The sequence below is a fragment of the Lycorma delicatula genome, chromosome 1 (assembly GCF_047948215.1).
Source record: "Lycorma delicatula isolate Av1 chromosome 1, ASM4794821v1, whole genome shotgun sequence".
In the NCBI taxonomy this organism is placed as follows: Eukaryota; Metazoa; Arthropoda; class Insecta; order Hemiptera; family Fulgoridae; genus Lycorma; species Lycorma delicatula.
In genome coordinates, this window is record NC_134455.1 from 349437735 (window position 1) to 349581913 (window position 144179).

The 144179-nt window shown below is 31.1% G+C and overlaps 2 protein-coding genes and 1 long non-coding RNA gene across 3 annotated transcripts; 2 read left to right on the forward strand and 1 right to left on the reverse strand.

Annotated features, from left to right (window-relative positions):
• Positions 1-1852: 1852 nt before the first annotated feature.
• Positions 1853-87196, reverse strand: LOC142318414 (solute carrier organic anion transporter family member 74D-like). Its single transcript, XM_075354999.1, has 13 exons — positions 87130-87196; positions 50967-51170; positions 45070-45276; positions 39060-39269; positions 32647-32787; positions 26913-27044; positions 24032-24196; positions 22997-23192; positions 12930-13077; positions 12659-12819; positions 7366-7469; positions 4551-4652; positions 1853-2169 (listed from the first exon to the last, which is right to left on the reverse strand). Exons 1-13 carry the CDS (start codon positions 87149-87151, stop codon positions 1958-1960), a joined length of 2004 nt encoding a protein of 667 aa, XP_075211114.1. The 5' UTR covers positions 87152-87196; the 3' UTR covers positions 1853-1957.
• On the forward strand, positions 9847-23100 carry LOC142318415 (uncharacterized). The gene is made up of 3 exons (XR_012754902.1): positions 9847-10264; positions 12684-12811; positions 22963-23100. It is a non-coding gene; the product is annotated as an uncharacterized LOC142318415 (long non-coding RNA).
• An 11640-nt stretch (positions 87197-98836) lies between the features above and the next one.
• LOC142317911 (uncharacterized) lies at positions 98837-99181 on the forward strand. The gene has a single exon (XM_075354451.1). The coding sequence runs from the start codon at positions 98837-98839 to the stop codon at positions 99179-99181; it is 345 nt and encodes a 114-aa protein (XP_075210566.1).
• Positions 99182-144179: the final 44998 nt, after the last annotated feature.

Genomic DNA, 144179 nt, shown 5'->3' on the forward strand with positions numbered 1-144179 from the left:
TTAAATAATGTCAAAATTGATTTATGAGTATCCTTTATGTGATAATTTGTACTTTTTACCAAGAGATCTTTTGTGACTATATATTTTTTGTGTAAATTTTTGTCTGATAATGATTTCATTTCTAATTTACTCAGTGATTGCCAATATTGCCTCAGTAATACTACTCTTCAGTTTAATTATTCACAATTTAATATTTAAATGTATTCTTCTGTTAATATTCTTTCTCTTGTCTTCTAACCACTCTTCTTTTTAAATCTATAATTTAGTGACATCCCCAGTTTTGAACAAAATATGATTAGCCATACATTTTTTTACTTCTACTCTTTTCTGTTAGATTACAGTATATTAATTTTCACTATACTGAATTTTTTTTGTTAAAGGAAAATATTTTAAAATTTATGATACACACACACACACACACACACACACACACATGTCTGTGTGTGTGTGTGTGTGTGTGTGTGTGTGTGTGTGTGTGTGTGTGTGTGTGTGTGTGTGTGTGTGAGAGAAGAGACTTAAAAAATGGTTTCACATTGTAAATCTATAGTTGAAAACTAAAACTGTTAGTCATACATTAATCCAGATGAACATACAAAAAGAGCTAGATGGTAAAAAAAATAGGCTGATTTAAATGTGGTCGTACATCCATTTAAGATGAACATTCAGGACACTGAAAAACTGCTACGAACAATGAAATTGTCGCAAAAAATTCATAATGCTGATTTATATGATAGTTGATTGAAGGTACATGAGCTTGCTGACATTGCATATATCTCAATAGACTGTGTCCACTGCATTTTAAATGATGTTTTGAGTTTGAAAAAGCTTTTCACTTGATGTGTGCTGCTTTTGTTAACAGACCAAAAACCAAAAACACATTCAATTAAACACTTCTTGAGGTACTATTTCTTGTGGTGTGCTTTTACTTATTTTAATACGATTCTGCTAAGTTTCTTTGATGTTTTATAACAGTAGATGGAGCACAGATCAGGGACCAAGAACAGTTTAAACAGTAGGGGGTGGAAGGAGGTGAAACTGTGCCAAAGAAAGCAAAACTGGTTTTTTCTTAAGAAAAAGTCATGGCTATAGTTTTTTGGGATTCTCATGGTGTGGTGCTCATAGATTACGTGGAAAAAGAACTAAGCTTCACTACTGGACTGATTGAGAGCTGTTGTTTAGGCCAAATTCAGGTGCTTCTTTTTGACTCATCTGGCCAAGAGAAAGTGCTCTTTAATTATAATGCGCCTGCACACACATTTCGGGTGCAAATCTTCACAACGTAGGTTTTGAATTGCTTTCTCATTTATATTCACCAGCTGTGTCTCCCAGCAACTACTTTCTCTTCCCAAACCTGAAAAAATGGCTGGATGAAGATTTACTTCAAATGATGAGGTCAAAACTGAGAAAACCTTATCTTGTAGAATTGGATAAATTGCATTATATGGAGGGTATGAAAAAGTTGGAAAGTCGTTGGTTTAAAACATTGGTTGTATCAAAACATGTAAGATAAGTTGAAAAATAAAAAAGAATTCTGAAAAATCTTGCATTTTCCTTGTCAGACTGAAAACTTTGTGATGACCTTCGTACACATATATAACAGTATTATTGGAACCCACTATAGTGTTTCTTTAGTCAGATAACTACTCAGAATTTTTTCATAAAATAATTAAAATTTAACTTTCATAAAGGTTTAATTCTGTAATAAAAAATGTAGAATATATACATTAAAAGAATTTTGAATATTATAATTATCAGTTCTTAAAAAAAAAAAAAAAAAAAAAAAAAACAAATTGAAAATTGATATATGTAATTGCAAACTTCTGTACAAAATATTTTTTTTTATTATTTTAATATTAATGACAAAACTATCTGACATAATTGAAATTTGGAAAAGATGTCTGAAATTATAAAATAAAATAGCAATTTAAAAATAAATTACATTAATTTTATTAACAATTTAATGGTCAACAATGTCAGATTTCTTTAGTGTTACAGGAGATTGGCACGCTCTAAGAACTAACAATTCATCCAATTCTTCATCTGCTTTCTTTTCTCCAGGTTGTATTTCTTTTTGCCCTTTCTTTTTGTTGATGTCATCATCATAAAGTTTCAAACCCTTGGCGTAATAACAAACTCCAAGATCAAGGAATGCAGCTATGAGCAAAAATGCTAAAAAAAAAATTAATTAAAAAAGATAGTTTCATTTTAGTTCTGAAAAAATAAACTTTTAATAAAGAATTAATTTGGGGCACAATGAAACTTTGAGAATATGAAATTGTTTGATTTGGAATGAAATTTAAGAAACTGAAAAATCCCAAATGTCAGATAGGTGTTGTTTTTTAATTATGGATTTGAGTCAAAAAATGTTTTATTTTTTTATTTTTTGAGAATTATGGTTATTAGACTACAAAGACATCTAAATCCTAGGTAATCCACTTTTTTGAAAAAACTAGATCATATTCCTGAGAAGATCTTTTTTTGTAGCCACATTCTGTGACCAAAACTGAGAGTCATAGCCCTTTGAAGTGTTACCTCATTTTAACTTTTTGAAAACAGTCTCATTTTTACAATAGCTCTATTAAGAAAGGCTTGTGTCAAAAAATATTCTAAGTAAAATTCTAAGGCTTCCAATTCTTCAAATGTTTGCTTTTTTTGTAGATTCCATATGACGGAGAATTTAAGGAAATACAAAAATAAGTCGCAATCCTCAAAAAAAGACTTTCTTAGTTCCAGTCATTTCTAATAACTTTAAAAAAAATGGCAGGGTTGCACAATTTTCCCAGCTTTGCCTTGGCAAATTTTTATTTCAGATTCGCAAAAGGGTTTTAAAATATTGATGAATTAATTATCCCTTTGAAAGTATAATTCAGAAAAAGATCAAATATTTAGGGGAAAAATTTGGCAGTATTTCAGTCCCCTTGATCAAATTATGTTTTTAATTTAAAATTTTTACAGTAATAAAAGTATAACTGAAAAAAAGATTTTTAGTAAAAAAAACTGGGTATAAAGTTGATCCCCTTGAGTGAATGATGTTTAATCATCAAAATTATACTGCATTTACAGAATAATATAAAAAAAGTCCAAATATATAAAAATTAAAAAAAAATGTTTTAAGTACAGGTTCAATTCTGCTGTTTTGTTTTTGGGGACCTTAAAAGTTTGTTTATAGGAACAATTATTTACTTCAATAATGTCTGATTTGTTGCAGCGTTGTTCAACAAGGCTAAAATAATTATAATTTACTAAAAAAAATTTGATTATCATGATATGCCCATATCTGATGTAGTCAAAAATGAGGTTAAAGTTGGGATATAATACAGCCAAATATCTGTGTCAAGTTTCAAATTTTTGGATCAACAAGTTCATGAGATATGAGGCAAAAATTAAGCTACTGCTGGAAAACTGATTGGAGAAAACAACAATGTGAATGAATAATCAATGATGATAAAGAAATTATTATCAGGATCTATTAAGACAGATTATGAGAGGTTTTAACTTCAAAGAATATTATCTAATTTGAGATTTTTACTTTGTGAATAAACTTAACATCTGAGAGGAAGTGAACCACCTTCAGCAACCAATATACCTCTTCCCACCATGAAGAGAGTATATAATCATCCTCCACTAATCTAGGGCTTCCATACCATATCTCTAGATCAGCAATGAATTGTCTTGAGAGGATTGATTGGTAGCAGGGAATAAGGCTACTTTGCATCTCTTCTAACTGACCCGAATATGCTCATATTAATTTTACTGACCTGGTTACCTAGAGATGGTTCGAAACCATTAATCTTACCATGCATCAAATTAAACTTTATAAATATCTGACATAATAAATTATACAACTGCCACTCGTTAAGAATCACCCAGCAGTATAGAGCAAATGTCCAGGCTCTAAGAGACATGTGGGAATAAATGCAGCACCTTGATACATTTGAATTCAATTCCATTTCTTTTTTTTTACAAATTCAAGAAACAGTTTGTAAAGCTTCAGTGAAATTCATTAAAATATTCAAAATGTATCACCTCATAAATTCATAAATATAAATTAGGAATTAAATATAAAGTAGCTTAATTGAGACAATCATATACTATTATTTATGTTTTATACCTACTAATGAAGCTTACTTGTAGTAGAGAGTCTTCTCAAAACGATTAAATACTTGAATTTATGTTAGAAAATATTACAGAATAAAAAATAAAACAGAACTCATTACAAAGCACTGTAATTTGAAAATAATGACTTAGTTTGCAAGTTTTACCATGGTTTCCCTTGTCATAAGGGAAGTAAGCACATTTTTTACCATTCCTGATATGATCTGTAAAATATATCAATATTTGTTGATCAGAATAATAGATTTATTTATTTGCAAATAGCTGTTGTAGATTTTCAGTGTTTGTTATTGTAGGGTTTTATTTTGGTGAAACAAAGCAATTTTTTTTCATTTTATCAGAAAGTTGATAAATCTGTATATGTCAGCACTTTTTGTGAATTAAATTCTAATTATTATAATTATAGGTTAATGTGAATATATATTATTATTACTTACTACTAGCAGTCACATTCAAATTAAAACGAAGCCTTTTCCCATCATATAACCAGCAATTACCTTGTTTACCACAAGTCTGTCCCCATACAAGACAAACGCTGTCTGAAAAAAAATCAGTTAATCATAATATTATGGTAAAAAATATTTAAGATGCTTTGTTTTTAAATTATTCATGCAAAACCACGTTACGATTATATGTACAATGTTATAAAAGTTAAAATATAGTCTTAGGAAATTTACTAGTAAATTTATTAGCTTTTTATTTATTGGGAACCCTATTACAAAGGTGTTTAAAAATTCTGCTTTTAATGTTCATAAAAAATAAATGTATATATTCATAATTATTTTTTCAGCTTCCAAAAACAACTTAACATTTATTACTCGATATAAAACAATTGTTTTGTTAGTATTTTGCTTTTTATATCTATAAATTAATTTTTTTATTTGTGGATTAAAAGAGAAGATATCATCTTTGTTCCCTGAAGAGACCAAATAAGGTTTTAAATAAAGTCTAAATAAGACGTCTTGTCATTAGGAATTGTGAAAAATGGTGAGAGGGAAATCCTTTATTTTATCTGTGAAATGACCCCCCAAAATGCTTCAGATATGACATAATTCCATCTAATGATAATAAATCTAATAATAATATTATAAATAATATATTAATACATATTATATATTAATAAATCTAATAATATTATTATTAAATTTATTACCATTAGATGTAACACTAATTTATTATCAATAAATTTATTATTAACATTGCCAGTCAAAATGACCTTAATATTCTTAAAACTGAATCTTCTTGATTTCTCTTTCCTGAAAAACTAAATATAGTATCATTAAGATTTCTTTAAAAAAATATTCATTGACTAAGTAATAAAACCATAGCAGTTGAAATATCTTTTCCCAACCAATCATCACATTTTGCCAGGTTTTTAGAATTCTGGCTGATAAATACAGAAGTCATTTTTGAGCTAGGTAATTAATTTCATGCTGAATCTGAAAGATTATTATAAAAATGCATGTAAAAACAGGGGGAGTCTCAATTTTTGTTAAAGACTACCTTATCAATAAAGTTGAAAGTTAATATATATTTGTATATATATTAACTTTATATTTGGAATATATACATATGAAGAAATTAATTTTGAATATTATGCAATTTAATGGCCTAATTTAACATTGATATTATTGATATGGTAATTTATTGATTTTTTCCAGTTTTTTAAAATCTTAAATAAATTTTACTTTTGGAAACTCATTTAAAAACTTTTATTGATTCAGTGTCATAATGTTAATGATTTTAATGCTAACTTTCAAGAAAATTCTAATCTTGTGATGAATGAACTATTAATTCAGTTTGAGTTTACAAGTCTAAATATTTTGATCTTCCAGACAAGTAGAATTACAAGGACCTTGGCTATCTAAATAGATAATATTTTTACAATTTACAAAAGATTAATTTTTGATTCTTTTGTACAGATTATAGTCTTCAGTTCACAATTGTCAAATTGCAATAGAATCATTTGCATAACATGCAATGAGACATGATTAGTCTTATTCTTTTAAAAGGTCGATTGATAAAGATTCAGTTTGAAATTTGTGAACCTTATTGTCAGATGTAAATTGAGAAAGTAATCCCAGAATTAGCCTTGATAAAGAATTTAATAATTTTCTAAATGCTTATCAGAAGGCATTTCTAATTTCCCTTTAATAAAAAAGACACAGTTTAAACATAAAAAGAAAAGTGCACGGACTACTAAAGGTAAGAGTTTTTGAAAAGCAAAAACCTTTTTTTATCTAATTTTCTAAAGTGGTTAAGTGTTACAAGTTTCTAAAGCAAACATTAATCTCTGCTGATAATCTTCTCTGTCACTTGTTTAGAAGAAGCAAAAGTTCAAAACTTTCTGTATTTATATTGACAATTAAGTATTTATTTATTTTTGCAGTAAAGTATAAACAGGCTTATGGCTACTTACAGTTACCGATGGATAATTTGTAGCGTGTAAAAAGTGCCATACCTGACTGGAATTCAGACCCAAGAACCTGTGGATGAAAAGCCGAGATACTACTACTCTGTCGTGGAGATTGACAAAGTATTGTAATGTAAGTAAGAATAGGTCTGATATTTGGGGGCATACATATCTGTACCCTTGCTAGATCTGTTTTTGGGGTAACAAAATCTTTATTTTATTTATTTATTTTTTTTTTGGAGTTTAATTTCATTTGGTTAATGAAATGAAAGTTATGACCATTAAAACCATTATGCTCTAACAACATGTGTTACAAAACTACCCTTTTCATTTAAAAGTTTTTACATACTCCCTGGGTGTTTGAATTGTGGTAATCTCATACTAGAAAAATAAATTGCTTCAAGGTAGAAGCATTTGTTAAATTTCATTTTTCTATGTTTAACTCTTAAAAGGTTAAATAACATCTTAACAGTTTTTATGAATACTTGGTATATTTTATCAATTTACCATCTTTGAAGAATTAAGCTTAATTGCTCAGTTTATTTAAAGACTATTTTCAGTTAGGAACTTGCTTGTACATGCTGATGTGTTATTTAAAATTTTTGTTAGTTTCCTGATTTTTTCTGTTGCATTTAAGTGATATTTTCAGTATTAATAAAATCTATTTATTTTTTTTAACCAAGGAATATATAAGTTACTGAAATAAAATACCAGAATACTGCTCTTTAAATCATATAATAATTTAGTGTACAATAGCTGTAATTATTGTGTGCAGTGTCATATGAGCATGTGGTAAATTAAAATAAATAATAAAAAATAAAGGTACAGTAATTACATACCTAATATTATGCCATAGATGATAGGTCCTGGTATAAATGATATTAAAATTAAACATAATTCTATCAGTCCAATTGAGAATGCCTTGTCATCTGGAGATACACATCTGTAAATTCAATTTAAAAAAGCAGCTCACATTTATAAATATTTCTTACACATAGTTCTGTAAATGAATGTAATTTTGCAAAAGCAATATTACTATCTTAATGAATTTTTAAACAATAGAAATTAAAAAACCCTAAAATTTTCTACATTTCATTCAACACATGCATAAATGTGTTTAAAAATCTTTTATTAATGCCTACAGAATTATTAATTAGTTATTAGTTACTTTTTATATTCAGTATTTATATTTAGTATTTTATCTTCATAATATGAGGATACACAATTAGACATGAGATGTAATCTTATTTATCTATATTTTAAATAAATAATTTGAACTTCAATTAATTTTGTATTTTGTGATGCTGCTCTGATCAAGATTTTAGCATAGTTTTACTTGATCCATCTACACAAATACTAGGGCAGTTCCTTTTTTTATCTGTGGAATAACATCCCTATCCCTCATGTGATCTATAAAATGTATTATGCAATTTTCATGTGATTCTTGAAATTATATTTCATCCATTTTTTAAACACATTATCCAAATACATGTACAGTGGCACATAATTTGCTGTTTTTTCTTTATCTGTGTAACAAAAGGTCTATAAATAGAAGTATCTGTATGAGACAATTTGTACTGCAAACACAATTTTTCCTAATGTCCAGTTCAATAATTACGTATCTTGAAATGCAAAATTCTCTGCCCTTCTCCAACGCATCAAGGAGTTTGCCCTTTTATTTTTCAAAAAGAACCTCTTTCCATCCATCAACACTAATAACATTTTTAAAAGTACTTGAGACTTATTGATATGTTACTGTATACATCAATCTGATTATTATTTTGTTAGCATATAACTAATTTTTTGAAATAGTTGTAAATCCTGTCAACTGACACAGTACAATTTTTGAATTGTTGAGCTCGTTACTACTGTCACAAATGAAATTTTCTTATGAAAAATTATTTTATATTAATATTTTTAATTTATTAGGTATTACCTTTAGTATTAATAAAATAATTTGTATACAGCTCAACTGTAAAAAATCATAATGTATACAGATCTATCCGAACACATTCATTTAAATATTTCAACTATCTACTAACAATCACAGCTTTCATCCAAATAACTTTCTCTATAGTGTTAGATAATATATAATTCTTAAATATAAACAAAATTATTCAAAGTAAGAAAAAATGAATGGTTTGTCTCAAAGAACATGGCTTTGTGATATCAGTAAAAGCTACAAACGATGACCTGAAGTCATGCTTTATACCAGCTCTGCATGCCACAAATTATTTTCCTGTTCTTAGGAACATAATATTGATATTTATTGTTCATAAATTTTATTTCAGTGTTGAGCATAAATTACACAGCCAGTATAATTCTTATAGATTGAGTAACCAATTCTATAGGTATACAATAAAAACTGTATGACGGAAAATAAAGCTGTCAAAAATTTGTAATTAAATAACCAGGTTGTCAATTTTCCCCTTAATTAATGATAATATCATTACTCAAGAAATCATAGATTAAAAAGCAAATTTATGTATGGAATACATAAAATGTATTTGCATAAAAATCTTTTACGTGACTAGGAACTGCAATCAAATTTAGCAGACATTTATTAAAATTTTTTATAAGATGCTAGATTAATTTATTTACTTAATAGTTAATAAGAACAGTCTGCCATTAATTTAAAAAAAATCCCTTACAAGATTCAACGTTTCTGTTGATTTGACTATTACAGGGTAAGATAATATTTTTACCAAAGCGAAAATACGTCTCATAGAAAAAGGGAGTAGATATTTTTCATTGAGAGATGTATACTTCTCATGACCAAATAACTTTTTTAAGAACATACTGTTAAGTAAAAAAAAAAATTATTATGAAAACAGGATCTTTTCGTTACAAGTTGCCAGGCCAGGTCTAGTGGTAAACTCGTCGCCGCACATCACTGGTATAACAGTTGATTTTCGAAGTCGAAGGTTCAAATCTTAGTAAAAGTTAGCCTTGTTTATACGGATCTAAAATACTAGACAGTGGATACGGAAGTACTTTGCTGGTTGGAGTTCAATTAAGTACACATCTCAGGAACGGTCGGGCTTAGTCAGTACACGACTTACACCTAGTTTACGTTACACACATCTCATTGGGCCAGGGGTTCAATTATTCACTAATTGAACAGATTGCAACCTACATTATAGGAATAAAAGAAAAGTTACAAGGCAACAAATTAGTAATATTTATAAATTATCTAGTTGCAATTCTGTGTATTATTAGTTATTATACACTATGTTAATTACATACCATAATTTGAGTTTGTACAGTTGGTAGCATAATCTTTCATAATGTAATTTCTTTGCTAACATATGTTAATTTATTTGTTTAATCTAAAATAAAATAATTTTTCTTTTTGTATTTAACCGTGAATTCAAGTTAGCATTTTTATTTAGAACTGACTTAATTTCGTGTTAGGCTTATTGTTTATAAGTTAATAGCCAACAACTTTTTATGTTATTCGTTAAAAAACCAGTTTATGGTTTTACAGCTAATTTCAATAACCTTTGGCGTAACGCTCTATTTTGCAGTAGTCTCGTATTTTATTTATAACTCGATGCTCTGTAGGTAATTTTTAAAAGCTATTAAAAATTGATAAAACGTGATGACAGAATTATAGCTTATTTGAATGAATAAAGTTAAGTTAGACTTAAGAAAGACAGTAAGTGTATACCTGATAATGAAAGCCTAATGACTTGCCTAATAGTGATTACGATTATGAATGGGTGTCCAGTGTTTTAGGTGATAGAAGAGTTTTGTTTTGATTTTTTAAAACATGATTTTTTTGTTTTATTTTGAAGTACCTTAATGAAACAATAAGCTTATCATTATTAAACATTTATTATGCTTACACTTATTTCCTTTTGAAGTACGTCATTTCTCGGGGCTGGGGCTCCAACAAAAAGTCAGAACAAGTTTTCAAAATACTAAAATGGGCTGTCAGTTCATGTTTGGCGCCTATAAGTATTAGTTTTGTAGACTGACAGAAAATTAAAAATGTTACCTTATTCTTATGTTTATGAGTGTGCAATTTTTACAAAAAATATTCTAAAAAATGTATTCTATCAAACAAGATAACAGAACTGTTTTTATGTAACTAACGATACTTTGACTTTCAAGGAATGGCATTACTAATCGTAACTTAAACATAACCTTTCTAAAAATACTTTGTTATTTGTCACCTTTCAAAAGCAAGCAGTGTTGGCTGTTTTGATTAATATTACCAGAGTTACGCTATCTTAAATCTATGTATCTGTAGATCACAAAGAAACTTTTTCCTCGACCCCAGTATAATTGTTTTATATTTCATCATTGTTACTATACTAACAAATTTTTAATGACTAATGATTCCTTTATTGGATTGTAATTTTTTTAAACCACTGCATACTTTGCTTTGTAATTTCTGAAAAAAATTTCAAGTCATTTATTTATAAAGTGTGGTTTTCCTAATACTATAGGTTGTATTTAATTGATTGAGCTTTAATCTGTTCCATTGTTTTACTGGTTATTAACTATTGTATTTTTTTTTTATATAAACAATTAGTCAGTTTCCCTAATTATTAATAATAGAATGGTTCATTAAAAAATAAAGTGGAAAACATTTCTATTAATACTTATTCAGTGTTCATCAGAGAAAGTGATCATCTGAGTAAGTGTTGTCCTTTTGCTATTATGGCATTCCTGAAAGCATTTAATCACTGAATTACATTTTTTCAATAAAATTTTGCCCAAATCTATAAATCAGCTAAATTTTCATTCAAAATCTTGTGGTGATTCAGGTTATTTGAATCCAAAGAAAAAAAGTTTTGCCTTTAAAGTTTTCTCAGAATGTAAAATGGATAGGTCATATTCCTTGACCTATCCATTCAAGAAAAGTTTATAGAGGAATAGTCTTGAAGAACATGGTGAGGACTTCTCCCATTTTGTTGCTAAACATAAGTATGTTAATGTCAAACACATAGGTGTTCAGTAGCCTGGGAATAACATCTGAAAATATGAATTGCCTATTTTATTTCTGTAAAAGAAATAACATTCTGATACTCATTTTTGGTGATTTTACATCAAACATGAACTTCGGGTGTAATAATTCCTTCAATATAATTTGATAAGTATTTTCATCAGAACAATGAAGTTACCAGTTACCACATCACAGTTAGAGAAGTGAGTGTCTATGAAACAAAGAAAAATAAATTCCTCAATATTCAATTTTTTCTCTTCGAAGATAATTTAAAAAAAAAATTATGATTGTAATCTTGGCCAATAACACTTACAACTGTATTTCCTTTAGAACCTTTTGTAAACTTGTTCTGGATAGTTTCAGCAGCAGTAACTTTTCTGATTGCTTAGAGCTCTCGACAACAAGTCGTTAGTTTTCTAAAGTGTCTAGTTCATGGCTTACCTGGTTGTGAGCATCAACAAAGCATCCAATATTTTCAGATCTTGTATTCAACTTTAAAATGTTGAGTCGGTAGTAGAGAATTAGGAAATCTTGCTTGGATGGCAACTGTATCCTTACTTTTTTCATTAACATTGAAACTTTGTTTTTATTCTCTGTATTTTAAAACCGTTATTTTCAATAAAGATAGCAAAAATGAACTGAACAGCTACTGAGAGCAGTTAACATAATAGTTATATTGGCTGAATACTATATAAACTACAAAACACAAAACTTTTTTTTTACTTTTACAAAATTTAAATCGTCATTCAGCAAGACTTAATTTTAGCTCATATATTATCAATATGTGAGCTTGTATATTACACACACATATATATATATATATATATATATATATATATATATATATATATATATATATCAGTTGTATTACAACTGAAATACTTTTAATCAATAATTTAGATGTACCATCCCAATTCTCAATAAAAACTTAAAACCCAGTACAAAAACAAAGTACCAGATGGCACCTGAGGAATAACATTAGAAATGGGAATCGATGAAAGTATTGATAAGTTAACAATTTAACTATAATTAAACATCAAGCTTGATTATAATATAAGGATCAAAATGCGTCTCTCAATTGGTAACTTTTGTATTATAACTATATTAAGTAGTTTATTGATGAATTTCTGAATTGAAAAATAAGTAATTTAATTGTAAATAAAGAATAAAATTCTAACCTAAACTGAATTAAACTATTTCCAGCTCTTCCAGTGGAAGATGTGAATCGTAGGATGCTCATGAGTATGACGAAAGTAAGAAATTGTTGGCTGCAATCAACAGGGCATGACCCGGAAATAACAGTGCCTGTTGTACCAGCACATGAACAGTCGGTATATATCTAAAAAAAAATGGTTATTTGTTAGAAAAAAAGTTAATATTATATGAAAATATAAATAACATTACATTTAGTATTGCAATCTTTTGAATAGATATTAATTTAGAAGTTACCTTTGAACTGTTGACTAATGTGTATGAATTACATCCAGCGTGACATGGTGAATAGAAAGTCATATTTGTTTCTAGGTTGCATACTGGGTCATATTTGACAGTTGCAGTACAGTTGCAATGAGAATTACATTCAGCAGTTAGATTCCAACTGAAAAATGATAACTTTATTCGTTAAAAAGTTGGTTTTTATGTTATCAGATATCAATGAAATTATTTACTGTCATTCTATCTTAACTTTTATTTTACTCTATTTTAAAACCAGAAAATGGTATTGTGTGTCCATAAAATAATGGTGGGATTTTTAAACTGTCAAATTTCAGAACAATGGATGACAGAGATATGCAGTACGTATATCAAAGTAGAGAAACTCTCCAAGAATCTTACCCTTTAGTAGATTTCAATATGGATTCCTTGGTTGTCCTGCAGATATCAAGACAATATTCAGTTTTTTGCCATACATACCACAGAACATCTGTTGTGATATACAAAACACCTTCAGTGATCTGTTCTTTTAAACGATCCAAATTTTTAATTTGAATAGAGAACACTTTTTCTTTACATATTCTTACAAATAAAAATCCATAGGGGTGAAATTTGGAGACTAGGGAGGCCAGACTATTTGCTATTCATCTGACCCATCATTGCAGGGGAATTATTTCTCACACAAATGTGGCAAAATGCGAAGGAGCTCTGACTAACTGTGAGTAGAGTTTTCTGGTATTTGTGGCATTGCATGTCCTTCTAACATATTCAAGAAGTTTTATCCCATTATAATTTTTTCATCAGTAAAGTGAAGAGCAAAAACTGCCTCATTTGTTCACATCAACTTTTGATGTACCATTATGATGTGAAGTATTTGAACATTATGCCATTGTACTCGCCCTAAAACATGAAACAGCTTCTTCACTGAAAATAAACTTGTTTAAAAACAATGTGTCATAATTTAACTTGTAGAATGTGCCTGTAAATTTGGATTATTTAATTTTGTTCTGTAGATAAATTTGAAATATAAAGGCTGTCCCAAAGCAACAACTGTCCGTAGCACTCGTATTTGTAACAGTGCTATCTAACGAAACAACAATGATGTAAGTGTGCTGTTCAATTTATTAAGGGGCTAATGATAGAGGAGGTGGTAAGGCAGTTTAAATAATTCTTGGTGCAATGCACATTTGAAAAGTACATAAATTTAACCATACAGATGTATTTTATGAATGAGTTTACAAAAATTATATGCAATTGCTGTCATTGCTCATTACATTTCATCTTTATATCTTATTGAATAAATGTAGATTGTCTTCAAGTGACTCTAACTAGTGATTACAAATTTCCACTTGATTATTCAACAGACACATATTGAGCAGATTCGTTGCATATTCAAGTGGTTGGTCAGGATGCATGAATACACATTTTTGGAATGTCTTATGATTTATGGTTCAGACTGACATTTATCTACTATCATAAATAATCACCATCATGATGTTAATGTTTGTAAATATCATGGTTTGCTTGTAAATATCCTTACGAGGAAAATACGTGCTCATAATTCTCATTTCTTTTAAGGTGGCAAAAGAAATAAGTTTTCCCATTTTCAATTGATTTTTCATGCAGACTATGATTAACTACATGGGGTTTCCATATGGTTTCTTTGCAAATCTCATAAGTATGTTCTACTAGGCTGTAAAATTCATCCTTCATCTCCTCAATTTTCTCTTCAGTAGGTGCATGATAACTTATAACGATATTTTTAGATCTTCCTTTCAGTCGGACATAGCAGATTCTTTCACTTAAAGCTCAAAATTGCATTATTTTAGTAGTACAACATTTTGTTATGGCAACTCCAGTGCCATACTGGTATTCAACATTCCTTTATCCACTATATAATATGGTATAGTTTTTCCTGTTACCCTTCTTTCCTCTGCCAACTAAATTTCTTGCAGTGCTACCACAAACAAGTTGTAAGCTTCTAAGTCACCGTCCAAGATCACTGCCACACCTGGCAGGGAGGTATAGTGTTCTTATATTCCAGCTTCCAAATCTCATATCTTTTTTGTTTCTGTTGTTTAAAACCAACCCTGTCCTCAATTTAGGCTTGTTGTGTGTGTTTCTGAACAAGTCCATTTTTCCGATGTAAGGGTGTTAGCCCTATGATCAACCTCCAAAATAGAGGACCTGTTTCAGGTCATCTAGCTCTAGCCTACTTTATCAGTGCCACTCCCACAGAAAATGGATTTCCCAACCTGCAATACTGGGAAGTACCAGCACAACTTTTAGTAAGCACCTTCACTTTTTCACCACTGCGGCAGGCAGTATAGTGAGTCCATCACTTGGTAGAGAACAGGACTCTACCTATTACTACTCATCAACAGTACGTAAAAAATTCAACATGTACATTATACCATTGAAACTAATAAAAAAATTCCTTTAAAAACTAGATATTGTAATATCATAGAAGTTAAGAATAAAGTAAGAAAAGATGATAATTTTAATTTAATTAACTGTTGGTGATAATAATAAAGTGAGAGTACCTATTCACAAAAACAGTCCAAAATAATATACTGTGTTCATGAAGTAACACTGACTTTTCAAACAGTCATAGTTTTTAAAACCATGGAAAGCATGCAGAAGTACACATCAAAATGAAGAGAAACTATCCACAATTTCAATACTTAAACAAGTTCTAATACCACTATATATATGCTGTATAACAAGGATAACAGCCCCATGTAGCTCATTGTTCACAATAATTACAGTGCAGAGAAAGTTTAATGTATTTTGTGGCCAAATTTTAATGTTTAATTCTTTGAAAAATCTTTCCACATTTTGGCGTAAATCTTTCCACATATAGGATGATGCCAAATCTTGTTGGAACACATTGCCTTGTGGGAGTTTGTTTGGATGTTGTTACAACCTTTTCCTTCAGAATTTTGATATTTCTATCACTTTTCAACATACCATGTTTTGGAAGCAATGGACAAGGGCCTTCAAATGTGAAACGACCCCAAAACATTTTTTCTGGGGATGATTAACTGATGTTGGGTACGAGCTGGTAATATATTTTCACCTGATGCTTTTCTGTGTATGGAACTTTTTGTCCCTGAACATAAAAATGTGACTTGTCAGAAAATATCAATTTTTTCCAGTTTCTTTAGTCCATTTAATATGTGCTTTGGCCCACTGGCCCACAAGAACCTTTTTTTTGCATATTGCTGGTGTTTAGCATTTTTTAAGCTGTTCAACAAGATTTACGTCTAGCTGCAAGAAATCAGTGTTTGACAGTTGTCACGTGTAAGTCTGTTTTACTGGCTGCTAGTTCTTGATTTAATTCCACAGCAGATGATTTTGTTTCAAGTTTACTTTTTTCACTAATAACAGATCCTGTAGTTTTTTTTTATAGCTCCATTTCCTTTGCTTTGAGGCGAAAAGGAACCAGATTCTTTAAATTGTTTTAAAATAGCATTCACTATTCCTAACCCAATACCACACTCAGAAGCTATTTGACATTGTGTCATACTGATATACTTAGAAAGAGAAATAGTTTTTGAACGCTTTCTTGCAGTCCCATTAAATATCAAGACAGAACAAAAATATGAAAATATGATTCTGTAATAAAAAATGAAATAAACTTTTACAATATACTACAGAGTGTACCATATAAAACGCAACCAATCAATCACTGATCCATGAAATTTCAGAAGTCAAGCTTACTACCCTACTTGTTACTGAAATGGACTCGTCCAACATCTGAACATCGCGGCGACGCAGTAGAACACTACCGATAGTAACAACAATGCAATCATAACGTTCAGTGTATTGCTAGAGACAAGATGGTGTTTTCATTGTCGATTCGTACTTCAGTACGAAATCAGTGATTGCAGTCCAAGATTTGTTTCGCCATAAGTACCCAGATAAACCGGCTCCTAACAAAACATCAGTTTTAAGGTTAGCTGCAAAATTTAGAGAGACCGGTTCTGTTAATAACAAGGAACACAAAAGATCTGCGTCAGTGTTGATTACAGATTCAGTCACTGAAATCAAAGACCGATTACTCGCCTCGCCAAATAAATCGATCAGACGTTTATCTGCTGAAATTAATTTGTCTAACTCAATCGGTCATCGGGCGACCAAACAATTACAATTACGACCTTATCGCATTCAAACGATTCATCGATTTATTGAACCCCACAAAGAAAAACGGCTACAATATTGTCAACGGTTCCGTCAATTTCTGCGCGAGGGAATTAATGTTATGGATTCGTTATTTTTCACAGATGAAGCACGGTTTCATTTGGACGGCTACGTAAACAGCCAAAACAGTAGAATTTGGAGTGGTGAAAATCCCTACGTTTATCGCGAAAAACAATTACACCCGCAGAAGTCAAGCGTGTGGTGCGCGATATCGCGGAAGAAAATAATCGGTCCTATTTTTTTCGAGTACACGATTAATGTAGAACGATATCAGGATATTTTATTTCTATTCGTCGCACTCTTGGAAGAGGAAGACAGACACTGCTGGCTACAACATGACGGTGCGACATCGCACTACGCAGGTTCAACTTCTGATTTCGTCGAGGAATTCTTTGGTAATCGTGTTATCGGTCGAGGCTTGTGGCCACCAAGATCTCCAGATTTGACTGCGGCGGATTTTTTTCTATGGAGTTACCTCAAATAAAAAGCCTACAGCAACAAACCACAAACACTTGAACAATTGAAAGTCAATATTGAACAAGCTGTATTAAATATCCTGCCACAAACTTTGAAAAAAGTTGCAAGAAACGCTGTTAAAAGAATTGAAGCTTGTATTCAAGAAGATGGCGGGCACTTCCAACATTTACTCTAAATATAAGGTAATGGTTGGTAATAATAAAAATTACATTTACATTTATACATGCCTTTTTATTATTTCAATACCTAACAATGTAAGGTTGGGTTGCGTTTTAGGACACTGTATTTATAACATGAAGATTACTAAATAACCAAAGAATAACAACCTAACATTATACATACAACTTGTATGTGGATGTGGTGAAGTAGTTTAGCCACAACATACAAATAAACAAAAACATTCCCTGCATTCAGATTAATTTGCTTGCTATTTTATCAATGCAGTCTTATTTTTCACTGGTTGAAGGCATGGAACAAATCAGTTTTTATACAACCGTCTTCTTGCTGTATCAACCTAATCAAAATGTGTTTCTTAGGGAAAAGAAAAAGTCATATTGCGTAAAATCTGACAAATATGAGGATGTTGCAGTTTGGGAATGGTGTTTGTCAGTCTGAAATTGCTTCACAGAAAGTGCAGTTTGAGCAGGAGTATTGATCTTATGAAGAATGAAGTCATTTTATAGATTTCTGTTAATTTTTTTGACCCTTTCTTTCAGTTTTGTAACAACTTTTAATAATAACAGTTTGCTGTTATGCCTTCTGGAACCACTGGTAACCTTCTATGCAACTGCACCTTCCTAGGGCATTCATCGTCTTCTACTCTGACATTTTTCACTGAATCTTGTGTGCCCCTCAAATACATGTGTATGAAACAATTCAGTCTTCCTTGTAAGTCCCAATAAGAATTTGAAAAGATTTTGTTGGTGTTTTGTTCAGTTTTACTAAAAACTTCAAATTGTGATGTTGCTCATCTTTTAATTAGAGAAATATTTTAGCATGTAACTGAAAACACAACCGCACTAAATGATGACTTACACTCGATTGAGTGACTGAGAGTATTGATGTTTGTTTTGTAGATTCAGTCACATTCAGGAGTTTCGATAAAGAGTTCTCACTGCTTTCTCTAGGATGTAGAAACACAGTCTCATTATTTAATCAACACAGCTCATACAGATCTATCAACTATCCAGCTTCTGTTGTTTTTTTAGAAAAAATCTGGATTAATGAAGAAAAATTAGATCAGCCACGATATTATGTAGGCTTATAGCAAATTTGAAATAATTTAATATTATATAAATTTTTACTGGTTTTTTTAAAAATTTAAACTTTTTTTAATAAGAATTTCTCAGCGAACTTTGAAGAACATCAGAGGAACGCTTTCAGCCATATGAAGTTTGTTTTCCCATACTTGATGCTACTAGTAGTACACATTATTACTAGTGATGATGGTTGATAACAGATATTTATAAAGTAAAAAAAAAAAAAATTGTGATTTTTAAAGAAAAAAGTGTATAACATGCACCATAGTTGTACTAGTAAAAAATGATGCTCTATATAATTGAACACAAAGGGTTTCAAGGTACATCCAGATTTATGTCTTTCAAATCTGTACCACATTTCTATGGTCTTCCTAATTTAATTAATATTATTATTTCCCATGTTGTTTTTTAACTACCTCAGTAGGAATGGTATAGATTGATATAATTTATATCGTCACTTATAACCGTAAAAAAACATGGATTAGTTTCATATCTGTATTAATTATTTAAGATTTCTGTTGGGTGTTCATATCTTATCAATTAGCCATTATCATTTTTTTATTTTTTGGTATTAATGTTTTTAGAAATGAGCTCTTTTATGAATTAAGAATTTTAAGATAAAGTTATAAATTTTTAAATATGTTAAAAAATTTAGAGAATATTGAATCTCAGGTCTGTTGCAAAGGGGCTCACAAAAATCTTCTGTAGTAAAACAAGGGTTAACCTACGATGTCTTCTGTGATCTTTGCATTCGTCCTACTTATTAACATTATATATGATGCTCTAGGTAAGAGTGTGGGTAGATAGATGACCTAAATATGAGAATTTTATTACATTTTTATGATCTTGTCCTACTTGTAGGTACCAGTAAAGTTAGAAAAAAAATGATGAATAATTTAAAAATATATTGTAACAAATTGAATTTAATAATGAATTTTGATAAATCTAAGACTACTACGATGTTTCAAATACTATGAGAGGAGTAAGGTTAAAAAAATATGTGTTGAAATAATAATGAAATTGTTAGTAATTTCAAAAATGTGAAAATCTCATTCACCTAAATTTGTCTGCATTCAAACATACATAACTTATATCTGTAGTCAAATTTAGATTTAATGCATGGAAGTTCTCTTTGGCCATGTGACAATAAAGAGCTTTCATGAACATTATGTATGTAATATACTATATTTTTTTTAAATAAAAGATTTGCAAAGCTACTTGTAGGACAGTGGTGATTCATGGGGCAAAATGTGAAGGTAGGAAAGCTTGGATGGCATAGAAAGTTTGCAAAGGTTGTTTTTATAGAGAATATTGAACATGTCAATGAATATTCTAATTACGCTTTTTATTTGGAATCTAGGATTGATACTATGACTTTGTTCACCTGGAAAACTTATTTTACATATGTGCTCAGAGTTTTAGACTTACTGGAAGACTGGTCTAGGGTCTGGAAGGCTGGTCTAGTAAGGATTGTCGAGGACAGTCTGTGAGAGAATAATAATAATAAAATAAATTACCTGATTAAAAAGTTATAAAAATTTGTTTCAAAAATTTAATTTTAGTTTGGATTTAGATTTTAATAATAAAGAGGAGTGGCAGGTTAGTTGGATAAGCTGACAAATAGGATTGTGACTGATTTAAAGCAAAATTGATAGAGACACTGTTAGGGCATAATTTCATGGCATTTATAAAGGAACTAATTTTAATTTGGGAGGGAAAAAATACATTACAGATGATAATAGTAGGAACTTCATGAGTACAATTTACAAATGAAGAAGTTCATTGTTACCATTCAACGCAACTCATCTGAGAGAAGAAAATCGCTCATTGTATTTACATAGCAACTCAATGTAAGAGGCAGACATCATACATTTTTTCAGTTGTGTTAAAAAATGTCTAGTCAGTTTTATCTTGATTAAAGAAAGAATTGTAGTTTTCCAAATAGGGCAAAGTGGAATAGTTTAGTTCAGTAAGTGCAGGAGGCAAGTTGTAGACCAACCCACCAGGTTGATCTAGTGGTGAACTCGTCGCATATCAGCTGATTTTGAAGTTGAGTTCTGAGGTTTAATACCTAGTAAAGGCAGTTTTACAGATTTGAATACTAGTTTGTGGATACTGATGTTATTTGGTGGTTGGGTCTCAATTAACCACACATCTCAGGAATGGTCAACCTGAGACTGTACAAGACTACATTTCATTCCTACATATTATCCTCACTAACCTCTGAAGTAATACCTTACTATGGTTCCAGAGTGTAAGTAGAAAAGAGAGTAGGCAAGTCGATATATAAATCATTACTATATGAATTTAATTGCTAAAAGAACTAATATTTTTTTTTTTACTAACAGTTTTTCTTTTCTGTTATATAATCTTTTCAAAGAACTTTACTATAAATATTTTTTATTTTTTACTTAATTTTTTGGTGCTGCTTATCTGTCAGACATATTTTGAAAGCATGGATGTTATTTTTTCTTTTTTAGCCAATCCCAAATATTTTATACTATGCATTTTTCAATATTATTTTGTTTAACTTCATTTTCATTTTAATTTTCTTTTAATATCTTGAATTGTAATTAGTTAATATAATTAATTTCAGACTGGGAAGTTTGCTCCTAGGTTTAAAAAATGAATATAGATTATGTGCATCTAGGTTTATGTATTAGCTCTTAAAGACTGATGATTTTACAAAAGGGAACTTTTTAAAATCGACCACTAAGTAAAGGATAAACCATTAATAAAGAATAAAGGATGTATTTACACATAAATAGAATTCTCTTCTTCTTAATTCAGAATAGTGAAATTTTTTCATTAAGAAAATAGTAATGAAACATTTTTTTAAGTTTGAGTAGAACCTTTGAAAGCATCTATAAAAGAAATAATTATGTGCTGGTCACCACATTATACATAAACATGCAATAATAAATTTAGAAATAGGTGATGTTAATAATGGTAAATTGAATATTTAAAAAAAATATTACATTTACAAATAAATTTTGAAAGATATGACTTGTTTAAATTGGTAAGCTGTCTTGAAAGTTGGCTTAATTGCAGACAATTTTAATTCAGTTGACAATAAAAAATATCAGTTTTAACTTATGACAAAGCAATGCATTATGTGATATAGTATTTAATAAGTGATGAATCAATAGATTTAAAAAATAATTATTATTTAAAATGGTAAGTTTACATTAAGTAATGAGACATTTTTTCAAAAAGAGTTTACTTATTCTTATATATTGAAGTTGTCCCAGTCAAAGTAGTTCTCAAGAGATGTGACACACTTATGCCAATGTTTCTTCCAGTCCTCAAATTATTTGTTGAAAATCCTTTTTAGGATGGACTTAAGTTTACTTAGCAATCTTTTTCTTCATTTCATCTGCTGTCACAAGTCGTTTTCTTAATCAGCAGGAACAAGAAAAAGTAGCAGGGTGCCATGTCTGGAGAATATGGAGGCTATGGTGTTGGTGTATGGAGTATGGAGTATGTATAATATGGAGTATGGTGTTATTTTTAGGTAAATAATCACACATTAATAGTGACATGAGAGCAAAATTCAAGAATTTTTTGCCCACATTTGTAGTTGTTTTCTTTGTATTACCTCACATTAATGGTGTACAACTGATAAGTAATATTGTTTGTTGCCCGTACGACTTGTGATAAGAATTACAATGGATGACACCTTTGTAACTGGAAAAAAACCAGTAAAGAGAACTTTTAACATTTGATCAGACTTGGAATCCTTTTTTCAGTCTTAGTTCTTCAGGAAGCTTCCATCAAGAGGAATGGATCTATGTTTAAATATCATAGTTGTACTCACTTGTTTTGTCACCTGTTAAGACATGTTTGAATAATTCTGAGTCATTAGCAGTGTCACTTAAGAATTATTCTACGATGCTTTGTGCGATATCATTTGTGTTGAAGATTAAACAGTTTTGGAACAAATTTTGCTGTTATTCATTTCATACCAAAATGTTAATTAAAAAATTGTGTTAACCATTATTTTACAAAGTTAACCAATTAGTTAACCAAATTAAACCATTTTTGGTTAAAAATTCTATTGTTATGAATTTGCTATTTTTTCTGTTTAATCTTTCTCTGTTTACTCTAATTAGGCATTTTTGAAAAAAAAAAAGAAATTTATCAGACCTGTAGTCTGGATTCTGAGTACCATGTAGATTGTGTAGTGGACATCCAATCAGTATAAATAAATAATGTCCAATTGCATCAAGTGCTTCAACAGACATATTCCAGCCGGCAAGGAATCTTGCACTTGGTTTAAATATTGTTACAAGGCCACCAGATACCATCAAACCCAATCCTGTGAATACGAGTCCGACAGATCCTAAAACAGTAAAAAAGAAAAAAAAATTATATGTATATATATAAAATTAGTTTATTTTATTTATGTACGTATATTCAAATTATCTGCTAACTTCCATGGTGAAATTCTAACATGTCTACCTTTCATCTGGTTGATTTATATTAGTCTTGGTTTACATTTTTCATGTGCTACAAAAAATTTATCTCTTTATCAGTGGCTGTAATTAGATAGTTAGCCTGTATTTTCTTAAAAAAGGTAAATAAATTATCAAAATTTAGCAAAACATGTTATTTTGTGTATGTCTGTGGAGTATTTTTCATGGTAACATAATATACTGCAATTTCCTTTTTCATATTGGTTTCTTCTACTGTGCGTAAAGTAGAATTTATTAAGAAAATATAGTATTTGACTGAGGAGACCAGTAAGTTATGTTGTGGACTTTATACAAACCATTTTTTTTTTTTTTTTGTTTAAGAGTGTAAAAAAGAAAACTTTTTATAAATTGTTAAAAACTAATTAAAAAAAAAAATGGTTCTTTAATGATATTTAATGAATAATACATTAATGATTTCTTGAATAGTATGTAGTGTGAAAAAAATGTAGTAAATACAGAAAATAATCTCAAATATCGTACCTGTGACAAGATAACTTTTTATAAATTGTTAAAATGTCAATTAAAAAAAATAAAGTAATCTATGTGGTTCTTTAATGATGTTTAATTAATATACATTCATGATATATTGATTAGTATCTATTGATATATATTGATATATATATTGATTAGTATTATGATATATTGATTAGTATCTAGTGTGAAAAACTTGTTTAGTAAATATAGAAAATAAGCTCAAATATCATACCTGTGACAAGATTGGCTCTAGATGCTGACTGTTGAAACTGAGATTCCATATATTTTGGTAAAAATGTCCAGTACCCTACCATTCCAAACATGTAGAATAATGTGCTTAGCATGTTCAGTATTAATAATTTATTGTTTAGTAGCCGCCTTAATGTTTCAACAAAATCTGTAAAAACCATTAGAACGTGAATAAATTAATTATATATTATAAATTACCAAAAAAATTATTATATATTTGTAATTGTAGAAGCAATATTACTTAAAACATAAAACAATCAGAAGATAAATTATGAAGAAAACTGTGTGCTTTATCAAAAGCACTTTACTTCTAAAACTTTGCATAAGTAATTTATTTATTTATTGGTAAATATTGTATAATGAATGTTTTGATTTGTCTAAATGTATTATTTGTTTACTATAGTTGTTATTTATAACTTTTTCACTTCTAAGGATGATTCATAAATAATCTTGGACTTTATTTCTTTTCAGAAATTTTTTTATTTTTCCACTAACTTTTCTCTCCTTCTTTTGGTCCATCCACTGTGTTTTCTTTTCTGTTTCTCTTGAAATGTGGATTCAGCCAACATAAGAAAAGATTGTCTGTTGAAAATTAGTTCATATTTAATCATTTTAGCTCTTTTTCAGTTTCTTTAAACCATTTTATATTTTTGGTTTTCCTTTTTTGAAAAAGCTAAGTAATTTATTTTTTAATCTAGTTTCATCCAATTTTTATAAGGGAATATAAAATTTTGAGTTTTTATTTCATTGTACAATCTATTTTATCAGATTTTTGGTAAATTTCTTCTGATTTTTTAAGTAAATATTATCATTGACTTTTTGGGCCACCGATTTTTCTTAAAATTCTTTTTTTTAAGTATACATTTTTTCCTGAAAAATTCTGTATACTTTCTGCACTGTTTAATGTTTCTGGTAAAACTACATTTTTTGTATTTCTTAATTTCGTGTTAGATCCTTTGTTGTAAATGTTCCTTGTAAGTTGATAAGCCACTTCCATTTGTTGTTTTATTCTTTTCTAAACATTCAGAGTAATTATTTCACCTATATATTTATATTTTTGAATTCTTTTGATTGTTTTTTCATCTGATTTCTCATTGTTTGAATTGTACTTTTATTATTGGAAAATAATTTTGTTTTTTCGTATGAAATTTGTTGACCGATTTTGTTTGCACAATTTCTAATTCTTGAATTTTGATTTTCATCTCAATTGCCTTTTACCAAATTTATCAGATCATTAAAAACACTAAAACATTTATATTTAAAGATTTAGATTTTGTTCCCATTTTTATATATTTGTTTATTAAGTATTTGGGTTTTTCTATTCCATACTTGAATTACTTTTTCCTGATCGAAGTTGAGAACAATATTGGTGAGGGACTGTCGACTTCTCTTCCTTCAGGGCTTTTATTTCAAACATTTTTGAAATTCCACCTAAAAATGTAACTTTTGAATATGTTTTTGTTAATGTTTACTGTTTTATTATTGATCTTAAATTCTTTAAATGTTTTAACAAGAGATTCTATATGGAAAGCCTTCTTAATGTTTGCATCATTCTCTTTCAACTCTTGGTTGAATTCTATTTAATAATGCTTTTAATAAAATTTTGTACGCGAGAGAGAAAAGTGAAATTCCTTTGTAATTGTTTATATCCGTTTTATTACCTTTTGTTTTGTGTAATAGATGAATTAAGATATTTTCCAATCTTTTGACATTTTTTCCTTAAAGAAAATTTCTGGCATTTAAAGCATATTTCAGCATTTCTGCTTCAATATTATCTTGACCTCTGGTTTTGCTATATTTAAAATTTTTATTGTTGTCTTTGATTTCAAAGAAGTCTGTAGGTTTTGAAATATGGCCTTAAATTCTTTGAATACAAAAAATTCTGCCAGAGCTGGGCAATTAAGCAATTTTTCAAAATATTGTGTTCATGTAACAAATTGTCTTGGGAATTCATTGTTATTTTCCCTTTCTCATGTTTTAAATTTGTATACATTGCTTGAAATATATTTAATTCTGATTTAATAGTTTGATAAAAATCTCAGGTGTGGTTTTTACAAAATTTCTAAAAGTTAAAATTTAAAGCTTAAATTTCATGAAGATCTATAAAGTAATTTTTCATACTACCTGTTTTTATTTATAATTCTTTTATAACATTTATTAAATTATAAATAATTTACTGATCAAAAATTAAAAAAAAATTATCAAAAATGTTTTTTGTAGAGGGCCAATTTAGTATTTTATTACACACAATTTGACTGTATGAAAAATTTTTATTAGTAAAACAAAAATGAATATAACTAATTCTGTTGATTATTGTATGTAGTTAAAAAAAATTGTCAGTTGTTAAAAAAATAACTTTATACTACTACTTTACCTATTAGGTGCGTCACATGGGTGTGACATACACTTAATATTAAAATTGATAACTGTAAATATGTTACATATAATTAAAAATCATGTAAGAACAAAACGTTACATATGTATTTATAAAAAATGAACAAGAGATAATTCTAAAATAACAATGCCATAAATATGGTTAAGGAATGAAAATATTCACTTTGTACAATGAAGTAGTAACTTCCTTGTTTAAATGAAATACATTCAATGATTTTAGCTTCAGAAATGGTTAAATTTTACTGGCATTCATAATGTATTTTGGCAGTAACATGTACTAGATTAACAAGGTTATTACAGAATTTGGGCCACTTTTTAAAATGTTTAAAACTGTTAAAATGGAAAAAAAGAGTGTAGTCTTTAAAAGTTATCCAAAATATGAAAATACAACTCCACTGAAACAGTTACAAAAATTAAAAAATCATTTTTCAAAATTGAATTTATAAAAATAGTTTTCTGTTTTTACATACCTTTAAATGATTTCCTAGCTTTTGGAGGCTCAACCAGATCTTTTCGTCGGATAGCAGCCCTTGGCAAAGTCTTTGGGAAGAAAGCCATGAAAAGACACAGGATGAGGTTGAATACTCCAAGTGGAATCCAAGCTGGTAAAAGAAGCCCAATATTTTGTTGCAACATGATCATTTGATTCATTAGTAACCTACCTTCTGTAGTATACTGTAAATCATTTTTGAACATATTAATTTCTAGGTATGCATTATTACCAACAAATATCTTCTTTTAAAATATTACTTTTCATTCGTCTCATCTCAGTATATTTTTCTTTTAGAGGAAGTAATAGATCAGTGTGTGTGTGTTTTGATTAATGAAGAATTAGAGATAAATAATTTATTCAGTTGTCGTTAATACACAAAAATAGTTAATAGTTTATAAAGAATAAATGTAAAACTGTGAAGATAATAAATAAATAAATAAAGTTAACAGAGAATAAATACAAATTTTCCAAAATAGTAAACTGAAAAAATATTTTAGTAAAACTTAAATTTATGGTAAAAATTATACAGACAAAAGAAGCAAAGATCTGCATAAATTTTCTGGCTATGCTGGGAGAGTTATGAAACTTTGGCTGTTGAAGGGATTTGTCCTTTTTGGACTACTTCTTATGAAGAAAATTAAGTAAAACATTAAAATATGTAAATATGCAAGTAAAGAATTATATTAAAAAATTCAACTATTAGTAAAATTTTGAGTTGTGAAACCCATGATGACTGATTAGAATAAAAGATTTAATTGATAAAAAATCTGTTGATAATTGTAATGAAGTGTTAAAAATTCAGGTGATAACCTAAAGAGGTATGAATGCTCTCAGTAAAATTGACAATGAAGAATCCTTTAAACCATTCGTTCTCATAGTGGGTGATAATGCCCCCTTGTGAGCGTTGGTGGTCTTGAGGGCAGTGGTAGAAAGCCCACAGAAAATTGGGGGTGTTCAGGTGGTCTAGAAAGGCGATAGCTGATTAAAAAAAAGGCAAAAATTATTTTTTCCTGATACTTCAAACTAAAATTAAATACCTACTGCACTAGAGTACAAAAAATTAAACGAACACCTATATTTTATGATAAAAAATTATTGTATTTAAATACAATACCTTTTGTATTCAAATACTTTAACTTTGCAACCAAGAGGCTTAGAGAGACGAATAAAAAAATTAAAGCTTCAATACTCTACTTTTTGATAGTATACTTCAGATTTCAAAAATTATCAAATTAAAAAAAAATTAGTGAGAACAGTTTTAAAAATTTGAAAGTTTTTCTTCATGTTTGATCAAGTACAAAATTTTTCACTAAACTGCATTAAAATTGTTTATAAGCTTAAGACTTTAGCTTTAATTTCTTTTTTTTATATGTCTATCTAAGAATTTTCTGAACCGAAATATTCCACTTTAAAGAGAAAAGACTACTTTTGTCTTTAATGATGCATGTCTCCTGATCTAAGCAATGTATTGATTCAAATATATATGGAGGGTTTTTTAAATGCTGTTTTTAAGAGCGCATCTTAAAAACAGAAACTGCAATTATTAGTGCTAACAAATGGTAAGTTTAAAAATTTTGGGTGCACTAGAAAATTTTGATTCTTGATGTGGTGGTGGGCAAAAAAGTTTGAGAAGAGTATAATTTAACATCGATAGCTTTTCCTTTCCTTCAATGAAAACGCAAACGAAGGCTAATATACAGATGTTACTTGAGTGTTTTTTTTAATGCATAATAGATTATGATTTGTTTTTTAATAGAGAGTCCCTTTTTTAATAGCGACTTGTTTTTTTAAATATGTAGTAATATTAATGCATGATTTTTTTCTGAATGTTTTGTAACATGCTAAACTCATCCTCCAAATTACATTTCATGCACTAATGTATGTATCATCATAGCTTTAAAAATAATAGATTCTATCTACTTCACAAAACAACGAGGCTGGTGGGTGAACAAGTTTGAGAATCAATGCTTTAAACAATGTAATTGTCAGTTATGTTTCTTCCATATTTTAAGTTTCTGGCATATTTACAACACATTTATTTAGGAATATTACTTTTTAACATTTTTTATTATTTTAATGTAAATATTATCATAAAGACAGGAATGTTCTATTAAAAATTTAAAAAAAATGTATATATTGTATTTCATTTTTTAGTCAGAATTATGAAAATAAAAAAAAAAAAATTAATATCTATTTCCTACAGTTGTAAATAAAAATATTTTTACACAATTTTTTTTTTCTATGCCTCTGTTGGGCCTCCTAAGGAGTCCTCTTAGGACTCCTAAGGTTTTTTATTTGGCGGACAAAGTTGCTATTCAATATTGTAAAAAAAAATGTTATTTTGAACACTAACAATTTCACACAGTGTAGGAATTATTCTGTTTTTTATTTTATTTTTTTTAAATCTTTTTTTTACGTAAAAATCTGTTTTTTTGCTCAAGTGTATCCTTTCAGTCGTTAATGCAATTACTTTTGAATTCTATATTCTAGCTACAGTGCTACCTTAAGTTTAAAATTATTGACACTTGCTCCCTGGAAATAATCTTATTATGTGGTCACTTTTTGTAAATTATCAACCAGTTTACGTGATTGTTTGACCAACATATTTAAAATTAAATAAAAATATTTTTAAACTTATTAAAATATTGTTGAAGAGTTTTTAAATAAAATACTAATTAAACAAACTTGAATTTATTACTACATCTTCATTTAATGTGATATATACTCAAAACATTTTTAATTATTGCCTCAGAAATATTTATTATTTTTTTTTGGTACGAAAGAGCGGGCATCAACAGGTATGGTCAATAGTCTGGTGCAAATTGGTAGCATATGAAAAGATGCCATGCCTGACCACGATTAGAACCCAGTATTTCAGCACAAAATGCTGAGACACTACCTACTCACCCATGGTGGTCGGCAAATTAATTTATTTATTAAACATTTAAATTATTTATTTCTCGATATATTTGTATTGTATTATATCTTTTATTTCATATAGTCATTTTTTGTGAATTAAAATAAACTGTAACCAGTTTTTTATGTTTAATTATTTTATATTTTGTGATTCTAGTTTGATTGAATGTTTTTCTACTGTTTTGCTTGGTCTTATTTGCTTAAAGGAAAAACCTTTTCTGTTCCATGGAAAAATTGAAAATCTTTGGTCATTATCAGACTTCAGTTAATGATAACATGCAAACAAACTGCATTTAATAATGTTGTTGAATTTTGTGATCTATTTGAAGGAGTTTTCAAACATGTCTTTGTCCATTGGTATTTTATTCTTAATTCACACCCTTCAGTTTTGAAATGGTAATTGGGGTTCAAGGTGTTGTAGAACAATTTGATTGCAAGTGGATGCAGTTTACTATATTAATCAGGATCAAAGTCTTACTTTTTATTGAAGTTTATTCATATTGGATTACTATTCATTCATATGACAATATCTAGAAGAAATATGTTTAGGTTGTAATTTTGAATTAGAGCTTTGCTAATTACTTGTTAGCTTATAAAATACTTGTGATAAAAGTCTATACAATGGGGGTGCTGAAAAGTTCTTGGACCATCCAATGACTTACTTAACCTTAATGCTTGTTATTATAGTCTATTGTGAAAAATTTAACAGTGATTTTAAGATTATTTGAGTTAAAAATTCAGCAAGACCTGAGAGGAATTAAATTACATAAGCTCCTGTAACTATTGTTCATTTATACTTTTTATTTCTGTCTGAAGTTTAATATCTCTTGAGGCTACCTCAAGAGTTAGAATGAATTTTCAGATATAAAAATCGGCTGTCAGATCATTGTCTGTTACCCTTGATTGTGCGACTCATGTTGACCGATATTTTGAAAATTAAAAACGATTACTTATCCTTTTACTTATTACTGTCTCAATTGCTCGTACATAAATATAAATACAAGCAATTGGCTAAAAAAAATAATCAGCTCTACAAAATCTGTCAGCAGTACTGTTTCTGGGCAATTTAGCAAAATATTTTGTTTTGATGTTTTGAGAAAGGAGTTATGCTTTTGTTTGCCATTTTTTTTTTAAATTACCAAATCGTTTTTAAAAAAATCTTCCAAAAAATTTATTTCATACACAATTAAAAAATTTTCTTTTACATGTACAGTATTACTCTCTTGATGAATTTTTTAATAATTTTATTTAGAAAAATTAATAAAAAAAATAATTTCTACAACCCTTCCAACATGTACTAAATATGTACCCAAATAATTTTCATAAAGCCATCTGAATTGTGATTTATTCTGTAGTTATTTTTTATTTATTTAGTATCTTCATATATTTACCTTAAAATTATTCCATGTTTTTATACTTTAAACAGTTAATATAGAATTCGATTACGAATATGTTTTTTATTTTACAATTAATTTTATATTTGTTGCTCTGATTAAGGTTTTAACCATGGTTTCCCAAGGCAAATGTTGAACAGTTCTTTTCAATGAAACTTCATATCTATCCATTACTGATGTGATTTATGTAATGTATATTAATGTAATTTATTTATTTATTTTTATAGCCAGATTTGGAGATCTCCTTTGTAAAACTAGAAATATCCAGGGAATTTATTGGTTTACATTCATGAGCTGTTGTATGTAGTAACTATTGATAAAGTGGTTCTAAAATAAATGAATGTGATGAAAAAAAAATATTCTAAATTAAGTTTGCCGGATTTAGAAAATTCTAGAAATATTTTTTCTTTTATATTTCAAGAAAAGAATATTAATTTACGTAAACTAACAGTAACCCCACTATCACTTTTAATGATCCTTGGCTACACTTCTTTAATTCAGAGACCAGTCATGACTAGCACTTGGATTGTTTACAAAGAAAGAAATGCAAGACGTAAACGTTAGCAGAAAAGGTGTGATCATAATTTTTTTAGTATAAGAGAGTTGTTTTAATGATTTCAAATGGGTCAAAAGATAAATTTTTAATATTACTCTGCCTTGGTATGTTTGAAAAAAAAATAATTGTTAATAGAAACTGTAGAAGGGCGTACATAAGGCTGGAAAGGCAACAGATGATCTAGGCTGAGAAGTAAATTTGGAATTTGAGCACATAGACACCAGAATACCTTAGCAGTGGTTTATTTGAACTTTCTTTTTTGAATTTATTACATGAACTTTAAAAATAATAGTAGCTGAGGATGCTGAACTTTAGGGAAAATGCATCATTTTTTTATTTTATTTTTTATGTTAAAGATTAGTTTAGGTTTTTTGGGTGTCGTTTTACGTAGCCAGGCTAAAAAACTTTCAGCTCTCCTTTTTACATATTAAAAATGATAACTTTGAACACAGCATACCTAATTTTTAGAGTAATAAATATTAACTTCGCTAGTAACAAGACAAAATTGAACATTTTTTTCTGTTGCACTTTGCTATGGAGGTAATTGTGATAAAAAATTATCTTAAAATTCTAGCTAATATTATTACTTTTAGATTTTCCTGATTCTAGAAATTATAGGTTGGGCATATCTGCTATATTCTTTTTTTAATTGGTATAAAGATTTATCAATTTTTTTATTAAATGAAAATATTTCAAAACTACAAAAGTGGTTAGTGCTTTTATAACTGAAAAAGTAATATATCCATTTATAAGAATTAGGATAATTGTTATCCTAACAATTATGAGCCAATTTCTTATAAAATAAATTACTTAAAATAAATATGAAAGTACAGTTAATTACTTACCATACCACCATGCTCCAACCCATCGAGGATCATTGATGCCAATTTTCGGCTTTAGTGACGGATCAATATACTTTTCAAGAGAGAATGATGCTAAAAAGAAACCAACTGTTGGCCCAAGCATTCGAAGGAAGGCAGTTATAGCTGTTATAAATAGGGGAAAAATTCAATTTAACTTATATCAAAATAAATAAAAGTAAATATTATTCTTTTAATAATATATAGAAATGTTAGATTTACAAATTGAGATTGTTGATTAGCTTAAATAATGCAATTTAAGTACACAATTTACTTTAATTATATAATAAGTGATTTTATTTTCTAAGCAAGCTAGCAAAAGGGTAGAATAACTTTCCTGGAAAAGGTGAGAAATATACCTGGTTATCTAGGGTAGCTGGAGTTTCCCTCCTATTACTAAGAGGAAAATTAAAAGTATGTAATTAAAAAATTATTTAAAAAAAAACGTTTTTCTGCTCCTTTGAGTAAAATTTTGATGTTCAGGATCCATGGTGACCATATCTCTCCATCACCTTGACCAATTGTAATGAAAATTAAATGGTGTTAATGATCTATATTCAGAAGGTCATTGTACAAAATTTCATAAAAATTGGTTTTATTTCAGTCTGAAAATATAAAGAAAAATGATATTTGATGCAAAAGATGCAAAAAGGTTTTGACTTATTATCCCCCACCATTGAATGAAAATGCTCAAAAATGCATAACCAAAGTAACATATTGATGTATTGAAATAATGTAGTCAGTATACGAATGTGATTCTGAGTCCAGAAACAATAAAAAAGAAAAAAGTTCTTTTCCCCCATTTATTGGGTTAAAATATCAGACATCATCAGTGTGTTTGCTACGTAATGAGCATTAAATTATTTGAAAAAGTTTAACATTTAAGTAAAGAATTTTGAGACATGGAACCCATGAGATCCATATCTCTCTGCCCCATTGTCTGAAAATAAATTAAATTGTGTAAATACCCGATATACAGAAATTTGCCAAATTTTACACAAATTGGCCTACCTAGTATGGAGATATCAAGCAAAAAACAGGCCAACATCAATACATACATGCATTCTTATTGAAATACATCCTTCCAGAATTTTTCAATGTTACACCCATTCTTTTTTTACTTTTTTGATTTTCAATGTATTGAGCTGCTGGTTATTACAGTTATTTCCTTGTGAAAATCTGTTAGAAGAAAATTAATCACAAGAATAAACTTATTTCATAAAATTTAAATTACTTTTTACTATTAACATTAACTAATACTTTATATGTTATACTGTTTTTATATTATATATTTATTCTTTTGGGCATAAAGTTTACTAAAATTTTATGGATTCCCATTCCTTTAAACGGATACATTAGCTTGTCTTTAATGGTAAGGTACAATGTTCTGAGTCACTGATTTATTTAAAATACAGATTAATTTTAAATATTACTAATTAGGAAATTTAAAAATTCTGAATTCTGTCCTGTTCTATCTGTACATAAATAGTGTTCATTAACAAGTTCAGAATTATGATTTAATTTGTAAATATTTTTTATTTAGTAACTTCACATATGTATTTACCTAGGTATTATTTCATGTGTTTATATTTTGTCCTTAGTTAATAAGGACTTGAACCAGAAAATTTTTAATTCTATAATTGATTGTGTATTCTGTAATACTGCTCTGACCAAGGTTTTACCACGATTTTGTTTGAACAAGCCAATCAAATGCTAGGCAAATTCCTTTATCTAATCAAAGGTCTAGCATATATACCCAACGTGATATACGTAATTTATTGTTGTACTGAATCAGAATAAAAGTATTTAAAAGGTTTATTTATAGCAAAGATCATTTTTTTGTAAAAATAATGAAGCAGTTATTTTTTAATATTATATTTATTCCTTTTGGTTTAGAACCTATCAGTTGGGTGTAACACACAGTCATTGACATACTATCACATGAAATAAATAGATTTTCATTTAAAATATATATGTTAATTAAAATTAAAATGTATTTATTCAGAGCTCAAATTTCATGCAGTGTAATTCTTGTATGAACTATAACATGTTTTGTGAAATTGGTCCCTACATCCCACCACACTGGATCACACATACACTGAAACACATTCCATCAAAATGTATTTTTTAATTGGAAAATCTGTTATGATAGTTTATAAATAATGAAGTTTTCATATTACATGCTATATGGTTATAAAAGTATACCTTATAAAGGATATAGTATACTAACTGGGTCAAATTTGGGTTTGAGTTTTGCAGATCTTGAAATTTCATTACCCCTTCAAAAAAAAAAAAAAAATTATTTTAGCATTGAAAAATTCTGTAAAGGGAACAATTTTTTTGCTGTTTTTTGCTTGATACTTGCAGAATGGAGGATTGATTTAGAAGAAATTTAGCATAATGATTTCTGTATGTGGTGAATTGATGCCATTTAATTTTGGTCAAGGAGGCAAGGAAATTCACTCTTCATGGATCCCTATCTCCAAATTTTACTCAAGGATAAGTAAACTTTCCTTAGATAGCCAAAGTACTTTGCGATGGTGTTTGGTCTTATTCAAATCCCCATAATGGGGTGGGGCAAAAGAATGTTTATTTTTTGCTGTTTTTTGACTGAAAATCATGTTTTGTACTAATTAAATGGTTTCATTATATTAGTGTGTTACTTTATGTGTTTGGATAGTTATTTTAGACTAATTAAAATTTTTATTGTCATCATTTGCTTGATATTTTGAGATTGGATAACCAGTTTTAATGAAATTTTGTATGTCTGAATATGGGTCTTTGATGGCATTTAATTTTGGTTACAATTGTTGAAGAGGTTGGGGAGATATGATCACCACTGGCCCTATATTTCAATATTTTATTTGGAGTTGAGTAATTTTTCTACATACTTCAACATTTCTTAGAAAATGTGGTTTTTGTTATGTTCCATCAAACGTTAAATTAATAGGCAAAGGGTAAAAAAATTTTTTTCATATTTTTTTTTGTATCTCAAAGCTTTCCTTATTTACCGGCTAAAAAACATCTTTAAAAAATCTATGTGATTTTATTCAAAATCAATTGATTAAGGAGTAGTTGTCTATCCTTAGGAGTAATTAAATATTTTAATAGCAATTTGTCAAATAATTTTGAAAGTTTGTACAGCAATTGGTTAATAAAAAATGTAAGTATTTTTTGAGTTGAAGGAAACAAATGAGGGCAGGGGGGAGGGGTGTAATTTATATACAGGATTAATTTTGTACCTCAATAATGGTTCAGATCAACTTTATAACTTTCCAGACTTCAGTGGAAAAAGTTATGCAATTCTTTGCTGGCTTTTCTTTTGCTACAATTTGCTTCTAATTTTATAAAAAGTAGCAGAGTAGAGTTTATTTTTCTTTCTGTGAGAATAGGCTGCTCTCATTTTAAATGGATACATATTTAGTGCAGCATGAACTTTATACCATTTTATGATTCACACATACCCACACATGCGCGCGCGCGCGCGCACGCACGCACATGTGCGAACAAATAATTATTTTGTAGATTGTAAAAAGAAAAAAATACCAAAAATTTTGTAGAATTATTTTACATCGCCAAGAATTATTTTGTGGATGATACAATAGATGATGCAGTGAAATATCTTGAAGAAATTGCAGTATAATTGTAAGGAAATTTATATTGATATTAACAAATTGTTTGTCTTCTTACTTGGTGAAGTAGCAGAAAATTAAAAAGTAGAGATAGATTATTCTATTATTTGGGAAATGAATAAAGAATTAGGTTTGGGGTAACTTAAGTTAAAATTATAATTGTGTAATAAAAACAACACACATCATTGTTGGAATAATTATACTTTAAAAATGAGTGCAAGTATAAATGTAAAAAGACAGTTAATTTTGGTGTAAATGAAAATTTTAGAGTAATAGAAAATTTTAGAATATGCAAATGGATGAATGTAGAAGAGATAGATCAAGAAATTGAAAATGTAATATAAACTAATTAATATGAATGTTAAAAATATTGATCGCAGATAAAAGAAGAATTGAGTAGAAGGGTACTGAGAGTGCATATAAAAATGAGTAAAAATTCTTTATAAAAATATGCACAATGTATTTAATTTGTATTTCTGTTGGCAACAGTGTCATTTTAGTATGCAGATGCTACATGTTGTTTCTAACTTATCCCTAGATTTGAAGCCAAGTACAACTGATTTATCAGTTCTATTATTGTAACCATAATGTTATCCATGGCCACTTTGCTTTCTGTTTGCACCAAAGAACAGCAGTATTATTCAATGATCAATTTTTTGTAATTTGAATGTGTATGAGCTAAAATCTAATAATGATATTTACAACGATATGGGAACAGTATTTTAATGCAACAGGGTATGTTGCAGTGGATTGAAAAATAAAAAAAAATGTCATGTCAAGAAGGAGTCAGGGTTACAGCTGATGAGTACGTATGTGTTATAGTTCTAAAATACAGATGAATGACTACTGATGAACTTGCAAATGGTTTACAAATTAGTTACAGTTCTACCTAGAAAATCATCCACAATAAATTTAACTTAATGTAAAGCTTGTTATTGTAGATCCTAAAACAATTCACAATACACATGGACATCTGTCAATAAAATTTGATCTGCTATAATAATGAAGGTGATGATTTTTTTAAACAGATTCATCACTGGTAATGAAACGTAAATGTATCATTTTGAATCAGAGAGTGAACACTGAAGTATGAAATGAAACATCCACAACTGTCTTCTAGGAAAAAGTTAGAAACTAAAGAGTTACTTAGGATAAAGTATGTCAGAAGGAAAATTAATGTTAACAGGTTTTTTTTGAGATGCACGGCTCACTCAGTTCTATAACATTATCAGGAAACAGGCTTGATAATAAACTATGCTTGTTATAATGATATTTTTATTGAGATGCTGAAGCCTGCAGTTCAAAACAAATGCAGAAGAAAACTGTAAAAGGCTTTGTTTTGTTGCATGACAATGCCTATCTGCAACTGCTCTCCATGCTGCTGAAACTCTAGAAAATCAATTTTGAGGTATTGACGTCCTCTTTGTAGTCCTGATCGTCAGACTGTAGTCCTGTAGTTCAGACTGCTTGGTTCACCTGCTTGGTTCACTCAGAGGGACATTAAGAGGCTAAAAATTCAACTTAGAACTAAATTCAACTGAAATAGAACTAAATTCAACCAAGAACTGAGTTGGTGCATGCATGGCTTATTGCTCGACAAAAACCATTTTTTTCTAAGGATGTAAAACAGCTTGTGTAATGATGAAATAAGTGTATTGAAAAGTGAGGAGACTACATTGAAAAATTATTTATTAATACGTTTTTTGACTTACAAAATCTGGGATTAATGAAGAAAAATTATAAGAAATCTCAAGAAAGGAGGGTTTTCTTTGAAATTCCAAAGTAAAAAAAAAATTGTAGAATTCAGGAAAAAAGCCAGTGAGAGCCTTTTAAAATGTGCTGGCAGGAAATTTGGAAGAAGAAGCTCACTAAGAACAGTGCTAAGTGTGATCCATAGTTGAAAATAACTTTTAGCTGCCTTGCAAAATTATCATCTTGCTCTTGTTTATTATTGTTCATAATGTTATGTTATATAAAAAAAATTATTTGTAATTCATTGATATGTGTTTATTCATAACAAATTATAAAGTAATAAAAAAATTAAAAAGTTTACTTACTAATAAATAAAAAAATAAACAATCTACTCATGACTATGCATGAAATTCTCACTGTAGGTATGACATCTAGATGTCATACATGGAGAATAGTTGCAATCTTATTATCAGGCTGTAAATATTTTTAAGCTGAATTTTACAAATATAACACCCCTTTTGAATAAAAAACAAATTAGCAAAATGTTCGATACAGAAGTTCTCATTAAATAATCTTCAAAAGAAAATTTGAACATTTGGGGAGTAATTTTTTTAATTAAATTTCTTTCTCATTAGTGATTTTTAGAAAATAATGATTTACTTTAAAGAAAGACAGACTGATTTTGGGACAAATATTTTAAATAACATATTTTTGAGATATCCATATTTTTTTTAGATCTGATTAAAGCTAAAATTATTACAACATTTTTTTAAGACAATATTTTTGTAGTGTCTGCCTTCGATCCTGAGCTTCTGGCTTCAAGTCCTGGTGAGGTATAGCATTTTTCTACACATTACCTAACATTTATTATCATCCATTAGTAACCATTATTGGGCATCAGTCTGTTGCTGTATATATAAATAAATATTATACATTATACTGTTTCAAATTAATTTCTAAGTTATTGCATGATTGAGATTATAGATTTTTCTACATTATTAAAATTCCAAAATAACAGTTTGATTATAGATCTAAAAAAATTTTCAGAGTTGTTAATAAAAGATTGATACTGACAAACAAGTACAGCAATTTTGTCTTTGCGACTATTATCATCCATATAGGCGACACCAAGAGACCAGTAACTTGAAACACCGATTCCAAGAAAAAATTGTGATAGAATTAAAATGGCTGTAGGCATTATGGATGTAATACTTTCTGAACAATCTTCACTGAAATCAGTAACTCCACACATCGGTAATGATCGAGTGTTATTAGAAATAGTATCTGTAAAAAATGATATTCAACTTTAGTTCATTCGGTTTATATTTAATACGGTTTATATTTAGTTTTAATATAATTGTATCAAAGCTAGACAACTGATTAATACTTGTGAACAATTTTAGGATAGGGAATATAAATTTAAGCTTATAAAAACTGTAAAGGACATAAAATCATACATGAAGCAGGCACTCAAGAATCAACGGTTTAGTAAATACAAGGGGCAGATGAAATGTAGGTATGTAATGAGAAAACAAAATATACTGCTATCTTGTGGTCTTGTAGTTTCATTCTCCTGCTACTAACAATTCAAAACTTGTTTGCCCATGTTCTTTCATTTTCTATCATTTGCCATTGTTATGAAGTTTAGTACACCTGCTATGTTAACGTATCTAAAACAAGTTCATGATTGAACCTTTAAAATCAGAAAAAATGAATGTTAGTGATATTTTTCCGCTGTATTTCATCGCAGAGCATGAAAACCATTAAAAATTCAAAACACAACCCTCTAGAAAAAAATATCTGCAGTGTTTTGTAATTCAAAACACTTGTACATGACTTGACAACCTGGAATCTGGTTAGAATGTAAATTCTATAAGATACATAGAGGTGTTTAAATACCTGAGGAAACGTGTGTTATGTTTGACAACCCATGGAACTGATAATTCTGTGACAAGATACATACATATATTCTGCTGTTTCATATACATTGCATGCGACTGTCAAGGCTCTTGTGGAGTTGAAATTTAAACCTGTTCCATACATTCTCCATACCTACCACATTTGGCATCCTGCAATTTTTACTTCTTTCCCCATTTAAGGAGGGATATTAATCGTATTGATTTCACTATGGAAAAACCAGTCTTCATTAACACAACAAGAAAACTGGTTAACTGTCAAGAGAAATATGTAGCTGTAAATAATGCCTGTGAAAAAAATTTTTTTGTAACAAATGAAATGCTTGTTTAAGGCATATTTGATTCATTTGACTATCTGTTTTAATTTGTAAGTTATGAGCAACTTTGCATTGTACTTCAACCAATCCTCATATTTTGAGTTAATAATTAGCACAAAACTGAAGTAAGCTGTATCAATGTGAAATTTAATTTTTGTAATGATTCGGTGAACCAAATTTCATAATAAATCGTTTTAAGCATTGAATTAAAAATATATAATATTTTTTAATAGTTTACTTAATGACTGGTACTGCTGTTTTTCAGATTGAAGGAGTACATCAAGCGGGTATATGATACATACCTACACAAAAAAAATCATCACATAAACGAAGACTCATAGAAAATTGCTCATAAATTTAAAAATCTTAATGTAATGTCAGATACAAAACAAATCATTTCGTTCACAACAAAATCACTAAACAAACACAATACTCCTGGAATAAGATTTGAATAGTTTCAAAAATAGCTTTATCAAAAAATCTATATTTGCTCTTTTTATCACTAATTCACTCTAAATGTATAAATACATAATGTTTTTGTATACTTGTGTGCCATTTGAAATGCCCTATTTTTATTTAAATATACCTCCCAAAATATTAAACATAACGATATGAAACAAAAATTAAATTAAAGCCTTTCTTATCAAGTTATAACAAAAAATCACATTATATCACATCACTTCCACATATGTGCCCTACCAGCCACACGAAAAATATCCAGCCAATAGGCGATTTCGTGCCATGTCCATTAAAACATTTCTGGTTTGATGGATGAAATGGCATTCTGAACACTCTCACGCAGCTCCTGAATGTTTGCTGCTTTTGTTGTATACACACTGTCTTTGACATAACCCCAGAAGAAGAAGTCCAGAGGGTTTATGACGTGATCTGGAATTGAACCACCACTTTCAATCACCCTATCAGAAATCTTGACGTGTTGGAGCAGTTTGTGTTTCCACAAATTGAGCATAGGCTTCCTAACATCCTCTTCCAGCAAGATGGGGCTCCTGCACACTGGCTCCTTGATGTAAGGGAAAGGCTGGATGAGATGTTTCTTTGTAAGTGGATTGGAAGAGGTGGTTCAATTCCCTGGCCACCCAGTTTGCCAGACATAACCCCTCTGAACTTCTTCTCAAAGAGAGGATGTATACAACAAAAGTAGCAAACATGTAGTAGCTTCTTGAGAACATTTGGAATGCTATTTCAACCATCACACCAGAAATGCTTCAACGAACATGGCAAGAAATCACCTACTGGCTGGATATTTTTCATGTGGCACATATGTGGAAGTGATGTGATTTTTTGTTATAACATGATAAGACAGGCTTTAATTTTATTTTTGTTTCATGTCGATATATGTAATATTTTGGGAGGTATAGTTAAATAAAAATTAGGGCATTTCATATGGGACACCTGTATAATTTGTTTCAGAAGAAATTTTCTCACATAGTTTTTGTTAATTTAAAAACTGATTGCAGTTCAAAAATTTGCCATCTTCATAGTTACATTTATTCCAGAAGTTGCCTTATCCAAATCTTAACATATCCAGTCCTGTGTTTTTGACAGTCTTATTCATTCCAAACTCTGCTTGCCTTATCCCACTTTATGTTACTGGTGTTTGGGGTATTTGATAAAATCTTGATCAGAGCTGCATTAAAACACTGCTCTGATCAAGATTTAAAAAAAAAAGTTACAGAGAATTGGCATGTAGGAGAAATAGGAGCATCACCACCGACCTGAGGTTGGAGCCCCAGGAACAGCATAGCTGGGCCGGGACCCCTTGCACAAGCAGGTTGAGAGGGAGCTGATAGCAGCGAAAAAAAAGGACCCAGCCTGCAGCGTGGGGAACCGGGAACAGCAGAGCTGGATCGATCCACCCTCCCCACTGCCAAGGTTTGAGGATACAGATGCCAAAGATCTAGAACTGATGGGCTGACCTGCTGTGCTGGATTTATAGCCGGTAGTTGGGGAGGCTCGTTAAGAGTCAGAGAGAGACCCCCTGGGGTGTATTAGTTACTTAAGTGTGGATCTTCCCACACTAAGGGTAGGGGACTGCAACTCGGAAAAGTTTGGGAACCACTGCTATATTATATTTTCATCAGAACCAAAGCTGTGTGCAAAATTTCAGTCTGATTGTATAATGGGAAGTGTGCCAAATTTTAATTACTAAATTTGACCTGTACAGGAATTTGAACATAAGAAAACCATTGAAAAAGTGAATTAAAAGTTTCTGATTTTATATAGAAGGATAAAAGATCCACTGAGGACTTACTGTTTTCTGAGAATTTGTAGAATATTGTGAAGATATTCCATTTATCTCTGGAAAGAATCCCACTTATCTCAGTTTGCATTTAAAAGAGTTTTTTTTTTTAAAGTGAGAACTGTAAAGCTATATTTTCTATTATAGCTTGAATTTCTATTTTTCAGGAAATATGAGTACATGATAAATATGTTACGATGTTACTGATAGATATTTTTGGCAACCAAGTATTGACCGGTTGCCTTTATCAATCGTTAACGTATCTAAAATTGTTTTAAATGTAACATATTTTTTTTTTGTATGTAGATATTGATTTTAAAAGTGCTACTGTCAGCTACGTTAATGTGCCTAATTACAAATAAATTTAGAGTCAGTTTGTCATCAATCGGTCCTGCATTCTACTGGTAAATAACTGAATTAATAATCTAAATATTTGTTTTTCACTATTTACTTGCAAAAAAACTATTACACCAAAAATATATAGGGAATTTCAGTTGGTTCATAGGTTATGTAACAAGACACATATCCTGTATTATGAAATCTTATTAAGTAAAGATTCATTCAGTGTATTATTTAGTTTTTATTAAAAAAAAAGAAGAAAAATAGTAGATTTCTAGTTCTAATTAAAACGAAATAATTACATGAAATGGTTATTGTTTATTTTTTTTTTTATGATTAATTCATGGCATAGCCTTGAACCTTGTGAATGGAAATCTTTAATCTTGTAGCATATGAAAAATGGTATGTCTGACTGGGATTTGAATCCGGGATCTTTTGGATAGAAGCCAGAAATGCTACACTCTGTTATCGAGGTTGGCAATTTTGTGTTATTTTAACTGAGAAGGTTTTTAGATATACTATATCTCGTAAAATCTTGGAAAAAAATATGTACATGTAGTAGTGGAGATTTCTTTTATACGAATTTGAATACTAGATTGTAGATATCAGTGTTCTTTGGTGGTTGTGTTTCAATTAACCACACGTCTCAGAAATGGTCGACTTGTGACTGTATAAAGCTACACTTTATTTACATTCATACATATCATCTTTACTCATCCTCTGAAGTGATACCTTATGGTGGTTCTGGAGGTTAAACAGAAAAAGAGAGTAGTGGAGATTGCCGATTGAAGCATAATCTTTAATGAATTGAATTAATTGTGAACTGTGAGTCTTTATCACTGGGTTTGAACTGAACGATTTGAATCAATCAAATGAATAATATTACAATAATAATAGAATTAAATTTATGTTAAATAAAGTAATATTAAGTAAATTAAAAAAAATTCTGTTTAATAATAATGGGTTTCCTGTGGGACTGCAAGTGAGGCTAGAGTGTTAAGGTGTGCAAGCTACTTCTGCAAGGCTAGACCAATCATCACCATCAACTGGTAATAAATGGGTAGCCCCTGGGGCGCTGTTTTGGGAGGTGCAATGGAGTGCTCTTATAATATCTCTGGAAACAATCGTCTGTGAATTAAAGATATTCATTAAGGAAAAAATAGATTAATCCTTTTACTTCATTGTTATATTTCCGCCACCATGGATAAGAAATAAGTTATGAACTTTTCATCAAAGTTATGGTGTGTGTACTTCAGTTACCATAGTTACTATAATTCTATCTTTTGAAATTTAGTTTCTTTTTCAGGTTTCTATAAAGCCTGAATACTATAATTATTATTTATCAGTATTATTTTCACAACCATGAGGATAATGTACAGTACGGGGTAGATGGGAATGGTGACCATCTACCATTCCATTTAACCCACCGGGTTGGTCTAGTGGTGAACACGTCTTCCCAAATCAGTTGATTTGGAAGTCGAGAGTTCCAGCGTTCAAGTCCTAGTAAAGCCAGTTATTTTTACACGGATTTGAATATTAGATCGTGGATACCGGTGTTCTTTGGTGGTTGGGTTTCAATTAACCACACATCTCAGGAATGGTCGAACTGAGAATGTACAAGACTACACTTCATTTGCACTCAAACATATCATCCTCATTCATCCTCTGAAGAATTATCTAAACAGTAGTTACCGGAGGCTAAACTGTAAAGAAAGAAGAAGAAGAAGGGAATGGTGACCAAAGCAAGCTCTGCAGGTGTTCAAGGCGTCAGTCCTGCTGGCAAATTGATAATGGAGAGCAAAGCAAGCTCTGCAGGTGTGGGGTAGGTCCCTTGGCCCCAAGGATATCCTGAATTTGCTCTGGGATTCGCCTGAGCCCTGAAGGTCCAGGTTCTGGCTAGACAAGCTGGCTGGTACTTAATAAATGTTGAAGTAATAGAATCAATATTTTTTATCCAGAAGGTTCTGGGTTCAAATCAGATTAGGTGTTTTCAATTTTTGGGTTCATTTCAGGTTAGTCAGGTTAGGCATTTTTCCACAATACAAAAAATTCATCTCTCATCATTAATGGAAACTGTGTTTAGAAATAAGTATCACATTTAGATGAATGAATAAATAAATAGAACTAATTTTAATAAATAGATAATAAACTTTTAGTAAATTTTTATTAGTAATAAACAAAGCCTAAGTATTATTTTATTATGTTGAAATATTGTCATTATTGATTATATTTTATTTTTTTTTATTACTTACTTGATATGTCTGAAGTACTGTTGTATGCTAGATCAATGGCATCTTGACCGGCCCCATAAATGATGTGAGGCAGTACACGAATAAAGCATGCAATAGTAACCATTATTCCACCAGCAGCTACCCATCTGGATTTGTGACTGTGACTTCCAAGGTATGAGCAAAATATCACAGTAATATATCCAACATCCAATGAACTGGTTATTATTCCTGAAATAAAATATACTGACAGAATGGATTTCATTGGGTATGAATAGATTTTTTTATTTAATAAATCATATCACATTTATCTGTAGTAATGAGTATACAGCTATTACATTAGAAAAAATTATGTATGATAAGTTTACTACTGAGCATCTGAAATGAAACTTTGTATCATTGTTGACAAATGTTTATTTAATTCATTATATTCAAATAACAGTGAGAGAAACAGGGATAATAATTATCAAATATACCCATTTAACCCATGCAGTATTTTGTCTGGATTGATGTTTGTAAAAATAGCCTACTGTAAATGGATTTTAAGGTTTTCATTGATATGTAAACATTAAACTTATATTTATTGATCAATCCAAACATAATTGTAAAATAGCTAATTGTAGCTTTGTTTTGACTACAAACCTACATTCAGTGAAATAAAATGATTTAGATAAAACAAAAACTAGGCTGTGAGTAATTACTGGTATTAGAAAATTAAACTCTTACCTATGACATGGTGCCAGCTTATAATTTGCAGAAGCTGTCCTTAGCATTTTTCTCACACACTGGCTATTTTCTTATTTCATAAAAAACCGTTTGAACATTTTGTAGTGATTTTATGACTGGTTTGTCATTGTGACAACGATCGTACTGTACGTAAAGGTTTTGTGTATGGTTGAACCACAGAATTAGTGGAAAAAACCTGTGTTCATTCACTGTTACAGGAAAGCTATTTGTTATTGATTATGAAAAGGGGCAAGGAAATCATGCTTCCAGAAAAAATTGATATACCAGAGTCCTGCATTCATGAATGACAAAAGAAAGAAAACTAATTTCTCGTAACCAATAAGAACAAGAGAGTATTTCCGTGGAAAAACACAAACTATTCAGAAATAGAAGAAAATCTTGCAGCATATTTATAGAATGTGTGTCAGTTTGGATTCGCAGTTTCTACAGAAATGTGGCAGATGAAATCCCTGGAAATCGATGATGAATTAAATATAACAATGAATTTAAAGTTGCACTTAAATAGGTATGCCCATTTCTTTACCATTGTCTTTTCAAAGATGAATGACAATAGCACAGTGGCTACTGGAAGCATATGAAGATAGATTGACAAGGTTTCAAAGATATGTCATAAATTTACAAAAAAGGAATAGTTATTGTTCTGTACATAAATCTGGGCATGCCATCCAGACATTAGTGATTTTCAAAATGCCAACAACTTCAACAATTGAAAGTATAGGTGCAAAGAATGTTCAGATGCTGGTTATGATAAACAATGTTGCTGACAATACTTTCAGATGGCAGAAAATTACCACTGTATATAATTTTTAAAAGAAAACGTCTATCGAAAGGTGAATCATTTCCACCTGATACTGTCATATGAGCACAAGAGTAGGGATGATTAGTACTGGAGCAGATTAAAAGTGTGTGGGAGTGTTGACCAGGCGCTTTATTAAGAAAACCTTGCATACTTGTAATGAACAGTTTTAGGGGTTATGACCCCTTTACATCATAGGTCATATGTGACCTATGATGTAAAGCAAAGATTGATAACTGAAAAATGTGATCAGTTATATTATTAATGGTGGAATAACATCTATTCTTCAATCTACAAATGTCTCTGTATCTGATTTTTCAAAACCAAACCCGTAAACACTATGCAAACTGGATGGCCAGTAAGGCACACGAGACTACATCTGGTAAAATTAAGGAAGTTTTTAAATACAGATTTATGAGTGGATTACTGATGCTTGGTCAGAAATACTGGATGATTTGATTAAAAAATCGTTCAAGAAATGTTATATTTTGAACGCTCTCAATGGAAGTGAGGACAATTGTTTATGGTACAAAGATAATTACAATTCTATGTACAACAAAAACTCAAGCACTGATGCATTTTGTTAAATATTTGTAGTATAGACTGATTGACTGACATTATGGAAATAACAAATACTCAGGACATACCCCAATGAAAATGGAAGAATCGATGAAACTATTCTCAAATGTGTTAAAGGAAGAAGATTGAACAGTTTAGAAAATCTATAAATCTGTAAATTAAAAATTAACAATAAAATGACCATAAATGAACATGTCAACAATCAAGCAGATGTCCTTTTCAAGATCGTCAATTTATTGAAAACAGGAAATAGATAATAAATTAAAAGATAAGTATAACCATTAATAGCAAATAAATAAGAAGAAGGTCAGAAAAGGCATTACATCAGATATTGGGAGGGGTGTTGACTAAATGTTTTATAAAGATTAACGTCTATTTAAAAGTACCAGTACAATAAGTTTTCACAATGGAATGGTTCCAAAACGCGTCAAGTGATAAAAAATGAAGCTAAGAAAGGTAGGTAGTACTAAACATAAAAACTATAGTGATATTAACAGAAATAATAATGGCAATTATTATTGTAACAACAACAAAAATTTTAACAAATACTTGTATATGTTCAATCTTAAATGGTGATTTTGTTAACAAAATGCAAAAAAGTAAAAATATTTTATTTTACTTTTTTCTATTTTCCAAACCTGGGTGCGTGCATGGTAGATACTACAATTAATTTTTACTTAGAGGAGATGTGTTTAAAATGGCCAACATTTGCCTTCAGGCTGATCACATTTCAGCATGTTTGAAGGTACATGTTGAACTCTTCCTTTCCTGTTCGTTAATCTTTTTAAAAGTAGAAAATGTTCTTTTATTAAAAAAAAAAACTATTTGAATATTGAAATAAAATTTTTGTTTAATTCATAGATCTGGTTAGTAGGGGTGAGATGTATAGAGGACAAGGAAACTTGAAATTCTTTGACAGAATTTTTATTACTTTCCCATCTAGTGCTATAGTAGAGCTATAACTATAGAAGGGAAAGTATTGTAATTGGTCTAATTTAGGTATATGTGGTTTTCACTGAATCTTGACATTTTGACACCTAAGGAATCGAAAAAATAAATATAAATTTTTTGGATGTTGTTATGTGTGTGCATGTACTCAATGTTTCACATCTTATATCTCTAGAACTAGCGGACTGATTTTGACCAAACTTAGTCAGATTACTTATGTATATGGGGTATTGATGTCATTAAATTTTCAACTTAAAAGGTCAAGGGGTGAGGCTTAGAGCAAGGTCACTCTCAGTATATCGAGATTTTGCCTAATTAAGGTTTTATTTTTCTTAGGCACATTTGTTAACAATTAAAAAAAAAGTTTGCAAAAAAAGTTTTTTCAAAATAGCATCCCCTCCCCAAAAATGCTCCCTGGTGGTTAAGTGGGTATGCTGTGTCAATAGTATCCCCTGTCACAACAAGGAGCATTAGTGTAGCAATGACGTACAGCTGTACAAAAAATATTACATTTAAATAAAATGATAAATATTTTAAATTAAGTTGTGTGTGTAAGCCGTGCATCAGAAAAAAGCCGTGTGATGGGAACGTCCTACAACTGTGTTGTCAAATTTTTTATGTTATGGTAAGATTTGTTAAAAAAACATTTAATTATCATTTTATTTCAAGTTATCTTAATTAACAGGATAAGAGGTATGAGCCTTTGAGAGTAAGAAGGCACATACCGCTTTTCCTGTAAGATTTTGCAATTTTTTTAAGAACAACTATTTTAAAAATAAAAGTTTGAGTGTTTAACATTCAAACTTTTACTTTATTTTAAGGTAGAGGTTCATGAAAGATAAGAGAGAAAAGAGAAGAAGATCTTCTTTTTTGAACTTTATCTTTTTTGAAAGTAGAATGGTCTTAAAAAGATTAAAATAAAGTATCAAAATATTATCACTTTTTTACTTGAATAAATCAAGGCAGGGTACAAGGAGGATTATGGAAGTTTAAAGTTTAAAACCATTTTAATTATAATGATAGTACATTTAATTCCTAAAGAATCACATCCCAATGTTTGATGGATGCATGATTAATGATTTTCTCATTTTCTTTTTTTTTAGCTTTGTTTTTTTTTTACAGCAATATTGCTATATTAACTATATAACTTTTTTTTTTTAGCTATATTATTAATTATATAATCATGAAAAGATATGGGGAGAAAATTACAGAATATATGAATGTTTATGTATTTGTGTAGCCTTTACATCTGGGAAGAAGGAAACTTTAAAATAATGAAGGAATTTTTCTTATTCATTGATAGCTTTTGAGATTACCCGAGACAAGTAAACATTCTAAAGACAAACTAATGAACAGTATATTTACAAAATAGTATGTAGATATATGATTCTTACTAAGAAAAGAGGCCAAAATTCCACAAGTAATGAGTGGGCTGTTGACTTAAACACTGAAATACCTAATCAATGAAGAGTGTAGACAACAAACAGGTTAATCCCAAAAGCTTGAATGCTAACAAAGGGTTTAATACAGTAAATAACAATATTTTTAAGTAAACAATTAATTCCAGAAACTTCAAAATTAAGATATGTAGAATTATCAGAGAACCAATTATAATTAATAGATATATGATTCAAGGCAAATTGAAGAAAAAATGATCGTATGAAAATAGAATGCTTAGGAAGATATTCTAACAAGCAAGTGGCAGTTAACTAATTTTTGAAGGTCTTTTGTTACTTATATCACTTAAATTTCTATAATCATATAAGAATATGCTAAAACTGATATCTCCCAATTAGGAGTGAAGTGTAATAGCCGCTAATCTTTTCATTCATTTCTTTACTTAATTTTATATTTCAGGAGTTAAAATAACAAATAAAGAAAGCAGAAAAATTTTAAGATCAATTGAATAGAATTTTTACTTGGCCAGATGTATAATTATGTTGTTTAACTAAACATTATACTATAATAAGGGAAGTATGGTAATCAGGGCAAATTCTGCATATCGGTTTTTTTTTGCGGCTCTTCATGGTTGAGAGGGCTCTTCATGGTTGTCCTTTCTAATAAAAAGAAAAGTACAGTTTTAGTATTGAGAAATTCCAGAAGGATACAAGTATTTTGGCTTTTTTTTAATGATATTTTCAGAATTATAGAGGATTTAGATGAAATTTGCCACAATGATTTCTATATATATGGCATTGATGATATTTATTTTTTGTTGTGGTGTAGGCAGGGAGATATGGACCTCATGAGTCCTGTACCTCAAAATTTTACTCAAGGGGTAGGTAAAGTTTTCTCATCATTCAATGACTTTTAGGTAGCTAAAATCATTTCTGATAATGCTTAATCTTATTCAAAACCCCCAAAAGGGATGAGGATAAAAAAAAATTTTATTTGGTCATTTTGTTATACAAATTAGATGATTTTATTGCATTGGTATATTACGGTATATTACTTTGGTGACATACATTGGTATTGAACAATTTTATTCAGGAGTGGGTTCATACCTTGAGATCTGATTCGCTGATTTTTATGAAAGTTTTACATATTTCTGAATAAAAGTCATTGATGCAGTTTAACTTTGGTTACATTTGTTGATGAAGTTGGGAAAGTAGGTTACTGTAGGTCCATTTCTCAAAATTTTACTTAAAGAGTAAAATAGATGTTTTTCCATTTTTTCTGGGAAAGTTATGGAATTCATTGCAGGTTTTTTTATTATTATTTTGAGCTGATTTCATGTATTATTAATAATGCCTGAATTTCAGTACAAATGTAATATCAAAAATTTAAGGTAAAAAATTACAGAATGAGAATAAAGAGAAAAATAAGAGGAATGAAAATAAAACTAAATTACCTGTCGTTTGACTTGGTATCTTAAATCTTTTTTCTATTGTTGTTATTGTGCCAGTTAAGTATGATGATATGGCAAAGTGACCCATACCGATTAAACCATATATAAGAACATATGCTTTTGTACTGGCAAGAATTTGAAGCCATTTGGGATACCATCCAAGAAATCCACATCTTGTGTCTTCTCCAACGATTTGTACCGGAACAGCTGTAAAGAAAACAAAAGCATATTGTATATTCTCTTAGTGTAAAAGAAAGTAGTTATTTATAATAGTAAATTTCATTTATTTAGGAATGGTCCCTTTGCTCTAATAAAAAAGTTATTTTTTTGTAATAATCGTTAAAAACTGATGTGGACACCAAATTACTTCTTGTACGCCTTTTTAAATTATATATACACATTTTTTGCTACACTTCATTAAAACTTATTTCATTTGAAAGTGAGATTCGATCCTCCAATTCTTTGATAAAGTGGACAGTTACACAATTTCTGAAATATTAGTTTTTATTACCATCAAGTATTTATACAATTATTAATTCAACAATCTTACATGAAATGTTAGGATAGAGTAAAAGTCCCTTTATTGCTAGATCAGTATTATTCATATCTTCGCAAGTTACTGATTAACAAAAGTTTTAGATTTTTGGTTTGTCGTATAAGTAAAAGTTAATAATTAAGCTATTCCGTTTAGTGAACTCCTGTATACTAGTTACAAATGTTAATTTCGACCTTACGATGTAAAATATTCAGTTTTTATTATTGGATTTGGTGAATAATCAAAAATGAAAAAGAAAAATAACATGAAGAAATATATTTAAAAAAAAAATGACAAGAAGATGGTTTGAAGAGGAATAAAATGTTAAGAATAAGAGAAGATTATAAATATAAAGAGGAAGAAAATGTTAAAACCAAGGAAAGAATAAAGAGATTAAGAAGAGGATGATAAATATAGAGAGAAAATTTGAATACTAGAGAACATGTACACAAATTAAGATCAGAAGAATTAAGATCAGAAAAATTATATTAAACCAAAGAGCAATTAAATGATTGGCAACAAAAAAAAAAAATAAACGAAATGATGATCAACTCTGACTTAGGTAGAATATTGTTTGACAATATCAGAGGAGTAGTGGACTAAAAGATAAAAATTTTTTGCATGTTATTAAAGATCCGGCTTGTATGCCTCATTGTACATGTTGTTCTTGTGTGTCACTATGTCATTTATAGTATATGTATATTCATTGTATATTTCATTCTATGACGTTCTTATATTTCTCAGTCAATATGTGATTAACTTTAATGTAGATAAAATTAAACACAAATTTCAAAATAATTAAATAAAATTAAACAGAAATTAAACTAGAAAATCCAAAAGTAATATGATTCTAATTTATCATTTTTAATTAATATTAAATAAGTCAGATGTTTCAACACATCTATTACATTTACAAATTGTAATAATGCTGATTAAATTACACATCCACATTTTTAAAAATGCATAAAATTATATTTCACTAATAACTTCTGATTTTTTTCATATTTTTTTTTTATTGTTATCGTGAATTATATTATTTATTGTAAAACTTTTTTTTACAATCACGGGTTAATTAATTATTAATAAATCAATATATTTAAATTAAAGAAAAAAAGTTAAGAAAAAATAAATTAAAATAAGTTAAAAAGAAAGTAGATGAAGTCTGATTTGAATGATGTGCCTTCCGTTGTAAGATCCAAATATTTCATTACATAAAGTTTCATTTGGCTATAACTCTGGAACCGATGAAAATAAGTACCACTTATGATATATCGTTGAAAAACTCTCAATGAAGGCTTATTACTGCAGTTAAGAAAAATTTATGATTTGTTTTTTATCTATGTTTTTTGGTCACTTTTGGTCCAGTCGAATGCAATCAAAAGAAGAGGTGCACAGCTAGGTGTTACAACAGTACTAAATCGAAAATTTCAACATCCTGCGGCTAATCGTTTTTGAGTTATGCGAGATACATACGTACGTACAGACGTCACACCGAAACTAGTCAAAATGAATTCAGGGATGGTCAAAATGGATATTTCCGTTGAAGTCTGAAAACCGAAGTTTTTCGCGATCAAAATACTTTTTTTACTTCGTACAAAGAAGTAAAAATATACTTGAAAGAATTTTTTAAAACTTAAAGAAGGTAAGGTTATCTGAGGTTTGTCCTCTTAGATGCCTGATAGTATGAGAAGACTAGGAAATAAATTATATATGTGTATTTTTTATTATTTTATTTGCCTAATATGTACGTTGCAATCTTTTCAACTAGTGAACAATAAGCAACCTCCCCCCACGTACAAATGTGATGAGTATAATTTGTTTGTAATGCTAATAAGTCTTGTACAGACTCAGGCCGACCATTCCTGAGACGTGTGGTTAATTGAACTCCAACCAAAATATAAAATGATTGAGACGACGAGTTAACCACGAGACTAGCTCGCCCTGAAGTAAAATAAAAAGAAATTATACATAATGTGTATTTATTTTATTTAAAAAATTACAATAAATTTTGAATATTTATAGTTATAGAAAAAAGTTTATATTTAAAAATAAAATAATTACTTTATAAAAAAATATACTATTTCGAAAAAAAATTTGATTTAAACAAAATGTACAACAAAATGAAATAAATAACTTATCTTGTGCTTGGTTCGATCCTTTTACGCTTGTACGAGTATAAAAAAAATATATATACGAGGGTTATTTTTTTTTCAAGGTCCGATCGGTCGCGAAATAAAAACCTACACAAAAATCGAATGAACCGTAGCGCATATGTGTTGCGCAGCGTCTCTCAACTAGTTAAAGTATATCTTTTCTTTTTCCTGTTTTTAGCCTCCGGTAACTACCGTTTAATTCTTCAGAGGAAGAATGAGGATGATACGTATGAGTGTAAATGAAGTGTAGTCTTGTACATTCTCAGTTCAACCATTCCTAAGATGTGTGGTTAATTGAAACCCAACCACCAAAGAACACCGGTATCCACGATCTAGTATTCAAGTCCGTGTAAAAATAACTGGCTTTACTAGGACTTGAACGCTGGAACTCTCGGCTGCCAAATCAGCTGATTTGGGAAGACGCGTTCACCACTAGACCAACCCGATGGGTTGCGTAGCGTCTCTAGTATGGCCTTCAATCACGCCGCGTCACTTCGTTTAGTTCTGAACACGCAGCTAGCACGTAAACATGTCTACAACAATAGCATCTCCCACCAAATGTGATGTGCGTGCGGTAATTCGATTTCTTCAGGCTGAGGGGTGAAATGCGGCTGAAATTCATCGACGAATAAGTAATGTGTACAGTGAAACTTCAGTGCGACAGTGGTGCAGGAACTTTAAAGCAGGACGTGCAGATGTTCATGATGCAGGCGGTCAGGGAAGGAAGCGAATGTCAACCGATGATCTCGTTGAGCGAATGGATGAGGCAATTCGAGAAAATCGTCGGTTCACAATTTCTGTATCGAGTGATTCGTTTACTGAAATTTCAAGGTCAGCTCTCTACACCATTGCGACTGAGAGACTTCAGTACCGTATACTGTGTGCGAGATGGATTCCCAAGATGCTGTCCGACCCTACCATCACAAAACAATGAGAACGGACGCCTTCCTAACGTTTCTCCAGCCCTACCACAATGAAGGAGAAGATTTTTTTAACAAAATTGTCACAGGGGACGAGACACGGGTCCATTTTGAAACTGAAGAAACAAAAGAACAATCCAAACAGCGGATGCATTCTCATTCTCTCAGTAAACCAAAGAAGTTGAAGCGAACCTTCTCCAACAGAAAGCGTATGGCTACTGTGTTCTGGGACCGGAATGGAGTTCCCTTGGTGGAATTCATGGAACGTGGGACGACCATCACTGCAGCCTCATACTGCGTGACTCTTCAATGTCTACGAAGGGCAATTCAGAATAAATGGAGGGGAATGTTGTCATCAGGCATTATGTTTCTCCATGACAATGCTCGGCCCCACACTGCAGCTGTAACAAAGAAGCTCCTGCAGCGTTTTCGTTGGGAAGCGTTTGATCACCCACCATACAGCCCGGACTTGGCTCCATCTGATTTTCACCTCTTTGCTCACATGAAATGCTGGCTAGGAGGACAACTTTTGGCACAGACATCGAGCTGCAGACCAGCGTAGAAACACGGCTGAAAACACAGGCGGCTCCGTTTTATGACGAGAGTATTGGAAAGTTGGTACCATGCTATGATAAATGTCTAAATCGGAGTGGCGACTATGTAGAGAAATAGCGTAACTATGTAAGTACTTGTTAGAAATAAAAGATTTTTTATTTTCACTGTAGTTTTAATTTCGTGGCCGATCGGATCTAGGAAAAAAATAACCCTCGTATATATGTATATATATATATATATATATATATATATACATATAAATACGGAAACCTCTCAACAACTTAAAACCGATCTAGACAGAAGTATCGATAACTACTTTACTTTTTGACGAGAAATAGAATTTCAACCGCTTCTTGGATTGAAACTCAAACATTTTAAATGGTAACATCCTTTGTGTGATATATATCATTTTAAAATTGTTTTTTAAATAAAACGTTGGTGCGATGTCTGTACCAAAAATGGGGGCGGAATAAAGTTTGGATCTTATACGATATAGATATTAATTTTGGATTTTAAGTATACCTTGCATACAAAAAGGAATATGGGGTTTTAATTTTTTTTGAATGAGGTGTGCAGTATTGATTTAAGGCTAGAATCAAATAGCAAAGTAGGCAGTCTTAGTTAAGTCGCATCGCCATTGATTGATTCCTTAATTTTGCGCTTGACAGCGATGCTAGCAAGTGGACTTAGGAACAGAAAAAAAATCATCTGTGTTTTGCAGTTTAATAATATGGATCTACAGTTGCAGTTCAACTTGTGTCTTGCAGAAAGTTTCATTGTGATCCTCGAAGTGACAATAATATATATCAGTTGACAACATAATCTGTTTGAAACGACCGGGCGTCTGTATTAGGGAAAGAGTATACGGGACGACTGAGGGTGTCTAAAGATAATGTTAAAATGTTATGAAGGTCGGCTACGAACTAGCAATGCTGGTGAAGATAATTTTTTTTTTTTTTGGTGTTTCGCAGGGCGAAAAACGCTTCGGCATTATCATCGCCCAAACACGATGCATGTGTTTTAAGAAACTGAATTTTAAAAATTCACAATTAAAAATTGAATAAAAACACCCGGAAAACAAAACATGAAATATAAATACAAAACCTAATAAAATAAAAAAAAAACTAAAACAAAATAAAAAATCCCTTTCGGCACGCTGTAAGGCGGAGGTAGATTCCATCGATGCTAAGTAGGGGATAAAAAAAATTTCCACCTTAAGGTTAAGAAAAATTTCAAATTTACTCAATACGACAATGGTTGTATGTGAAAAAAATTTCACATGTTTAGCACACGGCAAGCTCCATCTTCTTACAATTCCAGCAACATTTTGGTCATCCTTGCCGTAAGGGTTGATCATATCAAAATTGTTTCAAACAAAATTTTTAGGTAATGTTTAGAGGGCTAACGACTACTTTAAACCGATTCGATACTGTTCCTATTAAGGAAGGTATGATTCTTTTTTGTATTCAAAACTCCATTCTTCCAACCCTGGGTCAATGGTTGGTGATAAAAAAAAAAAATTAATTTTATAAGTTTTAGGCCCTTATCCAAAGAATATTAGGAACTTTAAACGAATTGGATATTTTACTTAACTGGAAAGTTATACCGATTTCTGTTTTTTAGAAAAAGCACCCCCCATTTCCACCCCCGTGGTCCAATTTTGACCGTTAACGATCTCGACCGAGATTTTAGGACGAGTTGTTGTAAGGAACAATTTGAAAGTGATTGGCGCAAAATTAAGACAGTTTTCTTGTCCACAAGAAAGCGAAATATATATATTATTATTATTTTACTTTTAAGGCCGCAAAGGACCACTTTAGTCAGAATAATTCAAGTCTTTTTTGCCGATCTTTTGGCCTTTAAGTTTTTAGCTTTTAGTTTCTCCCAATATTTAGTCATTCTTAATGATCTTGCTTTAGGATCCTCTTCTGAATAAACCCTTTTTGTATAATTAAAAGTTCTTACTTTAAAGTTGGTATTCGGATCTTTAATAACAAATTTTAATTTTTCGGATTTATTAAGTAAATCTTCGTAAGTCAAATTTAATTATTGCATGTCTTCTTTAATTTCTTTGATCCATAATGGCGGATTTTTTAAAGACCAAAATTGATCGATAATTCTCTTAGTAATCCTATCCTGCGGTAATCTTAACAAGTGTGGACAGAAAGATATTCGCTTCTTTTTCATAGTATCAACTAAGGATTCCAAGTTTTAGTACAGAAATCTATTAGGCAATAATCTGTACTGATTTTCGTGTTTATATTTTTTGTTTATGCAGGTTCTAAGAATCCTGCGTTCAACTTTAAGCAAAGGTTCAGTCCTATTTTTCTGATTTAATCTAAATAAAGTCTCGCTCGCGTAATTAATTACTGGTTTAACCACAGTTTTGTAATGTCTAATTTTAGTGTTAATCGAGAGCGATTTTTTGTTGTAAGTATTTTTGGTTACTTGTAGTACTTTAAATAATTTATTAAGTCTTTCAGTCCAATTTTGTTTTTCGTTACAATTACAAGTAATGATCTCTCCAAGATATTTAAATTTTTCTACAAGTTCTACTTTGTTTCCATTAATATTCACAGAAAATAACTAAAGGATGTATAGCCATCATTTTAGTCTTTTCATGAGAAATCCTAAGTCCAATTTTATTCGCAAGTTCTTCTATACTTGTTATTTGTATTCTGGCTTCTGCGATACTATTAGCTAATAAAGCTAAGTCGTCGGCAAATCCTAGGCAATTTAAATCTAAGTTATCTATTTTGTATCCTATGTGAATATTTTTTGGATTAATTTTAAACCATTCGCGCATCAGAATATATATATCACACATATATGTGTGTATATATATATATATATATATATATACACATATATGTGTATATATATATATATATATATTTGTGTTTTTATATAAACATAAACTTTTGAGCTGACGGTGGCTTTGGGGTTTAGGGGTAGTGAAACGAGAAGTTATGTCGAAATTTTCCGTAGGTGGAATCATGGTACCCATTTCAATAGGTAGCTTTCTTATGAAATCTACCTAAAACGTTAAGTAGAAATTTAAAAACAAAATTAAAACAAACTAAAATGTTAAAAATAAAAACAAAACAAAAAACTGAAATGAAATGTTAAAACACAATGACAATGTGGATGTTTACAAATACGTCCATACCGTTTACAATAACTCACTGAGTTTGAAGCCTACCGAAAACGCTAGGCGTGTGCCGAGTTTGAGATCGAAATGTTGCATCATGAAGATGACGATTTTCCTGATCGTATTGATTTTCTTGATTGTATTGTTTAGTTATGAATCATCATTTAATGTTTGTTGAAAAGTTAATACACGTTAATACGTGTATTAACGAGTATTATTATTATTATTATAAGTAGAGAACTTCCCAATGGAAGACGTTAAGCATTCATGATTCATATTTCTTTCACTTGGCATTCTTCTTTTCCCTCCAAAATTCTTTCGGAAAAGGTATTTTTCCATTCTTCAGACTATTTCGGACAATGTTGTTTAGGCTTCGGCGCTTCTGGTTTAACTTCCCATTTATCTATTTTGTTTCTGGACGTGTTTCTGTCTATAATCCTCTCCAGCGTAATTCCGACGTGTTCTAAATCTTTTCGTGTTTCTGCGAGCCAGTGGATTGTAACTTTTAATGATATTAAGTACTTGATAATTCTTTTGGTCAGTCGGTTTTCCGGCTGCCTGCAAAGGTGTCCGAAGAATTTCATTCGTCTTTTCCTTATGTCAGTTTGATGTTAGAGTATGTTTCAACAATTTCGTTCTTTTACAATCTGTATCCTTCTTCAATTTGTTTCGGTCCCAATAATTTCATTATAATCTTCTTTTTCTCTTTTTTTATTTCTTTTATTTTGGTTTTCCTATTTAAGGTCAATGTTTCACTGGCATAAAATGCTGTGGGTTTAATAACGTTGTTGTAATGCCGGATTTTCGTTTGACATGAGAGATATTTTTTGTTGTAGAGATTTTGCACTTAACCTAGAGCTTTCGGACCTTCTGCAGACGATCCAATTGACTTGGTTTCTCAGAGTTGTTTGGCGTAATAAATTCTCCAAGGTCATAAAGTGATGGACTTTATTTATTACTCCATATTTTGTGTTTAAATTTGGGATTTCTATTCTGGAGCAGCTGAATACTGTTTTTTCAAACGAAATTCGTAATCCCATTTTTTCTGTACATTCGTTGAGTGTTTCTACTTGTTTTATCACAGTCTGTTCGTCTTCCGCAAGGATTGCCAAATCGTCTGCAAATGTCAGGTAAGGGATACTTAAATTTAATTTCGTGAATCCCAATGAAATCGGTTTCCAGAATTTTTTTGTTTGAGTGTATCTTCCCACTCTTTCACTTTCACTTTGTCCAATGTAATGTTAAATAGCAGAGGGGAGAGTCCATCTCCTTCTCTCACTCCCGTCTTAATTTCAAAAGGTTCTGAGATTTCGCCCGTAAATTTCATTTTAGATTTAGTTCCAGTTAATGTTTGATCTATTAATCTTCAATTTTTTTGATCTAGTCCTCTCTCTTTTAGAATTTGGAAAAGAGATTGTCTGTCTACGGAATCGTAGGTTTTTGAAATCTACAAATGTGCAAATTATGGGTTTGGTTCAGTTGTTTTTAATTTTGATTATCGTTTTCAGGCTGAAGATCTGTTCCGGGCATGACCTATTAGGTCTAAAACCTGCTTGACATTCTGATAGGTATGGTTACTACTGTTCTTGTGCTCTAGTTATGAGGCAGGATGATAGGATTTTGTATGCGACCGGTAAAAGCGAAATTCCTCTGTAGTTGTTTACGTCTGTCCTATAGCCCTTCTTATATAATGGGTGAATTAAAGCGGTTTTCCAGTCTTCCGGGATCTTTTCTGTCTGCCAGATGTCTTGAATAATTTTTGTGATTTCCTTCGGGGAATTGGGTCCTAAATTCTTCAGGAGTTCGTGTATTATTCCATTTTCTCCTGAGGCTCTACTGTTTTTGGTTTTTGAATACGGGATAAAATTTCATCTTGAGTTGGGGCAAGGGAATCTTTGTGACGCTTGGTGTGATTCTCGGAAATCTTTCTTTCGGTTCGGGGCAGTTTAACGGTTTCTCAAAATATTCTGCGAGTTTCCGACAATTTTCTTTGTTCATGAGAACCAGTTTACCGTTTTGTCTCTTGAAGCAGAAATTCTGTGGGGTGTATCCTTTGATTCGTGAAGTAAATATCTTATAAAAGTCGTGTATGTTGTAATTTATAAAACTTGTTTCTATCGCATCTAACTGGTCATTGACGTATTTTCCTTTGGTTTGTCTTATAATTTTGTTTGTTTGCCTTCGGAATTTTAGGAATTTCTCTAGAGTTTCCTCTGTTTTATTTGCATTGTAGTCTTTAAACGCGTTCTTTCTATTTTCTAGGGCTATTTCACATTCTTGATTCCACCACCGATGTTTTGGTTTTTATAGAAGGGAAATATGCTCTCTGGCTATTTGAATAATTTTAAATCGAAATTCCTGCCAATTTTCTGCAGGTTGTTCCTCCCATCTCTCCGTGATTTTTGATCCTTTAATCTTCTTGACATAAAATCTTGGGATTATCAATGGTTTCTTGGTACGTTTACAGCCAGGAGTAAATTTAATCTTGATTCTTGTCAGATAGTGATCCGAGTCAATGTTTGCTTCTTTTCGTATCTGAACGTCGTGTATTTTCTTTTGACGGTCATAGGTTATTGCAACGTGGTCAATCTGATATTCTCCCAGATGGTGCACGGGGGATCGCCAAGTTGTTATTATTATTATTATTATTATTATTATTTCACGTGAATATTATAACAAAATATTATAAAATTGTGAATATTTAATATTATTTGTGAATATTTAAAATAATAACTATTATGGACTTTAATCTCCATAATTTAAAAAAAAAAATAATTATTTGTGAATTTTTTAATGCTGTTCCGATCAAGGTCTTTACCACGGTTTCCCTTGATCCATTCAGAGAGAGGCTATGGCCTTTAATTATCCATGGAGTACCTTATTTATACATTCCTGACAAGATAGATACAATATAGATCAGAATATGATCTATATTGTATTATTCACCGATCGTAATAAATTAGACCGATTCAATTTCTGTAAAGACGCGTAATTTTTGTGTTGTGTTAAAAGTAATGTTTTATATATGTATAATCTATTGAGGCTTTTTAGATATTTTGAATACGTGTTAATTTCTTAACTTCCAACAGGATTAAATAAAATTTAATCCTGTTGGAAGTTAATTTAATCCTGAAGGAAGTCGAATGATTTATCGCATTCATATTCTTCGGTGATGGTTGTAAATTAGGTGTAAAACTTGTTCATGGTGGGGAACTTATGATCGTCTTTGTAACCCTCATAAAGTGGAATAATGACGTCATGGTGCTAGTTAAAGGGTGCGGCAACGGGTTAATTATATTAAATTAGAATAATGATCTTATATTTAGACATAGAGAGATCAAAATTAAATATTACTTAATTAGAAAAATTAAGTTTATTGTAATATTAAAAGAACTATTCATCAGAAATTTCTTTTTCTATGCATACGCTTATCAGCATATAGTCTTTTTCATTATTCCCGCCAGAATTATCACAGAGAGAGTAAATTATATTATCTTTAAATTTTATATGTTGAGGTTTGTATAGGTGCTCTTTAAATTTTAAATTTACAGATATTCATTAAAGATAAAAAATAAAATAAAAATTTTTTAAATCTCACGATGGGAAAACTTTAATGAACATAATGAACAATAATTAAATAGCTGTTTTTATCTTACAATCCTTTTTGACATTGTGATATTGTTTCTAAGATAATAAAATTTAAGATTTTTATTAACCGTCGTGCGTGACTGGTAACTTATCATCATAATAGTCACGCACAGCTTATCTATGCAGTCTACAGGTCACGCAAGACGGTCAGTCAAAATCTTAAATTTTACTGTCTTAAAAAACTGTTGCGTATAGTTGTTGAAAATATCTTCATTAAAGAGGTGAATAAATGGGTTGCCAGTATTCAGGAAACTAGTGTCTTATTTTCTAAATTAGAATGAATAAAATTAACACAGAACGAATAAAATAAAAATATTGTTCAAAATTTACAATATGATTGTTAAAAACTATTAATCAATTTAAAACTTTGTAAGATGCTACCGTTAATTTTCTTATTATTCACTAGAGTGTTATGCCTCTATCATCGCTTGACCAGCTGGCTTTTGTCATCAACTGATTATACTTTCTCATTATTGTAGCATGCAATAATTTTCACTGTTAGTTATTAACTCTTAAGGTGAACTTCTTTATTATGATAATAAAATCTCGCTAAGTTACAACAATCAAAAATCAAATCTCGTCATAAGTACATTCATAATTAAATCAACGCCTTATAACTGTATCATCACACAGTATTATATATTTAATTCGAGTCAATAAAATGGTTACAGTTAACTTATAAATCAAAAAAATGTATAATTTAATCAAACACAAATAAACAAATGCAATGCGAGAATATTTCATGGACGTTTTGTTAAAGGCTTTGTACTACTGTTGTGAATCGAACCGCATCCCGCGTTATATGTAACGCGGGATGCGGTTCGGGATAAGGATTAGTAATACGAAGTAGACTCGATGTGACAAACTTTAGATTAATTATATTTAGATTAGCCTGTATTTTATGACTCATTTATGGGTTATTACCTTTTCCACTGGTGCTTTTATGTTGCTCTAGGTATTCCAGAGAATGGAACTTTGTATATCTCCTCATAAAATTATTATTGGAATAAATTTGAATTTGAATAAAATTGACATCATTAGAAAAAGTAGTTCTGATAGATACGACTTGCATTTTAGAAGTTCTGTGTGCATCAGAATCATTAATATTATGACGTATAATATAAAACAACAAATAAATGGGCCTCTTAATGTAAAACATAGTGCGTTATACTCGCTGTCTCCACCGCTCTTAAGGGAAAAACATGAATACCTTACTAATTGTAAATGTTTTTTAAATTTAGTATACTTTTATTTTTTCTCTGTATTGGTTATGATACGAGTAATTCCTTTAATTATCGATTTAATAAGAAAACATCGGATGGGGCTGTACGCACGGCCGTTGGTAGACCTTGGATGAAGTTTCTACGAGCTACAGACCGATCAACTTATCTGTAAAGTTAAATGGGAGAGCCACCATCGTATTTTTTTAAAACAAAACTACAAGTCACAAATGAAAAATTTTAGTTCCTTCATTTGGCGAACTCTACGGATAAACTGGTCGGTCTGTATGTTAGAGAGTAATTTTTAGTGTATTGGATTGAAATAAAAACGCGACACTGACTGCGTACTAAATTTAATTTTAACATAAAATAGACACTAAATGGTACATGATGTTTATTTTGATTAATACTCGATGACAATTACGTTCAACATCGGTCTGTAATATGAGAAGTAAGAGACATAAGGCGTAATAAGCAGTGGTAGAGGTGCTCGCGCCGTCGGCGTCGTTCACTGAGCGCGCCGTGCCAGCTTTGCGACGCTCCCGAAACATACCCGCTCGGCACCGGACATCGCGGCACTTGTGCGTGGCCCATGACCTCTCCTTTCCAACGATATGCGTAATTTAAATTTCCGACTGGTTTTTGCGTGGGCTGTGGCTGACATATAGAATTTTTATAGTTTTTTACACATTTACTTTAATTTTTTACACATAAATATTGTCCAACATACACTTATTATAACTAATCGATCTATCTCGACAAACTCTAAACATAAACACACGAATCACCGCGCTGTCACGTCTAAGTCATGAGCTACATTGAATGGAAATGAGTGAGAGCGCCAGTTTTGGCTGATCTGCACTGTGACCCCTCCCCGCCAACCCGCTCGCTAGTGACGCAAACTCAAAGTCGTATCGGCGAGCTGACCATGTAAGTTATTAAATGAAACCGCATTTACGTCTCTGATACTAATAGGAAGTTGTTAAGGCAGGACGATATATTCCTTTTCGTTACGCTACAAATTTCTGTTCTGTTACTCGTATGTTTTGGTGTGATTTTAAAGACTTTCACGTTAAGAACAATTAGCTTGCTAATTACTTCTGGTTTTATTAACAACTCGTGTCGAATTTAAGAATTCCCTTTTTCTTGTTCGGACAATCTTTGTTATTTTAAGATGAAATTTATTTGTAATAAGTAAGTCGATACTGCTTCCTTTTGTCTTTCTTTTGATAACGTTAGGTAACGTTAGAGAGAATTCTATTTAAGAGAAAAATTCTCCGATTACAGATTTTTTGAACAATGAGATATCTAAAAATCTTTTAATTTTGAGATTTTTACTGCCGTCGGTAGTATTATATTATAAGTAATTTAAGATTCGGAATCGATTCTCTAAAAAAAAAAAAAGGTTGGAATTTAATTTATTTATTTTGATGTATATTATTACATATCTTATTAGTTGTCGAAATATTTTGAACCGTCACTATAATAATTTATTTCAGATAGTTCTCTTTTACAAGAAAATTAAAATGAAAAAAAAAATCTTTAAATTTTCGAGATAAGCGAGCGACTAAGGAAGGTTTACTATAGTTTTTATACATAACTTTGAAAGAATATTGAACAGACTATTATAAAGGTTAAACGGCCTCTGAGATATTAATAAAGTGAGATATTAATAAAAAAGTAAAAAAAAAGTAATACGATTCACTTATTTTTATCTTTTAAGATCACATAAAAATTAAAGAGTAAAATTTATTATTTTTTTAATTTTCAACCAGAAGACAAACGGTATGTAATTTAGTAATTTAAAATGTCAATAACGCATTAAAAAACAACCCCTTCCATTTTTACTTTCCCGTCAAGATAACGCTATACCACTAGAAGGGAAAGTATTTTAATCAGTCCAATTTGGGCATATGCGATTTTCACCGAATCTTGACGTTTTGACACTTAAGGAAAACAAAAAATCGGGTGGAAGCTTTCCGGATGTTAATGTTCTTTATGGACGTATGTGTGTTCGGTGTTGGCATCTAAATCACCTTATATCTCCAGGACTGCCGGACCGATTTTGACCAAACTTTGTCACATTACTACTATATATGAGGGATTGATGCCATTAAAGTTTCAACTTAAAAGGTTAAGGGGGTGAGGCTGTATAGCAAGGTCATCCTTAGTATTTTGAGATTTCGCCTAATTACGACATATTTTTCTTAGGCAATTTGTTAACGATTAAAAATAACAATATTTGCAAAATCGCACCCCCACCCCAAAAAATGCTGCTGTGGTCGTCTGCTATGTTGTGACGTCACAAGTAAGCGGTAGAATTAAATAAATAAATAGTATTTAAAGTGTAAAAAGGTAACTCGGTCTAGACAATTATCGAATTCGATCGCACGGTCGACTCGGTACCTGATGCGTTAAGCCTCGTGGCTACACCAGCTGCCGACCGTACAAGCGAAATTTGTTTTATGTAAGTTATGAAATCACATCAGTTTAGTTAGCGCCGAATGTCGCCGCTCATACCGCCACATCCGCCCGAATTAAGTACGGTAAGCGTGCGCGCTTTAGTTAGAATTATTGAATTAATTAAACGGAAAAAATATTATTATATTTAAATAAAATGCCAAGGAAACCAAATGTAGATGTGCACCTCCCCTTTTGATTGCAATCGACTGAACCAAAAGGGTCCAAATAAGCTCAAACTCAAAATCCAAATATTTTTGGATCTTGAACTTTCTCTTAACTGCAGTAATAATCCCTTATTGAGATATTTTCAAGAATATATCTTAATGTACTTATTTTCATTGGTTCCAGAGTTATAGCCAAATGAAATATTTAGATCTTAGAAGAGGAAGGCACATCGGTTCGAATCAGACTTAATCTCCTTTTTTTAACTTTTTTTTCTTTAATTTAAATATATTGATTTATTAATAATTATTAGCCTCTGATTGTAAAAAAAAAGTTTTACAATAATAATAATAATAATATATATGAAAAAATATCAGTAGTTATTAAAGAAACAAAATTTTATGTATTTTACATTTAAAAAAAATGTGTATATGTAATTAAGGCGTACAAGGAAGTCATGTGGTTCCCACATCAGATTTTTTGTTAGTAGAAACAATCATTTTTCTACTACATAGAATTGATTCATCTTAATAAAACGCAAAGCTTGTCATTATAAAATATTATTACGTTTAAGTAAATCCTCATAATATGAAGAGTAGTAATATCATGCCTTCGGAGCTTCAAAAAATCAGAACGATTTTTTTTTTAGCGCAAAACGCGTTATCATCACCCGGACATGATGTATTTGTTATAATAAACAAATATCACATTATATCTCAATTAAAATAATAAAATTACCATCTACTTTATGGGAAATGGCATGAATTGGTGAAACACTACAGTAATTCAAGTACTTGAATATAAACGGACGGCCCTAAGAAATCGTAGACAACATTTCTCTATTCCCTAAAATAGCTCGCATGTTTGCCCCTAGGTTAAACTTGTGATGCAATGCCACAAAACAGACACAGTCGACAAGAATGTGGTGCTCTGTTAGGTGGCCGTCGCAGCCAACAGAAACGGGTGTTTCTGGTTGCTCATCAGGTATCTATGAGTGTGACTATCGTGTCCTATTCGCAAACGACAAATCATTACCTCCTCTGGATGCATGAGGAGATCCACGGTGACACAGTGTTCTTGAATGGATAAAGTTTATCGTTAATATTAGCATCCAACTCACTTAGCCACTCTCTTTGAACTACCCTCTTTAGAAAAGAGACACGGTCGTTCGAAGCGACGCGATTGGTGAAAGGAGTCTGGAAACAAACCTATTTTGGCGTACCATTAGCGCGCTCAATGCCTAAAATTCCAATATGGCTGGGTATCCGGCAGTAGCTCACTTTTGAATTACGGTGATTCATTTGCGAAACAACACACTGAATCTTACAGACAACAGGATGTCTCAAGTACACGACATTAATCGCCAGTAAGGCACTGTCGAATCTGAGCAAACAAGAACATGTGGAAATTTTTGGCTAATATATGTAAGGCGTACAATTATATGTAACTTATTAGTGGCACACACCTCCGCAACGAAAATACAGACGATGCTGGGAAGGCCAAATATGTTCTGTTACCAACCATGAAAGCACAATCAACAGAATTAACGTTTTTAGAGCCGTCCGTATAAACCAAAACATCAGGATTCACACTATTTATAATATTATAAAATTCGTTTTGTAAGATAACCGAATTTGTTATTTTTAATATACTGACAAAGACCAAAGCAGTAGTTAACGGGAGAAGGCTACCAAGGGGAATAGTATCATGGGGCAAAAATAAGGACTGGAGTAAATCAGGAGTTTTCATGATATAAAAATTATATAAATGATATAAAAAAAGTCTGAATTCATGTAAATAGATATTTAGTAAATCAAAAATGTTTATTTATTTTTGAGTTTGTATTTATTAATGTGCAATTTAAAAAAAAAAGTAATTTATTCTTAAAAATATATTCATCCGTACCTAACAAGATATCGGTAACTGTTTTCATGTCATTTTTTCCCCCTTAATTTGTAAGTTGTAATCTGTTCAACTAATGAACAATAAGCAACCTTCCCGCGGCCCAATGAGATGAGAAAGATATGTTTCACATGTAAATAAGGTCTAGTCTTGTACAGATTCAGGCCGAGCATTCCTGAGAAGTATGATTAATTGAACCCTCACCACCAAAGTGCACCGGTAACCCCTGTCTAGTATTAAAATCCGTATAAAAGCGACTAACTTTTACCGGGATTTGAAACTTAGAGCTCTCGACTTCGAAAATCATATTAAATAAATGATTTGCGACAAGTTAACCTCTAGCCCAGCATGTAACTCAACACAATATTTTGTTTTACAAGAAAAGTTCTTATTACGCTTTCGTTGCATTTTTTAATAAACAACCTGACAATTTAAAAATTTTCTCCACTAATTTATTTAAAATATAGTTAAGAGATCTTCTTTTATAAAAACAGTATTATTTCGTTCATTTAAACAAAAATATTTAAAAATAATTTCGTTGATTTAAAAATTACCCGTAAATTTTTTCAGTCTCTGTTAACGAGTATTATAGGAATGTGCTGAAATAATTTATATTAACGCTTACGGTTAGAAAATTATTTTTTATATTTAATATCTTGATGCGGTCAGGGCGGGTCATGCGGTCAGATCGGAGAAGGACAGGATAATTTCGGGGGTGATGAGGCATAGAGAAAAAAGAGACGTAGAAGAAGAAGACCCAGACAGAGATGGTGTAATGGTATCAGGGAGGAGTTTGGTGAGAATTTGATGGAGTTAGCAAATGATAGGGAGAGGTGGAGGAGACTTTTGTTACAGTTCATGGATGCGTGAGATCTATCAAGACCAGGAAAATGTATGCAATATCTTCATGAATTTATTTTAATATTATTTCATGTGTTTATATTTTAAATAATTATTATGGACTTTTTTACCTATATTTTTTAACTTATAATATTCGTTTTTGTGATGATGCTTTTCAGTCATAATACTATGTGGACATCTTTATTATAGCCGCTTCTTATTATTTTTGAAGCCAATTGTTTAAGAACGTATTGTTCTATCTTATTTTTATTAAGACATTACACGAGTAAACAATCAAATAAATATTGACTAAATTATGTAAACTTGAAATAAAATAATAAGTTGTTATAATAATATTTTTTAATAAGTATAAATAAATTACAACTTAACCTTAAAACATTTGTGTACTTTCCTTTTAATGATCGCACCATATAGTACAAATAATTTAGCCGAGAAATTAAATGTAAGGCAAGAATTGTACAGATAACCCGCCGGGTTGGTCTAGTGGTTAACTAGTCATCGCAAATCAGCTGATTTCGAAGTCGACAGTTCCCAGGTTCAAATTCTGGTAAAGGTAGTAATTACTTTTATCCGGATTTGAATAGTAAATCGTGGATACCAGTGTTCTTTGGTGGTTGGGTTTCAATTAACCACACATCTCAGGAATGGTCGACCTGAGACTGTTACAAGATGTACGCTTCATTTACATTCATACATATCATCCTCATGCATCCTCTGCAGTATTATGTGAAAAGTAATTACTGGAGGCTAAACAGGAAAAAGAGAAATATTGTTGAGATACTGTGATCAATCTTTTACCACGGTTTATCTTGATCCATCCAGGCAAATGCTGATGCAATTCCTTTTTTTATTCGTGGTGTAGCATATCTACCTGTTCCTGAGCTGATCTGTGTAATATATTATTTTGTATGGGTCTGAATAAAAAATTTGTTTATTTAAAATCTATATAAACAATAACACTAAATTGTATTTAAAATCCTTCCTGATTTTCAATGATGTAAACGAAATAAAATAGGACCAAAGCATGAACTTTGCGGTACACCTAGTTCCACTTTTAATAATTCTTATTACTATTTTTAATAGTTTAAGGATTAAAATGTCTTTCTAAAACTTTGTTGAAAATACGATTAAAGTATCTTCTTTTACAGAAACAGCACTACTTTATTAATAATTTTTAAGTAATACTAATCAAAATTAAACAAAAGAAAATCCTTGAATTTCTTGCATCTCCATTCAACGTGTACATTGGTTAGTATTCAAATAAATTTTTTAATGCCTTCTGAATTGTATGTTAGCTTTTAGTTATTTTAATATTACTACCATCATATTCTACCTTTACGTTATTTCATGTAATGTACTTATATTTTACGTAATTAATATGGTCTTTTATCATATCTAGTTTTTATTTTATCGTTAATTATCTATTTGGTGATACTGCTTTGACCAAGGTTTTACCCCACCTTTCTTTGATATATTGAGGTAAATGCTTTCCGAAATGCTACCGATTCCTTATGTTATCTATAATATATTCTTATATTCCAATCAGAATAAAAGATTTATTTATTTATTTATTTAACCTTACTACAAAATAAATTACAGTTGGAAATTTACCAATTATCAAATGATCCTATCAAATAGTTTGCTTTGTCAATAGTTTTTCAAAGTATAAGGTTATAGTGACATAAATTTACTCCTTAGGTAAAAGATAAATGGTTTATTATTTACATCAGGAATAAAATTAAAGTATGAAAACTAAAAAAAAAAATACAATCAGATATTACTATAATATTGAAAACAGAAAGACTGGAATGAGTATTAGATTGTAAAATATTTCAATAGGGAGAAACGTCTTGTAAAGTCCTGTAAAAATATTAAGGAGAGGTATAAAATAAATGTTAATGAAAAATGTAATAACAGTGATTAATAAAACACCTAAAGAAACAAAAAAAATAAGTTTGAAATTGCTGTTTTTTAAAACCAGAACAGTGAAATGGTTGCCAATCTAACTTCAGAAATAGATATAAAAGATTATAATTGGGAAAAGTTTTACAGCAGCTTGGTTAAACTGGATAACAATATTAAGAAGTATTTTCAAGGAAGAACATTGATTATAGTTAGAAATAAGATTAGTAACTGTGTTCTAAGTCTGCTATTGTTCATGTTGAATTGACGAGGAACAGTATTCTTAATCATCAGATGGAGTGGAATTAGTAAAAATAAGTCATTAAGTTTTGTTGGTTTCTCCTTTATCAGTAATTAAAAGTTATAAAAGATTCTTAGATTAGTCTCCCTGTCATTTAATAGATATTTTCTTTATTTGGTGGTAAAATTTCTTAGTAACTTAAATTTATAAAAATATTAAGCCAATTCATAAAAATATTAAAACATCTGAATTCAGTAATTATAGACAATGAGTATTTTTTTATATACTATATATTCTGCTTAACAGATTAACATTTATTTTTTAAATAAACATAATAAACGTAAATGAAAAGTACTGTGTCAAAAAAGGAAAATTTACTTCTCTTTAGTGAAAAAATCGCTTTAGTGAAAATAAACAAGAACAAAACAAAAGTAATGAAATGTAGTAGAAATAACAAAGATGGACCACTGAATGTGAAAATAGGAGGAGAAAAGATTATGGAGGTAGGCGAATTTTGTTATTTGGGAAGTAGAATTACTAAAGATGGACGAAGCAGGAGCGATATAAAATGCCAAATAGCACAAGCTAAACGAGCCTTCAGTAAGAAATATAATTTGTTTACATCTAAAATTAATCTAAACGTCAGGAAAAGATTTTTGAAAGTATATGTATGGAGTGTCGCTTTATATGGAAGTGAAACTTGGACGATCGGAGTATCTGAGAAGAAAAGATTAGAAGCTTTTGAAATGTGGTGCTATAATAGGAGAATGTTAAAAATCAGGTGGGTGGATAAAGTGACAAATAAAGAGGTGTTGCGGCAATTAGATGAAAAAAAGAAACATTTAGAAAAATATAGTTAAAAGAAGAAACAGACTTATAGGCCACATCTAAGACATCCTGGAATAGTCGCTTTAATATTGGAAGGACAGGTAGAAGGGAAAAATTGTGTAGGCAGGCCACGTTTGGAATAAGTAAAACAAATTGTTAGGGATGTAGGATGTAGAGGGTATACTGAAATGAAACGACTAGCACTAGATAGGGAATCTTGGAGAGCTGCATCAAACCAGTCAAATGACTGAAGACAAAAAAAAAATAGTGAAAAAAAAAATTATTTTACTGATCTCCGTGGCGGCGTGGTAGCTTCACGGCCTTTCATCCAGCGGTTCCGGGTTCGAATCCCTGGTTAGGTATGACATTTTTCATACTCTACAAAATTTCATTTTTAATTTATCAGAAACTTTTCAAAGCTTCTGTGGAGAATTAACGAATCAGTTTATCAAGAAAAAAAAAGTTAAAATAACCTTAAGAAAAAATAATTTTGTTGTTTGGATCTTACTAAAGCTTTTGTATATATTTTGAGATTATGAGAGTTGTTATTAGGAGAGAGTTATTAAAAGCAGAAAGTTATTGTCTATTCAGATACGACAGTGAAATTTTCATACAGTGCAGTGAAATTCTACCACTGAAAATAATAAAATAAAGTTATCTTGTTTTGTAATTGTTATTTTGAAACTGACCTGTGACAGTACTAGTAGTGCTCAGTGCACAGAACGTAGGCAGAAAGTAAAAATAAAATTAGTTGTCAATATTTTATGGTTTTCACTGTCGTAATATTGTGTGCTGTAGTTATTATGATTATTTAAATTGTATATCCTAAATCAGTGGTTCCCAACCGGTGTGTCGCGAAATTTTAGAATTAATAAATAAATTTTATGCCGTTCAGAAAGTCTCTATACAACGTAATTTATACTTTCCATGGAACTTTAATTCTGAATAATTTATTTTGAGACAGACTGTACCGGTCAACACCTGCAACAATGCTTGGTTTAATCCTAATTCTTAGTAATAAACCTAATATTCATTGTTGCTCCGTTTAGGGAGAGGAATCTACGATTCCTTATCGTAGAGATCTTTTGAGATTAAGGGTAAGATTAAGTTTGGAAAATTAGCTTATACAAAACAAGAAAGATTCCCTGAAGAAGTTATAAAAGAACACCTAATGCGTTACAAACTTCAGTAACAAAATACCTAACTTGTCCGCTTCAAAGTTAGAATGGGTAATTTGCCCTTTTTATACATTTATACATATGGTGAGATCAATATACAAAATACCACTAACCTAATCGTCAATAAAAAAAATATATTGCTTAATTATTAAGCAATATATACATGCTTAAAAAAGTAACTATAACTTTCAAATCACCACATATGTTTCTGCTACGTTTTTTATAATCTACTTTTTCAAGAATGTCTTTCTTCACATCGTATGTCTCATTCAAATTAATACCATAAGCGATTGGTATCGAAGGATATTTGTTACCGTTATGTAATAGAACCACTTTTAAACTATATTTGGATGAAACTATGAAAAGGCGCCAATCCTCAGATTTATGAACTTGTCCTAAGTGCAACATAAGCCAATCAATATTTGTACAATAAACTAAATTATTTTCATCAATAAAGTACTGAGAAAGTTCTTTTTGTCGGCTTCGAAAGCCCGAAATTTTGTATTTTTTTTGAAGTAAATGCAAGTAAAACCTTGCACTCTTGATTCAACAGTTCATCTTTTTTGATAAATTTAAATCCTTAACCGAGTCATTTATTTCACCTTGCGATATAAGATGTGGCTTATTGGAAGATAATTCAAAATCAGAATCATTGTTGTCTTCTTCAGTACTGCAGGCAGTACTGATTCTTCATCGCTGCTTTCGAAACATACAGACAGGTGGCTCAGGAACTGGAATAATTTCACTGTTAGGTACAGGCCTGATTGCAGATTGCAATGAAGGATATTTTGCAGTATGTTTAGATTTTTTAGAAATTCCAGATAACTTGTTAAACAAAAGTAACAATCTGTTACCTGATTTTTGTTTCACGCCAAACCATAGCTACACCAAATGGCAAAGCCTTCCGTGAACCTTTCAGCCATCCTCTTTAATATACAGAACAATTAGTGCATACTACATGAGGAGCCCACGTCTTATCCTGATCACCAATTTTACATTGAAAGTACAAATGATATGCTTTTTTAATTAAAGGTGTAATGTTTTTTCTATTTGGTTTTACGGTAAACTCATCACATACATAACAAATGGCATCCACATCATTTACACAATTTCGAGGCATTATGTCACTGCACTGTTAACATACTTAAGACAGCAATAAGAAAGAACAAAATTAATTCATTCCGAAATCCAGTGCTTAATACAAACAACTCAGCTGTGTTTTCAGTTACATGTTTTGACCTGACATAGTTAATCTTGTCCATGAAGGCTTACTATTCAGTATTAGATATGATGTCATAATATGTGACGGCGATATGATTTAATTCTTTGTCTAGTATTTTTTTATTTATAGCTTTCAAATTGTGTTAACAAACTTAAATAATAAAAAATGAGGTAAAAATACAATATAGGAGCTTAAGATGCTACACGTTGAAAAATGAAAAAAAAATCATTTAATTAAAATTAAAAAATTTTTTAAAAATGGAAACTGAGTTCATGTACATTTTCAGCATAAAACACAGATTAAAATCATGTATCCTTTGTCAGGAAACAAAAATTATGTTTATCAGTGTAATTACTCTATAATTTGCTTGAATAAAATATCATTATCAAATCTGATTTATTCATTTATAAGTTTATTATTATTATTCATGTATATATATACTATCTCTACCCGCCACGCTCATGGGTACATGAGGCACACATGTGGCCACATGTGGCACATTGTGGTTGCATGGATGAGAAATGAGAAACAAAACAAAGCATACGTTTCATAGAAATTTAATTTTGCAATACTTGTGGATATACAATATTTTTTGTTTTTCCACTGTCTGCGTAGATATAAAGGCTATCTGGTTTACCGACTCGGGAACACGCAACATACAGTTGCCCATGTGAGAAGCAATCCGCATCTAAATCTAAACCACACAATTCTAAAGATTGACCTTGAGCTTTATTGATTGTGATTGTAAAATATATAGATAGATTTATTAAAAATAGATGAAAACAATCTTTGATGCGGGTTATATATCGTGCTAAAATTTGAGCTTAATCGGTGCAGAACATTTTGAGTTTTTGAAGCCGTACACAAACGAACAACATTTTTATATATATAGATATATATATGAAATTTCTCCATTTTACTAGTTTTATGAATGCTATTAGTGTATTCCAATATTTCAAAAAACTTTTTCCATTTTTTTGTTTGTTTTGGTCATTCCTTGCCGTAAGGGTTGGTCATTTCAAAAATTGTTTTAGACCAAAGTTTTAGGCAGTGCTTAGAGGACTAACGACCACTTTAAACAGACTCGATACTGTGCCTATTAAGGGAGATATGATTCTTTTTTGTCTTCGAAACCCCATTTTTTCAACTTTCGGGCCAAAGGTTGGTGATATAAAAAAATTTACATTTAAATAAGTTTTAGGCCCTTATCCATAGAATAGTAGTAACTTTAAACGAATTCGATAATTTACTTAATAATAAAGTTACAGTGACATTTTTTTTCGAAAAAGACCCCCCCCCCCCCACATTTCCAGCCCCATGGTCCGATTTTGGCCGTTAACGAACGCAACCGAGATTTTAGGACGAGTTAATTTTAATGAACAATTTGAAAGTGATTGACGCAAAATTACGGCGGTATCGTGTCTACAAGAAAGTGAAATATATATATATGTCGGAGAATAAAGTACAGTGGAGTATCTTCCGACAAAACGATGAGAATATTCTTTAGAATATCTGTATTTACTAGTCAAGAAAAAAGACGGATCGGATCGTTTATGTGTCGATTATCGTGAATTAAATAAAAATACAGTTGCAGACAAATTTCCTTTGCCACTTATTTTAGATCAAATACCGAGACTTAGAAAGGCTAAATTCTACATTAGTTTAGATATGGCCAGTGGTTTCCATCAAATTCCTATACATTTGGAATCTATAGAACGTACGGCATTTGTTACTCCTGATGGTCAATTTGAATTTTTAACAATGCCATTCGGCTTGAAAAATGCTCCTTCGGTTTTTCAAAGAGCAGTTTTAAAGGCATTGGGTGAGCTCGCGTACACTTTCGTTGTAGTTTATCTAGACGATGTACTGATAATTGCAGATACGATAGAAGAAGCGTTTGAAAGACTTCGAGTGGTATTAAAAATTCTTATAGATGCGGGATTCTCATTTAATTTTTCAAAATGTTCTTTTCTCAAAACATCTGTTTCATACCTTGGGTATGAGATTCAAGAAGGACAAGTTCGTCCAAACCCTCGTAAAATAAACTCTTTAACAATGTTACCCGCTCCAAGGACCGTTACTCAGCTTAGACAGTTTATTGGCCTTGCATCTTATTTCTTGTCCCTAAGTTTTCACAAATCATGAAACCATTATATGCTCTTACCTCAGGTAAAAAATATATTGAGTGGACTGAGACACATGAAAACGCCCGACAAAAAGTAATTCATACTTTGACCAACGAACCCGTCTTAATTATCTTTGACCCGGATTATCCTATAGAACTGCATACCGATGCTAGTTCCGATGGGTACGGAGCAATACTCATGCATAAAGTAGACGGTAAAAATAAAGTTATTGAATACTTTAGTAAAAGGACAAGCCCAGCCGAGTCCAGGTATCATTCTTACGAACTCGAAACTATGGCCGTTGTTAAATCTATTAAACATTTTCGGCATTACTTGCATGGACGAAAATTTACTGTTGTAACTGATTGTAATTCATTGAAATCTTCTCAAAATAAGATTGATCTTAATGATAGAGTCCATAGGTGGTGGGCTTATTTACAGGCTTTTCAGTTCGATATAGTTTATAGAGAAGGCAAACGTATGTCGCACGCGGATTTCTTCTCTCGAAACCCTTTGTCCGATTTACCAAAACAGGTTAATAAAATTGAAGAGAAACGCGTTAACCTCGCGGAAATATCGGTTGATTGGCTTCTTGCTGAACAACAGCGTGACTCGGAAATTTCGGAAATAGTCACCAAATTGCAAAGCGATGAGCTATCGGAAGATCTCTTAAAATCTTATGAAATTAAAGCCGGTACGCTATACCGGAAAATACAGAGAAAAGGCGAAACCCTTTGTTTGCCGATTGTACCCAGAGCATTTCGGTGGTCCGTCACTAACCATGTACATGAGTCTGTTATGCACTTAGGTTGGGATAAAACACTCGATAAGGTTTATGAGTATTACTGGTTTGAAGGTATGTCTAAATACGTACGTAAATTTGTTGACAATTGTATTACTTGTAAACTCTCTAAAGCTCAGTCAGGTAAAATTCAAGCTGAATTACATCCCATCCCTAAGACCCGCATACCTTGGCATACTGTGCATATAGATATTACAGGTAAATTGAGCGGTAAAAATAATACTAAAGAATACATTATTGTTATTATAGATGGTTTTACCAAATATGTTTATTTACATCACACCAGAAAAATTGACTGTAATAGTGTTATTAAAGCTTTAAAGGCTTCAATATTTATATTGGGAGTTCCCGCTCGTGTGATTGCCGATCAAGGTAGATGTTTTACTGGGAAAGATTTTAAAGACTTTTGTAAATCTTTGAATATTAATTTACATTTAATAGCTACAGGTACTAGTAGGGCAAATGGTCAAGTAGAGCGTGTAATGAGTACGTTAAAAAATATGTTCACTGCTGTTGAGTCTAATAATCGTCCATGGCAAGACGCCATTGGTGAAGCTAGCTTTAAACTCAACCGCGAATCGTATTACCAAATCTAGTGCGTTAGAATTATTAATTGGTAAGAAGGCAAGACCTTACGGGTTGTTAGTTGATGACAACGAAAATGAAATTGATATCTCTAATGTAAGACAACGAGCGATTGAAAGTATAGAGGAAAATGCTAATTATGAGAAGATTAGATTTGATAAAAATAAAGCGAAGGTTAATAAGTTTAAAATAGGAGATCACGTTTTGATTAAGAACGAAGAACGTAATCAAACGAAACTCGATAGGAAATTTAGAGGTCCATTCGTAGTAACAGAATTACTTGATAACGACAGGTACACACTAAAATCTTTAAGTAGTAGTAGAAGTTATAAGTATAGTCATGATAAGTTGAGAGAAATGCCTGAGAATTATATTCCTAATGAGTTGGATGTTTCCTCGGACAATGAAAGTTGTGCCGAGGAGACTGTTGATGTTGGTCCTGAAACAGGGACTATGGTTTAAAAAGAGACCACCAATGACGCAATGCACTAATGGCTGGCAGCAGGTCGTGGACCTGGCATTTTTATTTTTCGCACATGCATCAGTGTGTAGTCGTAACTGCAAACTAAATTAGTGGCTAATGTTAGTTTGATCAGGGCGCGATGGGCACCTGATGATGCGTCGGGCAGGTAGTTGTGGCAACTACAGAATATGTATGATACTGTATGTGGCATACAGGGTAGCCTAGAGATAGTGCAGAGGTCTATTGGTGGAGGAAATAAAATCTTATTTGACAGTTAAATGATAAGGAATAATGATTGATGGCTTTTCGATCTCTTGAGTACTGTACGATGACTATTTAGGATAATGAATAATTAATGGATTTCTGTTACTCGAGAGGACTTCTGAATCTATCTTTTGTACTTTAACTATTGTAAAATGCTTTATAATGACCGAGGTCAGTTGAAAACAAAAATTAAAATACCACTATAACTCAATGTTTTAGATACACCCGAGGGCGTGTGATTGTCAGAATGGCCGTGTCGGAGAATAAAGTACAGTGGAGTATCTTCCGACAAAACGATGAGAATATTCTTTAGAATATCTGTATTTTTAGTAGTTTAAGAAATGTACTATTACTTGTAATATTTTGTAAAATAAGGTTTAAATTGTTTTATTGCGGTAGGCTTAGGCCTAGGTAGGCACATGGTTGTCAACGTAGTCGGGATCCCAGGACGATAGGGGTATCATAAAATTAATAAGGAAAAGGAAATATGCAGTAGGCATATTACTTGAGAATATTGAGAAAAGGTAGTCTTGCTTTGGAACCCAGATCGAACAGACGTCCTGGTGATCGCGAATTCGTTATTTCCCTGAGCCTCGGTCTATCGCAAGTTGTTTTAATATTATTTGAATTCTAAATTAAATTAATCTTATATTATAATTCGTGTACTACTGAGTTATTGATAAGTGATAATTATCATTTGTAATTATTTCATTGTACGAGTTATCTACTCATTTTTATTAATTGAACTTTATTATAATCTTATATATTCTCCACTTGTAATAATAAAAATGAGTGAAACACAAAACGTTGAATCCCTGACAAATCTCCTCGCCTGTCCGACATATATATATATATATATATATATATATATATAGGTATATATAAAGTTTTGAGCTGAAGCTTTCTTACAAAATCTATCAAATAGTGGCCATTTAATATTTTTCACAGCTAGTCTTAAAAGTGGTCAACAGGACCTGTTAAATAACTTTTTCACTGTTAAACAGAAAAATGAAATTAGCATATGCCGCTACGTCAAACTGATCTGTTTTTGCGATTTAATTATGTGAAATACTATCTATATGGATACACTAAGTAGGATATATTGTAGGCCCACATTTGAAGATAGGTGTGAGTAATATTAAATGGCTACCATTTTGTGTTGGATTGTCCTATCTTGATCTTTTTTTAAAGCCAATTATTTAATTTTTCAGTGTTATTTAAAATTACCATCGTATCCTTTCTATTTAAAATATTTAGTCATTACGATTGTCGTAAGTCAACTTTTTTACGTCAAATTTTTGTTTTTCAACGCCTTTTTTTTGAATTTTTTACAACCCTATCCTTTCCATTCAAGCTTTTTATGTGATCCCCATCGAGGCTTAGGATATATGTATGGTGGTCTCTTATTGAATAATACATTTCATTAATTTAATAATAAAATAATTTGCTAAATTTAATAATAATCTGGTTTGCTATAATCTGTTCCCTTGGAACAATGAATAGATGTGTTAAATGTTTACAATTGAATTTTCTATATTATATTTAGTTTGACTAGTTTCCTAATATGTGGTTTTCTTCTTAGCGTGTGAAAAAATTACATGCGGGAGCGAGACTCGAACCCAGAATCTCCGGTTAAATGAAAAGATACTTCGCTCCGGAGATCGGCAAAAAAGTTAGATTATTTTTCACTGTTGAGCAATTGTTAGGGTTTTAGATCACTATGAAATTGGCTATTAAAAAAAAAAAAAATGGCTTCCATTCTGGTTACGTTTGTAACCAATTGTTGGAATAAACTACTGACTTCAATGCCCTTTAAAATTATTTATCGCAATCCTTTACTGTTGCATAACTTTCTTGGGAAAGTTATATCGTTGTTTTTGTTATTCAAGACGAAATGGAAGTGGGAAGTTAGAAGTTGGTGGAATTCAATCCATTCTTTTGTAAAGACCATAACACATCGTTTTTAGTTTGAAATATTTATTTGGGAAATCTTTATCACAAAAATATAAAAATTTGTGAAAAAAGTTTTAAATAAATTTTACGTTAATATAACTCCAAACTGTTGCAATTTTTTGATCTGTTCGTACCTTTTACGGTTCTCTTAAAAAGTTGCAACAATGATCTTTAATAAAAAATAATTTTCGTTTACAACGTTTACATAAATATGTGCTCAAAATAATTTCAATAGCGGTGTTTGAATTGTAATTTATTTGTTGGTAATTCTTTATATTTAATGTACTATATTATAATGTATGTATCTTAAAATTTATTTCCTGTGTTTGATTTTAAACAATTAACATGGACTTTAAACGCATCTATTTCTTATCTTGTAATTTAATTTGCTTTTATATTTTTAATTTATCTAACATTAATGTAATTTATATAATATATTTTTATACGTTACTTTCAGTTCCTCGATATAATTTTCAAACCTTTACGATCTAAGACGATATTTTAAATTAAGAGAAAAAAAATAATAAAAGATAGGTACGAGATCACGACTCTGCGGTGAATTTTCTAAGATTTAACAGCGAAGTTACTTTCCTTTGTGGTGCAGTGAGTGAGATATATAAATATATTTAGGCCTATATATAAAATCTGTGTCTCAAAAATTTTTAAAACTGCTCTATCAATTTAATTGAAATTGAGTTTTGCATTTAGTTATAAAGATTAGGCTCAAGTCAGGCCTGAGGTAGGCTCAATTTAAGGTCGACGATAGGCAACGTACCATTAATTGAGGTTTTTCGGTCGCATGGTTGGATTGGGGGGGGGGGGGGGTAATGAATTTTCTTTATGTTTTAAGGTATGAAGATTATGAAAACACCATTCTTTTTTATATAACATTTTGTAACTTGAAAATCTCAAAAAAATGGTATTCATGTAAACGATTTTGTGGTTCGAATATCTCCAAAATTATTAGATTAATTTCATAAAAAATTTAGCTATATTATAATAGTTTATCTCAAGTTATGCATCTTCATTTGCTGAAGATTGTCTAAGTCGTTCCTGAGTTACGTTTAATTGTTCCAAAAAATTTGAACATTTTGTGGCTCAAAAATCTCCAAAACTACTCGATCAATTTCATTAAAATTTAGATATGCTGTAATAGAGTCTCTGAAGTTGAGTATGTAAAAATTTGAAAAAAAATGGTGAGTCGTTTTTCAGTTTCGCTCAATTTAAGGTCGACAACAGAAATTTAACCTTAATTTAAGGTTACGTTGACTCTGCGCTAATGTATTTTTCATACACGCTTATGCAGTGAGTCACAGTGATGAGTGAGTCTAAATTTGATGCTTGTGTGTTAGGGTCTATTAGTTATTTTTAATTATTTCATCAAATTACGGTTATATTAATTTCATTTTCTTATAAACAGGAATTATATTTTGATATTAAATAAAAAAAGAAAATTATACTACTTTTAGATTTCTTATTTAATTTATGTCTTATATATTTCTTGCGCAAAATATTATATAAAATAATTATAAAAAGGATATTATACAGAATTAAATAACGAAAAGCCGGTCTTCTTGCGCAGAACTGCGCAAAATTTTGTTAAGTTCTTAAGTCGGGTCCTATAAGATCCCTTTATTAAAAAAAAGTCCTTGTCGTCTGCATTAGTATTAGATAGTTAGATTTCCAGTCTTAAAAATTGTTTTTTAAAAAAAAATTGATATTTTAAGTAGGGGGTTCAATTTTGCCTCGTTGTCTTTTTAGGACAAAAGTCTATTTATTGGAGTAATTATTTGGTTCAATAAGTCTGCTCGATTTGGTTCAATATTATTCAGTAAGGCCAAAAAAATGAATAGTTTACTAAAATATAAGTGTATGGGTATTGTGATTCCCCTTTGTCCGATAGGGGGTCGAAATCGTCCCAAAGCTTATGGATATACAATATGTATCCAAATATTTATCCCAAATTTCAACGTTTTTGGACAATGGGTTTTCGTAACGTATGGTTATTATTAGAAACTAGCAACTTTATTTTACCACAGAAAAATAAGATTAAGCCTTAGCTGATGATATTGCTCTGATTGGAGCAATCGAGGAAGAAGTAAAGGAGATGATTGATGTCTTGATGGAAGAGGCGAGCTAGATGGGACTTAGTCACGAAAAAATGCCATAATGATGATATCAAGACAGGAAAATAATAGACAGGAACTGAAAGTAAACAACGTGGCCTTCAAGAAAGTAAGCAAGTTTAAATTCCTTAGGACAATAGTTACCGTTAACAATGATATGGAGGAAGAAATAACTACCAGAATTTAAGGCATCCTGCAGGTGCCTGAATGGCTTACTTAAATCCTGCATATTGTCAAAAACCACCAAAATTAGAGTCTAAAATCGGTGGCAGTGATGTTCACATACAAGGCACGTGCTCCAGCCAGGCAGCTGGAAATCTCAGGAGAGAAAATCCACTTTGGGAAAACAGTCAAGTACCTGGGAGTAGTCCTGGACAAACGGCTTACCTTAGGAGAACATGTTAAATATGTGACCCAAAGGGCAAAGGCCGTCAAGGCCTTACTATACCCAGTACTGAACCGTGCCAGCCCATATCCACTGGCGACCAAATTGCTCATTTTTCGGCTATACGTCCTGCCAATTCTAACATACGCTTACCCGGCATGGGGAGCTTTTTTGAACTCCACGCTTCAAAAGAAATTATAAGCCGTCCAAAACATAGCGTTGCGGACGATATTTGGAGCACTGTGGTTCGTTAGAACGTCACTCTTCGCTACGATGCGGGACTACACACCGTATCCGAGGTGGGAGTGGCGCAGGCACGCAGACTGTTCGGGAGAGCGGCCGTGTCCGAACACGGCCATCTCCGGGACATCTGTCGAGAGGACCGTACTCCACAGGGTATAAGAAAACGGCCTCATGCCGTATTAAACGAACCACCGTGAAGAGGTGGTACGAGAGTCAAAAAAATGACAAACCAGGCTTAGGAGCCTCTACATTACGTAACCTATAAATGGAAAACGCACAAAAATTCCGGCCGCGAAATTGACCGTTTTCGCAATTAAATTTTGTTAAAACTATAAAAAGCTAGACATCCCTCAAAATAACTAGAGCTCCGGTGGGCGCACTCCTACTAGCTCATAGGTGCTGGTACCGAAGGTACTTCAGCGAATGGACTGAAGGGGAATCACTCCGGGATTACTAGGCTCAAAAGCTTAGTCTATCACGGTCAAAACCAGTAAATAAATTACACCATGGTCCATACGGATAGGAACGCAAATTACCAAATCCGTCCATAAATAAAACTTAAAATTTATAATCTCCACTAAATAACCGATGAAATCCGCCCGATAATAGAAAGATACAGCAGCAAGGGACATTGTCCAGGCTCTGTGATTTGTAGGGAGAAATATTGAAACTCCCGCCATTCTTGCGTTCCGTTCCGTACTGAAGTCAACTTTCTACGATCACTGTAAAAAAAAGCCAAAATTCAAAATGGCAATAACTACCCCTCCCACGTTTTTAATTTTTTCAAAAATTTATGGCTATTAATGCCCCAGATATAGAAATTTGTTATGCCATTTTCTAAGAATATATGTTGAGCCAGTCCGGTGGTATAAAATATAGCCAACACAAAAACTTAAATATATCTTCCAGATATTTCCATAATAATTTTCATTTTTTTTTGAGTGAGGACATCTTCAAAAGTCAAAACTACGATATTCCAAATTTTGAACCATCGCTGTAGGGATTCTTTTTTGCTGTGCAGCTGCAGCAGTAATATATCTATAACCAAGTACAATGGTCAAGCTACTATAGAAGTAAGAAAGCAATTTACTATAGTTTATTTACAAAGTAATATATTTTCAATTAATGTATTTTAGATTAACAAACTAGTTGGCGTCACTGAATAAATGAATTTGATTATTATTTAGAATTGTAAGAATTTCTTCAATGTTTTGCTTTTAATTAGAATCGAATTTCTTAAACTAATATTTGTTACTTTCTTGTCTAGATAGCGCTGTAGTAGAGCTATAGCTCTAGAAAGGAAAGTATTGTAATAGTCCAATTTGGGAATACGAGGTTCTCACCGGATCTTGGCGTTTCGACACCTAAGGAACCCCCAAAAAATGAAAAAAAACAGATGGAAATTTTGCAGATGTTAATTTTAGTATGTATCTGTGTGTTGTGTTCGGTGTTGGTTTCTAAATCTACTTATATCTCCAGAACTACAGGATCGATTTTGACCAAACTTGGTCAGATTGCTTCTAAATATGGGGCATTGATTTGATGCCATTAACTTTCAACTTATAAGGTCCAAGGGGGTGAGGCTGTAGAACAAGGTCACCGTTAGTATCTCGATATTTCGCCTAAGGTCATATTTTTCTTAGGAAAATTTGTTAACGATTAAAAAATAACAATATTAGCAAAAAATCTTTGCAAAATCGCACCCCCACCTTAAAAAAATGCTGTTGTAGTCTTTTATTACGTTGTGGCGTCACAGGTAAGCGTAGAATTAAAGAAATGAATAGTATTTATAGTGTAAAAAAGTAACTCGGTTCGGCTGAGTCTCGAACTCAATCGCTCGGTCGACTCGGTACCTTTTGTGTTATGCATCACTACTACATAGTAAGCCGACCGTATGAGTGAGATTTGCTCTATGTACGTTGTGAAATTACAAAGTTAGTGCCGACTATCGCCGCTAGTACCGCCACCCCCGCACGAATTAAATACGCTATGCGCATACGCTTTAGTTAGAATCATTGAATTATATAAACGAAAAAATATTACATTTAAATAAATTGATAACTATTTTAAATTAAGTTGTGTGTTAGCTGTCCATCAAAAATAACCCACAGTTGTAGGAATTTCCCGAAACGCAGGTTTTTAGCCGCCTGACGTGAAATTCCTACAACTGTTGTCAGCTTTTTTGTATCAAAATGGCTTCTTACGATAAATAAACATGTCGCGTATATTATGTTATGTAGTTTATTTGTATGATAATGCACTAGAAAGTTACAATGAATAAATATTAATGAATGTTAAAATTTTATTATTAATTTTTTTGTCTTGGAAAACAATTTTATTTGTTTTTTGACGAGGAGAATAATTTTTGAGTTTGAGATGGTGCACTCCAAATTTTTTTTTGTGATTAATTCACCACATAAGCTTGAAAATTGTATGTGGAAATATAGAATGGAATTTTATAATGTGAAAAATATTATGCCTGGTCAGTATTCGAACCCAAGACTTTTCAGATGAAAGGCTGTGACTCTACAACTCCACGACGGAGGTTGAATAATATAACTAGTAAATTTTGTATTGTAAGAAGTATTCTTTTCATTTTTATTTTCCCGGTTGCATATTTTTATAGCTCTACAAATATACTACGTAAGGAAAATCAGATTGAATTTGGTATGTCAGGGTTTGAGCAGATATTCATATTTCACGATCCCCCTCAAGCAAAACACATATAATTTTAGCACTGAATAATTTCGGATTATGTAGTATATATATATATATATATATATATATATATATATTATATTGGCATCTTTTTTTGCATGGTATCTCAAGACTGGATGGAACGATTTAAATGAAACGTGGCACAATTTGATGCTATTTAATTTTTCTCATAATTCGTTAAGTAGGCAGAGAAATATATACGAATATTATGAATCCTGTATTGCCAAAATACACAACCAAAGTTACTCGGTGTTGTAATAGAATATTTTAATCAATAGAAGTATGCAAATTTATGTCCAGAAACAAAAAAAAATAAAAAAGGGATTTTTACCCGTAGCTTTTTAAGTGGGGGGGGGGGGGAGATTGAAAAAATACTATCAGAGACTCTCTTATCTATCTAAGGGGGATTAAATTATGTGAAAATATCTACCTAGTCCTTGAATTTAATTTTGAGATTTGGAAAGGGGTTGGTGAAACGATCACCATGGTTCTAATACCTCAAACATTTTACGCTAAGAGTAAAATACATTTTTTCTCACGATTCTCTGATTGTATGATTATATACTTTAATGATTCATTTAATTTTTACTTCCTTGTACGAAGTGAAATATTGAGATCGCGAAAAATTTCGGTTTCCAGATTTCTACAAAAATATCCATTTCGACCATTCCTGAATCCATTTTGACTAGTTTCGGCGTGATGTTTTTACGTATGTATGGATCTCGCATAGCTCTTAAAAACGATTAGCAGAAGGATGTTTTAATTTTGGATTTAGGACTTTTGTAACATCTAATTGTGCACCTCCTCTTTCGATTGCAATTGACTGAATCAAAAGTGTCTAAAAAGCCCGAAATCAAAAAAAAAATTGGACTTTTTCTTAACTTCAGTAATAAGCCCCATTGAGAGATTTTCAACGATATATCGTAAGTGGTACTTATTTCCATCGGTTTCTGAGTTATAGCCAAATGAAATTTTATTTAATGAAATATTTGGATCTTACAAAGGGAAGGCACATCGGTTCGAATCAGACTTCATCTCCTTTTTTTTAACTTTTTTTTAATTTAAATATATTGATTTATTAATAAAATTTTTACCATGAATCATAATTCAATAAAAAAAAGAAAGAAAAAATATCAGAAGTTTTTAATGAAATAACATGTTATGTACTTTTCATTTTAAACAAATGTGTAAATGTAATTTAATAGGCGTACAAGGAAGTTATGTGTTGTCCACATCAGATTTTTATCTTAACTGAGGGTGAAGCGATGTGATCGATGAGGGTGTAGATTGATATCTAGAGTTGCATAAATTTTCGTAACTTTTATGCAATTTTTTATCTGTTTTCTTAGAAGGAAATTTTAATTATAATATTGACGAACAATTCATTGTTAGCGTACTACATCGATGTTCCTTTAAATCAACTATGAATGATAAAAGATGAGCCACTTAGTGAAAAATTATCCTTAATATTTTAGTTTTCATCTTTTGAAGTTTTGAAATCACTTCATTTTTATTAATATAAATATATTTATAATAATTATTATTATTATTATAACTTACCCGATTTACTCCAATCTTCCATAGTATAATTTAGAATAAAGTGAACTGTACCGATGAGAGACAAAACGTAAAATTATAACAATTTAAAAAAAGATATGTACGCTCGTAATTTTGTGTGTTTAACTGAGATTTTGTTATCAGTGTGAGAGTAAATTAATACGGCTCAAAGTGTCATCACGAAAGTAAAGTAAAGCTGACAAGCTTATATAAATAAATAAGTATGTATATATATAAATGTTCAAAAGACAACATGTATTTACATTTATATATTTACACATAGACAAATTATTTTAAAGCTCAAGGAATACATGTTATATAAAAACAATAACGCAATATGAATTTAATTATTTTTATAGAGAAAAAAATATTCGTGGCGACAAAGTTAATTAACCTGTTTTAAAAACACTGACTGTTGGTGGTTTTAAAAAAATTGGCCTAGTTTGAATGAAACATTGTATAAAAATTAATTGATAAGAATTGAGGAGTATCATTGTACTCTTACGATTTAATGGGAAATGTTATAACACGATTTTTTTCTTTTGGTTTTATTTTCATTCGTCACATAATAAATTACTTATATGACGTAATTTTTACTACTTTTTTGTTGTTGTAAAGTTGGCATTACAATTTTGAATTTTACAATCATATTTTAACAATAAATAAAAGAGGATATATCTAGACAAATAAAAGATAACTCCATTTTTTTGGAAATGTTTTAAATTGTATAAATATAAAGAGAAATAGTATTTGTCTACGTTCTTTTTCTATAAAATAAAATAGATTTACCAGTTATAAATTTTTTTAAAAAATTGAATTTCAATTTTTACATTCCAGGGTATTATACTCGTAGCAATGTTGCTATTACGGCAGCACAGCTATAAAGAAAAAGTATTTCATCTACCAAAATTTTGGGTATCAGTTTTTTTTTGTAAATGGCGATGTTTAAAAAAACGTTTAAACCAAAAAAAAAACACAAAAAAAGTTTTAGAAATTTTCGGAAGATGTAAGTATGTACGTAAGTACCTCTATTGATTTTTATTTTGATTAATAATTTTGGATTGGCTGAACATTCTTCGAAAATTATTTTTTTATGTATAGGACATTGATGGTATCAAATTTTTGACAAAAAATAAAAAAAAATCTGACGTGAATTGATTGATATCTGAAGACTGGATGGAATGATTTAAATGAAATGTGGCACAATTTGATAGCTCCCAATTCTCTAAATTATGGGTCTTGTATTGCCAAAATACATAACCAAAGTTGTGTATTTTGTGGATTTTTCGTTCATCAAATGGAAGTCATTTTACACCACATGACTTCCTTGTACGCCTATTAAATTAAATATACACATCTTTTTAAAATGAAAAGTACATAAAATTTTATTTCATTAATAACTTTTGGTATTTTTTCATATATATATATTTATTTTATTGAATTATTATTTATCAAAAAAATTTTTACAATGATAGGTTAATAATTATTAATAAATCAATATATTTAAATTTAAAAAAAAGTTAAAAAAAAGGAGATGAAGTCTGATTCGAACCGATGTGCCTTCCCTTTGTAAGATCCAAATATTTCATTAATTAAAATTTCATTTGGCTATAACTCTGGAACCGATGAAAATAAGTACCACTTATGATATATCGTTGAAAAGCTCTCAATGGGGCTTATTACTGAAGTTAAGAAAAAGTCCAATTTTTTTGGATTTCGGGCTTTTTTAAACACTTATGATTCAGTCGATTGCAATCGAAAGAGGAGGTGCACAATTAGATGTTACAAAATCTTAAATCCAAAATTTAAACATCCTATGGATAATCGTTTTTGAGTTATGCGAGATACATACGTACGTACGTTCAGACGTCACGCCGAAACTAGTCAAAATGGATTCAGGGATTGTCAAAATGGATATTTCCGTTGAAATCTGTTAACCGAAATTTTTCGCGATCACAATACTTTCTTTACTTCATACAAGGACGTAAAACATGGGGAAGTGTAGTTTACATAATTTTTAATTTTGTATATAAAATAATATAGAAAAATGATTTTTAATCAGTGCTCAAAAAATGACGCCACCTTATGGAAGAAAGTTTCCTTCTTTTGTTGTATGTTTAATTCAGGAAGATTGAAGAAAAATGGGTTAACAATGCAGCAGAGAATATTTATTAACTCCCATTAGATTAGATGTGCCAGTTATGCCCAAACCCAGATTGTCTTCACAGAAACGTATGATGTTGATGCACCAAACAATCGTCCATCAAGCGGCTGTACAAGTTCCAAGAGACAGGGAGTGTGCAGGTGCATCCATAAATGGTCGACCGAAAGTGGTAATACCAGAAAAGTTGATCGACGTGCAAACTGCATATTCTGTAATCCCAAGAAGCTAAGCGACGCCTATCTAGTCGCTCTGTTCTCTTCGTCGGTAGTGGTCACACGGCACGAGTTGTTACCTGCAGACACTGGAAAACGTAAAGCTTCCTGTCAGTGATACACGTCATCTGTAACGCCAGATGGGGAAGAACTCGATGACTGGTTTCGGTCGGATGAGGCATGGTTCCACCTCGATGAATAAGTGAATGCACAGAATTCACGCATTTGGTGTACGGAAAATCCACATCAGCTGCTTGGACAAAAAGTGGGCGTTTGGTGTACAATTTCATGTAGGCGAATCTTCATAACGTTCATTCACGGTCCAGTGAACAGTGAGCGCTACATACAGATGGTGCAGTAATCTGTAAACACTGTACCTGCAGACTGGCTAGAGTACACTTGGTTTCGGCAAGACGATGCTACTGCTTATACAACCAACAACATTGTGACATTCTGGGATCAGTGTCTTCATGGAAAAATGATTTCGAAGGGGTTGTGGCCCCTCGGTCTCCTGATTTATCCCCTCCTGACCTTTTCTTGTGGTGATACCTTAAGGATGCCGCTTACAAAACTCATCCTTACATCATTCCCGAACTTCAGAGCGAAATTGAACGGTGTGTTGCTGCAATTCCTCAACAAACGTTAGAACATGTGTTTGAGAGTTTGCAACGTCGTATTCAATTACGTGGTTCGCATTATGGAGGCCGATTTCAACAACAAGTGTAACTTATTTATTTTCCCATAAATTCACTTTTTACACTTTTAAGAGTCAGTACGATTCATTATTTAAAATTCTTAAGTTTTAAGTTTATCGGCCTTAGGAGTACTTAGGATCGGCCTTAGGGTACTCAACATTAAATCACACACACACACACACACACACACACACACACACACACACACACACACACACACACACACACACACACACACACACACACACACACACACACACACACACATATATATATATATATATATATATATATATATATATATATATATATATATATACGCGCGCGCGCGGGCGCGCGCACACACACACATGTATATACATACAATTACTTGTATTCTCAAACATGATCCATTGTACTTCCTCAGGAGAAAAAATATATTCCTTCTGCTTATTGCATGCAATGCTTCACTCCTATGATCCTCGAATCTGAGACAGCTGAAAAAAACGAGGTGGGCTGTCTCATCCACACTCTCACAAACCGGACAGCATGGGGAGTAGTCAAGTCCAAACTTATAAAGGTACTCTCTAAATCCTCCTTTTGCCCGCCAGAAACTGTGTAAGATAATAATTCAGCGAGCCATATGTACGCCCGCATCAACCCTCCAGGTCCCTGATCGTGTGGTACACATGGATCCATCGACCCCTCTCTCTGTCATCCCTTAGCCTCTGTCATTCCCTTCTCAAATCTTTCATTATGGAACTGGCCAGTCTCCTTTTTTCAGCGGGTGTTAGAGCAACTAGTTCTTTCATCCTCTTCCTACGAAGAATCTCAAAGTTTACAGGTAATATTCTTGTTAAGGCGTCCGCAGCCTATCGGGAAACCGTGCGGTACGCTTCTGTGATTTGGAGACAGCTCCTTCTTTGTATCGCAGGGGTGAGAGCACCCCTGTATTTACCATATTTGGTGACTCCTCCCCAGGCAACAAATAGTAGCCCAGAGGACACGACGCTAGACAGCAACCACCTCCTCCTATGCTGGCTGGGTCCCCCGTTATTCGGTAGCAAACAAGCTATTAGCCGCCTCACCTTTTCTGCCTTTTGGCATGTCTCCATAACATGAGTTCCAAAGCGTAACCTCGCATCCACCCATACACCTAGATACTTGATGGCAGCCTTCGAAACTACCGTCTGACTCTCAAGGATCATCTTCGAAGCTGGTCTTTTGGTAGTTACTATAACAACGACCTCAGTCTTGTCTGGGGCCATGGTTAGCCCTGCCACCGTCATCCAATCTCTAATCGCGGCATAGGACTCCTGTATTCGGGTAATGGACTCCAGCGTGGCCGCCTCAACAACGAGGATAAGGTTGTCTACATACCCTACAACCATGATTCCCAGCGGTAATGGAACCCGGAATATACTGTCATAGACAATATTTCAAAGGCAGTCCAAGAACCGACCTTGTGGTACTCTCCTATCTATACGTCATTCAACCAGCCCGTTCGTCGCCTCGCAGATGAGTTTGCGGCCATTGAAATAAGAGAGGATTATACTTCGAAGGTATGGGGAAACTCTCCTGTTCAGGTAAGCGTTTTCTTTAAACATTCTACATTTTCATCAACAGTATCTCTAATTCGCGGCTGGTCTTCCTAATAGACGTTTGAGGACTACGTGGAAAAAATTCCCTGAGAAGTTCAACAGTTTCTTCAAAACTCTTGATCTTCCGGCACTTTTCCCTTTACACAGACATCTGATCGTTTCAAACCGATTAGTCCATCAAAGAATGCTATTGACACTTGGAAGATCACAATTAAATTTTCTACGGAACGAACGTTGAACTGTAACTATAGATTCATATTTAGGAACCTGCAAAACACAACCATCTTTGCTAGTGGCGCTGTCAAGCGGAAAGTTAAGGAATCAATTTACAACTATGCGCGCAGTCTAAAACAGTTCTTTTTGCTTTTTGATTCTAGCCTTAAATCAACACTATTCATTTCATCCAAGAGATAATATAACAAATTAAAACCAAGATATCCTTTTTGGTACAGTCAATGTTACCTGGATATCGTTTTCGGTACACGATACATGGACAGATTTATATTAATTTTATAATTCTTCCAAGAATTTTAGGCCTTACTCAGGTTATTTTGTCGTTCTTGAGATTGCATCAGCTTATGTACTGCATATTCTTACACGCTAATCGATAACTCTGATCATCATTTGGTTCTGATGTTTGACTTTATCAAATTTACGTTCACTCAGAAATATCGGTGCGATAAGTCGCTCGCTAAATCAGTTTTATTTTAATTCTAAAGTTGTAGGTGGGTAGTAATTTGCACGGAGCGTAATCAATAGAAACTGAATATTATTATTAGCGTGATTGGTGAGTATGTTCCAGGTGTACTGGACAATGGATTAACCTAGGTACGATGGTATTCAATGTCGTGGAATTACTATGTCGTGAGGTAGATGCGATTTTCTAAAAAAATATTTTATAGATTTTTACTGTGTGATTTTCCATACCTGAGATATTAAGTTCATGACCTTGGATCAAGGCTGCAGAAATATAACTTAAACATAGGAAATGATGGTGAACTTTTGTGAGTATACAGAAAGAAGAAAAATTATCCAAACGAATTGTTTTAGATATGAATGTAAGAGATCTACCATTATGTAAGTATATTAAAAGGGAAATACGAGAAAACGTCAACAAACTTTACGGAGCAATTTCTGCAGAGCAGTGTTTGATAGACATATTAATGTACTAGCCGGTCCATCTAGCCAGAACCTGAATCAGGGTTCAGTCGGCCCAGGCAAACCCCGGAGCTAACTCAGGGGCTCCTCAGGACCTCCCAGAGCCATGGGGTCCGTAGAGGCAGAAATATAATAATGAAGTATAATGATTAATCTTTTTTTTTCCTTAATGAATATCTTTAATTTTCAATTTCACCCTCCTTGGGGGGTGAAGAAATAATGAATATTATTAATATTTTAACCTTCAAGGGAGCTAGGGCTTCGGTGTGTGGCTTAAATTCTTCCGTGCTATAATACAAATCTATCTTGAAAATTTAAAAGGAATCGATCGGTTGGTTCTTTGAAATTTTTCGTGATGAACTAAATCTACAAACCTTGTCAGTTATGCCAAGAAATATGGGTAAAAATTTGGTTGAGATTGATGTAGTAGTTTTTTTGTTTATCCCGAACAAACAAAAACCCTCTTCTTCTTTATATAATGATATGGATTTTCTTTGTATATATATTTATATATCTGTGTGTGTGTGTGTGTGTGTGTGTGTGCGCGCGCGCGCGCGCGCAAGTGTGTGTAAAAGCAACGTCTTTCCGTGCTGCTTTAAAGGATTCTCGAATTCTTTTTTAATTTCTCTGTCGGATCTGATGTCGCTTTACTTTTAAAGACGGTTGTGGTCGAAATACTCTATCATGATTGATTGTCACGAGGGTAGGTGGAAATATTTAATACACTCATTCTCTAGTGACGCGTCTGACAACTCTCTGTGCTGGTTGTGAAGAATGGAGGAAGCAGATCGAATGGCTGCATCCATAGTTGTCATGGAAACGTTCTTCACGGGTTGCTTGACAATTGTCCTCTAGGGAACCAACCAATACTTCGGTTATAGCTTTATAGCATTACTCAAGGGATACGTGTTAAATAAAGATACTACAGACACGATATCCGTTGCAGCTTAAATTTCGATCGTGTGATGCCGGCTAGTATAAACGTTTAACTCTATAATCACTACCACTATTCTACCCGATGTAGCAATATAGGGTAATGTTTATCGGGAATGAACAGCAGTTCATTCAGTAAACATTTTTGGTTTAGTGTTGAAGGTAATACAGTATTATATTAATGCAGTTTTAGGTTAAAATCCTACAATTGAAAAAAAAGGTTCTATTGAGTTATCGTACCTAAAGGAATTACGCTACCTTATAATGTTCGTGACAGAATTGCTGAATGGGGTCGGATTTTTGCCAGAAACTAAACTCATGTGATCGTTGAATCCTTTTTAAATTCTCACAGGATGAATTTTTCTTTTCATTATTATTTTTTCAATAACAATCCGCGTATGGTTTGTATTTCATCTCATTGTGTTCATTATCATCATCTAGTGTTCTGCCTGGCGTCAGTCGCGCCATCGCAGTCTCCATCCATTTCTGTCCCAAGCCTTCTCCTTCGTCACTTATAGTTCATTTCTTCAATTCATATTTCTTATAGTTCATTATCTTCATTTCATCTATTAAATTCATCCTTCTATTTTGCTTCCTTTCTCTTTCTACTGGTCCTTCCAATGAAATTGTCAAGACTTCACTTCTTCTAACTACACTTCCTAACTTTCCTTTTTTTTTTCTCTGGATAAGTGTTCTTTCTTCTTTAATCTTGTTCATTATTTCTTCGTTCCTCTCTTTATCCATCCATATTATTTTCTCCATCCTTGTCCACATCCACATTTTAAAAGCTTCAATTCGGTCTCCTCTTCCTTTACCTTATCGTCCATACTCCACTTTTATACAACAAGACACTCCACTCCATATACATCATTTGGCTAACCTCTTTCTTAACTCTTAAAATTCTAACTGTAATTTACAAAATAATTTCTGATAGTCCTTAATAAAGTTTTTTCGTGGTTGTGTTTTAATTAATAACACATCTCATGAAGGGTCGACCTGAGACAGTACAAGACTACACTTTATTTACATTCATACATATCATCCTCTCAGATAATACCTTATGGTGGTTCCAAAGGCTAAACAGGAAAAAGTCCTTAATAAATACGATTATTAAAAAATTAGATGTGGACACCACATGACTTCCTTGTACGCCTATTAAATTACATATACACATTTTTAAAAGTCCATAAAATTTTAATTCACTGATACTTCTGATCTTTTTTCATATTTTTATTATTATTATTGTTATTGAATAATTATTATTTCTTGTAAAATTTTTTTACAATCACGGGTTAATAATTATGAATAAATCAATATACTAAAAAAAAGAAATAAAGAAAAAAGAGTTAAAAAAAGGAGATGAAGTCCGATTCGAACCGATGTGCCTTCCCTTGTAAGATCCAAATATTTCATTAATTAAAATTTTATTTGGCTACAACTCTGGAACCAATGAAAATAAGTACCCCTTATGATATATCATTGAAAAGCTTTCAATAAGGGCTATTACTGCAGTTAAGAGAAAGTCCAAAAACATTTCGTTTTTGGATTTTGGGGTTTTTTGGACACTTTTGGTTCAGTCTATTGCAATCAAAAGGGGAGGGCACAACTAGATGTTACAACAGTCCTAAATCCAAAATTTCAACATCCTATGGCTAATTGTTTTTGAGTTACTTCCTTTACTTCGTACAAGGAAGTAAAAATGAATTCAAAACAAAAGAGTTGAAATAATTAAAAAAAAAAAAAAAAATAGTTTTTTAAATTACAAAATAAATAATTTTTCTTGAAATATCTGTAAAGAATAGTGAAAACTAATTTTAGAAATACATAGCAAGAAAGAGAGAAATTAAATATGTAGATAAAAAATAACCATATTAATAATTTTTATGAATCTTATCAGATTTACTGAAAATCATTTAACAATATTTGTCATGGTGTAACAAATACCTTTTACTATACCACTGAGATTTGGGATTTATATTTTTTATAGGATCGCAGATAGAAAAATAGTCCTTTTTTAATTTAAAAAAAAAAAAAAAAACGTGAATAAATTAAATAAGAAAAATCAATGAGAGAAAGGAAATAATCATTGATTTAAATAAGAATTATATTTGGATGAATATAAGAAAAAATATGTCTATCCTTTTTCTTTTACGTCATTCGTGTCTACTTTAAGCGGATATGCTAGCCATTAATCACAGCAATCTTACCGTTAACAACAGCTTATAAATTTTTAGAAAAGATATACTAATAAAATTTCCTTTTATACACGCACACACACACACATATATATATATATATATATATATATATACACACACACGATTATTAAATATATACACTACAGGTATTTAGATTAGAAGATGTATTGTAGGACTACGTAACAGCTGTAAAAGAGTGTGAGGTAGAAATATGGATAGAAATAGTAAAATACAAAGGGAACAGAGGGACAAAGATATAAGCAATGAATTTAATTAAAAAATGCAAGTGCGTTTGTTTGTGTACTTTAAATCGGATTTCCTTCCGGCTTATTTTCAGCGGTCTATTCTATCAATTTTAATGTGGTTTTTTTAAATGAATACTGTTAACCTACAGGAAAACCAAAAGCTAAAAAAAGCACACCACAAACTTAACCACAACCTTTGCTAAAATAAAGCTTTAAAACTTGAGCCAGGAGGGATGGGATATGTATCACTGATGGCAAAAATTGGGATTATATAATCCATATCTCTGGAATAAATAGTCCATTTTTAATGAAACAAAACCAAAAATCAAATTTGGACTGTTTTCTAAATGTGTCTATTTTTTAATCAGTAGGTAAAAATTAAAGGATCAAACTTTTGCTAGAGGATTAACATTTTGTTATATCAAACAAACACTTGTTCAGTAAATAATAATAAAAACTGAGTAGACATCTAAAAGTCTGTTATCAAAAGGTTAAAATAAGATTTATAGAAATAAAAAAAAAAATTTAAAACATACTTTTAAAAAATCTAAAAAAATGGATTACACAATAAACAGAAGATAATTTTGTTTCCAACAAAATAATATGTATAAGTTATCTATTTTCATGAGACCACAATGAAAAGCGACCTCAGTTCTATTTTGCACCTTAACTTTAGTTCATCCAAGATTTACTAGATACTGTATATTGAAGCTATCATTTCCATTTTGCATCAAAACCTTTGTCAGTTTTTATAGTTATTGAATGTGAAAGCGCTCCCTATGCTTTTCATTGTGGTATTGTGAAAATAAATAACTTAATACATATTATTTTGTTGAAAACAAAATTATCTTGTATTTATGTTTATTGGGTAATTCATTTCTTTTAGATTTTTAAAGCATGTTTTTTACTTTATACTTTTTATTAGTATGATGTTTAAGTATTTACAGGAGTAAATATAGTACAGAAGTTTTAGATAATTTGTACAAGGGTATTCGAAGTGTTAACATTCAAAGGGTTATGTTGGTTGATTGACTACATCAATGTACATCCCAAAAATCTACTGCACATGTGTACTAGTCTCTTGCTTTCTTTTCCTGTTTAGCCTCTGGGAATTACCGTTCAGGTATTACTTCAGAGGATGATATATATGAGTGTAAATGAAGTGTAGTCTTGTACAGTCTCAGTTTGACCATTCCTGAGATGTGTGATTAATTGAAACCGAACCACCAAAGAACATCGGTATCCATGATCTAGTATTCAAATCTATATAAAATAACTGACTTTAGTAGGACTTGAATGCTGGAACTCTCGACTTCCAAATCAGTTGATCTGTGAAGACGTGTTCACCACTAGTCCAACATGGTGGGTTAAAGTACACTGCACATATGTACTACTCTCCAACTTCTGCATATGTGTACTACTTTTCTTCATCTTCTGAGCATTAAATACAGTTCAGCAAGTAGTAAAGGTGGAACGAAACCGTTAACCATGGAACTAAAGTGAGCTAAAGAAAAGCATGTAAAAATGCTTAATTTCAATAAGTACCTGAGATATATCGAGTTAAGTTTTTGAAAACACTATATATTTATTTATATATATCTATAACATTTATATATAATAGCTATAACAGCCTACTGTTAATAGTGGAGTTAATAATGTGCTGTGTGTAGTGGTAATCAAACTAATATATATAATTTGTTCAGAAATAGTTTTCAGTTTCTTCTTTCACAGTAAATTAGCTGAATTAATATTATTATTATTAAATTAAAATCTCTATAAAAATCATAACAGGGTAAAATGAAACTTTTCACAGTCATTTTCGTTGAAGTTTGGTCATAAAGTAAGGTTAATCCCCAGGTCACTGTTGAGGATATAAACACTTGCTCTTGGTAATTGTGACATGGGCATGCTAGGTCTTGCATAGATAATGTTTTTCCTCCAACAAATTATCAAGAAAACAAGAAAATTTAACTTGGAAACATATTATGTTTGATGATCTGTTTAAAGCCTTTGATCAAGTTGATAGAGAAATGTTGTGGGAAATTTTGACTCATAGTGGTCTTCTTTTTTACTTGGCAAAAGTAAGCTGAAGTATGTATTACATGAAATGTATTCAGATAGACAATAGGAAAGAAATGAGATATATAAATTTAGGTGTTCAACAAAATTGTTCATTATCACCAGTTTTGTTTAATCTTCATCTGAATGATGTAATCTCTTCATGGAAGGAACTAGCTTCAAAAAGGATTTGAATTAATGACATATATGTTAACTGTTTATTATTTGGGGACGATAAGGCTATCTTAACTAAAAGTGAGGGTGAGTTACAGTACAATATTTTTAAATTTTGTAAAATCAAAGATTGTGATCGATAATAAAATAATTGAGTAAATGTGTTTTGACTATTCACATATCCTATGACAAGAGCAGTGATGTTGAAATGAAGAAAAACAGGTTTAAATCAAAGATGCTATTATTAGGAAGAAAGGGTGAGTGTTTAAACCTAGTTAAAACTGTATAAGGTCATGACAGTTCCAACACGTCTCTATGGCAGTGAAGTTTTGGTTCCAAAAAGTAAGGATATAAGAATGATAAAGACTGGGGAAATGTCCTTTTTGAGGTGTTTGATAGGTGCAAGAAGAATGGATAAAATAAGGAACGAGGACATTTGTCAGGATTTTGGGATTTATAGTATTAACAACAAAATACACCATTATAGAAGTAACTGGGAGCAGTATCTGGAGCGAATGCACAATAACAGAATTCCTAAGCAATCTTTGTTATATGCACTTGCTGGTAAGCGAGATAGAAGAAGACCTAGAAAATGCTGGAATGAAGCCAGAATAGGTCACTGCCTGAACCCATGGTGATGATGATGATGACATGCACATTTACATGCTAGTAAGCCAATCTTTACTTATACATTCACTTCCCCACTTCTCAAGAAAAGAAGACCCGGAGAAAGAGACATATAATCTCTAATGTGACCTCCTTGTAAAGACTCAGTTTTTCTAAGATAATTAATTTTAAAACAGTACAATCAGCACTCACAGAGAATCAGATGTGAAGAAAGAAAAAAAAAGAGAGACCAACATAGAAGTAAGAAGACTGTCCTAACGACAACATAGAAACCACTGTTCAAAAGATTAGATAAAAATAACTTCCTAGTCAAGGTTCCCTTTTCCTAATTCCTCCAAAGCTTACCAACTGAGAGGCAGTCAACCTCCTCCAGCTACCACATATACTTCTCTCTGTGAACAAAATTTATAACCATCTATGTAAAAATAGGGCCATCTGTGTGGCGGATTACTTACAGACAACCTAAGGTTCTGCATGCAACCTGCAGACAACCCTATGACGATGAGTAAGTAAGGCTACTCTTGCAAAATTTTCTACAAGATACAAAATTAATTAAGCTCACAATGAGGTATGAACCTAGAAAAATATTGGAAAGAAAATCCTTCTATACATTCCATTAAACAATATAATCACTTGATAAAATAATTAATTAACTACCGACCAGTTAGGAATCACCCAGAAACAAGGGACAAATGTCCAGGCTGTGTGATGTATAGAGGGGTAATGTACACCTGACACACTTGTGTTCCTCTCCTAGAACAATATTTCAAGTTATGTGCAAGTTGTACGGAACTAAATGTTTACTATGCGGAATAAACATGGAATTGATTGGAAGGATAGAAGAATCATTTGGAGCTTGTATAAGGACAAGACAGCAGTAATTAGGATGTGGGAGAATGAGGAGAAAGGTTTCGTACGGAAGAGAGTGGTGACAGGGATGCAAGTTGTTGCCAGCCCTCTTTAATTTAATGCTCACATTCAAGAAATAATAGATGAAGTAAGAGAAAAAATTAATGTGAGAATTAAGATCCAAAGGGCAAAAATAAATGTGCTAAGATTTGCAGATGATATAGGAATGATAGGGATGATATAGGATTCTTGCATCATCACAAATAATGAAGAAGATAGGAAGAAAGCTGTTAATGAATGAGAATTTCACCAAAAAGTACAGCCGAGTATTAATAAAATAAAAATGAAAGTTATGGTTTGTGGACAAGATGATACAAGGATGCAAGTGCAGCTTGAAAATGAAACCTTAGGACAGGTCAGAGAATTCAAATACCTAGGCAAAATAATAATACCAGATAGCAGAAGTAAAAGAGATATAAAAACACAAATAAATCTGAAAAAAATATAATTTATTAAAAAAAAAGATCTACTGTGTTCCAATACTATCAGTATGGAAGTACAGAAGCAGTTACTCAAAACATATGTCTGGAGCTTAGCATTGTACGGAAGTAAAAATTGGACGTTTGGAATCCCTGAAAGAAAGAACCTAGAATCGTTTAAAATGTGGTGCTTCAGGTAAGTGTTAAAAATAAGATGGACAAAAAAGTAATGAGGAGGTACTCAAACAAATAAACTAAAATAGATCCCTACGGAAGAATTTTACAAGATAATAATCCTGAAGATCAATATTGAGGGAAAGGAACCACTGAAGAAGTGAAAGGCTGGAATATATTAGGCAGATCATGAATGAATGATATGAACTGCCAAAGCTATCAAGTCAAGAATAAGGCACAACACAAAAAGAAGATTGGAAACTCGCTGGAAATCAATCTATCTGGACAAAACAGAGAGAGAGAGAGAGAGAGAGAGAGAGAGAGAGAGATTGTTAGTGAGTTGACATTTATTTCAGTAATTTATTATTTAATAATTCAAATAGTTGTTTGTATAACTTAAATATTTTAATGAAATTCAAATTGAAAGAGAGAGAGACAGAGAAAGATACAAAATGGATAACTGAACTTCAAATTAATCTTCTATATCTTGATCAGTAATAAAATACAGTTAATATTAGTCTAGCAAAAAGAGGCCTGACTGTATGTAATAAAACAAACTGTGGTTTGAGAGAGGATTATCGCCTGCCTTCTTTGTTTAATGTTTTCCTATAATTGGTTTATCCCCTAATACTCTCACTATGGCCTGTTCACTTTTCTAAAGTCTGAAGATCAGTCTAAAGTACACATAAGTAATATGTGATTTAGTAATATGAAATTTATTCTTTTAAAATATGATTTACGCATAAAATAAATTTGTTTTAAAAATTGTTAAATTTTAACAGCCATTAATTAAATAAAAATTATAAAACAGTATAATAAAATTATAAATAAAACTATTTTGGATAAAGGGAAAATCTCGTTCAATAAATATTAGAAAGTATTTTACAACAAAAAGTTTACTTTTATTTTCATATTCTTTTGAAAACTTTGTAGATGGCGTAAAGGTTGGTTATTATAATAAATAAACAAACATAAAATATAAACAGAAATAGAAATTTTGACTTTTCCATACTCCCTTAGTCCAAAAAACACAAAAAAAGTAATAAAAATTTCCAGATGTGTATATGTACATACATACATATGTGTTTTGGCTTGAATTTTGATTAATATCTCAGAACTGGCTCGACACAAATTCTTTGAAAGTGGTTAAAAAAATTTCTATATATGGGGGCATTTATGGCATTCAGTTCTAGAAAAAAAAACAAAATAATGGGAAGGGTAGTTTTTAATTTTAATTTTTGACTTTTGTGTAATGGCTTTTGGAAAATTGATGTTTAGGGCGATGGCAGAACTTTATTAAATTATTTGAAAATCCAAATTTCAAGTCAGTCGGATTTACTGGTAGGGGAATATTAAACATTTTTCTAAATAATATTAGCCTCGTATTTCAAAAGCTCGTTAACACAAAAGATTGAAATTTGGTGTAAATATTAATCCCAAATTTAGCCTGATTTCAGACACCATTATGCAATGGGTTCATGATACCTATAATTTTTTTTTTTTTAGTAAACTATAATTATTTTATTCTTCTTGAATAAAATTGCACTAATCAGGTCAATTTACTGACATAAATAATTACTATAATAAATAAAATTTTAAGTGACAAACAACAAAGAGGCTGTACGAGACCTGCACTTAAAATGAAATTTATTAAATGCTGCTACATCAAAACAATTAATTTTTTGGTGTGAAACTATCAAACTTCAATCCTGAATGTGCTAAGCCTCAAGGGTCCTCAAAGAAGGACAAATCAATAATTTTTTAATAAAAAGGGTATGAATTTGACATCATTTTAGAGGATATTGAAAAACAAAAACTTTGGAGTAAAAAAAGAAAATGATGCTATAATACCTCAACTAAAATGCAGACCATTTAATATTTTTACAGCTAATTTAAAAAGTCTACAGTATCTTTTAAAAACTTAAAAGCTTTTAAAGATTTAAAAACTTTTTCTCCCTCATAACAAATCTATTTTTCAAAATCTAATTACTGTATGTGGTGTACTGTAATCTGCTCTTGAAATTGGTTGAAAGTATCTGATGTGGACAACACATAACGTTCTTGTACACCTACGAAATTACATTTAAACATTTTTTTTTTAAAATGAAAAGTACATAAAATTTTATTTTATTAAAAACTTCTGATATTTTTTCATATTTTAGTTTTTTAAATTATTATTATTGAACTATTATACATTGTAATTTTTTTTTACAATGAGAGGTTAATAATTATTAATAAATCAATATATTTAAATTTTAAAAAAGTTAAAAAAAGGAGATGAAATTTGATTCGAACTGATGTGCCTTCCCCTAAGATCCAAATATTTCATTAATTAAAGTTTTATTTGGCTATAACTCTGGAACCAATGAAAATAAATAACACTTATCATATATCATTGAAAAGCTCTCAATGAGGTCTTATTACTGCAGATATGAAAAAGTCCAAAATCCAAATGGTTTTGGGATTTTGGGTTATTTGGACACGTTTGGTTCAATCGATTGCAATAAAAAAGGGAGGTGTATAACTAGATGTTACAACAGTCCTACACCCAAATTTTCAACATTCTACAGCTAATTGTTTTTGAGTTATGGGAGATACATACGTATGTACAGACATTACACTGAAACTAATCAAAATGATTTCAGGGATGGTCAAAATGGATATTTTCATTGAAATTGGGAAATTTAAAATTACAATAAAGTAAAAATAATAAATGGCTGCCATTTTGGTTAGGACTATTATTGACGTGAGGGTTTTTTCTTCTTTATGTTTGTTTTTCAGTGTCTTTTATAATGGAATGTCATAATTCTAGCCTTTCTACTTAATATGTTTGAGTTACCCTTTCCTCATAGGTGCTTGGCTTGGGATGTGTCATGTCATAATGAGAAATAGATCATTTCGAAGTAGAGGATTGGATAAATTTAATTTTTCTATGTTTAACTGTTGAAAAGTCATTAAGCAGAGCCATAGTTTTATTCTGTATATGTATTTAAAATATTTAAATTAGAATAAAATTGCCTATTTTAATAAATTTTACATACTACAGTACATATAAAGTCACTGGGCACTGGTCTTTACAGTTTGATAACCATAGGTTATCAACTATTTGTTGGATGTAGTGGAGATAATTGGAAGAGGATTACATTTTAATAAAGTTACTACTCTAGTTACCGATGTACTGAGTCCTGTTCTGTGCTATATGAAGCTGACAAGTACAGAGGTAATCATGTAAAAATTATCTGAAAATTCTCCTGAAATTCCTGATCTATAGATCAATGGATCTATAGTTCTCATTACTTTTTTGTAAATGTGATTACTTTTCGTAAGGAGAGACGAAGCAAACAATATTTCACAATCGACCTGCTTTCCATGACTGAACAAGTGAAAGTTAAAATAACAGTTTACTTTCTGAACATTTCATGGATCAACTGGTTAACATATTTCATTCGGAACAGATTGAATAATGTTCAGTACTGTTTGACAGTAGGAGGAGGTCAATTCCAAGTTTCTTTATAAGTTTTTAATAGATAAATTATGATCCAAATATATTTATTAGATAAATTTATTAATAAATCTAAAATAAACCGATAATCCGTAAATCTATATTAGCTTGTACAATTACTTTCATTAAGTTACTATTCATTACACACTGTACTATTGTTGAGTATAAATCAATTTTAATTCACTTGTCCACATTAATTCCTATGATATTACAAATAATCATATCACGTTGCCATTTGTTTTGTAATCTCTTTCTAATCTTTATTTTAAGAGAGTGTTCTTTTAATTCATTACTAGTTTTATTCAGTTCTCCAAAGAGTCATCAATTATTTTTTCACTGTAGATAGTTTATATGTATTATTGCCATTCATTACTTGTTCTAACATTTATGATAAAACTGGTTTCCTTTGGATTTTCTAAAACTGATGTCTTTACATTCGATCTCTTCAGTGTTCTGTTATTTTTCTATATCCCACCTTCTATTTTATCAGTAAATATTTTACTTAGTTTGATCTTCTTCCATACATTTTCTTTACTTTTTTAACAAGTTATGTTTCAAAAAAATTTACACCAAACTATAAAATATTTTCTTGAGACTGCTGAACTTTCTGGTGTATTTCCTGAACAGATCTTGAGCTTCAGCAGAAATCCTGGTCTGAACTGTGACTGAAAGTTAGTAAGCTATATTATGTGGTTTTCCAGAATTTATGGAATATCAGCTGATGTATAGCTACAATCAACATATGTGTCCTAAGGCACCTTGCACCATGTCCATCTCTTTTCTCTGCTACTCCCAGCTAAAATTTTAGGATAGTTCCAAAGCTCTTTCAGATCAACTAGTATTATCTTCACTCTTCTCTGGCCTCTTTTGTTGTTTCTGTCAGTGTACAGAGAGTATTTTATACTCTCTTGTACCCTGCACTGTCTAGTACTGTTTTAAATAATCCTTCTCTTCGCATGATATGTTCTAGCCTGTTATCTTTTCTATTCTGATTAGGCTTATATTCTCTTTAACTCTCCTCATTATTTCTTCAATTTTTTTTAATTTTTCTGTCTATTTAATCTTCAATTTGAAATGCCTCCAGACATTTTTTTCTCTTATTGTCCTTGTTTAAATCCATATGCCATGTAAGTCTAAACATAATACTTTACAAGATGCTTCGTTAAGACTAGCTATCTTTCTACATGATAACTGTTTCTTTCAGGTAAAAGCTTTATCATCATTACTATTCATGTTTTTATTTAACTTTCTCTTTTACAATCTTCCATTAATTTGATAGCTAAGTATTTATACTGTTTTATTTATTAAAGTCTTCCTTTTATTTTAGGTGAACTTTTATTGATTTATTGTCTTTTAGCCTCATTACTTTAGTTTTCCTTACAATTATTTTCAATTCATATTCACCACCATAAGAAATCAAATTCATAGTCACTTAGTGTCTTGTAATTATAAAATAATCTTTTGAGTATCTTATGCAACATCTGCTAAAAAACACTGTCATCTGTGAACTCTATGCAATTTATTCTCCTTCCTCCTTCAATAATCCATTAATTTTCTTCTAGAGAATTTCTGTTCTTGTCTTTAATAAGCATGTTAAACAAGGTTAGTGATAGCAAACCTTGCTTTACTCCTTTTCCAAGATAAGATCACTTTCTTAGTTTTAGTATCCTTTATTTTTGTATCTGTTCTCTGATTCAGATAGTACAATTCTTTAATTATTCTCCCATCTTCCAATTTTCTCTCTAACATTTTAATATTTCCATTAGTTTATATCTCATTTAATACAGTTGAATGCTTTTGCATAATTTTTTCCTTTGTCTTTTCCTATGTATTTCTCAACAATAGTTCTTATTAGCCCAATTGCATTCTTTGTCCTATTTACCTCTCTGAATACATGTTGTTCTTCTGTAACCAATCCTACATTCATTTCAGCTGATAAATGAAGAACAAACTGGAATAGAGACAATCTTTAAGAAATGGGCTGTTTAAAAAAAAGTATACGAACTTTAAAAATGCGTCGTGCATGCGATACAAGTTCAACATGTTGTACTATCATTCAGCAACAGCAACAGATGGCGTCAGTGTTGGTTGATGCGATGTGCTACGCAATGCATTCCAATCATATAAAAAAGTACAGTGATGGTGCAAACACAGTTGTCATTGAAGGAGTGAAAAAAAACTTTCTAAAGTGGTTTTGGCAGTTTGAGAATGTTTGTGAAGTGTAATGACAATGGGGGCAGGAATATGGAACTGAATTGCCAACACGCCTATGTGTTGCTCACTTGCACAATAAGTCATGATATATGTGGGCAAGTCTGATGTGTGTGATCATCAAAGGAACTAATTGGACTGTTCTCTTTCCAACATGTTACTGACCAGGATTACTTGGAGATGATGCCGGAAACAGTAATTATACCATCCATTAGGGCTTCGTTTGGTGACAATCCATTTCTTATTCAACAAGATGGTGCCCAGCTGTACTTTCATTCAGATCTACGTGGCTATCTGGATAACACTGTATCAGGACTTTGGATAGGACAAAGAGACCAAATGAGTACCCATCGTTCACCTGATTTAACTTCCCTAAATTTTTACTTGTCAAGTACGTAGTGTACATTAAGAAGCCACAATTATTAATGAGGCTACACCATGAAATTGAAATGGCTTGTGAAGCAATTCCTGTTGCTACAGGAATGTACAGCATTGTGGTCAAAAGCGTTTGTAGGCTAGTAGTTAGCAGTTTGAGCACTTATTTAAGTAGCATAAAGAAACTGCGTCTGTGTTGTAGCTTTTTCTTTTGTATTATTGTAATACTCACAATAATGTAGTAGCTATTCTATTTTAAAGTGTGTATACATTTTTCTGAACATTTTTTAGGTATAAACAAAGTAATGAACACCTCAACAGTATGGACGTGAAGTCTGTTAAAATTGTAACTACAGACAACTGAGATATTTTTTCTTAAAATAGGCAAAAATAATATATCATATAAAAATAAATACATTCAAGCGAAGCAAATTTTGAATCTGGTAAATGATAAGGTTTTAAGATGTAGAAAAATAAGTGCAAAGTGAGTAACATTTATTAAAGTTTTTTTATTTGAAATTATGAGTTAATTTAAACGAATAAAGAGGGTTTTATCATGTGGTACAGATCATAAGCCCTAGTTATAAATTTCAAATAAAAAAAATACAGCGATTTTGAAACTTTAAAAATACAAATAAAATTCATTTACAAGAATTATAAAATTTTTACTGTATTTCAAATAGAGTAAATCATTTATATTTTCATTTCAAATTCGAAAAATATAAAGAACTTTTTTTATGCACCCATTATATCAAGGACAATGTCTGTCTTAGTTCAACTTCTAGGACACCTAGGAGTCAAGGAGTGATAAGATGTAAGGTAATATGTTTTTAAACGTATGTATAAATTATATTTAGTATCTATCTGGGTCATAGTGTTTCTCTGATGTAAAATTAACCTAAATTAACAAATGACGCAGTGCAGGCAGATATACATTTAATTTTTAGCATGAATTAGTTTATTTTTTCAAGTCGATTAATGCTACAACATTTCTTTAAGTGCAATTGAATAATATCAATAAATATTTCAAATGCAGTGTTAAATTAGTAATATTTTGTAAATTAATAAGGTCTAAATCATTTTAATATGAAGATAGATTTCTATATTTAAAATTATTATTGTAAAGATTTCTATTGAAGAGTTATTAATTATCTGTTATTAATTATCTGAAGAGTTATCGGTTAAGCTTAAAACCGATATGAAATATATCTGAACCACAAAAGCAGGGTTTAAATTTCTTGTTGTAATTAGCACTTGATTTAATTCACAGGAATTGAAAGTAGATATAATTGATATTTAAAGTAGATTTAATGTTTTAATACTATTATTATTTATTTAATTATAATGAATTATATTGGTATAAATTTCAAATTTATTTGAAATTATTATTATTACTTCTTGAGATGCTATATATTTTTTTTGAAAATATAAACTTCTGAAATTTTATATACGAGTATTAATATTTTTTGCCACTGATAAGTTTGATTTGAAGTGGAAGTCCCAAATTGTAACTGTGCATTTAAAAAAAAAATCATGATCTCAGTCAGTCGAGAGTTCTAAGGTTCAAATTTTAGTAAAGGCAGTTACATTTATACAGATTTGCATGCTAGACTGTCGATACCGGTGTTCTTTGGTGGGTAGGTTTCAATTAATCACATGTCTCAGGAATGATCGACCTGAGACTGTACAAGATTACATTTCATTTACATTCATATATATATCATCCTCATTAAAAAAATAGAAAAAGAGAGGATATCAATCAATAAAATATGATTTAACACTTTTATTTTATATTCTCTGCAGTGAAATTAACAGATAAATTTGTTCACAGCTGATTTAATTTTTCACTGTTGATAATACTTTTTATTTCTATAATCATTGAAGCTCTCATTTACTCTTTTATTTCCAGTGTATGACAATGGTTTGAACATTTGAAGCTGAAATATTTTTTCTTTATTCAAATTATGTTTAGGTGAGGTGGTGAGTATGCAGAATACTTGAAAATGTTTCATTAAAATTTTTCCAGACATTGATGTTGCAGATCGCAATGCTGTGCTAAACTTGAACAATAAGTTCTGAGAAATTAGGTCTGTCAAAAATGCAAACCAGGAAGGAAGAATATTTATCTTCATGAGGGAAAGTTTGATAATATTTCTGATTGCATAACTCAAAGTTAAAAAAAAAACAAAAATCTATCAAAAATGGACACAACAAACTAAAATCTCAAATCTTAAACACACACACACACACACACACACACACACACACACACACACACACACACACACACACACACACACACACACACACACACACACACACACACACACACACACACACACACACACACACATATATATATATATATATATATATACATACGTGGTGTTCCGGGACGTATTCGCCGTAATTCAGGAACTGATTCAGGATACCAAAATGAGCAAAAAAGTTCATATCAGCATAAGTCCTATTTTGCTTTGTTTTCCTTCTGGACGCCATTTTGCGATTTTCAACAAATAGTTATTTGTTAGGTACAGTTAAAGCTACTTCAATTAAATTTGGCAGATCTAAGTAGTGTCTTATTCTACAAAATAAAAATTTTGAAAAAAAACACCTTCAAAAATTTCAAAATGGCGGCCATCTTAATTTTTTAATTTTAAATAGCTTTTTAATTATTTCTTTGATCAAATTTTTATTTTTTCAAAATTTATTAAGTATTCTATTTTGAACAAAATGACACATCATTTGTAAAAACCCATTGACAAACAAATCGAGTTATCGCAGTCAATAACCCGGCAGTACGATTGAGTACCGTAATGCAAGTTGATCATTTTTATTACATTTTGTTTGAAAATAAAAACAGGCAAAAAATTATCACTTATATATATATATACAGAGTGCTCTACAAAGAAACGGAGAACCTTTCAGGACATTCTATACTGGTAAAAATAAAGAAAACAATCCATATAAACATTGTCTGGATAAGCTTTGTTTTCCAGTTACGCGTAGCGAACAATTTCGTCCGGATTTCAGTTCTTCTAATAAAAAGAAGCCTTACTGTAATTTTTGGGACCCAAACTAAGAAATAAAGTTGGTGGTTTCTTATGTAATTTCAGCTGGGAGATAGGATAAAATAGGTCTCAGAACTGTAATTCCTGTAGGTTTTTGATATCAGACGTAAAACACAAAATTCAGTGTCGAAAAACAATTTATTTTGTTTAAGTTTGTAGTACAATAGCTTTGTTAAATGACTAATAAATGAAGAAGATTTAATAACAACTTTGTAGAGAATATAATTCTGAGAAAATTGATATAAATATAGTCAATAAAAAGTAAATAAAAACTTTTAAAAATAGGGTTTTTTATCGAAGCAACCCAGACGAATATACTATACGTATATTCTGTACCTATAATCATTGTCTTTAAAAATAAAAACGCTAATTAATAGAATTACTTTGGTTTCAGTTCCTGGACGATCTTCAGATAGTAAAGTAAGTAAAACGAACTATGCGATTGTAAATAACACTGCATTACGATAAATTAAACGGCGTGGGCTTCTTATGACAACAGTTCGAACAGTATCAATATCTTTTGGCGTATGAACGGTCCGCACACCGTCTGGAGGTTTCTTTTTCAATGGTGAAAATGACATATCATGTGTTAATTGCATTTGCTAACGGTACACGATCTTGGCGTCCTAAATTAAACTGGTGGTGAAATTTTTACGCGCAGCTTCATTCTGCCATTATTGTTATAAAAAGCTTTAATGGCAAGAGCTCGTTGTGCACCATTTCAGGTATCTGTAATAACTTAATAGCAAGATGGGTTGTCGACTTCTATAAGTTATTCAGTGCTGATACTCGCCCAGGACTACCGACATAAATTAAAAAATTTTTCGTTTCCTGAATTATATTGTGTATTAATATTGTTCAGTAGTATAGATTAAATTTAATTAAATTTTAAATTTAACTATAAATTAAATTATAATTTAATTAAATTTTAATTTGATAATTTAACTAAATTTTATCCTTTTCCACTTTAATTCGTTGTTTAATATAATCTAGATTTCATTAATTTTGTAAAAATATCTCCAGTTAGCCTTTTTCTCTGACTACTTGGTTTTACAAACAGCTTTTAAACTCATATTAATGTATAAAATTGAAGTTTCCTTCCTTTAAAAAAACATTTTTTTTTAATACTACTACTTTTTTACCTTTCTATAAATTATTCATATATTCTCCATCCTTTTAACCCTGTGAATTTTACTAGCAACAGTTCTTTATGAGGTTTTTAACCGACTTCTGTAAGATAAATCTTTGGTTTAAAGAATAAAGAAATATCACAGCTTAGCATATTTCACGCACTTATAAATGTACGATATTATATAATTCATTTTTTTATGAAATTTTTCTTAAAATGAAAAAAAAAACATAAAACCACTTCAACATAAGAAGTTTATTTAAATTGCATAGATATTTTATGATACAGCTATATTGTAATATTTATCGATAGAAAATATTGAATTGTTTATCTACGCAAACAAAAGTTTTATATTGTAGGCAATTTTTAACTGATAAATAAGTTAATGAGTAAGTAAGTAAAAAAGTAAAAAAATAAATAGAATAAATTTTAAAATCGGCTCGTAGTTGCTTGCTTCCTGACGTTTTCAGCCCTGCGGAGTGCTGCTGCTGAAGGGGTTTCATTCTCGAATTATAGTTGTAGCCCGGGTAGCTGGAGACCCATTTTAACGCTTTCTGGCGGAAGGTAGGTCGGAGGTATTGCTGGCTTATTGGCTACGAAAGGCAGTCTTGGTATTCGAGCTGGTTCAGATATTTCGATTTTACTATTTCACTCAATGAGAGAGCTATGTGTGGAAGGACTCTATAAACTGTAGAACTAAGTGCGGGTTTCGTGCTTCCGGAACCCGGTTAGCTAGTTCAGAGGGAAACGATGTAGGACGTTCAAGATGTCTGGATGAGGTCTGCAGCGAAGGTAAAAGCTGAAATTATAAATCGCGATGTAAATGTCTACCAAGGCATTTACATCGATGGCATCCCAGCCAGGCCTGGCTTATTACTACAAGATGTAAAAAGTTAGAGGGCCAAAGACATCTCCCGTTAAAGCCCATCAGGGCTATGAATGGGGGAGGGGTGGTTTGGCGACCGGAAACATCACATGACGGGGTTGGGATGTGTGTGGAAGGGTGAATGCAGTTGCATCACTTCCGGTAGCAGACCAGGCCGGAGGTTTTGCTAATTAAAGTCAGCAGGGAATCTCCTTTAAGTGATTGCTAGTTTGGGGAAAGGAGTTCCCGACTTGTTTTTGTTTCTGCTTATCTACTAATTTTGTAATTTAAAGTAATTGACAAAAGTTGAGGCAGATGGTAAAAATTGCCGTTGTTAAGATTAACAGTATTTACGTAGCGTGAGATTAAGGCCTAACGTATTTATTTAAGTTTCAATAATCATAATGTTTGTCGTAGCAGTCTAGCTTGTGTTAAAGTTTTAGGTAGACTTCATAACAAAGCTACCTATTGTAATGAGTACCATGATTCGATTTCCGGAAAATTTCGACATATCTTCGCGTTTCACATAACCCAAACTCCAAAACCACCGTCAGTTCAAATGTTTATATATATATAAAGATATATATATTTCTTGTGTGCGTGTGTATGTCACTCACTGAACTACTCCTAAACGGCACCGATTTTGATGAAAATTTTGTGTATGTTCAAGGGGATTCGAGGATGATTTAGATTCACAATTTGGTCCACTGGAAAATGTTTTTTAATTAATTTTTTATTTATAAGTAGTTGTTGATTTTGGAATGTTTTACATTGGATCCAGCAGACTGCGCTACCATCGCAGTATAGAATATTCAATAATATTCTATTTTAATTTTAGTTTGTCCCTACAGTTGGTGCTGCGATCAAACTGAGAAAAATATTTCGTAATTTTGTATTACAAAAAATCGCAAGAAAACAGTTTTTTAATAAATAAGAGGCTAATAAATCAGATGGAAATGTAAACAAAGGAAAACCAATCAGATCAATGCAAGGTGGCCGCTGTCAAACACAACGACCAATCACAAAGAGCCCGTATGGCCGTTGCCAATGTAAACAAAATTACAACTGATTAAGTAACAAGTAGGCAGCACTGCGATCGCGTTTAGAATTCTGCGCGTATTGAGAAATATTATATTATTATTTATTGGAATAACGTTTTAAAGTGGTAATTAAAAAATATACATTGTGCAAATTAGTAAAGTACAGTATTGAAGTGATCATGTTTTTTTAATTTATTTATGTGTTGTTGATCTTGGGATGGTTAAGGTTCACAACTGGGTCCGGTAGGCAGCGTGTGGGCAGAGCTGCGATCGCGCTTTAGAAGTTTTTTTTTTAATTTTTGGTTTATCAGTCAAACCCGGTAGTTGGTGCTGCGATCGGATTCTAGGAATTTTTTTTATTTTGTTGATTTTCGCATATCAGTTACTTGCGTCGTAGCTTAGTGTTGTTCTTACATTAAAATTCGTATTTTTAACGGACTACTGTGTTTAGAGAATAGTTTGAATTAAATCCGATAGGTAGTGCTGTTCTGACAATTGGATTTATTTACATTCTGAATTTTATAAAGTTAAAGGTGAAATTTTATAAGGTTCCGTAATGTTTTGTAAGTTTCTTAATGTTCAGTATTAATTGTAATGATTTTGCAGCCACAACACTTTTCGTTAAAAAAATATTTTCCTCCGAATACTGTGATTAGAGAGTGGCGTGAATTAAATCCGATAGGTAGTGCTGTTGTTTTGCCATTTGGATTTATTTAAATTCTGACTTTTATAAAGTGAAAGGACAGGTAGAAGGAAAAAATTGTGTAGGCAGGCCACGTTTGGAATATGTAAAACAAATTGTTAGGGATATAGGATGTAGAGGGTATACTGAAATGAAACGACTAGCACTAGATAGGGAATCTTGGAGAGCTGCATCAAAGCAGTCAATTGACTGAAGACAAAAAAAAAATAAAGTGAAAGGTTAAATTTTGTTAAATTGCTAATGTTCAGTTTTTTAAGGTTTTATGAAACTTTCAATTGTTGTCATTTAGTCTGTATGTATACTCAGATCTAGCAATAGCGAAGTATTGAGTCAGCTATAATTGCACGCTTATTGAGAATATTATTATTTATTGAAATAACGTTTTAAAGTTTAATTAAAAAATGTACATTGTGCAAATATGTAAGGTGCAGTATTGAAGTGAGTATTTTACATGAATTTTAATGATAAATTTTAATACATAATTGACACGTGCATTCAATAACAATCAACTTAACCTACAAATTTAAATTGTCAGTTCTCATTTGATTCTATGCAACTTATGAAATATTGAACGGCTCTTTGAAAATAAAAATTTAAGTTTGTAAAATAAATTATAACATTTATAAAATTAAAATATAAGTTACTAAAAATATAGTTTAAAGTATATTTAAAAAATTGAATTTATAATGTTTTAGCTGATTAATTTTATAAAAAGTTTTCTAAAATTATTTTTAATTTACAATTATCTAAAATTTGGTAAAATAGATGTTAAAATAAAGAATGAGAAAAATGATTAAAATTTCTACTAAAATTTTAACTACGTTGCTTTTTTACAGTGCTTTAATTTTTTTATTATTGATTAATTAAGCTGTTACATGGTTATGAAACGTCAAAATTATTAAATAAAAAAAAAAAAAATATGTAGGAGGTACTTTTTTAGAATGATGTTAAATGAAAATTAGTAGTAATGTGGATGAAAATTTATTAATTACACTAATTATTAATTTTACGACGTTTCGATTTTTTAATTCAATTTTCATCGGACATCTCAATATTTAATGAAAATAAATATTAACCATACTTCACATAATTAATCAATAAACCCATTACAATAATACAACAATCACAAACTGATAATATCATACTAATAGTCATTTTAATGAAATTTAGAACTCATTCCTGCTAATTTTAACTTAATTAATCTACTTATATTTATGTGTGTGCATTTATTACAGAATAATACCGCGTCAGGACAACGTCTGTCGGGTCCGCTAGTATATATATATATATATATATTTCTCTTTCTTGTGGACACGTTAATTGCCGTAATTTTGCGCCAATCACTTTCAAATTAATACATAAAATATAACCACCCAAAATCTCGGTCTAGTTCGTTAATGAGCAATATCGGACAATAGGGTGGAAATGGGTTTTTTTTTTAAATATCGCTATAACTTTCTTATTAAGTAAAATATCGAATTCGTTTAAAGTTCCTGCTATTTTTTAGATTAGGCCTAAAACTTATCTAAGTAAAGTATTTTGTCCAAGGGGTGGAAAAAATGGGATTTCGGAGACAACAAAAATCATACCTTCCTTAATAGGCACAGAATCGAATCGGTTTAAAATGGTCGTTAATCCTCTAAACATTACCTAAAACCTTTGTCTGAAACGATTTTTGATATGACCAACACTTACGGCAAAGGATGACCAACATTTTGCTGGAATTGTAAGAAGATGGAGCTTGTCGTATGCTATTCATGCATACCATTGTCGTATTGAGTAAATTTGAAGTTTTTCTTAACTTTAAGGTGGAAATCCTTTTTATTCCCTACTTAGCACCGGTGACATTTACCTCCGCTTTCCGGCGTGCCGAAAGGGATATTTTTGATTAATAAACAAAGAAACTTCTTCGGTAATTAGAGTGAGGCGCAATTTCGCGAACACGGTTAAATAGTTGCAAGGACTACGAAGTAGAATAAAAGAGGGAAGACGGCCAAAAAAGGCAAAAGCTAAATATAAATCACCGATGGAAATATCTGCCAAGGCATTTGTATCGGTGGCATCGTGATAGAGATCTAACTGATGACTATATGTTCGAGGGTTAATAAGACGACCTCCGGTTAAACCTATCAGGTAGGAATATTGTTAAGTGTGGCGATCGGAATCGAGACTAGGCGGGTGTTTCCCTAGGGTGTCAGAATATACTCGGATTCTTGACGGGCATAGGAAACGGATGCGCTGGAAACGATAGGGTTCCGCAATTATACTGTGAATTATCACAGAACCATTATGTTGATTCTCACAGCGGTGCTCATACTCAGAACCATTGAACGCTTATAAGGATTGCTGAAATGGTGGAATAAAAAGCACCGGGGAACTGCCAGATACCACTTGGAATCCTTATCCGAATTCATGTGGTAGGGGATGAGAACCCGTTCCAGAAAATACTCGATGCAATAAGGGATACCTGGACGCAGAAGTCGCCATGTACGCGTTAGTAAGTAAATTTTCTGTGATCTTAAGTTAAAATAATGTAGTGACTTGTAAATTAACCATGAAGAAGAAGTTCATTTGGAAAAGCCATCGATTTGAAGGGAAGAAATGGTGCCATTACTGTTCAATGTATGTGCTGAAAACAGTTTTGTTATTTGATTTGATAGAGGTAAATGTTGCTGTGTTGCATGTTGTAAAATATGCAATATTTTACAATATGTAATACAGCAACATCTGATTCACGGATGATCAAAATGGATATTTCCATTGAAATGTAAAAACTGAAATTTTTCACCATCACAATACTTGCTTTACTTCGTACAAGGAAGTAAAAAAAGCTCACAGAAAAATTGGATAATTGCCTAAATGATGTCGGAGAGTATACTGAAAAGAAGCGTTAGTTTCATTGTCATTGAATTGATTTTTTTACAGTCATTTGACTCTTTAAATATTAAACGCCCTAGTAATAAATATGTATGAGCCAATAACTAAAATAATTTTTTTTTCTTTAAATTTATTGTGTTTGGAAAATTCTACACAACTGAAATTTTTGTAATATAATTAATTACGTTTTAAAAATTAAGTTATCAAAAAGAAGCACAAAAATAGATTTACTTCTTATCAGTATTTAGAGTAACTAAGACTGTCTAAATATAAATGTATTCACATAAACGTGTATTACACCACTGCAATGATATTACTATTGTTACGCAACCGAATGAAAATATTTTAGATACGTAATTCAATATATGACGATACTTTCAGCTTTATGTTACCTTCTCGTTGATGCACGTTTTTTAACGTTTACTTGAGATTTATCTGAACGTTTAAAGACCAAATATTTGTATATATAATAGCATTTCTCGTCGCGGCTTCGCTCGCGAAATACATAATCAGTATTTGAGCACGAATAAAAAAAATAATTTCTCAACATGATTATTTAATTTTTTTAATTACAAAAAATGAGTAATATTCAAAGATACAAAGTATCATAAAAAGAAATGAACACAAATAGTATCAAATGTGCATGGGCTGAAAAAGATAGAAAGATAGTCGATCAGTTCGATCGCCCTCCCCGTTTAGCAAGGGGGCTTTGCTCCCTGAACCCCTGTATTCGTTAAAATCATGCTTGTAAGAATAATAAAAATAAACAAAAATTAAAGCCTGTTCAATTTACAAAAAATATCAGTGTATTGTAATTTCTTCAGAGCAACAGTTTGGTCAGCACGGGTACTCGAAATATTGAGTGATCTGAAGAATGCGGGTTTCAAAATAATCGACCTCCATCTTATACATATTGATCTTCATCTAATAGTAATTATAACTGGTTACCCATTTTTTGTACGGGTAAAAATGTATTTTGTTCTTAGTGTTATCCGACAAAGATTACTAGGAGGTGACCGTAATTTGATATTTTCTTCTTTTTTTAAATTAAAAGTTATTTCATTTTATTTTTTTAATCGATAATTGGAGCCAGGCAGTCAATTACGTTGCACTTACAGTGGCTGTGTTGGTTGAGCCGCCGTGCCGTTCACCGTCGCCTCCTTAAAAAATCGAAAATGGTTTTTAGATATTTATTTGTTTTATTTGATATTTATCATTGTACTTATATTTGATAAATATCTTTGATATTTTTCTTTGTATTTACAAACCCCAATCTAGTAAATATCTCGTTTAGTAGAGTCGGGAGTGGGGAAAATAATTGTTCAAATTCTTTTTACTTATCTTCACCCCTTTTAAGTCGAATTTCGAAAAAATTAGAGATTGGTTATAAATAGATATTTATATGAAGATTTCACACACCAAAAATCATATTGATATCTTCATTCGATACAGCGAAATTCCAACAAAAAAAAATTGCCGATTTAAAAAAAAATTCGAAATTATTTAACCCTTTGTACTCGGAATTTAAAAAAGTCTAGAAATTACTTCTTATTTTGGAATGAAGATAACACGGATTAAAAATCAAGTTGATATCTGCATTTGTCAACGAGAAATTCAAAAAATAGTAAGTTCAAAATGGTAACTTCAAAAAGTATTCGATCTATATTTGTCAACGAGAAATTTTAGAAAGAGTAAATTTCATTGTTTCTCAATTTTAATTATTTAAACTCTGAATTTAAAAAAAATATTTTATTATTGTACATTTACATCGTACGAACATTTATATAAATTTTCATCAATTTATCTTCCGTTAATTTTTGGTAGACGTTGATGAATCAGTCAGTCAGTCTGGACATGGTTTTTTTATATATATATAAAAAGAAAAAATTCATAGATATTTGTATTTTTTTAAAATCAGATTTGTTAGAGGTTATTATTGTATTCCCCTATCTACTCTTAAATTTTATTGCATCTGGAATATTTTAATTTTACCAACACATTTTTTTGATGCTCAAATTTTGCAAGCAAATTAAGAAAGAATACTTAGCTTAAATTATTATTTAGAGAATATAATAAAAAGGTTTTATTCAACCCGAACAAAAGTTCTGTAAGTTATAAATAACATAACAGAGTGAGTAAGTTAAAAACTGAAACGCTACAGCCTAACACAGTTTAACCTTTGATGTATGTCATGTTGCTCCATCTTGTTGGAAGAAGAAGCCATATTCTTTGTCACGATCTGTTAACTGAGCGTAGAATCCTTTGAAAATTATAAAATACGTTTCTGTATTGATAGTCCGATCAAAATATATTGATAAAAAATACGATTATCAGAAAAAACACCATACACCAATTTCTTCATCATGAAATGAACTCGCCCAAACACTCGATAAGAATTTTCAATCTTCCGATATCTAGTTTTTGGAGAATTAACATCTCTAGATAAATGAAATCGTGCTTCGTCTGAATGGAACACATTGTCAGCACAGTCTGTCCATCGATAATGATTTTCAGAAACCAGTCGTGATAATTAAAAGGTTTTGGTTTGCCTATGCTCTTTAAAGTTTTGCACAGTTTTACGATTCGATTTAAAATTTAAATCATTAAGAAATCTTATGACAAGATGCGTATTTTAAAACGTTTTTTTTTTATCATAACTTACGTATAGATGTTTTACGGATCGGAAAAATTCTTCTTAGAATATGGGCTAACGCCTCTGGAATCCCAACGGAAGATCGCCTATTTCGTTTTGAATTTGAAACCTACCTTGTGTTTCACTATTTTCTTAACCAACTCGTGTATGATATCTTTGCTGGGAATTTAAGAAACTATTCCGCAAATATTTGATACGTTTTTTGAAACAAGAACGCACATAAGGCTCTACAATAGAATTCTTTTCCTCGATCACACAATTCATTTTAGAAAAACATAACTGCAAAAAATGAAACTATACTGTACTGAAGCATGAAGAGTTTACATATGGCAACAAAACACGATAGTATTGGCGCAACTAATGTCTGTATATGTTATACTGTAATATACACAATTAATAGTGAAGCTAGTATTAGTAGCAGCGTTAAAGATGACCTCACGTAACAGTTCTAGCTGGCTCGGTTCGGTTTTAATTTAACAAATGAACAAAAAAACCTATTTATCATTTATAACACAGTTAATCGAGATAATAATCAGTAATTACAGTGATAAACAAAAAAAAAATTAATGTTTCTCTAAGTGGGATAACATTTATTAAATTGCTTTTTTGGGTACGTTACAGATCTGTAAATACAATTTTTCTATCACCCTTAGTTTTAAATAAATTACGCTTCAAAAAAATTAAGGGAAAATATACTTAAAATTTATAATTTTGCATGTTCATACCTGTGTTAGAATGATTTCGCTGATGATTTTCTTTTATAAATAGCCTCAGGCACATCCCGAATTAATGTCAAACAGTAATCGGCTAGCATGTTAGTATTCCATTTCCGTTTATAGCGGCTTTTCATCACCGAAATGTCTTAGTGTTGGAAACGTTCACCGTATTCGTCATTTACGTGTCCAAGGTTGTCCGGGAAAAAATCCAGATGTGAGTGGAGGAAATGTATTTTCAAAAATATATTAGATCTCATAACTCTGTATGAAGTAAGAAGTTGATTAAAAATATCGTAGTAATTCTCGGATTTTTGTTTGCCGAGAAAATTTTGCAAATGTCTTTAAATGAAGCACAAGTTCCACTTTCTACATTATTTAACATCATCTTTGACCAACTCTCTTATCTGAGGACCAACAAATATTCCTTCTTTAATTATTCCTTCACTTACATTCGGAAATTTCTGCCTGATGTGCAAAAATCCGGGACTATCCTTCTTCATTGCTTTTACAAAATTTCTCACTAGTACTAGTTTGATGTGGAGAGGGGGTAAAAATATTTTTTTTTGGGTTCAGTTAAGGGCTCATGAATAATATTTTTACCATTTGGAGTTAAGGTGTCTCGCTTCTTTCACTCTTTGGTAACATAATATTTATCCCTAGCTCGGCTGTCCCATTCGCACATGTACTTAGTATAGCCTAACTGCATGCCTAACAAAACAGCTACAACTTTCAAATCACCACATATGGTTTTGCTACGTTTTTTATAATTTATTTTTTTCAAGAATGTCTTTCATCACATCGTATGTCTCTTTCAAATTAATACCATAAGCGATTGGTGTCGAAGGATATTTGTTAATGTTGTGTAGTAGAACCACTTTTAAAATGTACTTGGACGAATCTATGGAAAGGCGCCAGTTCTCAGGTTTATGAACTTGCCCTAAGTGCAACATTATAGCTCATCAATATTTATGCAATAAACAAATTATTTTTATCAATAAAGTACTGAGAAAGTTCTTTTTGTCGGCTTCGAAAGCCCGAAATTTTTGTATTTGTTTGAAGTAAATTATAACCTTGCAGTCTAGATCCTAACGGTTCAGCTTGATTTTTGATAAATTTAAATCCCTCACCAAGTCATTTAATTCACCTTGTGAATAAGATGTGGCATGTTGGAAGGTAATTCAAAATCAAAATCATTGTTGTCTTTTACAGTACTGCCAGATTCTTCATCGCTGCTTTCGAAAAATACATTGACAGGTGGCTCAGAAACTGGAAGAATTCCACTGTGAGGTACAGGCCTCATTGCAGATTGAAATTAAGGATATTTTACAGTATGTTTAGATATTTTAGAAATTCCAGACGCACTTGTTAAAGAAAAGTAACAATCGGTTACATGATCCTTTGTTTCACGCCAAACTATAGGTACACCAAATGGCAAAGCCTTCCGGGTACCTTACAGCCATCTTTTAAATATACAGAACAATTAGTGCATACTATATGAGGAGCACACGTCTTATCCTGATCACCAATTTTACACTGAAAGTACAAATGATATGCTTTTAAATAAAAGGTGTTATGTTTTTTCAATTTTGATTTTACAGTAAACTCACCACATGTATAACAAAAGAAATCCATATCATTTAGACAATTTCGGGGCATTATGACACTGTACTGTTAACAGACTTAAGACAGCAATAAGAATGAACAAAATTAATTCATTCCTAAATCCAGTGTTTAATACAAACAATACAGCTGTGTTTTCAGCTACATGTTTTGACCTGTACAGACATGATTAATCTTCTCCATGAAGGCTCAATTTTCAGTTTAGATATGATGTCATAATATGGGACTATGACATGACTTAATTCTTTATCTAGTATTGTTTATTTATAGCTTACAAATTATGTTAACAAAGTTAAACAATAAAAAGAGTTAAAAAAATACAATATAGGAGCTTAAAATGCTAACTATACCTTGAAAAATGAAAAATTCCTTTAATTAAAATTTAAAAAGTTTTCAAAAATGGTGGGCGGTAGAAATATTCTGAGTTCATATTCGTTTTCAGCATATAAAACAGATTAAAAGTATCACATGTTAGGAAACAAAAATTATGTTTATCAGTGTTATTAAAGTATGCCTAATTTTTGATCAAATAACATTTCAAATCGATTGATAGGAAACCGTTAGGATCTAGACTGCAAGGTTATAATTTACTTCAAAAAAATACAAAAATTTCGGGCTTTCGAAGCCGACAAAAAGAACTTTCTCAGTACTTTATTGATAAAAATAATTTGTTTATTGCATAAATCCATTTGTTAGCAAGAGTGTAGGAAATAATGTTTATAAGAAAAAAGCTGACAACACAGTTGTAGGACTTTCTTGGAACAAGGCTTTAGCCGCGCTCCGGCTAAACTAATGTAATTTCACAACTTACATAGAACAAGTTTGCTTGTACGATCGGCAGACCGGTGTAGTCTTGAGGCTTAAAGCACCAAGTACCGAGTTCGAGACCCGGCCAGACCGAGTTACTTTTTTACACGTTAAATATTATTCATTTATTTAATTTTACCGCTCACTTATGGCGTCACAACATAGCAGGCGAGTACAACAGATGTACGTCAGTGTTACCAACCTTTGAAATATAACTGAATAAAATAAATAATATTTAAAACTTAATAAAAATTTGGTTGGCAACCAAATCTTTATGCCATCAGAAAAATTTCTTTTCATGAAACAAGACACTCCTGCATAATTTCCATCAGGTCGTGATCGGAGATGAATCAGCGGCCATTTAATGTCTCTTTAAATGGACCAAATAGATAATTGTCAGAAGAAATGCAGTATGGGGGATGAGAAATCCCCCATACTACTGCATTTCTGTAACTAAAACTACTGGATGTAACTAAAACTTGACTTTCTGGTCAACTGAATGAGTAACAAAAAGCATTTCACTACAACGAGTAGTGCGTAATTCCCCCCCCCCCGCCTTTTTATTATATGTTCTAGTACTGGGCCACTTTTGAGTCCAAGAAAAGATGTTAACATCAATTTTCATGTTGTCGGTTGACTTTTTATCTTTTTCATAGTAGGCTATTTTAGAGTTTTCCGTTCAAAACTCAGCCGTTTTTCTTCTGGACAAGAAACGGTAAAACTACATTTCGTCACCCATTATTATTATATCTAGTAGTGTCACTTTTATTATCTTAAAATGCCAAATTTTATTATAGATGTCTATACACATTTGTTTATGTAGCATTTGATTTTTTTGTGACCTGTCTTGCGCAAACTTTAAAAATTAAGTCTGTTGTGAATGATCTTGTAGGTAGAACAATGATTAATTTGTAGATCATTTTCCAGTTCATCGATAGTCACTCGACAAAAAGTTTAGAGACTTGATACGGACTCGCTAAATTTTATCGCTAGTTACAATCGTAGACTATAATATCTTAATCGTATACTTTTTTCTTTTTTTTTGTTTAACCTCCGGGTCCGCAGTCAAGCAATTTTTTTTTTCTCAGAGGATGAGGTGAGTGTTTTGTAGCGTATGTGAAAAGGCCGAGACGTTACCACTCGTGCCATGGAGGCCGGCATCTTAATCGTATATTATATTAAGTTAAACGAAAAAAATTCGGTTGTTTGTTTGGAAAGAGGTGAATACCTTTCTACCTTTTTTAAAAGATAAGTGATAATTCTTTTCTGTAAAGATTGCTCACTTATAAATACAAACACAAGGATAAATTACAATATTTAATTTATTAATTTTTAGCTTAGTAATTTTTCTTTTACATACCTAATATCGATTACTTTCCATCTAGATAGCCCTGTAGCTCTAGAAGGGAAAGTATTGTAATTGATCCAATCTGGGCATATACGGTCTTCACCGGATCTTGACGTTTTCACATCTAAGAAACCCAAAAAACCGGATGGAGATTTTCCGGATGTTAATGGTCGTATGGACGTGTGTATGTTCGATGTTGGCCTCTAAATTACCTTATATTTCCACAATTACTGGACCGATTTTGATCAAACTTGGTCAGATTACTTCTTTACACTGAAAAATTGATTCCATTATATTTTCAACTGAAAAGGTCAAGGGAGTGAGGCTGCATAAAACATCACTCTCAGTATCTCGAGATTTCACCTAATTAAGGCCATATTTTTCTTACGCACATTTGTTAACAATTAAAAAATAACAATATTTGTAAAATAATTTTTTTTTTGCTATGGTTTGATGTCGCAGGCGAGCGGTAGAATTAAATAAATGAATAACATTTAAAGTGTAAAAAAGTAACTCGATCTGGCCGGATTTCGAGCTTGATTGACCGGTCGACTCGGTATCTGTTGCGTTAAGCTTGCGGCTACACCACTCTCCCGACCGTAAAAGAGAAGTTTGTTCTATGTTGTTGTGAAATTACATTAGTTAGTGCCGACCGTCGTCGCTAGTACCGCCACAACCGCGCGAATTAAATACTGTATGCGTGTACGATTTAGTTAGAATACTAAAATTAAATAAATGAAAAAAATATTGCATTTAAATAAAGTGATAAATATTTTAAATTAAGTTTTGTGTGTAGCCATGTATCAGAAACAACCTACATATGTAGGAAAGTCCTACAACGGCTTCTTTCGCCGCGTGATGGAAAAATCCTAACTGTGTTAGCATCATTAATTTTCTTAATTTCAAAAAATCGGATAAAATTTGGTTTTAAACAGAACAATTGAAACACTAAAATTACCGTTACGAAAAGCTGTTTAAAATTATATGAATAAGTTTTTTTTTTGGAAGTTAAGGTACGTTTTTCTGTCTATTGACAAATATATAACTTTAGGTCATATGTCTTGAAAACATGACGTGGTAAAAGTATATTGGAATATTTAAATTTATTGTTAGATGAAAACTTCGAAATCATATTAAGGTTATTTTCGTTCCAAATGGAAATTTATATTTAATATAACGAAAATATTTTACTATTTTTATATTTTATTTCTTCGTTCTCAATAAAATATATAATAAACTTTTATTTATCTTATTTTATTCGTAGAATAAAGTTTATGATACTTATTATTTTGTGAATCGTCATGTGATACAAATTTCGACGATATTCAGTCTCATGACATTTAGTATTATTTTTTGTGTTCAAGTATAAAAATATTTACATGAAAAAATATATCGTTTTTGTTATTAAAAATGAATGACCTAAGACAGAAAATGTTTTTTCTTTTTAAATTAAAAATTTTTGTGTGAAAAAAGATTGGTACATCTTACAGTGAATGTTGAGAATTTTGTAACTTATTATTCTGTCTATTAATCTATTAAAGATTTGAAATGTAAAGATATTGATTTTTATACAATAAATAATAAATGAATGACTAGCATTATTGAGTAAAATTACTTATTTAAAACAATCCGAAGCTTTTTTCATTCTTCTGAATAATAGAGGTTACCTAAATCATCATTCTCGTAATATAGTCAATTATGATTTATATATATATTTTAGATTTTTTTTTGTTATACCATTTCAAAAAATCCATAATTTGATATTTCGTATTTTACAATTTAAAAAAAATAAATTTCTTGATTATTAAATTTAACTAAATAAAAACTAATTTATTACCTCCTTTTTATTTTATTAAAAATATAAATAGATAAATAGATTATATGCATTTTATTATATTATATACATATTATAAACTAAAAATACATTATATAGATCATGTAATGAAATGGTAGATATGTTACTCCACGAATAAAAAAAAGAAACAGCGACAGAATTTGCCTGGATAGAACAAGGGAAACCATTGTAAAATTTTGATAAGAGCTAGAGCAGTAAATAATGGTCAATAATCTAGAACAGGTCGGACAATAGTAGAAAACTAGCTGCAGATGCGTGCCGTAGGTATACCCGCCTGGTATTAATTAAATAACTGGTTTTAATTAAATAAAAACCAGTAAAAAAAAAGAATAATTATATAAAAAAATATTTAATATGCAACGAACTTCAAACGATAAAAGATATTAATCCAACAAAAAAAAATAAATAAATAAAATATAAAAAGCGAGCGTTGTCCTGGTGGGTGACGTCTCGAAATGGGATTATTAGGTGTCCAAAATTCCCCGCACCTCTGTATAGACCAAAGGAATCAGCTCGCCGATAATTTTGCCGTGAACTTCTATTGTTAATAGATATCCGTTGCAGTCAAATAACCGCATTAAGGAGACAAGATCTAGGATTGATTTTCCCTAAGGGTTTTACCTAGGATTAATTTACTGGGTAGTAGCTGGAGATTAAATTGAATCAATCTACAATCATCAATAAAATCAAACTTGGCTTCAGCATTTTCTTAGCATAGAGCTTAATAATAAAAACAACAATAACAACATCATCAACAACAACAACAACAACAACAACAATAATAATAATAATAATAACAAATTTTTAATTCATCGCTTTAAGTTACAAAATTTATCTTCTTGTGATTTGTTATATTATGTTATCTTGTTTGATATTATGTTAAATATTTAACTTAAATTACCTTATCATTAAAATTAACGGATGACATGAAATAGATTTACAAACTACAAGAGCGTAGTATTTGAGAAGGGAAGGAGGTAAATACTGATAGTGACACGAATAGCTGCTGAGATAACTTGAATGACAGTCTCTTTCCTCCCTTCGTTCACCCCTTTCCCTTTTCGTAGGATGGATACTGTTCAATAATTCTATTTCATTCAAGTTTGCCTCTGAGAGTTTGTGAATATACGTATTTGTAAGCCATTCGTAAACCGGTGTCTAAAAAACAACTCTGCGGTTTTAATTAAATTAATCTTATTACGTTAAGAGGTAAAAATATATGTTTTTTATTAAATGAAAGTAAAACGTCTAAAAATTTTTTTTACCTCTTAATATAACTCAATGAGAGCACCGTTTACAGCCCTTCAGTCGTCAAACCTATAATCCCACACTTTGGAGAGCATTTCTGCAGGAATAGTTTCCAAGGCTGCAGTTATTCTTTAACGCACGAAGTCAAGTAACTGGATTTTTTTTGTATACTGTGTCTTTATTTTATGTAGACCCAAAAGTAGAAATCCATCGGCGTTAAACTGAAACTTCATAGTAGGAAAACGTTGTAAGATTCTCTGCCTATCCAGCCTTCTGGGAACCTGTCGTTGAGCTCAATCCGCACAACCTCTGGATGATGTGAAGGGTCTCCAGGTCTCCAATCCGTTGGAATATTAGGACTTCCATATTTTCAATTTCTGGAAACACAAGTACTTTGATATGGAAACATATCCGAGTACTCTATCCCTGTAACAATCTGGTGATGAAAAACAAACAAAACTTCGATTACGCATGTTATTACACCGGACATTCATTTTTGGAAAGTTGTGAATGAATTCCACCAATTCGTTTGGATTTTCTGAGCCCGTATTCGATAATTATTGCGATTCACGATTCGAGAAACATGAAATATTGCTTCATCAGAAAACGAAATGCGCTAGAGGTAGTTTTCATCAACAGAAAATAAGTCTAACATTGTCATTATAAATTGAACTATTTTTGGATTTTCGATGTATTTAATGTCATGGAGTAGATGCCGTTTGTAAGCGCGAAGTTTCAATCGCTAGCGGCCAACGTCATGAACAGTGCTTTTACGAATTTTTAATTAACGAGTAACACTACAAACTGAACGTTCTGGACTTCGTTAGAAACACAGTCGAATCCTTTCTGTGTTTTCGACAATTGTTTAGACCTGCTCGGTGAACGTTCTTTTCAAAACATGTTTTTGGTTTCAAAAAACTGTTCACACCACTTACGTATGCTTTTATTACTTGGATAACTTTAATCATAAAATCACGTATGAGTTTTGTACGATAGTCACTGACTAGACCTATTATGATTCCGTAGGAAGTATAAATAGTAAGTATAAAACACAAGTATTAAGTAAGGGTGTAATTAATTTTTTAATTTCATTAATTCAGAAAATATTATTAATAATTCTAATTACTGCCTCCAAACACAGATAAGTTATTTAGTTCTTGTTACGTCACAGGTTTGTTACATCAAAAGTTTTATGAATATATATCTGAAAACGCTCTGTTTTTGAGTTACGGTTAGTGAAAGATTTCGTTTAGATCTTTGCTCAAAATATCAAATATTTCTATACAAAAATTCAATTTATTTTCAGTTTTCAACATACAAATAAATTGTAAAATCATCGTTTGGAGTCCATAAATATGGATCATGTATGAGTGAATGAATAAATCTTTATTTCCCTTGTATAGAATATGACATTTTTCTTGTGTTTTTTTTTGTTGTTGTTTAACCTCCGGGTCCACAGTTAAGTATTGCTTCAGAGGATGAGATGATTGATTTGTAGCGTGTGTGAAAATGCCATGCTTGACCGGGATTCGAACCCGGGACTTCCGGGCGAAAGGCCGAGACGCTACCACTCGCGACACGGAAGCCGGCATAGAATATGAGATAAAAAAGAAAAGAATTAAAATATAATACCTGCAAAGAATTACCTGTGCGCAGGTATGAACCACTTATATTATATTATATGTAATAATATATATAATATTTCTAAAAAGGGAATATAATAATTAAAAATATTTTTAAAATAAATAGTAGCAACTAAATGTTCTTACGTAAATAAATAAAAGTTCTTCCGAAGAAAAACTTAATTGTTGAAGACTGACATCAATTAAAATTTAAACTTATTTAAGTACAATAAGAATAAAATAGGGCATAAGACAGATCCCTGTGGTAGACCATATTTAGTCAAGTGCTTTATGCTTGTATTTTTGTCGATCGTATTATGTTTCCGTTACAATCTTTAATTAAATACTGTTTAAAAAAAATCTTCCCATTAATTATAAAAAATAGAATTAAACTATTTTTTCTTGGCAACAATAATAACTTGTTTATCGGGTAGATTGGGGTATCCACTATGGTGGGAGGTCATTTTCAGTAGTTTCATTGCTTGTAAGTTGGTTTTATTGTTTGTGTTTGTATTTTTAATTTTTCTAAAATATTTAATTCTTTTGTCTAGTAATAATGAATATATTGTTTCGTTTAATACCTAGTTAAAATCTACCACATTTTAATATGCTTTGTTGTTTTTAATAAACTTTAAAATTCTAACGTTTGTATTTAGCTTCTGTAGACTTTATTCATACCACTTTACTCAGAATCAAATTTTATACCAGTTTTGTTTAAAACCTTTATGTGTTTATTACCGATTTAACGAAGCTAACTATCGACGAAGTTTACGTCTAACATAAAATAGTGTGTTTTTTATTAAATTTTGTTTTTTGTTTTTTACCCAGATTTATCCCTGCTAAAAATATAGTTGTAGGACCTATTCTTTTAAAATGATTTTTTAAGTGACATTTCATATAAAACTACAAAATTTACCCTTTAATTTACGTCTTATCGCCTAAAACTCGGTAATTTTAGGTGAAAAAGATCAAGACGAAATCTTTTGCCAGTATAGACTCGCCAATATTTCGTTGGCGAGTCTATGCTGGCACCAATACACTGAAGCTGTTGGAGGACCGGTAAAAGAGACACGGAAAACTGCAGTGGCACTTTTATCAACGACGTTGAATCTTTGCGATAATTAAAATCCAAGAAGATCGGAGTCATGGACATTGAGGTATCTCTCCATGGTTCTTTGAACATTTCAAAGGGCGTTATTGTGTGCAGGGATTTGTTAAATTGCACAGAAGAGGAGATTGTAGATGAACTTCAGGACCCGTGCAGGGATCCTCCAGTCCGTGTCAACTGTCATAGACGCCATTCTACAAGGTCTAGGAATTGTTCTATGTACAAACAGGAAGTAGCTGTCCAAGAGATTAAGACAACACAGAAAGTCGGCTACTTTGATGCAAGGAAAATTGTGCTTGGCAGAACGCCAAAGACGGCGTCATACGCACAAGTTGCGGCTGCTCCTGCAGTTTCTACAGCTTCTATAAAATCACAAGATGTGCTGTCAGAATTGGCACCACCTTTAGCTAAGATGGTCGAACGTATCATCGAGGACAAGATGAAGAGTCAACCATCAAGAGGAAACAGTCCGAAGCCGTCGCAGAAGAAAGCAAAAAGATCAATTGAAGACAGCTTTGTAAAGCCCAAATTTTAGGCTACAATTAAAGTCGTAACTGAGAGAATGACTGAGCTAACGATACCTAAAGTAAAAGTGCAGGAGGAAAAAATCCCCACCGAGGGAAATTCGAAACCAGAAGTGATGATTCTGGAAAACGAAGTCTTTAAAAAACCAACAGTGGAGCCTCCGAAAGCACGGAGACCTTTAGCAGAGAGGGAGAGACAATCGATCGTCCCACATATTCTAGCGATGAGTACATCTAGTCTGGACTGCGATGTACTTTTGGTTTCGCCAGCGAAGCCGCTGTCATCCGACGCCGGAAGCAGAAGATCCTCCGAGACTTACGGCGAAGGAACTGAAGATTCTTTTTTCACAGAGACTCATATGCGATGGATATCCACATCGAGGTACTTCGGAAGATGGAGAAAAGGAGTAATAAAGATGGCCGAAAGGGAAACCGAGGCGATAAAATTCAACAAGAGATCGATTTTATATTTCTATGAAGAATTTATTTTAATATAATTTGTGTTTCATTTTTGTATAACATGACAGGTTTTAAGATGTTCTCTGAACATCAAAAGAACTTCTATTACTTCTGATGAGTAATATTTAGTGGCAAGGGCCCTTTACACTCTTGTCATTATATGCTTGACACTATATTTTTATATTGGTGTTTTCTCTTATTTTTTAATGGTAATTTTCACGGTGTTTACTTGATGTAGATTTGATTGTTTGACAAGGTTTCGTAAGAAATAGTTTCTTGTTTTTAAGTGGCAAGGACAATCTAGACCCTTGCCATTTTGTGTTTTTTTTTTTTTGGATGTTAATCCCATTACAAGTCAGTCTTTTAGATGATCCTTATTGACAAGACACTATTTCGCTAGCGTTTTTACCGGGAGGGAATAGCATGTTTTTTCCTTTGTCTTTTTATTGTGGAAGGGGATAATGACCATAGCAGTCGATGCCTTTAAAGCTTCAAAAAAAAAAAATGATGCTTTTCGTTTAAATTTATATATTTGTAAATGATTTAATGACATCAATGATCCAAATAAAAAAGTCGTCCTAAAAACATTTTAAGTATTCTTATACAAAATTTTAAAGTATTTTATATATTCTTTTAGTGTTCAGAACAGGGTTTTTCTACAGGATACTCTTTTAGAGTCTTTACTCTTCACATAATTGTCACTCTTTAGAGGTGTCAACTTCTGAGACAAACCTAATAAAAGCTAATCCATATATTTATGCATAAATGAAAAAAAATCTTTTACTCATTTACAGTGCAAATTTTTGAGAACATCTTTTAATGTGTTTTGTAAAAATTTTGTTTTATTTAATAGTGATTTTAATTACATCAACAATTTAGAATTAAACTCTCTACAAATCTTTACCTAAGAATTTTTATTTAAGTATTCACAATTATACAAAATACATCCCTTTTCTGAAATATGCATTCATAATGGAAGTAGACATTTAGTGTAGTTAATGTAATATCATTCTAAGTTAATAAAATGGTAAATTAATAATCTAATTTTATTATAAAATTATTTTAAGATATGTAAACCTACCATTTAATTAATCATTTGTAGTATAATAAATTCTCAATTTTTTTTACTTACTTTTCGAAGAAAAGTACCGTATTATTTTAGGTCACACGGTGGGATAGAGGGAGAGAATCTCATTTTTCTTTACGTTTTGTGGTATGAGGAGTACGAAAATACCATTCACTTAAAATATTATTTCCTTTTATGTATGTACATATGTATAAAATTTGTGGGTCGAAACTCTCCAAAAGTACTTGATCAATTTCCTTGAAATTTATATATGCTTTATTAGTGTATTTGAAGTTCTGCATTTGAAAATTTGATGAAAATCGGTTGAGTCATTCTTCAGTTAAGCTCAATTTAAGGTCGACAACAGACAACATAATCTCAATTTAAGGTAATGTTGACTTTGTATTTTCATACGCGCTAATGAAAACGCGCAGTGAGTTACAATGGTGAGCGAGTTTAAACTGGATGTTTGTGTGTAGGGTCTACTCGTTATTTTTCATTTTTTTAATCAAATTACGATTATAATAATTTAATTTTCTTATAAATAGAAAATTAAATTATTAAAAAAAAATTAAGAAAATAAACAAGAACAAAACAAAAGATGGACCACTGAATGTGAAAATAGGAGGAGAAAAGATTATGGAGGTAGAAGAATTTTGTTATTTGGGAAGTAGAATTACTAAAAATGGACGAAGCAGGAGCGATATAAAATGCCGAATAGCACAAGCTAAACGAGCCTTCAGTAAGAAATATAATTTGTTTACATCAAAAATTAATTTAAATTTCAGGAAAAGATTTTTGAAAGTGTATGTTTGGAGTGTCGCTTTATATGGAAGTGAAACTTGGACGATCGGAGTATCTGAGAAGAAAAGATTAGAAGCTTTTGAAATGCGGTGCTATAGGAGAATGTTAAAAATCAGATGGGTGGATAAAGTGACAAATATGACAAATGAAGAGGTATTGCGGCAAATAGATGAAGAAAGTAGCATTTGGAAAAATATAGTTAAAAGAAGAGACAGACTTATAGGCCACATATTAAGGCATCCTGGAATAGTAGCTTTAATATTGGAAGGACAGGTAGAAGGGAAAAATTGTGTAGGTAGGCCACGTTTGGAATATGTAAAACAAATTGTTAGGGATGTAGGATGTAGAGGGTATACTGAAATGAAACGACTAGCACTAGATAGGGAATCTTGGAGAGCTGCATCAAACCAGTCAAATGACTGAAGACAAAAAATAAAAAATAAATAGAGAATATATTTTAATATTAAATAAGAATAAACCTTTTAGTTTTCTCATTTAATTTATATTTTGTATACCGTATTTCTTGCTCAAAAGATTATACAAAATAATTATACAAATAATATTTTACAAAATAAAATAGCGAAAAGTCAGTTTTCTTGCGCAGAACTGCTCATCATTTTTTTAAATTTCTTTGGTTTAAAAAAGATTTATTCAATTTTTGATCGACTTTTAGGCAGATTTCATAAGAAAGCTACCTATTGTAATGGGTACCATGATTCGACTTCCGGAAAATTTCGACATATCTGCGCGTTTAACACCCTCCAGACCATAAAACCACAGTCAGTTCAAAAGTTTATTTATACTTCGTATATATGTTACGGTAAAACCCCGAATAGCGATAAATCTTAAGTTTTACCGGTAAATTCTAACATTTCCAAGTCATTTGGTAAAAGTCCGTAAAAATCTTGAAAACAAATTTATTTCGGACTTTTGCCAAATCGGTTTGGTCATTATTGACATTTACCATAGACTGTTGGTAAAAGTTGACAATTCTGCAATGAAATCACTCAAAAGTATGAATTAGAAATGCTCTTTCCAATTTCGGAATTTCAGTGCACTGCGGGTGAAAAATGAAACAGGGATTTTTTAAAAGATTATAAAAACTTTATTTTGCTATGTAATACTAAGACATTTCAAAAACTTTACAAGTAATTAATTCATGCACACTAATATTCACGAATGAATAATTTTCAGCAAACTTCTACAATGATAAATAGCTATGTTCGTTGTTATAATTAAATGAATCCTTTCGAGACTACAAATTAGCTATGGAAATTTTAAATCTATGGAAATCAAAAGTATGCTGAAGGCAAAATCAACCTTTAAACACAATGTCCAAGTATATGAGACCCAGGTAAATTTTAAAGACTATAAAATCAACGTATAAAGTGAAGAATAAATATGAAATAATGATTTTGAAAGAGTAAATCCTTTTCAAAGGATAAAGCCTTTAGAATACAATTACCATTAAGAATAATCGATTATCTTTTTTGTGTAAAAATTATTCTTAATAATATTAAATAAAATTCAATCACATGTTTTTTTAATCATGGTGTTTTGTAAAAGGAAAGACGGATTTTACGATAAACAGAAAACTGGAAGGCTATATTTTAAAAACAGAATTTTTAGTTATATTTTTTAGGTTTTTATATCTTTCCTTGAGTTTTAGAACGGTTTGAATGAACAAAATGATTGTATTTAATGAAAAACGTTCAGTTAGGATTCAAAACTTTTTTATCGCAGCAAAAATTGAAAATAAATTGGGTTAAAAAACAATCCGGGTGTTAGACCCTGACTGTGTATTTAAGAGTTAACTATAAATTGATTATTCTCATGTTTGAAATAGATTAATTTTAATGCAGTTTTTGAACTGAAATCCGCAAATTGAGAAGAGTATTTTTCAATTCATGCTCTTTCCTATTTAGAAGTGATTTCGTTACAGAATTGTTAACTTTTACCAACAGAATATGGTAATTGTCAACAATGACCAAAACGATTTGGTAAAAGTCCGAAATAAATGTGTTTTCAAGATTTTTTCGGACTTTTAACAAGCGACTTGGTAAATGTTAGAATTTACCGGTAAAACTTAAGATTTACCGGTATTCGGGGTTTTACCGTAACATATATATATATATATATACTCGTGTATATATATATATAAAAATTTCACTTTCTTGTGGACACTATAACTGCCGTAATTTTACGCCAATCTCTTTCAAAGAGACATTGATACATAAAATATAACGGCCCAAAATCTCGGTCGAGTTTGTTAATGAGCAAAATCGGACCATGGGGTGAAAATTTGGGGGGGGGGGAGCTTTATCGAAAAAACAAAATATTGCTATAACTTTCTTGTTAAGTAAAATATCGAATTAGTTTAAGTTACTAATATTCTTTAGAGAAGTGCCTAAAACCTATCTAAGTAAAGTATCATAACATCGAATAAGTTTACAATGGACGTTAGTCTTCTAAACATTACCTAAAACTTTTCTGAAACAATTGTTGATATGATCAACCCTTACGGCAAGGGATGACAAAAATATTGCTGGAATTGTAAGAAGATGGGACTTGTTGTCTAAACATGTGATTTTTTTTTCACATGCAACCATTGTCGTATTGAGTAAATTTAAAGTTTTTCTTAAACTTTAAGGTGGAAATCTTTTTTATCCCTAGTTAGTACCGGTGAAATCTACCTCCGCTCTCTGGAGTGCTGAAAGGGGTTTTTTAATTACTTATATTACTTCAGAATTAAATTATCTAAAAGTTTTATTTAATCATTGATAATTTAGCGAAGTAAATTTACGTTAAACTTATAAAAACAAATTTTTTGTTTCCAAGTTTTTGAATTTTACAACAATTTTCTCAGAAATTACTGATGCAATTTCTGGAATCTATCTCCCCCTCCAATTTTTCATATATGATTGCACATAAATCCAATGATTTTGGTTAATAATTTGTGTTGGTAGAGGTTTAGTAATCTGGACAAAATTTTTCGATAGCCATAACTAGAAGACAAAGCATTTTCATAGCTATGTTTATATGAACTTTTTTTTTTTATTATTTTGAGAAAGGAATATATAATAAAAAAATGTGGAATAAACTCTATTTATTCGAAATATATATATATATATTTTTACTTTCTTATTATTATAATGTTTGTTAAACATAAAAACAAGATACTTATTATTTAATAATTAAAATTAATTTTAAAATATTCTACACCTACCATAATTACTTTTTATTTTTAACACTGAGATTTTTTTTGAGGTAAATTTTATTTGTTTTATACTTCTTTAGAAATAATCAATTTCCTACGCAATCGAAAATTTACGATTATGTCCAATATAAAATAAATAGTCGGGTGGCTGGCTGTCTTTACTTGTCTCGCCAACCACCAACTTTCTTCACCAAAGTACTATGCTACAGCAAAAATATAAATAAGTTTTTACTGCTTCACATTTTCTTACTCTAGGTTTCACAAGGAAGGTACGTATTACTTCTGTTTTGATATTAATTATTAATATTATTTAAAAAATCTTTTTTTGGTTTATTTAAGCCTTGTAATAAAATGCACAGTATAAATGTTTGATTTCCTCAGTTAAATATATCCTTTTCTTAGAAATTTATACTTTTGTGCACACTAAAAAACACCAGAGAAAAAATGAAAATATAAAGTTTTTCATTATATGTATAACATACAATAGTGTCAGTTAAATAATCAGTTTTGGCGCGGAAAGATACTAAACGTACAATAGACGAAACAAATGCATGGTAAAAAGATTAGCGCACAGTAATTATAAGAAGATAAGGAAAACGTTTCTTCGTATTTTAATGCAAAAGTAAAAATAATTTGGTTGGACACCCTGTCGAATTTCAAATTTCCCAGTAAAGAGGACGAGAGAAAAGAATATTTACCACAGGGAAAAAGAAAGATGCCAATTTGGCAGACTGCGACACTAGCGCTCCTTGTGGTAATATTGACGCAGTATACCTACTTACCCACTAGTTGATAGAATTTTTTGGGTGGGGGTTTTGCAAATTTTTTTTACAAATATTTTTATTTTTTAATTGTAACAAATGCGCTTAAGAAAAATAGGATCTTAATTAGGCGAAATCTCGAGATACTGAGGGTAACTTCTTCAGCCTCATCCCCTTAACATTTTAAGTTGAAAATTTAATGGCACCAATGCTCTACATATAGAAGTAATCTGACCAAGTTTGGTCAAAATCGGTCCAGTAGTTATGGAGATATAAGGTGATTTAGAAAGTGACATTGAACACACACACGTACATACAAACATTAACATCCGGAAAATTTCCATTCGGTTTTTTGGGTTCGTTAGGTGTGAAAACGACAAGATCAGGTGAAAACTGCATATATCAAAATTGGACCGATTACAATACTTTCCCTTCTATAGCTCTAGCTCTGCTATAGCGCTTGACGGGAAAATAGAAATTGCTTCAAATTATATGTTTCAAGTCGAGAAATGAAACTGACCTACATCCGTCCCAGTGTTTCCTGCGTGATCTGCCTGTATCTTCAGTTGCTGTAATGTACGGGTGTCTCGCTGTACACCTGCTCTTTAAGTATCCTCACAGGAAGAAGTCGTACATACTTAGGTCGGAAGATCGAGGGAGCCAAGGAACATCTCCGGCGTGGAAATGAGCTGCCACAACCGAATCGCTTCCTCTCACATACGCATCATACGTGAACACGCAATGTTCTACTGCCACTCGGGCATGGTAACTGAAATAAATGGCATTAGTTCACACACATGTTACGACAATTAAATTACAGGTTGGAGTAACAGTAACAGTGTTTGGTTCATTCCAAAGTGGGTATACTGTGTCACTCTATTTTATATCCCCTAGGTATACATCAGCCATCTACTCGTTGACATACATTTTTAACTGATTACAGAATGTCTTGAGTAGCAATTCTCTGCCTAAATACATTATAACAGTATATAATACTAATATACTATTATTTTGTAAACAATATAAATATAAAATATTAAATTAAAAATAAGGATGATCTGTCACAAAGCTAATCCAACTCCTTTAACCATTAATGCCCTTCCTCACTGTTCAAACCAGCCAGTTCTCTTAGAGAAGACACTCAAAGGTCAATCATTAATTATGTGTTTCATAGTTTGAGTACCGGCTTCGCACCCATATGACTGATCGCATGTCAGTCCCGATTTAAATTCCAATAACTGCACTTGCCCATCCCTCGATTAAAGGCAGTCCATTCCATTTGAGTAAGGTTCATTCCTTTAATTTATTAGTAAGATCAGAGACTAAAAAATTGTTTCGTCAACTGACGTAACCCAAGATGTCGTCCAGTTAGCCTTAGGTGAAAAATCCGTTTCAATCAACTGGAAAGCTGAGCTCAACTCAAAGTTGCCCTTCTCAGAGAGAGAATCCTTTAGGATGGTGAGATGCAGAAAACATCTGATTTTGTTGTAATCTCTGAGCAGTGTCTACTTGCGCCGAATCTCAGGGGGAGCTATGATACACCGCACTAGTAGTCATAGGAGAGATGTCGTCATGTGGGTGCCACTATTGTCCCCATGACCATATTCAGCTGGGCGTCGACCTCTCTAACACGAGGGCTATATAGCTACACGAGAGCGCAGTATTTTCAACAACTGTAGCAACTACTACAAAACAATTTCCAATTTTGGAGGCGTTATTGAAAATTATCTTGAGCTCATATGTACAACTTAAATAGGATACAAAAATATAAGGGTTATCTTTTAATTACTATTATTTGAAAGATCAGCGACAGAGTAACATTGTTTCTGTAGAAGGAAATATTTTAAATAAATTGTTTGGAAAATCATTTTAAATATTCAGTAGCATTATAGAAATAGTAACGGAAGAATTGATTTGAGTTAGACGAAAACAGTTCTGTTGTCTCGTTGGATAAGAGTTAGATATTTTTATTGAATATTATTACATCAGTTTTGAATATATATTTACTTATTACACATAAGAATCATATTTAAAAAAATCTGATGTGGACATCACATAACTTCCTTGTTCGCCTATTAAATTACATATACACATTTTTAAAAGTACATAAAATTTTATTTCATTAATAACTTTTGATATTATTTTTTCGTTGTTATTATTGAAATATTATTTATCGTAAATTTTTTTTACAATCAGAGGTTAATAATTATTAATAAATCAATATATTTAAATTAAAAATAAAGGGTTAAAAAAATGAAAAGAAGATGAAGTCTGATTCGAACCGATGTGCTCTTGTAATATCCAAATATTTCATTAATTAATTAGTTGTGACCTGTACGAGGGAGACCGACAGGTCACAGTTTTATCACAACTGCAGGAGGCCGGTACACCGGTGGGCGGGTTGTACAGCGCCTGCGGCATGCACGATTTGGGGCATAGAGGGCCACCGGACTGAGGGGTGTGTGTCGTCACGATGAGGATCTCTGAGAGTCATCACGTTTGTGTGGAGGGGAGCGAGGGAGTGATGGACAGCTCCTTGCGGAGCCACCGTTCGTTCGTGCTTGCGTGGGTGGAGATAGTGATGAGGCACGGAGGCTCCAACACCTCCGCGTTAAGAAAGACCGAGTTCCGGCGGGGCTGCTCTTTCAGGGCTGTCCCCGTTAAAGGCATTGGCGTAAAGACCGAGTCCCGGTTCTGGGGTGGGGCCCAGGAACGACATACGACCTGGTTAACTTACTGTAGAAGTTAGAGGCAGGCGCGGAGGAAACATCCAATCGGCGGGCCGACCCGTCATACCGGATATAACCGGTAGGCAGTATATGGACACTGGTAACATATACTCAAACAGCATATGAGTACAGTATAATAGTATATTAAACAGTATAAGAGTATATGTTTTTCTGATATATTTGAGTGTATGGACACCTTCCTGGGCTGTGTTATACTTAATTGCAATTATCCGGCCCAGTGGAAGGGGGAAAGTTTTTTCATTAATTAAAATTTAATTTGGCTATAACTCTGGAACCAATGAAAATAAGTACCACTTATGATATATTGTTCAAAAGCTCTCAATAAGGGCTTATTACCGCAGTTAAGAAAAAGTCCAAAATCCAATTTGTTTTTGATTTTGGGCTTTTGTGGACACTTTTGGTTCAGTCGATTGCAATCAAAAGGGAAGGTGTACAAATAGATGTTAAAACAGCATAAATACAAAATATCAACATTCTACTGCTAATCGTTTTTGAGTTATGCGACGTTCATACAGACGTCATGTCTAAACTAGTCGAAATGGATATTTCAGGAATAGTCAAAATGGATATTTCTATTGAAATCTGAAAAACGAAATTTTTCGCGATCACAATACTTCCTTTACTTTGTACAAGGAAGTAAAAAACTAAAAAAAGAAACAATTTATTTCTGTATAATTTTTACAAATATTACATTTAATCTGTAACATGATCTACAACATTTAATGTGTTAGTTCACGTTTTACGTTTAATGTGTTAAATTTAATGAGTTCGTACAAGGGTCGTAATATTATTCAATTACTCTGGATTTATGAATTTTACGAACTGTGTATAAAATTGCATGGTATAGTTGGTATGAGTTCGTATGTTAATATGAAAATCCACTGAGTGGTATGTATTCATTATTTCTATACGGTGATTTACATAGATTTAAATTCCTTTATTTGAAAATCTAATCCTTTTAGTATGTTCTATTATCTGTTAAATGAGCATTTAGTCCGTCTTGTGCAATGTAATTATTAACTATATTCTGTATACTTGTTCGTCGTTTAATACTATCAGTTAATCTTAAGTTCGTGCGTTATATTGTCTTACACACTTTTGATACAATAATTTTCTTTTTCTGAATACGTTGACAATTTTGCGTGAACATTGATAGATGTATTCAAGCATCAAGTACAACTTGTAATAAAAAAAAATATAATCTGATTTCATGAGGTTTTATTTTTTAAATAAATGAAAATTCATCTTGCAATGAATTATAAAATTCACGTTTAAATGTGAAATTTTACTTATTTTCACAAATACTCAATATAGTGGCTCAAAATGGACGGCATACATCTTCACGATAGAACTCTCCTATACACGATCGATCGTGTCCGGAAATACTACAAACACTGCTGTTGTTATATGGTTTCGCAGTTTCTTTAACGGAGTTGCACAGTTTTTTCGTATATAAAAGGAGTCTTTCACAAACCCCTCAAGAAAGAATGACAGATAATAAGATCTGGCGACCTTGGTGATTAGTGGAGAAATGTCGAACCGGCTGGCCCCTTACGACCGATCCATCGTTATGAAAGCTCATTATTAATAAAAGCTCTAACTTGCAGATGCTAGTGTGGTGCTACGTCGTCCTGCTGGAAAATGAATTCATCAAAATCTTATTGTAATCGGTGGCAAAACCAGTGCTGTAACAATTTCAGATATGAGATTCCCGTAACTTTCCATAAAAAATTACGAACTGTTGAGAAATTGTCCTTTGGAGAGTCTCTCTCGTGCTCGACTGACGCATAAAGCGGCTCTGATCCCGATATTCTTACGTTGTGGAGATTCACCGTTCCAGTTAAATGAAACATGGCCTCGTCATAGAATACTAAGCGTGAAAGAAAAGTGTCATCTTCTTCCTGCTTGTCGAGGATGAATTCAAAAAACTCCAGACGTAGTTTTTTTCATCTCTACATACCAATTCAATCCTGTATGATTTCAAAAACAAAGGTCTCCGCAAAACACCAGAGTGTCATAAGACGAACAGCTAGCTCTTGGCTGGTATGAGGTAAAAAATATTTTTCGGCTATGTACAAAACTCCGCCGGATGCGCTCAACGTCATCGTCCGCCACACAGAAGTGACTTGTAGATTTCTCTTTACAAATTTTACAGTTTCTTAAAACTATTGGTACCCACATCGAATGATATGAAAAGTAGAAGGCGCATTACCCAGATTATATCCTCGAAAACTACCCTGCGCAGTTGTCACAATTGTAAAAGCGGAGAACGAAGAATACTTTCTGTTGCGGGATTGACCTTTTGACAAAAACTGAATGGAACACGTCATAAGATAGCACCTATTGAAACTTTAGAATCTCCTTTGTTATACGATATGTGGTTCGTTTGTTAGCGGTGAATGGTTGGAGAGGTAAATATCTTTTGAAATCAGATGAATTTTTTTGATGTACCTCTATTTCACTAATGTGAACGACAATAGGTATGGTTTTGCTCAATATTTTATGATATATTGTCCGTTATTGTTACTGATTTAATGAATTATTTAACCATTATTACTGATTATTTAACCATTTAATGAACTAAATATTTAAATAATTATACGAAGTTCTTTATTGTAGTTTTGATTGATACTTTGTAATCGACCAGATTCAATTTTTATTTGTCAAAAATAATTCATTAAACGAATATTATAATGTATTAAATTTTAGATCTTCACTTCAAGTTAAAAACATGGAGTGTTTAAGGAAAGTTTTCTCAGTCCCTTGTTTTTCTAATTGTTTAATTATGACTGCCTCAATATCTTGAAGTGAACACTAATCGATCGTTCATTGTAACCCTCTTCGCCGAAATACACCTGTATAATTTAAAGATGAAAAGGAAGTGAAAATTCTAATACAGGAGTTTTAAACATTATTCACTCGGCGGATTATCACCATCGCACTTTATATACAGATAAAACTTTTGCATTGCGCTTCTTAGGTAGACGTAACATTGCTAAATTGCGTAAATAAAATTCCCTTAACAGTAGTAGTAGTAGTAGTATTTCTGTTATCCATAAAACGAAATATCTGGGTGTTTTATTAAATAACAAATCTTTTTTGATGATCAAATTGACATTATTTGTAAGAAAATCAAACCGTAGTGTTCTACTTTGAAGCGCCTTGATAAAACGCTTGGTTTGTTTTCTTTATTACATATTTATTATAAAAATAATTATCTCCATTTAAAATATCGTCTCTTGGGACTTTCTCAACATATCACAACTGTTTTCAACATACAAAAATTGGCTATCAGATCATTGTTCTATACCATAAATATGAATCATCTTAACCTATCCAATGTTTATATTTATAAACGCGCAATCTTTGCTAAAAAGAATAATCAATTATTCTTAAAAAATAACATTATCTAACTTTTAACCAACGAAACAACAGAACTACTGTTTTCGTGTAATTCAATTCAATTCTTCCACGGTTGTTTTTATTATACTACTAGACATTTAAAAAGATCTAATGTCATTTAAAAAGAAACAATGTTACTCTATCGATATCTTTTAAATAATGGTAATTAAAGGTAACCCTGATATTTCTGCCTCCCGTTTAACTTGTACATATGAGCTCAAGATAATTTTCAATAACGCCTTCTAAATTGTAAACTATTTTATATTAGTTGTTGAAAATACTGCGCTCCTGTGTGGCTAATTAGCGCTCACGTTAGAGAGGTCAACGTTAAGCTGAATAGGGTACCCTCATGGCGACATCTCTCCCGTGGCTTTCAGTGGTGTGTATCATAGCTCCCGTTGAGATTCGGCGCAAAGAGACACTGCTCAGAGAGTACAGTAAAATCAGATGTTTTCCGCATTTCACCATCCTGCAGGATTTCTTACCCGAGAAGGGCGGCTCAAGTCAAGAAACCCATTTTTGAGGTCAGCTTTCCAGTTGATTGAAACAGATTTTTCACCTAAAACCAACTGGACTATATCCGGGGATAAGTTCGATTGACGAGACAATTTTTTAGTTTCTGATATTACTAATGAATTAGGGGAATGAACCTTACTCGAAAGGAATGGACTCCCTTTAATCGAGGAGTGGAGAGGTGCAGTTATTGGAATGTAAATCGGGGCTGAAATGTGATCAGTTATGTCTGTGTGGAGCCGGTACTGAAATTATGAAACACATATTTAATGATTGTCCTTTGAGTGCCTTTTCTGTGGGGGGGGGGGGGGAAGAGAATGGCTGGTATGAACAGTGTAAATGAGGCAGGGCATGAGTGATGAAAGGAGTTGGATTCTTTTCAGATTTGCCTCTTTTCGTATTAGTATTATTTACTACTACCCAAGAGATTTTGTAATCAATTACAAATTTAATCGAACAGGTAGGTTGTTGATGTATATGAAACGGTGTATATATATTTGTAGTAATTTTTTAATTTAATGTATTCATTTTAAGATTATTTTTTGGGTTTATTTTTTAAATAATTAAAATGGAATTTAGTCAAATCTATTTTTTATCTTATAATTTATGTTTTTATATACGTACAATTTTTCTTTTAATACTGTCACCTATATAATATATTATTAATATTAACCGATCAGAATAAAAAAATTATTGCTGTACACTGATGATAAGAACGTTTAAAATATAGACTATAAAAATGTCGTATGTTAAAAAGATTAAATAGCAAAAAAAATTAGAAATAGATAAGTACCTACAACTAAGTTATAATATAGAACAAATACCTACTGAAGTTAATCACAGGCAATGGCGATTCTCAGGCCATTATTAAAAATAAAAACAAAGTGAAAGGTCTCGTTAACTTTCTCTTACGCTAATGATCCCGATAGGAATCTGAAAACTACCTGACTAAGAAAATAGTTAAAAGTAAGAATTTTCAATGAAAAAATTATTAACTTTGGATGGATTTATTTTCAACGTTAATTTATTTTAATGTTGTAAATATTAAATCGTAATAGTGTAATTACTTAAATAATTTATCTATTAACGTAAGAGGAATAAATGATATATAATAAACTAAATATTTGCTAATCTATTCTGTAATATGAATGTAAAATGAACAACAAACTGGTATTTAATGATTCTTGATCAAGCCCCTTGTATAATTGACTTAATAATTGTCTTAATCCCTCTTTTGTTTATTCCTTATGTAGGTTTTACC

Excerpts from the sequence above, each read along its gene's own strand:
- LOC142317911 (XM_075354451.1), top strand. The coding sequence starts at position 98,837 with ATGACAGTTCCAACACGTCTCTATGGCAGTGAAGTTTTGGTTCCAAAA.
- LOC142318414 (XM_075354999.1), bottom strand. The coding sequence starts at position 87,151 with ATGGAAGATTGGAGTAAATCGG. Across the intron at positions 45,277-50,966 it reads GATACCAAGTCAAACGACAG|GAATAATAACCAGTTCATTG; the intron begins GTAATTTAGTTT and ends ATTTTATTTCAG. Across the intron at positions 7,470-12,658 it reads AATAGTTTAATTCAGTTTAG|ATGTGTATCTCCAGATGACA; the intron begins GTTAGAATTTTA and ends TTGAATTTACAG.